The sequence below is a fragment of the Ochotona curzoniae genome, unplaced genomic scaffold (genome assembly GCF_017591425.1).
Source record: "Ochotona curzoniae isolate NIBS_2020 unplaced genomic scaffold, NIBS_Ocur_1.0 contig_1014, whole genome shotgun sequence".
NCBI lineage: Eukaryota > Metazoa > Chordata > Mammalia > Lagomorpha > Ochotonidae > Ochotona > Ochotona curzoniae.
In genome coordinates this window covers 50,558,527-50,673,334 of record NW_024464920.1, presented here as the reverse complement: position 1 = coordinate 50,673,334, position 114,808 = coordinate 50,558,527, and the positions used below count along the sequence as shown (strand labels likewise).

Here is a 114,808-nt window from a genome sequence, read left to right as displayed (position 1 = left end):
GCCCCCCGGGCAGGGCACGCGTGCCTCTAACTCTGCATCCCCACAGATTTGAGAATGGCATGTGGGGCCCTGCCCTGTGCCCTGGCTCCCCAGGACTCAAGGGACGGCAGGATTATGGCACCTGTCCCTGCCGTTGGTTTCACTGGCCTCTCAGTTCAGGGGTCAGCTCTGTCTTCGTCAGTGACCTACCAGCAGCTTCCGGCTGCCGGCTTCCTTTACTCTCCCTCTCTCTTTCCTTGCCAAGCTCTTCTCCATCCACCACCTGACCTGTGGTGTGCAGGGCTCGGCCTGTACCATCCGCACGCGCCATCCTTAGGCAGCTTCCGGCCCCTGGGCAGCCCGGACGTCCACGTTCGTGGCCTCCATGGGGGGAGGGAGAGGAATGCAGAGGGTTCCTGGAGTTAATGGGGTTGGGGAACCTGCTGAGCTGGCTGAGAGGCCGAAAGGGGCCTCGCTGGGGCCAGGGCTCCTCGCAGCTTCGGCCTGCACCTGCCCCAGAGGCTGGTGGCCAGCGAAGCAGCTGGTCAGGCAGCACCTCCCCACCCCCAGCGCTGGCAGCACCTCAGGAGCTTCCTCGGCAGTGACTGTCAAGGCCCACTCAGTGAGCGGGAACAAATTCAACCTGCCACGGCCCTGCGTGTGGCTGGTGCTGCGCAGACGGCAGCCTGGGCCATTGGAACATGGCAGATCCCTCTTGCTTGTCTCTGCTTTGTGTATCTGCCTTTCACATAAATAAAATGAATCTTAGGAAAAAAGTCACAGCTCTGAGCCAGCACTGTGGCATAGCAGGTTAATCACATCCTGTAACATGGGCATCCCATATGGGCACTGGTTCAAGTTCTGTCTGTTTCACTTCCCATCCAGCTCCCTGGCCATGGCCTGGGAAAACAGCAGAGGATGGCCCGGGTGCTTGGAGACATGGGAGACCTAGAGGAAGCTCCTGGCTCCTGACTTTGGGTCAGCTCAGCTCTGGCTGTTGTGGGCATTTGAAAAATGAACAAGCAGATGGAAGATCTCTATTGCTCCCCTTGTCTCTGTAATTTTGACTTCCAAGTAAAGCAAATAATTCATTTAAAAAAATCTGACCTGAGCCAGTGTTTCCCCTGTGAAGTGAGCTTCCTTGGTTTGGTGGCAAGGGGCAGCTGATGGGTACGCTGTGTGTTTGAGCCCCGTGGTGACCTCCAGGTGTGCCACTGCTGAGCTGTGCTGTGCCGGACCCAGCCCTCCTCCCTGCCCCTGCACGTCCCACCCCGCCAGGCCTCTGGAAACATGTGCCCCATGGTCTCCGCCATGAGTGCACAGTGCAGGAATCCCACAAGTCAATGCCGCAAGGGACCCCCATGCAGAGCAGAAGTGGGGCTCGGGGGTGGGGTGGGGTGGGGAGAGACCCTTGGAGGGGTTGGCGTCATGTTGTCCCCTGCCTCTCTTTGGGCTTCACTGTGCCACGGGATCAGCCCTATACCCTATCGTTTTGTCATCAGCCAAGTGCTGCCGGGAGCATAAAGGAGAACGATGGAGCAGGGATGGACAGAGTGGGGCAGGGAGCCGCAGGCAGCAGAACAAGGGGCCAGGGCCCTGGGTGAGGGGTACTTGCCAAGTGTGGGGCCGGCCGGGGCCTCTCGAAGCACCACCTCCCCACCTTTTGGGATCCGGCTGTGGTGGGCAGGACTTGGAGGGCCCACAGGGGACAAGGCCACAGTGTGCTGGGTTAGGGATCCTAGGGGCAAGGTTGGCCTTGGGAAAGGAAGGACAGATCTATTCCCATTGAGAGAGGTTCAAGGATGGGGTGGGGGCTGCGGGGGAGGTGCAGGGCTGGCTCTGGGGTGAGTCCCACCCCTTGCAGCAGTGTATGTTTGCACAGGTGCCCCGCCTCGTGGGTCCCCCAAGCCCCTGGGATGGGGAGAGCCATCCCAGTGCGCCCCAGGCATGGCTCTGACTTCAGGCTCCGCCCTCGGTATCCTCCCCCAAGGCCATGCAATCTGCTGGAGGGGCTCTGTGGAGCCCACTGACCCCAAATCCTGGGGCTGCACTTCTCACCTCCGCTCTCTCTGCCACCTCAAGGACGCAGAGGAGCCCTGAGCCAGGGATGCGGCCAAAAAAGCCTGATGCAGCTGTCTTCGCCACCTGTCCCTGTCGCTTGCCGCCAACAGGCACCTTCGCGGGGCTGTGGGGCAGCTCCCATCCTGCCAGCAGGCACTGCCCGAGCCTGCCAGATCTTTGGGAAGGTTGGCCTCTCTCTTAGCTTCTGTTGTCCTCCTCCTCCTCCCCTTGCTGGTGCCTGAGTTCAGGGCCAGCCACACCAAGTGCAGTCCCTGGCCCCAGGGTGCTGGCCATCTTGGAGAGGAGGAGTGATCAGAGAGCAACGGTGGGAGACAGGTGCTCCGAGGGCAGGTGCAGGTGTGGACCCAGGACTGTGGCCCTGTGCACGTCAGCGCAGGATCCTCAGCAGGAGGGGATTGGCTCCAGTGTTCTGCAGTCAGGCCAGGGGTAGAAAGGCTTTGACGAGGTGACAGGGGCCAGGAGAGCAGAAGGCGCAGAGCAGGGGCTGGCCACAATGAGCAGGGGGCTTTGGAAAGCTCAAGGCTCATGGGTGGGGCTGCGGCTTTTTTCCACAGAGACAGAGGCGCACACGGTCATGGAAGGCGCTGCGAGGGGACCACTCAACCTCTGGGAGGATGGCTCAGGTGAAGTGGCTTGGGGAACCTCGGGGCCTCTGTGCTCAGGGTGCGGCTGGGGAAGCCCGGGGAAATAGGAAGTGCAAGGGCAGGTGCACCTCCCCTTCCCATCAGGAGGGCCCGAATCTGTCTTTCTAATGAAAAATAAATAAATCTTTTAAAAAATAAAAAGAAAAGCCAAATAAACTCAAGGAGGCCCAGCGCAGTGGCCTAGTGGTTAAAGTCCTCACCTTGAGCACACCAGGATCCCATATGGCACCAGTTCTAATCCCGGCAGCCCCGCTTCCCATCCAGCTCCCTGCTTGTGGCCTGGGAAAGCAGTCAAGGACGGCCCAAAGCCTCGGGACCCTGTACCCGTGTGGGAGACGCAAAAGAGGCTCCTGGCTCCTGGTTTCAGATCAGCTCAGCTCTGGCCTTTGTGACTGCTTGGGGAGTGAATCTTGCAGATGGAAGATCTTCCTCGCTGTCTCTCCTCCTCTCTGTATATCTGACTTTGCAATAAGAATAAATAAAAATTAAAATAAACTCAAGGAAGCTGGTGTAGAGTTAAAAACAAAATGCTAACTGTGACACTTCCTGCTTTTGTAACTTCTGTTTTGCTTGTTTGATTAAGAAGCTGAGTTCCCGACTAGGCTGCAGCTCCCACCGTTTGCGTGAGGGCCGAGTGTGAGCTGGGCAGAATCAGGCTGGACTGCAACACCCATTGGCCCGTATGCAAGATAGGGCTGGAACAGAACTGACCCAGTAATTGCAACCACCAGCATGTGCATAAGCTGATTGGGGCGATGGACTGTGCTGGGTCCTGTACAGGCACGCACACACAAGAATCAGCTCTGGGATCACCTCAGACGAAGTTCCTTTGGGGATCCCCCCAACTGAACTGCTGACCTCAGAACTCCAACCATGAAGAGAAGTGCAGGTTCCATGGTCTGACCATGGAGTGCATGTGTCAAAGCTGAGCTTCCTCAGAGGCTCAGGTGGAGCAGTGGACAGCACATCCAGGTGCAGAGGGAGGATAGGGCAGTCCATCGGAGCCTGCAGAGGACACCTGGCACCAGGACAGAGGACAGAACAAATCAACATCTCCCCCAGCCAGGTGTTGGCAGTGAAAATCTGGGCAAACAGAGACTCTAAGGTGAACTATGTCAGCCAGTGGAGTCTGGAGAGATCTTATTATGCTTGGAGTGGCAAGATGGGCAGCAATTCAGAACTGTTGAACTATCAAAACCACTTGAGCAGGACCCTCAGAGCACGCCCCACATCAGGGACCTGGGATGGGTCGGAGCTGGGTGAGGCTTCTCCCTTTGTCTCTCCCTTTACCCAGATCTAGAAAAAAAATAATAAGAATGTGGAAACAATGGTCTTCCCCACTTTCCTGTAGCCTTCGACCCTTTGTGTCCTAATCAACTATGCAAAGATTATCAAAATAAAATAATAATAATTTAAAAAAAGAAACTGAGCTTGCAGGCCAAATAGCCCAGGTGACCTTTAGCACAGATGAGCCTCAATTTCCATGAATCCAAGATATGCAGGATTGGCGGCCCTCCCTCACCTTACAAGCTACTGTAAATTGTCCCTATAAAAACCCTGTGAGTGTGCTGTTTGGGGCACACTCTGGTAAGGGGTGTCCCTTGGTCGTCTCGCCTCTCGTCGTAATAAGACTCAGTGGTGACCGTCACTGGTGTGTGTGACATCCTGTTTTAGCAGGCGAAGGGACGCAGCACTGTTAGGAAGAACACCACTCGGGCAGAAATGGCTGAGCCCGAGGCAGGCCCTGGCCCCACGTCGGCCCCAGCAGAGGGCCTGAGTTCTGACTGCTGCCCATCCCTCTTCCGCCTGCTGAATCCCCGGGGCGGGGTCTGCAAGGCTGGCTCAAGGACTCCGACACCTATGTGGGAGATCTGGATGGCGTCTGGGCTCCCGGCTCCCCCTGACCCTGCTAGTGCAGGCGTTTGCAGAGTGAACCAGAGGGTGCAGCATCGCAGCGCCTCCACCTTGTTCGTTTCATGTATTATCTACGTATATGTTGATATACCTTAGGAAATGACCAGGAAGCGTATATACCAAAGAGGAAAACCCAGACTTTCAGCGGTTTCCCATTTCAGGTAAGGATACAACTCAGGCTCCTGGTCCCCATTTCTGTTGACCCAAGATGGGATCTGTCCCTCATATCTTTGCACCTGAGGTTTGCTGCGGGCAAGGTTCCTTCCTTGCCGTGTTGTACAGGAAATGCTTGTATTCTCTGGATCTGTGTGCAGGAGCTCCAGTAGCCGGGTGGCATGGGCCAGGGGAGTTGGGAGGGCAATGGCCTTTGGCTGAGGCTGTGGCAGTGAGGGCTTCCTGGGGTCCCCAGTGTCGCTACCTTCCTTGCTTCCTGCTCTGTATGTCCATGTTGGGCCTCCTCAGCAGGCCATAGGACTCCTGCCCTCTGCTCAGGTGTCCCTGAAACTGTGGGACACCCCGCCCCCCTTAAAATTCACCTTTCCTATCACATCTGTACGACTCCCTTCCCTCTGTCCAAGTACAGCCCCTGCCTACACTTCCCACAGGAAGGAAGTGGCTCGGCCAGGACAGTTCCGGCCCAGAGGAATGAACGGGTGGCAGAACGTAGAACAGGCATGGGGCTAGTCCTGGTAGCACCAGTGAGCATCCCAAACAGCCATCGGCCAGGAGTCCGAGATGCTGTGAGGTCGCCCTTCCGTCCTGCGGAGCCTGCTTGATTGGCCCTGCCCACTTGAGAACACAGGAAAGCCGGAGCCCAGGCCCTACCTGTACCGGTCACAGTCATGTCCTCGGGCCTCGAGTGGCTCCTGGCACATTGGTAGTTGTCCCCCACGGAAGAGCAGGTGCCTGAGACAGGCAAAAGGCCTTTTTTTAAGAAAACAAATATTTATTTTTATTGGAAAGGCAGATTAGATTTACAGAGAAACAGAGACAGAGAGAAAGATCTTCCATTCTCTGGTTCACTCCCTAAATGGCCTCAATGGCTGGAGCTGAGCTGATCCGAAACCAGGAGCTTCTTCTGGGTCTCCCATGTGCATAGCAAGGCCCAAGCACTTGGAACGTCCTCTGCTGCTTGTCCAGGCAACAAGCATGGCTGGATAGGAAGTGGAGTAGCCAGGACATGAACTGGCGACCAAATGGGATCCCAGTGCTTGAAGGGGAGGATTTAGCCACTAAGCCATCACACCAGACCCAGGGTCTATCTTTGATAGTTCCAGTTTCAGGAAAGTTCTAGATGATGCCAGAAGCTGCAGGATGGTTCTCCTTGGAGGTCATGGCTCAACGTGAGGTGAGGACTTTCTGATGCCCTGTCCTGTGGAGAAGAGGACACTGCTGGTCCTCTCCATCTGAAGGCAGAAGAGTGGGGGACAGCCAGCCCCAGGTGGCGGACGGTGGCCCACAGAGTTTTTGTTGATTCCTAAGTTGCCCACTATGACTAAGAATGACGCATGAAAATAGCAGCTGAAAATGTCACCACCCACCTGCCAAGCTTTCTAAGAAAAAGCCGGCAGCCTTGGCTCAGTGCGCTCCAGTGTGCTGGCAAAAGGGAGGCATGGGCGTTCGGATATGCCTAGAGGCTTGGCCGCCCTTGGGCTGGAGTTGTCAGTGGCTTCTATCTGGGTGACCCCTGTGGTCATGCTGGGCTTACTGGAAGAATTGGAAGCAGGGGCCACCCTCTCTCCATCTTAAGGGAGCTAAGCCAGCTGTCCTTGGTCCCTAATCCCCAATAAGAACTCAACTTAGCAAAGGCACCATCAATCATGACCTTAATGGAAAACCAAGGGAAGTGGGCAGTGTCCTGACTCCAAGGATCCTGGAGGCCCGTAGCCTTGGCCCTGGAAGAGGAGAGAGAAGGTGCTGGGCCACCCTCGCTTGTGGCGCAGTCAGAGGTCACGCAGGAACCCCACCATCCACCTTATTGTTTACCTCCCCCGTTCTCCCTGTCCCACCCTGACCCCTGGGGTTAGGGCTGAGCCTGCCTGCCCTGCATGTACTGCAGAAGCTGTTTCCTAAGTTTGCACACACAGAATGGTTAGTAGGGATTCTGCAAAGTCAGGCCTGCTGCTAGAACATTCCAACAGGAAGCAAACGTTGCATGGGGGAAGCAGGAAGGTTTTCAGTAACAGGAGTGGACACACAGGCCAGGGCAGTGACAACAATGGACATGCCCAGAGCTGCAGGTACACCCATGTGCTGTTGGCTTCCTGCGAGGATCTCATTTCTCTTGAAAAGACTTGTTTATTTATCGGAAAGGCCGAGTTAGAGAAAAGAGACAGAACTCTTCCATCCGCTGATTCATTCCCCAGTTGACTGACACTCAGGCTGGACCAGGCCAAGTCAGGAGCCAAGAGCTCCTCTGTCTCCAGTGTGGGTGCAGGGACCCAAGGCTTTGGGCAGTCCTCCACTGCTTTTCCAGGCTTATAAGCAGGGCGCTAGTTGGGAAATGGAGCAGCTGGGACTCGATTCAGTGCCTATATGGAATGCCAACATTACAGGCTTAACCTGTTATGCCACAGCACCAGACCCAAGTTGTGATTTTTTTTTTTTTTGTCAGAGGTATTTATCCGAAAAGCAGATACACAAAGAGGATGAGGCCACAAGCAAGAGAGAGTTCTTACATCTGCTGGTTCACTTTCTTTTTTTTTTTTTTTAAGATTTATTTTATTTTTATTGGAAAGGCGGATATACAGAGAGGAGAGACAGAGAGGAAGATCTTCCATCCGATGATTCACTCCCCAAGTGAGCGCAACGGCCAGTGCTATGCCGATCCGAAGCCAGGAGCCTCTTCTGGGTCTCCCGCGCGGGTGCAGGGTCCCAAAGCTTTGGGCTGTCCTCGACTGCCTTCCCAGGCCACAAGCAGGGAGCTGGATGGGAAGAGGGGCCGCCGGGATTAGAACCGGTGCCCATATGGGATCCCGGGCGTGCAAGGCGAGGACCTTAACCACTTGCGCCACCGCGCCGGGCCCGGTTCACTTTCCAAATGGCTGTTGCCTCTGGAGCTTGCCCAGTCAGAAGCCAGGAGCCTGGAACTCTATCCAGGCCTCCCACATGGGTGCAGAGGCTCAAGCAGTTGGGCTGCCCCTGCTGCTTAGCAGGGGGCTGGAGCACAAGTGGAGCATCCAGGTCTTAGATGGGTGCCCGTATGGGATGCCAGCATTGCAGGTGGCGGCTTAACCTGCTTGGAGCCACAACGCTCTCCCCTCCCCCTGTGCTGTGGCTCTGCTAGTCCCCACAACAGCACCCATATTTCCAGGTGCAAGCGCACCTGTGCTTGGCGATATTACTTACTTCATATCCTATGATAGCCTAGCAGCTAAAGTCCTCACCTTGCATACACCAGGATCCCATATGGATGCCGGTTCTAATCCCAGCGGCCTCACTTCCCATCCAGCTCCCTACTTGTGGCCTGGAAGGGCAATCGAGGATAGCCCAAGGCCTTGGGACCCTGCACCCGCGTGGAAGACCTGAAAGAGGCTCCTGGCTCCTGGCTCTGGATAGGGAGTGAATCAGCAGACGGAAGATCTTTGTCTCTCCTTCTCTCTGTGTATCTGACTTTACAGTAAAAATAAAATAAATCTTAAAAAAAAAACACCTATGGGGGAGGGGGTACTGACATCACTCCCATTGTATGGACAAGCAAACTAAGGCTCACTCAGATTAAATCAACTGTCAACAGCAGGCGGAACTCAGTCACAGGCAGCCTCTGGGTTTGTGACGTGTATTATAATCGCTTGTTTAATTCTGTATCTGACACAGTAGGGGGACTAGCTGGGCCTGGTTCTGCTGGAAGAGCCTGGGAAGGTACATTTTCACTGCTCTCACCTCTCTGCCCTGCTTCTCCAGGTGGCTTTGACTCAGCTGTGCCTGGACCTGGCTGCAGAATCTGCGCTGGACTCAGGGTCCCTATGAGAGCAGGTGCCTCGGGTGCTGCCTGGGAGGCAGAGAGGAGCCGGGCCTTGCAGTCTTTCCCTGCCCTGGTGAGCAGCTGGGAGCCTGTGGGACAGGCAGCCTCAGCATGAGCCTCTGGGTCACTCCGGGGGAGGAGGGCAGTGTCTCAGGTCACCGACTCCCTCAGCCCCGCCCTGCTGGGTCACCACCAGCTTCGTGGGTGGCGCCACACTCCTTCGGCAGAGATGCTTTGGGGAAGGGAGTGGCAGCGGGCAAGCAAGAGGCATCTGTAATTAACAGTGACGCGTGGCTGTTGCTTTGTCCGGCTCCCCGCCTGATGGAATGGCACAGATACCCACCCACAAGCCTGTGTCACAGCCTGTGTCACGGCCCGTGAAGCATCGAGTCACGAAGAAGCAGAGGGATTTCCCCCCGCAGTTTCCCCAGCAGGTAACAGCAAAGACGCAGTTGGAACACAGGTGCCACCCGAGTGACCTGGAGGCCACCCCAGCTGGGCTCCCGAGTGGACATCCAGGCACAGTTCCCAAGTGGTGAATGTGTGAGTTTACTTGGTGCAACAACCTGTTAACACCCCGTTGCTGTGATCCATGCGCTGTGTCGTGGAGCTTTCAGTGCCTGCCTCCTCCGCACACAGAAGGTTCAAGCGGTGAACTTTTTGGCACCAGGCTTGGTGGTCACACATCCCTTCCTCTCCTGAGGTTAGCCACTCCGCTGCGGGCAGTTCCTGGACTTCCTGAGCCAGTGCCAGTTCCCTGTGGAGTGGAGCGAAGCAGGCACAGAGCTTGTAACTGGCTCTCAGGGAGCAGAACTTGGGACGAGAACGGGAACAGAGAGGCTGCTGGGGACGCGACCTCGTATCACTCTCGCCTTCTGACTGCAGGTGTCTGCCAGACTCGGGCTTGGGGCACATCTACTGGATCTGTACGTCATTTTAAAGAAAGATTTATTTATTTGAGAGGCAGAGAGAGAGAGAGATCTTCCATTGCTAAGTCACTTCCCAAATGGCCACACAGCCAGGGCTGGACTAGGCAGGCGCCAGGAGCCGGGAGCTCCTGTGTGGGTGTGGGAGTCCCAGTATGTGGACCCCACAGAGCACTCACTCTGCTTCTCTCATCCCTGTTCCTACAACTGCCAATGAAGTTGCCTTACGTCTGCGGTTTCTGCACTTGAACTGACCCAAAAAGGCCTCTGTGTGTCAGAGCACCACATGGCTGGAGAAAGGGTCCAGTCGCACACCCGACGTGAGCAGTCGCCAAGCACGTGGCTGCAGGGTGGACTGGAATATGAGCTACTCATCGCTAACATCCCCGTCTGCCTACTGGGGCTTTTCTTGTGGTCCAACAGGTTTCCCTGGTTTGTAATTTGCACTTGTAGGTGGAGCTGGGAGCTTGGACCCTGCCCAGCTAGGAAATATGTCTGGCCACTAAGGGTCCTGATGACCCTCCGCAACTCCTGGGGCATGAACTGAGAAGCAGCGCCCACACGCTACTTTGAGAATATCAGTCACTTCTCAAAGATCATCTCTTGGGCTGGCATTGTAGCATAGCTGGCAAAGCGGACACTGGCAATGCCGGCATCCCATGCTGGGCAATCCAGCTCCCTGCCAGAGGATGGCCTGACCGCTCGGGCCTCTGCAGCCTGGTGGGAGCCCCGGCTGAGGTTTCAGGCTCCTGGCTTTGCTTCAGTGCAGCCTGGCCATTGCCGCTATTTGGGGAGTAAGCTAGTGGACGGAAGACCTCTCTTTGTCTCTTCCCTGTGTGTATTTCTGATACTAATTAGTTATTGATCACCTTAAAGCTATAGAAAAATCGTTGAATTTCTTTTTTTATATATTTATATTTATTTTTATTGGAAAGGTGGATAGACAGGAGGAGAGACAGAAAGGAAGATCTTCTGTCCAATGGCCACTTCCCAAGTGGCCACAACGGCTGGAGCTGAGCCAATCCGAAGCCAGGAGCCAGGAGCTCTTCCGGGTCTCCCACACAGGGTGCAGGGTCCCAAAGCTTTGGGTGGTCCTCGACTGCTTTCCCAGGCCTCAGACAGGGAGCTGGATGAGAAGCAGGACTGCTGGGACATGAACCAGGGCCCATATAGGATCCTGGTGTGTGCAAGGCGAGGACTTTAGCCGCTAGGCTATTGCCCTGGGCACTGAATTTTTTGCTGAACAATGCCCCAAACTAGTTTAAAGTGTTGTTACAGAACTCCAAACCTGGGTCCCACATGACACCCAGAAAGTTGACACTGCAGTGACTGAAGAAAGGAGGTGTTTGTGGCAAGGCACAGAGCAGGGAGTCAGGCAGCTACTGGCTTAATTCCAGGGCTCCCTGCAGACTTAGGGAGAAGGTTCTAGAGGCTGAAGTTGGGGCTGAGAGATGCAAGTACCTGGTTGCTCAGTGGAGTTTGTGACCTTCCTCTGGGTGGTTGGTGACACCGCATTCCCAGGGAGTCTGTGGCGGGCAGGTGGCTCTCATTGGTTACATGGTGGGAGGTGCTCTCTGGACACCAGGACAACGCGGGCTGCTGGGCAGCCCATTCCTTCACCCTGGCGATCAGATTAGAACCTCGTCAGGCCAGCCGGATCACTCCTTCCAGCCAGCAAATTCCTTTTGACATGGGGCAGGCAAGGACAGCTTGGGCTAAAAGAGGCTGATGGAGGCTGGGGGCCTTTATCGTGCTGGGGTTCCGCCTCAGCCTGAGCCATACTTAGACAGTAGCCAGGAACTACTTTTTGAGGAGTCTTTTTAAGAATTTCAAGGAGATTTCCTTCTATAGGGCTAACCACAAACTTTTTTCTTTAAGTTTATTTTGTTTGGAAAGGCAGATTTAAAGACGGGAGAGTCAGAGACTTTCATCTTTCATCTGCTGGTTCACTCCCCAAGTGGCTGCCATGGCTGGAGCTGAGTCCATCTGAAGCCAGGAGCCAGGAGACTCTTCCATATCTCCCACATGACCCAAGGACTTGAGCCATCTTCCACTGCTTTGTCAGGCCAGCAGCAGAGAGCTGGATTGGAAGTAGAGCACCCCAAGAGGCATAACTGAAGGGTTGCTGGGCTTGTCACCTGCAGCTCTGGACCCACCTGGAGGGCCTCATCCGCCAGGCCAGCCTCCCTCACAGCCCAGGCTACCTTGGCCACCTTGGGTGTGTTCCTGGCCATGGGGGCAGCTGCAGGGAAGCAGTGCAGAGGGAGGTCCTCCCCTTCCTGTCCTCCCCCTCCTCCCTGCACCCCCTGCCTTCACTCGGGCACTTAGGGGAGGACTTAGGGGAGCAGATGGCCTTTCATGGACCCACAGGAGTGGACCCGGGCATTGGGGCTGAAGTGGAGGCAGGCTGGCTGCAGTGGCTGTCCTGTTGGGGCAGGTTAAGCCAGCAACAGACTGAGCTAGGGACCGAGCCCTGGGTGGGAAGGGCTGTGGGGCAGCGGGGTAACCGCACTTGCTTCTATAGGAACAGAGACCGCCTGGGGAGACACTGAGGAACCTGCCCAGGCCAGCGTGGAATCCAGCTCAAACAGGGACGTTGAGGCTCCAGCTGCACGCTTCCCCCCACCCCCCGCCCCCAGCTGGCCACAGTGCAGGGAAGAACGCGGGCGTGGGGTCTAAGGGCAGAAGTTGTACATTCCCGGCAGTCCGTCATCCCCAAAGGGAACAAACACCTGACATTCACTTACTCATACACTGCATACCACTTAGCACCCGCACGGGGCCCCAGTGACCCAAGTCTGGCTCTGTGTACAGGCCACGCTCAGCTCCAGTGGGAAGCAAATAGCGCCCTTGATGAAGGCGCGGGCTCAGGAGGGCCTCCAGCATGCAGGGCACAACCAAGCAGGGAGTGTCTGGGGCCGGGAATCCAGGCTTCCTCAAAGTCCATTTCCACCAACTTCTGCTCCGCTGGGCCGTCTTGCACTCACTAGACTTGACCTTGACCAAGGCTCTGGGCGACCCACGCGGGACAAGCACACAGGCACCAAGGCGCCGCTGCCACAGAGCACTGAAGGCTGCCCTGGAGGAGCCCCTGAGCTCCAGCCAGCCTTGCCTGCCTGGCTACTGCACTGCCTGGAGACCCCCTGGGGGTCCAGTCGCTGCCTTGCCAAGGACTTCTGGAGCAAGACAGGTGACAGAGGAAAGGGGACCCCATCCTGAGCTGGGCTGAACCCCGAGTGGGAGGAGCCAGAGGTTCCTCCAGGGGCAAAGCGGGCACACTGCCTGTCCCTGCTCCACGCCAAGTGGGTGATCACCGCCCATACAACGACCCCGCGCCCGGGTTCACTGGGCGCCTCCCGGAGGCCAGGCACTGGGTCCTTGAGGTACCCCAAAATCAAGCCCGGAGTCAGGGGTGACAAACACCCTCGGAGGGCCAGCTCTCAGCCGCAGAGGGGGGCGCGGGGACTCCTTCAACAACTGTCTGACAAAGTCCGGGGGCCTTTGTCGACACTTTAATTCGCGAGCGTCAGAGAAGACGGCCGGGGGACCGGTGACGGGGGCGCTCACGGACGCCCGGAGGGGAAGGGCGTGAAGCGGGGGGCCACGGGCACGGCCCCCCACCCTCGCCCCGCGCCGCCGACGCGAGCCGGGGGACGCGCCGGGCGCCCCACTCCCGCAGCCCTGAGGAGGCGCGTCCGGCCGCGCAGCCACTTTGTTCTCGGCTCGGGGCGCCCGGCGGCGGCTGTGCGCAGGCGCGGCGCGGGCGCGGGGGGCGGGGTCCCGCGCCGCCCCCCGCCGTCCCGGCCCGCTCCATCCGGGCACTGCCGAATTAGCATCGTGCCGAGGCACAACTTCGCCGAGGCCCTGGGAGATCCAGGCGCGCGCCGGAGGAAATATAGTCCCTGCCGGCGGGCGGCGAGGGGCGGGCGCGCGGCCTCCCGGCGCCGGTGGACCGGGAAGCGGGGCCATGCGCTGGGCCGCGCCGGCCGCCCGGAGGACGCCCGGTGCAACTTGCCGGGCCGCCTGAGGAGTTGGGGTGGCCGCCTTTCTTGCCCCTCACCGGCCCCCCGCTGCTCTCGCCCGTGGGGTCCCTCGGAGGCCGGGCTCGCCCCTCGCCCGGCCCGGCCCCCCTCTCGCTGCCCCTACACCGGGCCGCACAACTTCCCGGGAGCTGGAGCCAAAGTGAGCGCAAAGTGCTGCCCAAGTTCCCGGGATGGAGCTGCAGAGCCGGCCCGAGGCGCTCGCGCTGGAACTCGCACGCCCCCAGGTAGCTGGCTCCGGGGACCCCCGGCCGGGAGCGAGCAGTGCATGGGGAGGGGGGTCGCGGTGGAGCCCGGGCTCCTCCGTTCCCCGCCACCGCAGGTTCTCTCAGGCGCGCGGGGAGGAACCCGCTTCCGATGCTGCCTGGGGGCGGAGGGAGGTGCGCACCTGCACGGAACCCGCCCCCACTCCGGCCCCCGTCCTCCTCCCGAGCGACCCCGCAGTTTGGGGCTCGAGCGTGCGTGGGACGCGAGCCCAGCAGCCTCTCGATGCACGCCAGGGTCTACAGGACTAGGGGAGCCCTCCTCCCCCGGCTTGGTGAGGTTGCCCCTGAGATGGGGCTGCGTAGACAGGCCTCCCTCCCGGCTGTGTCCGGTGTCCCGCACGCCCCGTGCAGCCCCGCACCGTTTGCCAAAGTAGTTTTGGTGACGGTGGCTCGGGGCGAGCGGCGGCGACCGGAGTCTGGCGAGATCGCGGCGCGTGCTCGTGTCTGTGTGTGTGTGTGTGTGTGTGTGTTGGGGAGATTAGGACGCGACTTGAATATTTATGAGCTTTGCTCGACACGGACTCGCCGTGTTTACTTGGCTCTTTGTTCCTCCCCCCTCCCCCGGCACACACACGCACACTCGCACCGCCTCGCACGCGCACCCGACCTGCGAACTTGGCGCGGCTCGGGGCGCGCCGCCGGGTGGCCTGGGCCCCCGCCCCGCCCGCGAGCTGCCCCGATGCGGCGGCAGCCACAGGTAAGCGGCCCCGCGCGGCACTGCCCCGCCGCCGCGCGCGCTCGTGGGGCGCGCGGGAAACTTGGGGCGCGAGCGGCGTGTGGCACCGGCCTGAGCCCGCGGTTTCGTTTCTTCCTGCAGAACGGCGACCTCAAGAAGCAGCTCCACGACAGGCAGCCGCGGATCGCCGCGCTCAGCGACAAACAAGTGAGTGTGGGGGAGCCCCTGTCGCGCGTGGCGGGGAGGGCCCCGGGCACTTCGGTGGCGCCCTGGGAAGTGCGGGCCCGGGCTGCTCGAGGGGGACCCCCAAAGTTGCCGCACGCCCTTTGCGGAAAGAAAGGGCCGCTTGGTGGGGGCAGCGGGTGGGAGGGCGCACTGGAAGACGCGAGCCGCCGGCGTCCATTTTGAGAGGTGGACGTCTTTTGGGGACGTGGAGGCTTCTCCCCGTCGGGTCGCCTCCACTTTGCTCCGGGAGGTGGAGCGACCAGGCGGGTCGGGCCGCTGGATCCCTGGGAAGCCGCTCTCGGGCTCCGCGGCCGGGCCGGTGGGGAAGCCCGTTCCCTCCAGCTCTCCCTGCCTTCACTTTGCTGGCCTCACTTTTTTTATTCTCGGAATCTGACGCCAGCACCCGGAAACAAAAGAAAGGCGCCCCTGGGGCCCCCCGGTTCTGCCCCCATTTGGGTCTGCAGGCGTCAGGTGAGGGGGGCTCCCCGCGGCGTGGCGTAGCGCGGCCGCCGGCCCCCTCGGGTGAGAAAAGTTGTCCATTGTGACTTAGTTGCGCTGGGCAGAGCGCCGGGGGCCCTCGGCAGCACGCACGGAGGCAGGCGCTCGGCCCGCGCCCCCTCCCCCTCCCCGCGCCTCCCCTCCTTCTCCCTTCCCCTCCCCTCCCCTGCTCTCCCCTCCCCTCCCCTCCCTTGCCCTCCCTGCGCAGCCCTGGCCGAGAACTTTGAGCGCTCAGCCAATCTGCGCTCAGGACTGCGGGGCAGGCGGGGCTGGAGGGGGGCGCGACGCCCCTCTGCGACGCCGCCCCTCCCCGGCCCCTCGGCTGTCATCCCCCCCACCTCTCCCACCCCGCTTCCCCACCGTGGGCCACCCCTAACCATCGATCGCGCTTCCTCCGGAATGCGAGACAAACTTGGACTGGGGCTGGCCGGGGAGGGGGCGAGGACGGGAGGAGGGGGCTGGCGGCGGGGGGCGGAGCGCGCGGGACCCCCAGTCCTTTTAAAGTTGGGAAGTGGCTGGGGCCGGGTGGGGGCTGCTGGGGAAAGATGGCTGTGCGGGGTCCCGTGTGGCGCTGGGGTGTCCACCCCCCCATCCCTACCCGGCCGCGCTGGAGCCTGGAAGCTTCCATTCCCGGCGGAGGGGCGGAGCAGGGCTCGCGGGGAGGGGGGAGGGCCCGGCATTTCCATTTTGATTGCTTCGATGCCATTTTTGGAGGGGGAGGGGCGGGGAGACCCTTCTCGCGGAGCACAAAGATGCGCGCGCAGGGGCGAGCCCTATACTTTTCTTGAACGGAAAAAGCGCCCGCAAGTGTGGGGTCCAGGGTGACAGCTGAGGGTTCCCGAGCCTCTCGCCCCTGTCCCGCCTCCGCTTGTCATGGGTTGTGGGCTGTGCTGTGGGAGTGGGCGATGTTTAAACACGGGAGAGAAAGCGTTGCCCCGGCGCCGCTCCAGTGCTTCTTGGGGCTTGCGTGCGCAGCGGCTGCGTCGTGGACTTGGCGGGGCTGTGTCCGGGTTCACGCCCAGGGCGAGCTGGCAGGCGCCTGGACACCTGCGTGCAGGTGCAGCTGAAGGCGGCAGGTGGAAGCCAGGCGCCCAGGCTGCAGTGCGGCTCTTGGCGTTTCCATGCAGGCTCGGACTTTGTGTTTAGAAAGAAGGGGAAACTTCTCTTCCTGGCCTGTTGGGAATGTGTCCTCGGTGTCAAGTGGCTGAGAAGTACGCCTGGGCAGCAGCCAGGAACTTGGCGTTTGTGACTGCGGGTGGGGGTGCGTGGTGCTTGCTGTTCCCTTTGTGGGTTTTGATGTAGCAAGGACTCATAAAAGAGCGAGGGGAGGGGCCGGGCCGTGGTTCCGCGTGCTGATGGAGCTTCCTGGCTGCTCTGCCGCGCGCACTGAGGCTCTGCCCCCCCAGTGCTCTGGGGGTGCTGAGCCGGCCCTTGGGGGCGTTCGCTTGTGATTGCAGCCGGGCAGAGGTCGCAGGCAAGCGTGGGGGCCAGTGGCTCTGGCTGGACTGAAACTTTGCAGCCAAGGCCTTGCTTGCTAATCCTAGACTCTGGGAAGGGAAAACCAGTATGTGGGAACTGCATGTGGATTTGGAGGGGCAGTTCTGAAGAGGACTGCCCCTTGCAGGGGATGCCAGACTTTCTGTGATGGTGGCACACGTGGAGGGCGAGCTGGTCATTGAATGGCAGTCCGGTCACCCACGGCTGTTGGAGATCCTGACTGCGGCCGGCTGCAGCCATCAAGTTCCCACTGGTGCCTTTGACGCATTGGAAACGGGCATTTTGAGGGCTGGCACGTGGCTGTCAGTTCTCTGTAACCTTAGATTTTCTCAGGGATCATGAAGGCATAAATAGGATCTTGGCATTTACAAACAAAACTCAAGTGTTCCTGTACAGACCGGCGGACACAGAACGCCAGGGACACGGGCGAGTGTGGCCCAGTGGAGGCAGGCCGGCTGGTGCTGGGGTGGCAGGCGGCTCCTCACTGCCGGCCCCCTGCTTGGGCGAGATCGACCCCCTGCTTGGGCGTGTGGAGACTGCTCACCATTGTCAGGGAGACCTGAGCTTTGTGAGAGTTCAGTGGAGTTTGAGGCACCTTGGTGGAGGGGTGCTGGACCAGGCGCCTCAGGCAACCAGTGCTTCCTCAGGCTGCCAGGGGTGGACTTGGGGGACCCCCAGAGCTCCTCAGAACTGAGAAGAGGCCCCTGGAAGCTTCCAGAAGGCAGCTCATGGGGTGACGTGGCTCAGCCTCACCAAGGCTCCTGAGGCAGATTTGGCAGCTCCGTGTTTGTGTTCATCGACTTCTTCATCATCCCGCGTGGCATGATCAATACTGCGTGTGAGCCTACCAACTCACACATAAAGGCGTAGGCAGCGCCTGGGACTGCGGGATTCCAGTCAGCTCTCACTTCATGCAGCATGATGAGGGGAGCCAGCTCTCACTTCATGCAGCATGATGAGGGGAGCGTGAGGGGGGTCCCCGGGAGGCCTCCCGCTGTGAGGAGGTTTCCTGGAGCTCTCCTGCTGGAGGGGGGTCCCCGGGAGGCCTCCTGCTGGAGGGGGGGTCCCCTGGGAGGCCTCCCGCTGTGGGGAGGGGTCCCCTGGAGCTCTCCCACTGGAGGGGGTGTCCCCTGGTGCTCTCCTGCTGGAGGGGGTCCCCTGGGAGGATCCTGCAATGAGGGGGTCCCCTGGAACTCTCCCAGTGGAGGGGGGGTCCCCTGGAGCTCACCAGCTGGAGGGGGTGCCCTGGGAGGATCCTGCAATGAGGGGGTCCCCTGGAGCTCTCCCGCTGGAGGGGGGTGTCCCCTGGAGCTCACCCGCTGGAGGGGGTCCCCTGGGAGGCCTCCGAGCCTGCTGTGATTGCTATACATGAGAAGGAGTCAGGATGGCTATGACGCGTCAGCATATGGTTGGGAGGGCAGCACAGACTGGAGTTGGGGAGTTTGGTTCCTCTGTCATGGGGCTGGGGGCTGTGCCAGCTGGGAGGGGGCTGTGCCAGCTGGGAGGGGGCTGTGCCAGCTGGGAGGCGTGTCCATCAGATGCAGCCTGGACATGCACATGTCTTGTGGCTGCACCGGACACAACTTCCTAGGCCAGTTTTGTGCACCTCACTGGGCGATATGGGGTCTGTCTTGGGGCCAGCTCAGGTAGATTACACAGGCATGCCAGGAGCTCCCCTTGGGCCAGATGTGGGCGTTGGAATGTTAGTGGACCAGGCTTCCTGCCCTCAGACGCTCTCACCTGTGGTGGTGAGGCAGGTGTGCCCGACAAGGCCTGGGATATGCCAGCCTCCCCACCTGCCCGGCACCCTGTCCTCCTGGCATGTACTGGTGACTTTCATTCTGGGGTGTGGGTGGAGGAGGGACAGGACGCAGCCAGAAGAGCAGGGTTCAGTGCCTTACTGCGCGTTGGCCTTCACTCCCACAACCCGAGGCTAGCCGATACCTGCCGTGACGGAGTAGAGGGGGCCGCTTCAGCAGACAGACGTGAGCGTTAACATACACAGGATGTACTGGGTCTCAGGAAACACCTCTGGGGCTGTCTGCTGGGGAGGGGGCCCGGCTGCCTGCTGACCCTGGCCTGTCCTGGTAGCACCTCTGTCCTCCCCATCAGCTGGACGCTTGGGCCTCTGGGTACACCTGCTGCTGGACCTACGCGGTGGGCATCCGCGAACTCCAAAGGTCTCCCACGGGATGACTTCCCCATGGCGCTTTGTTGGAGCAGCTCAGGCAACTGGCCGCGGGGTGTAGCCTGCTTCTCCTGTGGTGCCTCTGTGTTTGGGGAAACCTGGTCCTGCATGCGTTCCCTGTTTTGTCTCACATGTGTGAAGCTGGTGAGTGCGTGTCTGCTCCCCGTGTCGTGCAGCGCACCCATGGTGTGCCCAGGACCCATCCTGAGCTGGGAGGTGTGCGTGTGGAGACCGCCGGGGTGGAGGAGGCCTCTGAAGGATGAGCCGGCCCGGCCCGCAGCCCTGTGCAGGCAGCAGTGCTCAGAAAGCGCAGCCTTAGTTCCTGAGACGGCTGGCGAGGGTGGAGTCCTCCGCCTGCCCCGTGCCCCTTGGTTTGGCTCTTGTTGCAGTGTGGGTGCCTTAGGCACACAGTGTGAAGGACAAACAGCAAGGTATGTGGACCCCGAAATGTTAAAGATCTGGGTGGAGGTGGGCCTTGGGTGGCTCCACGCCCCCGGAACCCCTCAGCCCGTGGACTTCGTGTGGCAGACTGGCTGGGAGGCTGCCTCCTGGGATAGTTAGTGGACTGGCAGGTTTGGCTCTCCCAGACCTTTAGGGGAGGCATGTGGCCAGCGAGAGGGGGAGCTGAGGCCTGGCGTGGGGCTTCGTGGCCTGAGCCCCTGCGTGGGCAGGTGTGTGTGGGTGAACGCGTGGCATAATGCTGGAGTGCTGTTCAAACGGAAACAGCAGCCAGCCTGGCCACGGCGGCCACTGCAGGTGGCCGTGGGCAGGATTTCTGCTGTCCCGGGCCTCCCACAGCTGGCCTGCTGTTCAGGAGCTGACACTACTGCTGCCCGGGGTGGGAATGTGGGCCTGACCCCAGAGCATGTCCTCAGCCCGGGCCTGGGGGAGACACGCCTGACCTTCACCCCAGCCCTGCTGCTGTGCGTTTGGTGTTGTTTGACAGATGTTGTGTGATGCTTTAAGGTGGAGGCCTGCTCTCTACAGATGGCACCTGCTTGCGAAAGGAGCAAATCCATGTCCTTAGGATGTTCTTTTGTTGTTCCCTGGGTGCAGTGTCCAGGGTGTGGGGACAACTGCTAATGCAGCTTCGGCCGGTTACGGCCGTGACCGGCGGCCCTGCGGTCCCTGGCGCCCCCGAGGCCTTCCGGGAGCCCCTTCGAATGCAGCAGGAGTGGTGTGTCTGTGGAGATTGTTTTCCATGCCTGCATTATTTTAAAGTGATATTTGTTTAGTCATTTTCTATTTATTTGAAAAAGAAAGGGAGAGAGAGAGTAAGAGAGCAAGCCGCCTCCTGCTGGTTTACTCCCCGAATGCCTACAGCGTTCAGAGATGGGCAGGGCTGGAGCCGGGAGCTGGAACTCCATCCCTGTGCCTGCCAAGGACCCAAGCACATGGAGCCTGCCAGGGAGCATCCGCAGGGGGCTGGCACAGGTGGGACTCTGTCTCAGGCACCCCAAAACGGACACGGGCATCCCAGGTGTGACTTCCCTTGCTGCCTTCCTGGCAGCGTTGTCTGGGTTGGAGCAGGAAGTGCGTGTCACGCGCGTGGCGTGGTTCCCAGACTGCCAAGAGTGGTGGTAGAGGGGGCAGTTCTTGGGGTTACTGTCACTTTGTTAGCCTGGACTCAGGCAGGTCATGGTTGCGAAAAGAATGAGTCCAATTCAGAAAGTTCCTGGAAATGGAAGGAAAAGTAGTTTTTTTTTTTTTTTTAAGATTTATTTTTATAGCAAAGTCAGATATACAAAGAGGAGGAGAGACAGAGAAAGCAGATCTTCCGTCCGATGTTTCACTCCCCAAGTGACCACAACGGCTGGTGCTGGGTTGATCTAAATTCAGAAGCCAGGAGGCAGGAACTTCCTCCAGGTGTCTCACTTGGGTGCAGGGTCCCAAGGCTTTGGGCCAACCTAGACTGCTTTCCCAGGCCACAAGCAGGGAGCTGGATGGGAAGTGGAGCTGCCAGGATTAGAACTGGCGCCCATATGGGATCCTGGCATATTCAAGACGAGGACTTTACCCACTAGGCCATGGCGCCAGGCCTGAAAGGTAGGTTTTTGTAATCCACATGTGATTCTTGACGTAGTGTGCTTGAGTTGGAGGTGCTGTAGGGAGGGGCTCCTGTGCCTGGGGCAGAGATCCCTGGGCTACAGGTGGGGTCCCTCAACCTTCTGTGTCCACAGCTGGGCCAGGCCCGAGATGTGGGACTCAGTGGAAATAGGAGGGCAGACGGCTGCCTCGGCACCCCCGGGCTCATGGCTGAGTCACACCCAGGGGCCTCTGGAGGTAGCTCCACTCAGCTCCTGGTCCTTTGAGTGGAAGCTGGGCCGTACTAGGGACTGGGCCCAGAAGCCAGAATCTTCCCGGAGGTCTCCGTCCAGCTGCCACGTGGGTCACCAGGAAGCCGCTAGCAGTCACTCTGCAGTGAGATTTACTTGCCCTGGTGGCAGCCCTGAGTGGGCAGTGCCAGCCTCAGGGCACATGGGCAGGCCTCGTGCACATCTGGATGCACTCTGGGTCACCCCAGTGCCTCCTTTTATTCAGAACTGTTGTTACATTTGCACGAGCAAAAAAAGCCAGCTGGAGGGGCTGTGCTCCAGGATGTCGCTGCCTCTGACCACATGAGGCAGAAGGATGGCTGTCCACGCTGTTTGTCACTGGAATCTGTGTTGGGGTGCAGCCAGCCAGTCCCAAGGAGGGAAGGGGCTGAGGAGGGAAGTGATGCCACATGGGTGCCCAACAGCAGCCGTTGGGGACCCCCTGGGGTGTCCCTGGCTGGGATTGGCATCTCCTGGGAGGGAGGGACAGGGCAGGGGTGTCCTCTTTGTCACTCAGGCAGAATGCCAAGCTACACATGAACACATGGCTGGGTGGTTTGGGGAGCCACCTGTGCCTGATGTCCCCAAGGAGGAGCTGGGACTGGGACGGCCAGTGGATGAGCCTGGGAGGCCGGCTCTCCAGGCGTGTGTCTGGAACGGAGCGTTGCAAGGGGAGGACCTCAGCATGTTGGTCAGCACCTGCAGTGGGGCAGAAGAGGCCCCGGTGCTGCCCCCGCCCCCGTCTGGAAGGCAGCCGCAGACAGAGCTGCTAATGGAGCACAGAGCAGGTCTGCCGGTGACAGATGCTCTGGCAGGAAGTGGAACCCGGTGAGGGGCAGCTGTGTGGGGGGCAGGGGAGGCAGTGTCAGCTCGAGTGAGTGAGCAGCCTGGGCCAGGTCAGGCAGGCTGGGGGTGGGGCATGTCCTCTGCCTGAATCTGCAGTTGGCCATGTGGCAAAGACGGGGCAGCATGTGGAGCAGGAGCTGGAAGTTAGAATGGAGCTGCTCTCCATGCCCAGTCTGCAGGAATTCCCGGGAGATGGTGTGGGCTATTGTGGACCGTCACTGAGAGGGGTGGACAGGTGCATGGGGAAATGGGGCTGCTGTGTCTTGGCCCTGAGACTCAACGGGGCTCAGAGACCTGAGCACATCCGGGTGGGGCAGGGACAGGAATCAGATGCTACGGGGGTCGGGGGCAACATGTGAGAGTGTGGCTGGGGCTGGTACGGTCCTGGGATGGGGCTTCAGGCTACTGGCCTGAGCGCCCGAGCAGGCACCCAGGTGCAAGTGAGACCAGGGAGTTAGAGCCTGTTGCCACGGCTCTGCTGCTGGCCTGAGAGGACTGCCACCCCTGGAGTCCTCTCATCTGGGCATCTGGCACCCAGCTGGGGCTGGCAGGTGCCCTGACCTCACGGCCAGTGCTTCCCTGTGCTTCTGCTAGGTGGCTTGTCACGTGGGTTGTAACATGGCTGTGACCTTGCCTCTCTTCTGTTTGTTCTCCCTCTACTGGCAGCTTGCTTGGCACGCCCAAGAGTGCAAAGGCTGCAGCTGTGGTGGGGCTGACCGCGACACACCCACAGCCTAAGGCCTTGGGACACTCTGCACCCCAACAGCCCCAGGATTCCAGGGTGGTGAGGCTCCAGGTTCTCCAATTGTCTGGCCTCCAACCTCGGGCGATTCTGCTGTCCCGGCCTGAGGCCTGGACTTGTGCCTGTGTCTCGTGTAGCTGAGTGAATGGGTCCCCGCAGCCCCTCCCCACCCACACCCCAGCCCAGGATGGCATCTTGTTGAAGGGGTTTTATTAGTGCGTTCTGCTGAGTGAACTTAACTGGCGGGCACAGCCTCTGACCTGGCGGATCTAATTAGGAACGCAGAGGACAGAACCAAGCAAGTGGCCTTGGAAGGGCTGAGTGCCTGGCCACTGGCTTCCAGTGTCCTCTGATGAACAGCTCTGTGTTTGTATCTTAGCAACACGTTTCATTGCATCCTGGGCAGCCACTCACCCTGCTGCCACAGGTATTCCCACTTGGACAAGTGTGACAGGGCAGGAGGATTGGATCATTTGCCTCCCCAGGGCTGCCTTGGGTCTCTGCCACCCCCTGTTGGTGGTGCACAGGGCAGTGTGGCCCTGACTGGGAAGGCGGGGCTCGGCTTGAGCATTTCGGTCTGGGCTCCCTCCCTGTCCTGATGCTAATTTGGATCCATGCAAGTGGAGACTGGTTCATCCTGTGTGGCGATCAGCTGTGTGGAGGCAGGGAAGGGAAGTGCAGGAGAGGTCGAGTGGACGTGGGCAGTGTGTGGGCAGGAAGGGGGCCCAGTGCACCAGACTCCCTACCATCCTGTAATCTTGGTGACCTCAGCCTCAGTGTGTTTACCCAGACTTGGTACCCAAGAAGTACCAAGTGGTCCAGGTGGGGCACTCCTCAACCGAAGGTGGTCACGTCTACCCCCTGGACACGCGGGGTCAGGCCGGATGGAGGATCCTGTGTTCATCTGCATCAGGTTCATGTCGGCTCCGGTCGGTGGCCGTGTCGGCCTGTCCTCGCTGATGCTGCCCGCTGCCGTGGCCGAAGCTTTGAGTTGAGAGCTGCTGCAGGGGTCTCAGTGCACGCTGGCTGGGGTCTGTCTCTCCCTGGGTGCAGAGAGCTTAGCTTCCGCTGGTGCTATTCCACTTCAGTTACTTAATTTTTTTATTTATTTGAAAAGCAGAATTGGAGGGAGAGAGACAGAGTGTGGGGGAAAATGCAGAGAAAAATCTTCTCCCCACTGGTTCACTCCTGAAATGGCCACACGGCCAGGGCTGGACCAGGCTAAAGCCGGAGTCAGGAGCTTCCTCCAGATCTGCCATGTGGGTGCAGAGTCCCAAGCATTTGGGCCATCTGTTGCTTTCCCAGACTCATTAGCAGGAAGCTGGATTGTACTTGAACTGGCTGGGTCTGCCAGGCACATGAGTGGTGTAACAGCTGCCCAGGCTCTCCTGATGGAGCAGCATTGCAGCCCCTGTTCCTGTGCCCTGAGCCCCAAGTCCCTGGGCAGGTCAACTGCCCTGGCCAATCTCCAATAGCCATCATCTCCCAGTTGGTGGGAAAGTAGCCAGCAGTCGTCCGCAGAGGTGTAGGTGAACTTGTCTCCCAATTCATGGTGCTTTGCCAAGCTGTGCCCCCAGTGCCAGTGCTGACTGATTTGTCCAGGAGACCCCTCTGAGTCCTCACTGCTGGGAGGGCACTGTGTGCACAGCAGGGCCCAACTCCAATCTTGGGGCATGCCAGCTTATCCTGCAGCTGGTCAGCCCGTGTCCTTCCAGCCGTCCACCTGCTGCGGGGAGCTTTATGACAGATGGAGACAGTGTGTGTCCAGGGTGCCACGGGATGAAGAACCAAGGAGGCTGGCACCGCGGCATGCGGGCTAAGCTGTTGTCTGCAGCACTGGCAACACGTTTGGGCTCCAGTTCGAGTCTCAGCTGTTTCACTTCTGATCCAGCTCTCCACTAATGGCCTGGGAAAGCAGCAAAAAATGGCTCAGGCACCCACATGGGGGACCTGGAAGGAGCTCCTGGTTCCTGACTTTGGCCTGGCACAGTGGAGACAGGGCTGGTCTCCTCGGTGCCTGCGGAGACGTCTCTGCAGCCGGTGGACATGGGTTCACAGATGGTGGCTGTGGAAGCAGCTCACGGACAACGGGAGCCAGATGAGGTCTGACATCACCGAAGTACACGCCGCAGGAAGGAGACGGCGTGGAATCCACAGCATTCCAGGTGTCTTTGTTGAAGTGGGAATGTCTGGATAGCATTTCCTGAGGCAAGCATTTCCTGGGGTTCTGTATTTCTAGTTTATTTGTTGGTGAGGCAGAGATGGCGAGTTTCCCGAATGGGATCCCGATACTCGAGGCAGGGTTTAGTTGAATGAGCCATGGTGCCAGGCACGGTGCGGCCCGGACTGGATGTTGTCTTTGTGATGCTGGCTGTCGCTGGCGGGTCTGTTGGTTCCCAGGTCATTCCTTGGATTCCACCTGCTCCTCTTTTGCCTGGGCCTAAGGTTCTATTGGCTGCTGGTGGTTAATGCTGAAGTTCTAGAGAGAAAAGCGAGGCATCACATGGGCTGCGGTAGCCAGACCTGGGCTAGGCCGAGGCCGGGAATTTCAAGTCCACCTGGATCACCCAGACAGACAGCAGGAGCATGGCTCCTGGGCCATTGTTTGCTGGGTCGGAAGTGGTGCAGAACCCTGGCTCTGTGTGGTCAGCCCCCCTCCTGGCCCTGACAGAATGGAGGGGCGGGGGGCATCCTGCCTGTTCCATCTTGATTGGACCCTTATCTGTTAGGTGGTGAGAGTGATAGAGATTGTGTGATAACAGAGATGCTGGTGGTGATGTAGGAATTCCCGGGATGGGGGCATAGTGAGGCTGGGAGTGACCTTAAGGGTTGCTTTGATGGGGGTGGGGATGGCTGCGATGCCATCAGGGTGTGGCACCTTGGGGTGTGGAAGAAGGCCTGGCTCACCACACACACCGGGATGAGGCGTGAACTCTTGCTGAGCCTCAGTTTGCTCACCTGAGAAATAGCTGCATTGCCTTACTGTGCTACAGGAGCGGGTGCCAACCTCAGTGGTGTTGCTGACGAGCAGGGGACTTTGCAGAGCTGTGGAAGAAGAACGTTGCATACGTGTGTGCTGATGCCATGGGCATTTAGACACTCCTGTGTGTCAGCCCCGGTGCTGCTGAATGGCAAACATTGTTCCTCAGCGAGCAGCCAGTACCCAGTGTGCAGGCGGACCCCACAGCTCCGTGGCACCACCTTCAGCCCGCTGTTGGGGTGGCTCTTCAGGCACACGGCCTGTGCTGGGCCTACCAGGGCCCCTTATTCCTAGCTCCTGCTGCCGTTCCCACTCTGAAGTGGAAGGGACTCAGCTCTTGTGCATTCTAGGTCATCCGTGAACTGTACGGTGGGTGTTTGGTACATGACTAATCACTGCCTGGGGTGCCACGGCCTGTGTCAGGGGGCCCAGGTATAGTTCTGGCCGCGGCGTTCAGGCCTGTGTCAGGGGGCCCGGGTACAGTTCTGGCCGCGGCATTCAGGCCTGTGTCAGGGGGCCCGGGTACAGTTCTGGCCGCGGCGTTCAGGCCTGTGTCAGGGGGCCCGGGTACAGTTCTGGCCGCGGCATTCAGGCCTGTGTCAGGGGTCCCAGATACAGTTCTGGCCGCGGCGTTCAGGCCTGTGTCAGGGGGCCCAGGTATAGTTCTGGCCGCGGCGTTCAGGCCTGTGTCAGGGGGCCCGGGTACAGTTCTGGCCGCGGCGTTCAGGCCTGTGTCAGGGGGCCCGGGTACAGTTCTGGCCGCGGCGTTCAGGCTAGCTCTCTGCTCAGGTGCACCATGGGGGTGGAGTCCTGGGTGCTTGGCATCCAGTCCAGTACTCTGCTCAGGTACACCATGGGAAGGAGCATCCAATGGCCCAGAGGGCCCTGCCCTCAACGTGGGAGATCCGAGTGGAGCTTCTGGCTCGTGGCTTCAGACTGGCCTAGGTGGCTGGCTGCTCCCCAGCAGCCCGGTGGCTCTGCAGCCACATTCCCACTCTAATGAGCCACGCAGAAAAGCAGTGCTGCTTTCCAGATGGAAATCAACGCTGAATTCTAAATGCCCTGGGTCAACCTTGTTAGCAGTAATTGCCAGAAACACGCAGAGTCTGAAATGAACGGAAGGCGACAGCCTGCTCCGGCTGGGCTTGTGCATCTCATGTCTTGGTCACGACTGTGACCTGCGTGGCTCTTGCTGGGGCCCAGCGCGGCAAGCGGGTGTGGCTGGGTGCTGTGGAGGGACCAGCAGAGCTGCCTAGCCCTGTGGAGGGTGCAGTGGGGAGCAGGTGGGCCTGGAGTTGTCCAGACGCGGCTGGCAGCCCTGTACACCCAGCTGCAATATCAGTCAGGCTCTGAGCCCCTGGTTCCTTGTCTGTGAAATGAGCCCAGCACTGCTGGCCTCACAGGTGCAACAGCTGCCCTTGCCTTTCTGCTCCCCCACATTTCCTTCCAAGGCCAGTTTAGGGGTTGTGCTGTTCACCCCTCCTTCCTCTGCAAGAAGGCCACTGGGTTCCCCTGGCAGGGATGGCAGGCTCCTCTTGTTTGGGCAGAAATGTAGTGGAGAAGGATCTGGGTCTGGACCAGCCCTCGCAGGGCCCGGTGAGAGCCAGGGTGGAAGATGGGGAGATGGGCTTAGCCAAGGCCGGAGGGGCCGGCGAGGGAGGGTCTCTCAGGGTCCCTGGTCCCCTCCTCTGGAGTGCATGTGCAGGGCGGGTCAGTTCTTGGGTAGCATTGCCATAGTGACTGTTGCCTATCAAGTCACATTCATGGTCAATCTTTGGCCAGTTTCCAGTCTAGCAATAGTGGCCTCCCTCCACCGTGTCCTTGAGCTGAGCTGGGAATTACTGCTGCCTCCCATTTCTATGTTGCTTCCTGGGGGGGGGAGGGCGGCTGTTATTTAATGACCCCAAGCAGCCAGCACAGGTGCAGGGCCAGTTCTCAGGCCCCGCCTTTGTGAACTACAGGTGCTGGGCACTTCCTCAGCATCCCGAGTGCCTGTCTGCTCATCATGTACAACCTGAGGACAGTAACAGGTTTGTCTCTTGGCTGGCTGTGTGGCTAGAGTTTCTTGTGCACCTGCCATGCATAGGTCCTGGCTGAGGCACAGGCGAGTCGTGGAGCCAGATCTGTACCCAGAACCAGGCGTCCAGCCTGGTGAGGGAAGGCAGGGCTGGAGGGCTGGGGGCATCCCAGGAAGGAACCTTCAGCCCAACCAGGGCTGCTGGAGCCAGCAACCAGCAGAGAGCACCCAGGGCCTGCCCAACTCAGGCAGCTAGGGGTGACGGCTCCTCGCCCCTCCCTCCCTCACGCAGGCCCCCCACCCTATGCTGAGTTGGAGAAGAGACAGAGCTGGGAGTTACTTCTCCTGGGCACGAATGTTTCTTTGGGACTGGCACAGCAAGGCGGAACGGCATGATTGCATTAGCAGGTCTGACTATTAACAATGAGACAGAGATGATATTTCCAATTAGCAGTAATTAGCTGTGCTGATATGGCATGCTGCTGGGGTGGCAGCGCCATTGCTTCCTGGGGGTGCAGGACCCCGGCCCAGGTGCTGTCTGAGTGGCCGCTAATAAGTACCCTGGGAGATACATACATGCTGGCACCCACAATGTGTGAGTGTGTGTGTGTGTGTGCACACGTGCATGCAGAGTGACTTCATGGTATTTGGGGTGGCAGCCGGACCTGGCGTCCACAGAACTGAGGACTTCCAGGCCACCTGAGTTAATGCCGCCAGCCCCAGTGGCCGTGGCTCATCTCCTCACAGGTTTCTGCCCTAGCCCAGCTCCTGCAGATCTCACCCCCTGGTCAGCGGTCAGCCCTGGACCAGTCCCCACCAAGGTGCCCATCTCCCATGGGGCCAGGGTGAGACCTTGTGGGTGTTCCCAGGGCCTCTGGAGGGTGTGAAGTGGATGGGCTACTTTCATGTCAGGTGTCTCAGCTCAATGAGAAAGAAGACGCAGAGTGCTAGGAAGCTCGTCTTGGAAGCCATCAGGAGTAGGAGTACGAGGGAACCCCAGAGAGAGGAGGGTGCAAGGGGAGGACCAGGCCTCCCTTCTGCCTCCAGGGGTCCCTCCAGAGGCTGCAGGAGGAGCCAGTGTGCAGGCAGCTCCCCTCCTGCCAACAGCCACCTTCTAATCCCTGGGACCATCTCAGAACCCATCAGAGACCATGACAGCCTCAGGGGAAATGGGGCCCCATCACTGGTGTCTCAGGTGGCCTTGGCTGCTGATCCCTCATGCAGGTGCACCCCAGGAGCCAGGGCTGCTCAGAGGGGCAGCTCTTCCTGCTTCCCACTGCCCCCAAAGCCACCAGGAGGATGGTCCAGGTCGCAGACCAGCACTGACTCACTACCAGCATTGTGCGGAAAGCTGAGAGAGAGCCAGGCATGGATTTCTGGAGCCTTGAGCGCTTGTGATGGGGTGCAGGGTTGGAGAGGGGCAAAGCTTGAAGAAACACTTCCTGGGATTTGTTGCTGGGGCGGGAGGGGGGTCTGTGAGCTGGGAAGATACACTCGCCTGCATTTCTGTCTGCCTCGCCCAAGTCTCCAGACCAGGGCTCTCCGCAGAGCCCACACAGGCTGGTCTGTCCATTCCCCCACTCCCACCCAGTAGGAGACACACACCCCTGCCTCCTCAGAGTACAGCCACACTGGTCCGTGGCCTTCCAGGAGGGGAAAAAGGAGAGGTTGGGACAGTGCAGTGTTGGGAATGCAAGGGGCAACGTGGCAAGGTAATGGCCCCTCTGGTCTATGCGGAGGGTCGCCAATTAGGGTTGAGGGCAGGGCAGAGGGAAGATTGTAGAAGCAGCTGCCAGCCAACCAGTGCAGCTATGGGAGGATGCTGTGTTCTACAGCCTTACAACCCCACAGCCCGGCGTCTGCCTTGGATGCTCCTGCACTGGTGGACGAGGAAACCAGGGTGGCCCAGCTGCCGAAGCTAAACAGTGGAAAAGATTCATGTCTGTGGCGTGGAGGAGAGCGTGGCAGGCAGCCCACGTGCAGCAGCAGCGTGGAGGAGAGCGTGGCAGGCAGCCCACGTGCAGCGGCGGCATTGGAGGCTGTGGAAGCCCTTGAGCACTGAGCAACACAAAATGTCTCTGATCCTGTTCAGTAGTGTTGGAGACAAGTTAATGGAGAACATGAGAGGCCAAACAGAACTGAATTTTTACTGTTGTGGCAGGGTGGCTGTCATCTCTCAGAATGACATGCCAAAACAAGGAAAGCAGAGTTTTTATACTTTTACAAAAACCATGCAAGAGGTGGGAAAGCAGGCATGCGGAGCACAGATTAGCTGAGCTTCCACAAAGTCAGAGTAACCCAGAACAGTTCCAAGCAGAAGTAGCTCTCCTGTGGGAAGAAAAGAATCAGGCAACATTCCGAGGGACAACGAAACACCAGCCTTTGGGGTCAGGTCGTCATGACTCGGGGCCCTGTACAGCCCTGCGGGGTGAGGTCATGACTCCAGGCCCTGTACAGCCCTGCATGGACACAGCAGGTACATACTTCATGTCTCTCCTGGAACATCTGCCAGGCATTCACAGCAAACAGAATCACTCACAAAGCAACATGATGCCCCTTTTGGCACACACGTGCAGCACTGCAGACAGACCAGGTTCTCGAAGTTTGTTTCCTGACAGGAATAAATCCTGGAAATTAAATGAAATTAAACGAACCAGTCAGCACCCTCTCCTGGGTGAGGAAGGGACTAGAGCCTTGGCGGGAAGAGCACTGGGCCGGGCTGGCTGGTTCAGCACCATGGACAGCTTACATGGCTTGTTCCCCATGGGGTGTATGTGAGCTGGGCTGGTCCCTGTGGAGTGGGGTGTGTGTGATAATGGGGAGGGTGTGAACTGGGGCTGGTCCCCATAGGGCTGTGTGACCTGGGGGTAGTCTGTGCGGTGGTGATAGTGGGGCAATGTGAGTTGGGCTGGCCAGGGCTGAGCTGCTGGGGAGGCAGGATGACCTAGCAGGGGTTCTCTTCCATCTTTCTGCTGGGATGAGGATGGCATGCTGCAGTGCCCAGCAGGTGCTGGCTGCTTGCATCTCGGACTAGCCACCTGGCCCAGTCCGGGTTGTTGCTTCCACTGGGGAGTGGACCAGCAGATGGAAGATTTTCTCTCTTTTTAAAATAAAATTTTTAAATTAAAAAAATTTCATAAACATTTTTTTTTAAATGTTAACTGTGAGGAAACTGGTCTTGGGGTGTCTGGGAACTCCTTATAAATCTGAAGCAGTTACAGAAAGTTTATAAGGATTGAAGTGTAAAGAGTATTGGGGACTCATAGTGGCGCAGTGGTGCTGGGACATCCCGTGGGGAGGATCTTGAGCTCTCGTCCTATCTCTGCTTCTACTTCTGTTTCCTGCTGGTGGCAGCTGGCGGTGACAGCTCAGGCACGTGGGTGTCTGCCACCCATGTGCCCCTGGCGCTCCTTGTCGGCCTGCCACCCGTGTGCCCCTGGCGCTCCTTGTCGGCCTGCCACCCGTGTGCCCCTGGCGCTCCTTGTCGGCCTGCCACCCGTGTGCCCCTGGCGCTCCTTGTCGGCCTGCCACCCGTGTGCCCCTGGCGCTCCTTGTCAGCCTGGCCCAGCTCTGGCTGTTGCAGGCGTTTGGAGAGTGAACCAGTGGCTTGTCACTCTGTCCTCCAAGCAAATACAAATGAATGAATAAGCAAACAGAGTGTCCTAGAGCAGGCCGCTTGGCTGTTGTGGTGAGCCGGCCACAGCTCCTGCTACCTGTTGCCCCGTGGAGGTACTGATGGCTGCTGCCGCCATGAGCTGCAGGTGACCGACCTCACCCATGGAGCTCAGGTGCTGAGACCTGGTCACCCCGGTGTGTGTCCTCATGGCACTCGCAGGGCACATGTGACTGTGCTGTCGGGGAGATGGTGTTTTGGGCTGGGCTCACGTGGGGACAAGGTCAGCCGAGGCAGTGGGAGCCCCCAGCCCCAGCTCTTAATTCTTTTCCCTACCTTCTGTGTGTCCCAGATGGAATCCAAAAAGTGGAGACCACTGTCCTGGGTGGCCCAACCAGGGGTCCCAGCGTCTTTCCCACAGCTTCAGGGTCAAGGTCTGTTGGAACAGGGTCCTCCAGGCAGCGTGTGGTAGGCTTAAGGTCCGACACTGCCTGTACATGGGTTCCTGCTGTTGCATGCAGGACTGCCCCCTGCGTGACCAGCCCGTGTTGACAGGTTCCCTAAGTGTTAGATTTCATTTGGACCCATCTTGTTGGGCTGCCGAGGTGGTAGATGGGAGGTGACCTCCTGTCTGATCCCACTCGGCATCCTTCAGCGCTGAGTAATGACAGAAAGATGGACTCAGCAGGGCTGCCGCCTCCTGACGCACAGGCCACGGTATGGGCTGTGTCCCATCAGTCAGCGCCCGAGGGGCAGCACCTACACCCTGAGCCCTCCTCTTTGTCCATCCTGCTCAGCTTCCCTCCCAGGCAGAAGCTTTCCTATGCAGAGCCTGGCCTTGGCCACACCTACCTTGGGCTTTGTGTTATGTCCAGCGTCTTCTGGCTAGGGCATGGAATCGCCTGGGCTTCCAGGAAGCGCTCTGCCAGCTCCCCCCTGCAGGGGCATTAATGATTTGGTGCTCAGAACACTGGCAGGCCCTGGGCACCCCATTGGCCATCAGGGCATGGTGCAGTTGATTTAGGACTAACTGGCCAGTGCTACCCTCTGTCCACTGCGGCTTGACATGGCTGGACTGCTGTGTGGCGGTCCCTGTTGTGGTCACCTGGGTTTAGTCTGGCCTAGAAGCTGGGATGCACCTATTCCGACTCCATCTTTCCTTACCTTCTCATTCTGGACTCACCCCTCCCTGCCGTGGAGAGGACCTGGAAGTACAGAGTGGGAGGGACTGGAGTGCCCCGGCCTGGTTGACTGGACACACTCGGTGCTTGGCTGGTGTAGGTGTCTTGGATCAGATGACGACTCGGATGGCAGCGATGGCTTCTCGGGTGCCTGGAGACCCAAATCGCTCACAAGAAGCTGAGTGATTTCATGCAGAGAGGCAGGTGGAGTGGAATGGCAGAGGGAAAATCATGGCAGGACCTTGCCTGGTTGTTGCTCCGGGTGGCTCTGTGTCAGACACTGTGTGTTGGCTGGAGGGTGGCAGCAGTCACCTCCGTGTCTCTGTGGCAGTGGTTGTCCTTCAGTGGAGAAGTGCACTGCGCACAGCATGAAGTGCCAGGAATGGAGAGGAGGAGCTCCCTGGAGTGTGCCAGGAGAAGAGCCCAGGGCACGGGGCAGCCATATCTGTTGCCAGTCACTGGGTCTTCCAGGAGGCCATAGAGGACCGAGCCAGCACGGTGGCCCTGCAGCTCCACCAGCTCATAGCCTCACTTCTCCTGGGTGTCCCATGGATCGAGATGAGTGGCTTGTCACCAGGTTGTGCCCATCAAGGGCTTGGATTACCCCCGTGTACCTGGGGTCCTGTGACTGCTCTTGGGCCTCTGGCTCTCAGCCTGGACTGGACTGGACAACGGGAGCAGCGACCCCACGGGCAGCTCTCTGGGGCCCGCGGGCACCTCCCCTGGCAGGTCTTGTCCATGCCATTCCCATTTCTTTCACTGTCCTGCTGGCCGAACCCTCCCACAGATGTCTGGGGGCAGGTCTACGCACACTCCTCTCCAAACCCTGGAAGACGAGGCTGGCTTTGGCTCAGCCCTGCGTCTCCCAGGCCTGACGCAGGACATTGAATGAGTGTCCTGAATTAGTGTTGGGGTGCACGCAGCTCTGGTGGCTAGTGGGGTCCTTGCCCCAGCGTGTCCCCATAAGCAGGAGTGTCCCCAAGCTGGACTGGGGGTGCTGGCACACAGAGACACATGATCTGGCTGTCTGTGACTTTCCCTCCTTCTCTGCTGCCAGTCAGTGGGGCTGAAGGAGCTGGTGAGTTGCAAAGAAATGTGGTGGTCCCAGCCTCAGTGGGATCTGCCAGAGGGAATGGGCATTAGGGCAGCAGCGGGAGGAGGCCCCGGGGCTACTGAGGCCTGGGGGCAGGGCAGGGCAGGGTCAACCTGGTTAGGTGCAGGGGCCAGCACCAGGCCCTTTGGCCTGGGGTAGGGACACTCTGACTTATGGAGGGCACATTCAGGTGGCAGCACAGGGAAGGGAGGACCATCTGAGTGGTACTCTGGCCGTTCGTCAGGGAGGATGCCGAGTGTAGGGCTGACGGGGCGCCCTGCCGAGCCCATTGGAGCCTGTCCTCATTGCCCACTGCGACCCTTGTACTTGCTCCCCAGGTTATGGACCCTGTCTGGACATGGAGGTGCTGTGCCTGTGCTGGCAGGACCTCTTCCTCCTGTATCCCCGTGGGGCTTGTGCTGTGGTAGCCAACACGAGCTTACAACCCTGGCCTCATTCCATGGGCAGAAACCTACACTCTGCACGCTGTGGCCTGGCACAGGGCATGTACACCAGAGGGACCTAACTATGGGCCCAGACAACTGCTTGTTAATCAGACCCGGCATGTGCCCTTTAGGGACTGGGTGGTGGCTGCCTGGGTGTAGGCGTTGCTCAGGACCCATCGGCTGCGCCTCCATTTTTAGACAGTGGAATGCCCTTAGCTTGGAGGCTGGGAGGACCCGAGTCCCGCTCCTGTCACCGCCATGTCTCTCGATGGGAGGGGGACCTCTCGGGGTGGAGGAGCTGGTCCTTGGCCATCATCTGGCATCTGCACAGGCGTGTCCCCTAAGTTAGATTCCGGGGCATCGGAGGCAGCGGGATGATGAGGCCAGGGTCGGTGGGAGTGTGGCTTGGCTGACAACGTGTTGGCATGTGCAAATTAGAGTTTGTAGATGACTGTTTATTCCATGGAGGTCTGGAGGTAGTTGCTGGCTCTGCTGTCAGTTCGGGTTCACTATTGCTGTGGTCTGTTTGGAAGCTGCCTGCCCGGTGGTGGTGGCCTTCTCACAGCTTAGGGATGGTCTTGGGGCCGAGGTCCCTGGATGAGGTGCTCTCGGAGGGCGCAGGAAGAAGGGGGTAAAGGCCCCCATCTTTTCTGTCATTTTCCCCAGTCCTGGCAGGTGGTCCCTGTTGGCTTGCCTTTGCTGCTGATCCTGGCGTCCCCCAGGGTCCTTCCAGAGGAGAACGGGGTCCCCAGCCCTGTCCAGCCAGGCCCCATCTTCATGACCCCCTGTCCTCTGCTTCAGTGGGAGTGGTGGCCCCCCAGCATCCTTGGGTTCAGTTTTGTTTAAGAAAGTTTTTATTTTCCAGTAGAACCGTGGCAGACAGCACTGAACCTGCCTGTGTAAGTTTCCCAAACCCTTCCCTGGGCATCCACTCCTGTCCCCCATGATTGTCGGGGGACCTCGTGGCTGTGCTGTGCCCACCCTCAGGACTGCAGCCCCCATCCTTCGTCCACGACAGGACGCCTCTCAGAACATGTGCTTCCCGCTAAGTAGCACAAAATTACATCCTTTCGAGTTAATTAAACCGCTGTGCACTTGGAGAGCGGCTGAAAGGGCTGTGAATGTCAGGGTAGACGAGTCACTTGTTTCCTGGCTCTGTGATGAAGGGTGGCCAGGCATTGAGAGGCCTGGCTCGGTCAGGGTCGCCAGGGCGGGCCACAGGTCGTCTGTCTGTGAGAGCATCTCACCTCTCAATTTCCCCTGTTGCAGCCACAGGGGCTGCTGCTACCCCCAGCTCTCCCCAGGGTGGCACTGGGCAGCCTGCAGGTATGGGCAGCCTCTGCTGTGCCCGGGTCCCAGCAGGGGCTGGGGGCTGAGAATCTGAGTCCACATGCGCCTCTAGCACCCCCAAGAAGAGCTGCTGTAGCCACCAGCTTTGTGGAGGACCCCCACGCCCATCCTGGTCCTAGTGGCAGGGTGGGCTGCCCAGGGCCGCAGCAGAGGTGAGGACTGTGTCACTGTGGGTACCTAGCCTCCCCTTCACGACTGTGACATGGGACCTGGAGGAGGCCTGGGAGCAGCAGGGTGCTGAGCGCTTTCCTGGGCTTTCAGACGCACTCTGGGTATCCCCCTGGACACAGAAGGGGTCAGTGAAGGCTACAGGTGCATGGTGTGGAAGCTTGGGGCCCACCCTGGGGAGTGAAGGCCCAGCCTGCAGAAGCCTGGTTTCCTCGCCCCCAAGCCCTGTCACCCCCATCCATCCTGGAGAACTACACTCTCTAGACTGAATCCTGTCCTGGTTCAATCTTAGCCCCGGCCTGCCCACTCCCCCTCAGATGCCTTCTGGCACCCAGACTGGGCCTTGTCCATCCATCAGAGTTGGGGTCAGGAGATAGCAGAAACCGAGAAACGATGCAGTCCCATTTCTCAGATGAGGAAACCGAGCCCCAGGGTACACAAACAGCTCTGAATAGTGGGCGGGGGGAGGGAGGCAGAGGGCCAGCACCTCCCGGGAGGCCGGCCAGGCCCTGGCCTATGTGGTGATGGGTGCCCGGGGCACGCGGGGTGTGTCCTCTGGGAGCAGGCCCCATCCTGCCTTCGACAGCCATCCCATTGCCTGCATCTCCTGGATCCAGGGACTGCTGGCTTGTACATCCCAATGGGGTCTGTGATCAAGAATGTCCACTGGCACCCAGGGGTCCGTGGAGGGCTCCCTGGAGCCCAGAGCCCAACAACCATGCAGAGGGTCTGCTTTCAGCAACGGGGGCCTACCTCATGGTTATCTTCTCTTAGCTGCACTTAGGTGAGCCTGGCATGTGCCTCAGTTTCCCCTCCTGTCATCCCAGGGGCCGTGAGGCCACTCATCTGCCAGCCACCCACTGAGATGTTAAAGCAGAGAACGCAGGAAGGACGTGGCAAAGGAGCTTGGGGCCTGAGGAAATGTGAGGGCCAGGGGACCACTGGAGTACACTTGGGGTCACTCAGGCGGCCCCCACCCCAGCACTCCTGGCCAGTGGGGGCCACAGAGGCTGTTGTCATGGGACCCCCACTTTCCCTGTCTGAGAAAGCTCTGCGGGGCCTGAGTGCCTGCTCACCCCAGTCCAGGAAGGGGTTGTGTGGAGCTGGCCATGGTCGTAGACCGGCCTGGCGACCACGTTTGGGGGTGTCTGTAGCATGCTAGGCCCCTGGGTATTGTGGGAGAACTGGTGAGCTGAGTCTGGCCGGTGTTCAGGTGTCAGGGACAATCCCCAAGTTGGACACAGTGGGAAGAAAAGCAGCAAATGGGATGTTTGTGTGTTTGTGTGTGGGTACGCACTGGCTGGAGCCATGGCCTGTTGCTAGTTCCAGGTTCCCTCAGGGGGACCCAGGCCCCCTCGTCTGATGACACCAGGCACTGGCATGGGCCATGAACTCAGCTGGGGACAGGAAGGAGAGAGTGTCAGGCCATGCATGCCCTCCAGCAGCCTGATGGCGCCATGGGGAAGAGCTGGGAGATGGACAGTTCCCACACCTCTCCTTAGGGGCTAATGTATTGGTTGCCCCAGGGCTGGTCTCCAGGTAGGCATTCGGTCCACAGAGGGTCAAGGTCATGGGTTAGACAAGGCAGCTGCACCATGGGCACAGGGATGGTATGGGGAGGGTCAGTAGCCAGTGGAGGAGCTGGCCCAGGTGGAGTAGGGGCGACAAGGAGGACATCACCCATGGGTGCAGGATTGGGGCCAGCTGGGAGCCAGTGCCTCCCCAGGGTTTCACGCTGGCCTGCAGCTCAGGCAAGGCCCAGGTAAGGCCCAGGCAGCAGATGGGCTCAGGTATAGCCACATCCACCACACCCACCTTGACAGCACGTATGTCTTACCTGATCATGCAGGGGGTGTGAATATGTGCTCTCTTGGAGACCAGGAAGGAGGAGTGGTCCCGCTGGCATTTTCATCTGGTCAGGCTGACCAAAAGCAGGGCCCTGGGGTGGCCTGGCTTCCAGGTACACGTAGCCCCTCTTGCGTTCTCACTGCTCGGCTGCACCTTTGGCGCAGTCAGGTTCTAGGTCTCCCTCTGCCAAGGGCTGGGGAGCACCTGGTCTGCTCCAGGCACCATGTGGCCGTGGGCATCAACAAGTGCCCTTCCGGCTGCAAAGAACCAGTTGAGAGATGCCCTGTGGCCACGTGCAGCTGCCAGGCGGGATCTGAATCCCAGACACAACCCCTGTCCAGCCCTCGGGTCCTGCCTGTGGTGTGCTCGCAGCTTCCTCCCCGGCTGCCCCACGGACTTGGTGACTTGAGGGGTAATTTGCAGTGGTCCTTGACTCTGTCACCCCTCCTTCTGCCATGACGGTGCTGGGTGTGTCTCCGCTCTCAGCCAAGGTGACCATGTCTGCCGGGCCGATGAATCCCGTCCCAGAGCAGAAGTCAACCCCTGCTGGAGAAGCTCCATCTGGCTTGTGAATTGGGAGGGTTTTCAGGATGAGGGGGCTGGCCCAGTCAGGCTGAGACCTGGGTGAGGCTGGGTGCTGGGAGGGAGCAGCCGTCCGGGACGTGTCTGAGGATCTTATCTGCCATGACCACTCATGAGTGAACCATTCAGGCTCAAAGGCTCGCCCATCTACCGTGTGTGGGGTTTGAGTCCCCACTGCTCCATTTCTGGTCCAGCTCCCTGCTGATACGCCTGGGAAAGTAGCAGAAGGTGTGCCAAGTCTGTGGCCCCTGCATGCTCCTGGCCTGGGTCTGGCTCGGCCCCAGCTGCTGCAGCTCTTTGGGGAGTGAACCAGAGAACAGAGGATGTATGTAGCTAACTCTGTCTCTCAGATCAACACGTCTTTGGAACACAAAACGTGGATTATGCAGGTTGTGTGTGATCTGGGATGCCCCCTGGCGGTTGGCAGAACTCGCTTCACTTCCTCAGTCCGCATGGCACAGGTTCCGTTCCCTGGCTGGGCAGCAACTGTCATTGTCTTTCTCTAGAGTCTCAATTTCTTTCTTGTCTATAGATCACATTGAGTTGTGATCGAGAAACGAAACAGTAAAATCTGCCAGCTTTGGGATGCCTACCTTGGCTCAGCCAGGCGGGGAGGGCCGGGGTCCGGCTCGGCTCACTGCCTGCAGCCTCAGCATTCCTCTCTCTTCCCTCTCCAGGCTCTGGGCGCCATTACTGCAGTGCCTGTCACGGGTCCTCAGGTCAGCTCCTTGCAGAGGCTGGCCGGGCAAGGAGCAGCCGTGCTACCTCAGGTGAGTGTGGCCAGGGCCCACAGTCTGTCCCTGGGTGCCCGCCATCTCACTCTGGGCCTTTCCCTGCCCCCTCTGCCTGCTCCTTCCAGGCGACGTGGGGACCCTGTGCGGTGAGGACATGGGTCTCGCTGGCCACGTGCAGGTGTGCTTCCCAGAGGAAGACCCCGGCTCGGCTGGAACAGGAGGCATCAGCTGCCCCCCACCCTTCCCTAGGCACCATGTCCTGTAGTGGCTCACTGTGTAACTCATGTCTGTCAGATACGTTCTGGATAAGGTGACTCGTTACAGGCAGGGCCATGTGCCCTGGTTCAGGTGCAGGGACACCTCGCTGGGCCACACGCTTAGGATGAATCACCGACGTGGGTCACCCGTCAGTGACTGAGCGGACTGAGTTGAGATATCCCGTGGGTGCAGAGGCCTGGCAGTGCCCAGGGTTCAGCTTTGTTGAGCACCTGCTTCACAGTCCTCCACGCCCTGTGAGCTGCTGCAGAAACAGCCGGCTCCAGCCTGCTCAGGGCGGAGGAGGGGACCAGGCAGGTGCTGCTGCTGGGGGTGGAGCAGGGCGGCAGCCGCAAAGCTCGTCCATGGGCCAGCTTCCCTCGAGTGCCACCTGTCCTGCCCCAAGAGAAGAGACACTCTGGGAATCCAGGGAGACTGGGCCTGCGAGAAGGGTGCACAGGGGAGGCAGGAGCCCCGAGGAGGTCTATGGCATACAGGTCAAGGAGAGCTTCCTGGAGGAGGTGGTATCTGACACAGGCCACAGGGGAGGGAGGACCCCAAAAGGAGGTGTGTGGTGAGCAGGGAGTGCAGGCATGGCGGTGAGACCAGTGTCATTCTTCTATGCCCTAGTGGTTGGGGCAGGCAAGCAGAGAGGCCAGTGGGTGCTAGGGTGCCCAGGTCTAAGGCCAGTGGGTGCTGCGGGGGGCTCAGGTACAAGGCTGATGGGTGCTGGGGGCTCGGGTTCAAGGACGGTGGGTGCTGGTGGGGCTTGGGTGTAAGGCTAGTGGAGTCGGGCTCCCTTGGCTGGCTGTGGGGAAGGCTGGACGGAGCTAGTCCAGGTCTGTGGTTTGTGGGGGAGATCTGACACTCTACTTACTTTCTCACTTGGACAAGTGCTCAGCCCTGCCTGCACTCCAGGGTGCTGTTCTGGGTGCACCCCAGGGTGCTGTTCTGGGTGTACACACAAACTCACACGTGTGCCCAGAGACGACACTCTCACACACTCTTGGACATACAGGCGCCCTCTGCCCTGGGTGCTCATCGTCGCCTCCTTGCTGCCCACTCCCCTCCCTTGACCAGGAAGCAGAACTGGGCAGCACCCGGAGGTCCCCAGGACTCTTCCTAGTTTTTGCCTTAGGATTGTGCCTCTGTGGCTTCTCCCTCAGCTGGACTGGGCTAGGGTTGGGTTGTGGCTGGGGTAAGGGGGCTGGGATTGGGGCTCTGGGACTGAACTGGGGCTCTGGGTGCTGGGGCTGGGCCACTGGGACTGGGCTGGGCCGGGCCAAAGGTCTTGCCTTCTGGACTACCCTGGGTGGACCCCATGGCCTCTCTTGAGGGACAGCCCTGCTCAGAGCTTCCCCTTCGCCCGTGTCCATCTATGTGTCTGACTTGCACCTGTCCCTTCCTCCCAGGTTAGGCCAAAGACACTGATTCCTGACAGCCTCCCCATTACTCCTGGCCGGGACCGGCCACCCAAACAACCGCAAGCCTTCCAGAAGGCCACCGTGGTCAGCATCAAGAACCCCAGCCCTGCCCTCCCCACTGCCAACAACACCGTCAGCCATGTGCCAACGCCCGGAAGCCAGCCCCAGGCCCTCACCGAGCCCACTGCCATCACCTCGCCGCTGAGCAGTGCTGGGGTGGCCTATGCCATCATCTCTACTTCCCCCAGCAATGCTGCCACCATTGCCCCCAGCACCACCGTGTCCGTGGTCCATGACAGCACCAAAGTCCAGCCCCTGCTCATCAGTGCCGACAGCCAGGTGGGTGCCCACCGGCCCGTCCCCAGGAGCCCTCGGGGCCTGGAGCAGCCAGGTGGGGGGCCGCTGACCCATCCCCAGGAGCCCTCGGGGCCTGGAGCAGCCAGGTGGGGGCCGCATGAGGGGGAAGCTGTGTGAGAGGGTGAGGCTGCAAGCTGGTGGGTGTGAAGGTGGGTGTGAGCAGATGGTGCAGGGACAGACAGGGTCTGAATGAGCGGCCAAGGTGCGTGTGAACAGGTAGTGAAGGGGGGAAGTCCCTGCGTGAGTGGCTGGGGTGCAGGTCAAGGAGGAAGTGACCCAGCTCCTGGCGGTATGGCTGCCGTGGGAGTGACCGACCAGCGCGTGCACTCAGGGCCGTGAGCGAACACAGCTGTGATGGGCTGAAGGCGTGACGGCCAGTGCTCGGGCAGGAGTTAGCGCTCCTCGGAGTGGCTGAACATGGGCCAGGAGAGCCCAGCCTTGGTGGCCAGCACTTGCAGGTACAGTGAAGGAGTCTGGAGCTTTGTGAGTGGACAGCTGAGATCCTCCCCTGCAGCGCGCTGGCTCTGGGTGGGGGCTTCACTGGAGGCTGGAGGTGTACATACCGGCCATCTAGCTTCCCGTGCCCCTTGTCTCCAGCGTAGGGTCCACGGGACCGTTCTGCCTGTGGCTGGTGTCCTGTGTCCCTAGCCTGAGGCTCCTGCCCCACCTTCCTGTGACTGAGGAGCTCGTGTGCAGCTTATGGGATTGCGGTGTGACTGTGTGTTTGTGTGTGTGTGTGTGCACACGCTGAGCCCAGCATGCGTGTGTGGTCTGTGGGAGTGCAGTGTGACCTGTGTGTGTGTGTGCGCACGCTGAGCCCAGCATGCGTGTGTGGTCTGTGGGAGTGCAGTGTGACCTGTGTGTGTGTGTGTGTGTGTGTGTGTGTGTGTGCGCATGTGCACGCTGAGCCCAGCATGCGTGTGTGGTCTGTGGGAGTGCAGTGTGACCTGTGTGTGTGTGTGTGTGTGTGTGTGTGTGCGCACGCTGAGCCCAGCATGCGTGTGTGGTCTGTGGGAGTGCAGTGTGACCTGTGTGTGTGTGTGTGCGCACGCTGAGCCCAGCATGCGTGTGTGGTCTGTGGGAGTGCAGTGTGACCTGTGTGTGTGTGTGTGTGTGTGTGTGTGTGTGTGTGCGCACGCTGAGCCCAGCATGCGTGTGTGGTCTGTGGGAGTGCAGTGTGACCTGTGTGTGTGTGTGTGCGCACGCTGAGCCCAGCATGCGTGTGTGGTCTGTGGGAGTGCAGTGTGACCTGTGTGTGTGTGTGTGTGTGTGTGTGTGTGTGTGCGCACGCTGAGCCCAGCATGCGTGTGTGGTCTGTGGGAGTGCAGTGTGACCTGTGTGTGTGTGTGTGCGCACGCTGAGCCCAGCATGCGTGTGTGGTCTGTGGGAGTGCAGTGTGACCTGTGTGTGTGTGTGTGTGTGTGTGTGTGCGCATGTGCACGCTGAGCCCAGCATGCGTGTGTGGTCTGTGGGAGTGCAGTGTGACCTGTGTGTGTGTGTGTGTGTGTGTGTGTGCGCACGCTGAGCCCAGCATGCGTGTGTGGTCTGTGGGAGTGCAGTGTGACCTGTGTGTGTGTGTGTGTGTGTGTGTGCGCACGCTGAGCCCAGCATGCGTGTGTGGTCTGTGGGAGTGCAGTGTGACCTGTGTGTGTGTGTGTGTGTGTGTGTGCGCGCGCTGAGCCCAGCATGCGTGTGTGGTCTGTGGGAGTGCAGTGTGACCTGTGTGTGTGTGTGTGTGTGTGTGCACACGCTGAGCCCAGCATGCGTGTGTGGTCTGTGGGAGTGCAGTGTGACCTGTGTGTGTGTGTGTGTGTGTGTGTGTGTGTGTGCGCATGTGCACGCTGAGCCCAGCATGCGTGTGTGGTCTGTGGGAGTGCAGTGTGACCTGTGTGTGTGTGTGTGTGTGTGTGTGTGTGCGCACGCTGAGCCCAGCATGCGTGTGTGGTCTGTGGGAGTGCAGTGTGACCTGTGTGTGTGTGTGCGCACGCTGAGCCCAGCATGCGTGTGTGGTCTGTGGGAGTGCAGTGTGACCTGTGTGTGTGTGTGTGTGTGTGTGTGTGTGTGCGCATGTGCACGCTGAGCCCAGCATGCGTGTGTGGTCTGTGGGAGTGCAGTGTGACCTGTGTGTGTGTGTGTGTGTGTGTGTGTGCGCATGTGCACGCTGAGCCCAGCATGCGTGTGTGGTCTGTGGGAGTGCAGTGTGACCTGTGTGTGTGTGTGTGTGTGTGTGTGTGTGCGCACGCTGAGCCCAGCATGCGTGTGTGGTCTGTGGGAGTGCAGTGTGACCTGTGTGTGTGTGTGTGTGTGTGTGTGCGCACGCTGAGCCCAGCATGCGTGTGTGGTCTGTGGGAGTGCAGTGTGACCTGTGTGTGTGTGTGTGTGTGTGTGTGCGCGCGCTGAGCCCAGCATGCGTGTGTGGTCTGTGGGAGTGCAGTGTGACCTGTGTGTGTGTGTGTGTGTGTGCACACGCTGAGCCCAGCATGCGTGTGTGGTCTGTGGGAGTGCAGTGTGACCTGTGTGTGTCCGCGCACCCCTGCCCCTGTGGGTGATTGTTAAAGCCTTGTGAGGTGTCACAGGCCGTGGTCGAGGGGCAGGGACCTGCCGAGGTGTGTGATGCCGAGTGGTGTGTGTGGACTGAGCCCGGACGTTTGCTCGCAGCTGCCCTGGCGTTTGCAGCTCGTGTTTCCTGTTCACTTCGCAGGTGCCTCGTTGTCGTCTTGGTCCCTCCAGGGCCACGGAGGACCGAGTGTTTCCGCCCTCCTCCAGTAGTGTGGCACTCACTGGAGCAGAGCCTTTGCCTCTCTGACTAGTACAGATCGCACCGTGTTTCCCTCTGTGAATACCAGAAGCGGATTTGTTTTTCTCACGTGGGGATTGTGGAGTTTTCAGTCTGACACACATGCACACAAGAGCAAAGGGCTTTTCTTTAAGCCAGCCAGAAAACAGAATCCATTTTCTCTCTGTAGTTTGGGGCCTCAGATTCACAAGTCACCCATGATCTTAGGGGAAGCAGGCTCATGTTCAGCCAATTCCTGGTAGCTGCCCCATGAATTTATTGTCCCCGGGTCGTGAAAGGATGGACGCTCTTCAAAGACACAGTGATACAGTCCAGGTGCAGGGACGGGCTGGCCGGAGCCCTGGCAGCAGCGGAGGCCTGGCCAGACCTGCAGTGGCCCAGCGTGGTGGTGGAGGTGCCTGACCTGGGGGTGCCCAGTGGTGTGAGTGGGGTCAGCAGCCCCTCTCCTCCTTCCTTGACCCCAGTGAGCCTAAAAGGGCCCTTCCGGAAGGTGGAGAAAAACGGGTCATTGTGGCCACCTGTACTCCAGTGCTCCCCCCACCCCCCCCTCGACACTTGAGAGGGGAGGGGTCAGGTAGCCTGGGGGAGAGTCCCTGTCCCCTCTCTGTCCTCAGACGGGGGCACAGCTGACCCTGTTAGCCCAGAATGGCTGGACGGGAGCTAGGACCGAAGACCCTCCTTCCTGAGTTCCTGCTGCAGATGCCTCCCACCTGCCTGGGAAAGCTGAGGCTCACTTGGGTGGAGGAACTGTCACTCCTCTCCTCCCAAGGCCACACAGCTGGGAGGTGGTAGGGCAGGATTTGAACCCCTAACCCTGTGGTTCTCAAACCCAGTCAGCTGCAGGCGTATCTGTGACCCAGGTGGACCCCGTCTTCCCCCTCCCTGACACTGTCAGCCCCCCATGTTGTCATCACCCCTGTGTCACCCCTCATCATCATCCCCCCGTGTCCTGAGCTCCCACGCCCTCAGCTCCCCTCCCCTGCAACTCCATCACCCCCACAGTCACGCCCCCCATGCTGTCTCTCCTCTCGCCATCATCCCCCACGCCGTCACCCCCTGCTGCTTCTTCCAGGTCATCATCCTCCAGCCGCAGGTGCAGGCGCAGCCCGAGAGCCCAGTGGAGCCGCAGCCGCCCACGGAGGAGTCATCTCAGGGAGCTCAGGCCACCAAAACGACGAAGGAAGATGGGGCCTCAAGCCAGGAGGACCCTGAGGTAGGGCACCCTGGGTGGGCGGCACGGCCCGCGCCACATGCAGAGCTGGGCACCCCAGCCCAGGGTGGGCGGCACGGCCCGCGCCACATGCAGAGCTGGGCACCCCAGCCCAGGGTGGGCGGCATGGCCCAGGCTACATGCAGAGCTGGGCACCCCAGCCCAGGGTGGGCGGCATGGCCCAGGCCACATGCAGAGCTGGGCACCCCAGCCCAGGGTGGGCGGCACGGCCCGGGCCACCTGCAGAGCTGGACAGTGTTGAGGCAGGACTTGGTAGCGTGATGGCAGGATGCAGCTATGGTAGTGTTAATCCCAGACCCAGGCTGAGGGGTACCTCTGTCCATGGGGTCCGTGCAGCCCCCTTCCTCGGGATTAGCATCGGGCGTGGGGGGACTGGCGGGCATGGAGGGACTGGCGGGCATGGGGTGACTGACGGGCATGGAGGGACTGGCGGGCGTGGGTTTACCCGCAGTGAGCCTCCTGCTCCTTGCAGGGCCAGGTGTGGTTGCTGGGGGTCCGAGGTGGGGTGAGATGTCAGAGTGGAGCTGTGGGTGAGGGTGGCTTTGCAGGGCTGCAGAGATCACGTGAGCAGGGACAGCGTGCCAGGCAGCTGCTCCCTGGGCCCTCAGAAGCCCAGGACTCCTCAGGCTACGAGGAGAGGGACTTTGATTGCTGTCTTCCAACATGCCCAGCCGCTGAGTGAGGCGTGGCACCAGGCCTGCTGTGGCACTGGCTGTGTGCATGGCGAGGCCCTGGCCCAGCTCGCAACCCAAGGCCATCTCAAGCATCCTTCCTTCCTCCTCGGGGTTTGACTACACCCTGTAATGTTGGAGGAGGTTTCCTGGGTGGTTCCTCTCTGTGCTCTCAAAATGCATCCTCGTCAATTAGCATGCATTTATGCAATTAATGTAATGGCATCCGACTGCCTAATTAGACAGTGATGACTCAGACAGAACTTGGCAGTTGCAACATGTACTGACATATGAACCTCCATGTATGGAAGGTTTCTTCTAGAAGGTGGAGGCAAGTTGTACCGTGCAGGGCCCTGCCCACCTGTGCACCTGCTGACCAGGCTCTGTTTGGCCACTCCGGGGGAGTGAGCAGCAACTGCCACCTACGCAGCTCATGCGGCAGCTCAGGGTTCCCTGACGCGGCCTGGATCTTGGTAGGGGACATGAACTTGACCTGGTATTGGTCAGGTTACTGACTTAAAGGAAAACTGACATCTTCATGGCATCCAAGAAAAAGTCCCTTTAGAGGGAAAGCCGTTAGTTAGCTACGGATTCCAGGAGAGGACACGTGTGAGGAAGAGCCAGAATCATCAGGGTGACCCACTGTCCTTCGGGCCGAGAGACCACAGAGTGGGCTGCATGTTGGCTGGGACCTCAGCAGGTGCCACCGTGGTGGACTGTTCATGGTAGAGGTCCAGCCTCGGGCAGCTGAGAGCTGGCTAGCCCGGGTGGGGGCTTCCTGCGTCCTCACACCAGGGTTCGGGGGGAGTGCGCCAAGAGGGGGTTACACGCCTGTCACTGGCGGGAGAAACGCCCTGAGGAGCATGAAGAGGAGGAGGGAAGGAGGGTGGGACACGTGCAGTCAGGGGCAGTCAGGGCGTGGCGACTAAAATCTAAGTGGATTGTTAGTTCATGGTAACACGGATGTACGGTGCAGGAGAGCCACCGCTGGAACTCCGAGACGGTGGCTGCTGGCCGTGGGAGGGCTGGGAATCCCCACACAGATACCCCCAGAGTTGGAGCAGCATGGCGTCCTGGCAGTGGTACCGTCTGCCCACGGCAGCCACGAACTGCACGCCTGGAAATCATCAACTTATTCGCGCCCACCTGCTGGGAGGCAGGCATCCCCCAGGACAAGTGTCTGCTGCGGCGTGCCGTGACAGGGGAGGACAGCCCTGCCCGTCACTTGTGCTGTTCTGTGAACATCACCCAGGGACACAAAGCAACCTGCTCGTTCTCAGAATGACCCGCTCTGGCTTCCCAGCATGAAGGGTGACAGGCTGTAGGGCCAGACACATGCAGACCTAAGTGTACACCGAGGCAGGGGGCCACGGAAGGCTCAGGAATACACAGACCCGTGACTGAGTGTGCGTATGAATGGCTCTGTGGCTCCGGGGCGAGGATGCCGGCCAAGCGCAGGCCGCCGAAGCATGTAAGAGATGCCCGCCTCTGCCAGGGCTGGCGGGCCATGCGGATGCAGATACACAGAAAGCCACACGCCGGATCCCAGCCAAGTGCTTCGTGGCCTTGGAATCCTGTTGCAGGGTGCGAGATCACACCAGACATGTCTAAGGTTTATTAGGGAGTCTTTATTAACCAAGCTTGGTGGTAGCAGGGCCCACTAGAAATAGCAAAGCACAGGTCCATATGGTGATCCAGTCAGTCGAAACCCCAAGAGGAACAAATGATCATTACCCTGAAGTCCACCCGTTAAACTGAAGACCTGTGTGCCAGCTTCCCCAGCAATGTAAGTTATCCTAAGAGACATGCAGCGAATAACCTGGGCACACTCACAAAGCTGCAGACATTCACCTTTCCCTGGCTTCTCTGCCCACACTCCACTGTTGCCAGGCCTCACCTCTCCTGGCACTCCCGACAGCACACGCATTAGAAATACAAAGCATCTTAGCATTGCTGTCTTCGCTGTCCCGCCCAAGCAGGGAACGGAGGGTGAGGAATACAGACACACAGGGCCATGCTCAGGGGACACCTGTCCTCAGAGGTGCTGGGGAGACCAAGAGTCGGAGTGCCAGAGCCACGGAAGCACGGGACCAAGAGAGCGAGCCCCTCCTTATCACGGGCCTTTACGGGGGCTTGTGAGGGGAGTGGTTACACAGCAGTGCTGTCCTGCCCCCTCGGGTTCCAGGTGATGACAGGTGAGCGTCACAGGTGGCAGGAGGGACCACCTAGGTCATGGGGAGTGGCTTCCAAGCTCATGACCCTGAACTAGCTGCCTACCCTACCACAGTCCACAGCCAAGATCTGAAAATGCCAGTGCTACCAAACAAAATACTGATAAATCCTGAATAAAAGTTTTTTTTTAAAATTAACATAGCACTCCCACCCCCACTCAAATCCAAAAGAAGTAGAGCTGACTGGGATTTGAAGCAGTGGATGCAAGATGGAGATAGCTCTCTCTCTGTCTCTTTCTCTCTCTGCCTTTCGAATGAATAAACCTGTTTCTGGGGGGAAAAAAGGAAAAGATTTGTTGGAAAGAGATTTACAGAGAGAAGGAGAGACAGAAAGATCTTCCATCTGCTGGCCAATGCTTCAAGTGGCTACAACAGCTGGAGCTGAACTGATCCAAAGCCGGGAGCTAGGAGCTTCCTCCAGGTCTCCCACGCGGGTGCAGGGCCCCAAGGCTTTGGGCCGTACTTGACTGCTTTCCCAGGCTACAAGCAGGGAGCTGGATGGGAAGTGGGGCTGCCGGGATTAGAACCGGCGCCCACATAGGATCCTGATGCTTGCAGGAGGATGATGACCTAGTTGAGCCATTGCACTGGAACGATCAACCTTTCCTATGTAAGAACGAGCCTGGTGCCGAGAGCGTGTGGCCCCTTGGGACAGCAGTGCCCATGGTCAGAGGCCAGCTGTAAGCAGAGCTGCTGTCCTCGGGCAGTCTCCCCCAGCTCCTGTGGGCTGGGCTAGGGCCTTGACCATGGAGGACAGTCCACTGTGCACTGAGCCACCACCAGTAAATGTGGCAGCCACAGTAACACTTCTCTCTCCGTCCTCTCAGAAAATCGCCTTCATGGTAGCCCTGGGCCTGGTCACAACAGAGCACCTGGAAGGTAAGCTCCTGAGAGCGGCAGCTAGGTCACGGGGGACCCGGGGAATGGCATGGGCAGGGAGGTGCCCAGGAGATGGCATGGATGGGTGGGGAGCCAGAGATGGTGTGGGCTGTCGGAGGGCCTGGAGGACAATGTGGGCAGTGGGCAGGGCCTGGGACATGGCGTGGGCGGGAGGCAGAAGATGGCGCGCATTGTGGGGTCCCAGGAGACAGCGTGGGCAGTGGGGGTGGCACTGGGTGGAAGCATCTGAGTGCCCACGCGCCAGGCCAGGTGGCAGCCTCCCAGAGGGCTGCCCACGGATTGGTCAGATGTCACCTGTCGGGCAAGAAGTCCCCCTTCCCCACTCTCCTGGTTTCCTGGCTGCCCACAGAACCCGCTGTGGCACTGGCTGGGGGTTCCCCACCCCTGAGGCAGCAGAGAGGCCAGTGTGCCCAGGAAGGGCACCCCTGGGCTCCACAGTGCCCATCCCGGTCACTTGGAGCATGTGAGGCAGAGAGGGCCAGGGTCTGGGACCAAGGTCACACGGTTCCTCCCAGCCATGCTGAGTAAGAACAGGCCTTGGCACAGCAGGTCCAGCCCAGCCCCTCACCTTGGGGTTTGCTGGACACTGCCTGCAGGTAGGGGCCCTGTGAGCACTGAGTCTTGCTTGGGGACTAGCCCGGCTGGCCTCTGACCATTGGCACTGCTGTCCCGAGGGGCCACAACCAGCCAGGAACCAGGGGCACGAGTGGGTCCTGGGCTAGTCCCGGCTGCCTTGGAGGGCGAGGTTGCTGTCACAGGAGGGAGCAGTGGGGTCCAGGGCCAGGACAGGGAAGGCCCAGACCACTACCCACCACCCAACACCCCACAGTCCTGCCCCCCTAACCTTCCAGTCTACCACCTCCCTGCCCACTACCAACTGCCTCTCTCACATAACCCCATCCGCTGCGTCCACATCTACCATCTTCCTGCCCACCGCCTCCCTCACTAACCCCTGCCCACAGCCTCCCTCACACACTCCCATCTGTCCCCTGCCCACCGCCTCCCTCACACACCCCCGTCTGCCCCCTGCCCACCGCCTCCCTCACACACCCCTGTCCACTACCCCCCTGCCCACTGCCTCCCTCACACACCCCCATCCACCACCCCCCTGCCCACTGCCTCCCTCACACACCCCCATCCACCACCCCCCTGCCCACTGCCTCCCTCACACACCCCCGTCTGCCCCCTGCCCACCGCCCACCACCTCCCTCACACACCCCCATCCGCCCCCTGCCTGCCGCCCACCGCCCGCCGCCCACCGTGCCTTTGCAGAGATCCAGAGCAAGCGGCAGGAACGCAAGCGAAGGAGCACGGCCAACCCCACCTACAGCGGCCTCCTGGAGACCGAGGTGCAGGGCTGCCCCTGGAGGTGGTGTGGGGCTGCCCCTGGAGGTGGGGCGGGTGACTGTTGGCCCTCCCACCGCACCCTCCTGTTGGGTTCTTCCTCCTGCGGGACCTGGCGAGGGCCTGGGCAGCGTGGAACAGGCCAGGCTGGCATCCTAGAGAAAGGCTTGAAGAGACTGGTGGGGCCGGAAGAGGAGCCGGCATGACTGGCTGAAGCCTCCCCCGCTGTGCCTGGGCCTCCTCTGCCCACCTGACCCACAGGCTGTCATCCTCTGTGTGGGTGACCAGCATTCCCCGGGGACAGCATGTGGCTCACTCTCTAGGTGGCGCTCCTGCTGCAGATAACACTGCCTCGGGCATCCCTGGGGCCGCTGGCAGGCAGGGTGCCCTGGCCCCGACAGGCTCTGGGAGGGGGCACAGGCGTTACAGACTGTGTCCAAGACAGGAAACTCCCTCCTCCCTCCTGGCCCCATGTAGACCCCACCCATGTCCTTCGCAGCCACAAGCAGGCCAGGGACGGAGGATGGTTGTTCCCAGGGAGGAGATGAGCCCAGCATGGAGTGCTCTCATCTCTCCAAGTGAGGTCCTGAAGTCTTAGGCTAAAACCCAGGCAGGGTCTCCCCAAGTTCAGCTCTGCCAGGCCTGCCGGGCCTGCCATGGCATCCTCAGCCTGGAGGCCACCCGTCCTATGGGCCCTAGGCGCTGGTGATGGGGTCAGTCCGCAGTATGTTCCAGACTCAGCCGAGGGTGCGGATGCAGGGTCTCAGGTCTGTCCAGGCCTGCTGTCCTGAAGCTGTCCTGAACCTTCATTTCATGTCCGACGGGGAAGAACTGGCCCGGTCAGCTGTGGTCTGGCCTGGCCTGGCCAAGCAGGTTTCCAGCAGCCCCCAGGCAGTGTCCCAGCTGTCCTGTTCCTGCCTGTCCCCTTCTGTCATCCACCTTCGCTGATGCCCCTCTGCCCCTGTCCTCTGAGCTGTGCCTCGTGGGTGAGTCTGGGGCCAAGTGATGGCCACGGGCGTGCTGGGGTCACTGTGTGCTTTGCGTCCCTGCAGAGAAAGCGGCTGGCCTCCAACTGTCTCAGCCCCTTGTTCCTTACAGCCAGAGGTAAGCGCTGGCCACAGAGTGTGGCTGTTCTGGGGGGACCTGTCCACACCCCACAGGGCCTTCCGTCGCTGCCACCTGGGAGCCGTGTGCGGTCCACAGCAGGCACTCCGGCCTTGCCGACACAGGTCTTGGCAGGGGTTCCCCATGGTACTGCCCAGTGCAGCTGACCCTGCAGGGAGTTGCTGGGGATGCTGGGCTGGCACCTGACCACCCTCCTCTGCCCTGCTACGGATCCAGAAAGCCTCGGGCTCCCTGTGGACAATTAGGCAAGGACCAGGCCTTCCAGCATACCACCACTCTGCAGCTCTGCCTGGGACCTGGCCCACAGCCTTAACGCACAAGTCCTGTCCTGTGCCAGTCTGGGCCCTGGCAGGATGCCATGGGAACACCATCCCCCACCCATGACAGGAGGCCGTCTGCCACATCAGAACTGTTCTTGGGGGGGCGGGAATGACCATCTGGTTCTTGGGATTCTTGGGGGCTTTCCCTGGACCTTGGTTTACTCATTTGTGGAATGGGCCCGTGTCCACCTTGCCCCCCCCCCGCCCCGAGCTGGGACATGGTGGCACACAGAAGGGCATACAGGGATGGCTCTACCACGGGCCGTTCCCAGCAGATGTGTTTGTAGTCACTGAGCTGGGATGTGACTTCACAGGAACAGGGGTGGGTTGCAGCCAAGACAGCGCTGAGCTCCTGTGTCTGTCCCCATGGAGGGTCCGGCCCAGGCCTGGGTGCAGCACGGGCCTCTCCCAGCCTCTGGCCCTGGTGGGCTTGGCCTTCACCTTGCCCCCTGAGCCAAGGGCCGTGTGCTGCTGCCAGCATGTCCTGAGGCCCAGCACCGGCCCTGGGTTACCCTCCTGCGCCTCTAATGCTCTCCACCCTTCTTCCTTGTGCTAGCCAATGAGGAACCCTGCTGGAAGGTACGTGTCCCCTGCATCTTCACTTTAGGGGTGGGGGCACAACCCCAGCAGGCCAGGTAGGGTCACTCTGGGCAGGGGCCTGGGCGCTAAGGTCCTGGCACAGCCCCCGGGGCATGGCATCCAGCAGGAGCCCCCTGCCAGTCTGACTGGTTCCACAGAGCTGCCGTTCTCTGGTCCTCTGCTGCCCACCAGCTCCGTCGTCCCTGTGGTCTCCCCGCACATGCCCACTCTGCTGTTGCTGCCTGAGGCCGCTCCCTGCACACACTGCAGGCATGGCCTCGGTCTTCCTGCCTACGTTTCTGACCTGGATCTAAAGGAGTGTGCTAGATCCTGCAGGTGTGAAATGCACAGGGCGCTGGGCCTCTCCGGCAAGGCCATGTCTGCCCCACAGGTGCAGGCCAGCCTGCAGATATGTCCGCGAGCGTGGTTGCACGGATGGGACGGACCTGTAGCCTGCACCCCCAGCACTCTGAGTCCGCAGTGTTAAGGGGCCTTGTCTGAGCCGGCACCGGGTGCCCGTCTCACCTCCAGCATGCTGCGACCTCAGGCAGACACCGCAGCCTCCTGGGCACGGTGATGTGGGGTGCCAGGGTGGTGCGGGGTTCTCCAGGGCCTTGCCTCCTTTGAGGACTTGCTGTGTGCAGTGACACTGCGGCATGACCGTGCCCCACAGCCGCCCTCTAGTCTCGTCAGCTCTGAGTGTGGCTGCGAGAGCAGGACTCTCCCGCCATGGGGAGCTGGGGTGTGACTGCCTCTCCCCCACTCACAGCCACACTTGTCATACGCTATGCTGGCACCGGCCCATGTCACACTCACTTGCTAGGGTGTCACGGTGCCCAGGCTTGGGCAGAGGGACTTGTGTCCCAGGGCACACCCGCCCCCGCAGCCATGTCATGCCAACCTGTGCCGGGTGGGAGGTTGGCTGCCACCCATGGGCAAGTCCCACTCACAGACCCTGAGGGGGACTGTCAGATCACAGTGGGACCCCTTTGCCTGCCCCTCCTGGAGGGCTGGGGTGCAGAGCCATAGCATGCCTGAGCCCTAGGGTCCTGGCCCGGCCCTCTCCGTCTCTGGGGTGCAGAGCCATAGCATGCCTGAGCCCTAGGGTCCTGGCCCGGCCCTCTCCGTCTCTGGGGTGCAGAGCCATAGCATGCCTGAGCCCTGGGGTCCTGGCCCGGCCCTCTCCATCTCTGGGGTGCAGAGCCATAGCATGCCTGAGCCCTGGGGTCCTGGCCCGGCCCTCCGTCTCTGGGGTGCAGAGCCATAGCATGCCTGAGCCCTGGGGTCCTGGCCCGGCCCTCTCCGTCTCTGGGGCCCCAGCCCTGCTCACCACTCAGCCGCCTTGGCCCGCCTTCTCTTTCAGAGCGACATCACCCACGAAGAGCACTGCGCCACCTGCAAGCGTGGGGCTGACCTGCAGCCCTGCGGTGCGTGCCCCTGCGCCTACCACCTCAGCTGCCTGGACCCGCCCCTCAGGACAGCGCCCAAGGGCGTGTGGCTGTGCCCCAAGTGCCAGCAGAAGGTGCGGGGAAGGGCCAGGGCAGTGCAGTATGGACAGCACGGGCTCTAAGGATGGCAGGATGGGGAGTAGTGTGCCCTCGCCCCCAGGCACATGCAGGTGCAGGTGGTGGGACAGCCCGTGCCCTGGCTGACGCACTCTTGGCTTGCTTTGAGGACTGCTAGAAACTAGCCCAAGTGTGGGCACCCTGACAATGCAGACCGCTGAAATGCAGATCCCCAATGTTCTGGGCTTTGTGGGAGCTGGGGCTGGCTGCCCCCACTCTGAGGAACCATGGGAGGAGTGAGTTGCTGTTGTCCGTATCAGCACAGTGGAGAGGGGTGGCCTCCTGGTCTGTTCCTGCCTGTCTGTCTGTTCTCGGGCTGCTGGCGTGGGAAGGGGACAAAGTGACCTGTTGGGGAGTCCAAGGGAGACATACCCAGAAGGTCTCGATCTGGTCACCGTGACTCGGAGGGGGTGTGCTTTCCCTAAGACCACCCAGCCAGGGCTGGCCCCAGCGGGCCCGGTGCTGACCGCTCTCTCATTCCCCATCTGTCCCCAGGCCTTAAAGAAGGATGACGGTGTGCCCTGGACTGGCATGCTGGCCATTGTGCACTCCTATGTCACGCACAAGACAGGTGAGGCATCCCTGAGGGCAGGGAGGGGGTCACCTCCTCCCCAGCCCACCCTGCACTGCCCCACCCAGGCCTCAGGGATCACATGGGACCTTTGGGAGCTGGACAGGTGCAGCCACTTCCAGGCCAGAGCTCTGAGAAGTCCCCGGGCACCTGCTGGGAGAGAATTCCCAGAGCCCCTGGCTGCAGCAGGGCTGAGGCCCGGGTTGGGCGTCGAGTCTCGCACTCCCAGCACAGCAGGGCTGAGGCCGGGCCTGGGTGCTTGAGCCTTAGTTCCACAGCCCAGCACAGCAGGAATTGGGCAGGGGTGAGGCCAGGCCTTGGCGCCGAGCCTTGCACACTTCACCTCAGTGTGACTTCCCGACCCCTGTCGTCTCCAGTGAAGGAAGAGGAGAAGCAGAAGCTGCTGCGGCGAGGCAGCGAGCTGCGGAGTGAGCGTCAGCAGCTGGGCGAGCGGGACCGGCAGCTGGCCTCGGCCGTGAAGGTGTGCATGGGGCGGGGCCCCAAGGGCAAGCCCAGCCGTCTGTCTGTCACCCCAGCCGTCCCGTCCATCACCCCAGCCATCCTGTCCATCACCCCAGCCGTCCCGTCCATCACCCCAGCCATCTGTCTGTCACCCGAGCCATCCTGTTTGTCACTCCAGCCGTCCTCTCCGTCACCCCAGCTGTCCTGTGTGTCACCCCAGCCGTCCTGTCCATCACCCCAGCCATCTGTCCGTCACCCCAGCTGTCCCGTGTGTCACCCGAGCCATCCTGTCTGTCACCCCAGCCGTCCCGTCCATCACCCCAGCCGTCTGTCTGTCACCCGAGCCATCCTGTCCATCACCCCAGCCATCCTGTCCATCACCCCAGCTGTCCCGTGCGTCACCCCAGCTGTCCCGTCCGTCACCCCAGCCGTCCTGTGCGTCCAGCCACCCTGAGTGTCACAGAGGCCTGGGGTGGGATGAGGGGGACATACCTGCCAGATAGTGCTTGGCACATCGGTAGTGGCAAAGCGAGGGACACAGCTGTGAGCACCCAGGGGCATCCTGGCCCTGTCCTTCTGTGAGCTGGGCAAGGCCCTGCCCCCTGTTGGGATGGTTTGTTCTGTGTCAGGTGGAACTTGGTGTTCCTCTGTGGGGCGGTGGAGATGGTGTTGGTGAGGGTGGTGAGGGTGGTCCTGATGGTGGCCACAGAGCCAGGCCCTGAAGCAGCTCTTCAATGCCGCATCCCAGGGAGTCAACTTAGTACACTAGGAGCAGTGTCAGGAGGCCCGAGGAGCAGCGGGCATCTGACTGCCAGCCTCTGTCCTACCATGTCCCTGTGACGAGAAGGACCAGAAAGGGCTGCACCGAGCAGTGGGTGTGAGAGCGGGAGGGGGTGGCTCAGGGCTGTGCCAAGAGGGCAGCTGCCCCAGACCCCCTGTGTCTTCCTCCCCGCCAGAAATGCCTGGAGCTCAAGACAAGCTTGCTGGCGCGCCAAAGGGGCACCCAGTCGTCCCTGGACCGCCTCCGAGCCCTCCTGCGACTGATCCAGGGCGAGCAGCTGCTCCAGGCTGCTGTGGCGGCCACAGGCCCCGCCCCGCTGGTGGCCGTGCCCTGGACCAAGCCTCCAGCCTCAGCCATGCAGTCCTCCCTGCAGCACCCCCAAGGTCACATCTGATGCCAGGGGACCAGGGGAGTGCTGAGACCTGTCCCCGCCACTGGGGGGCGCTGTCAGCCTTAATTCACAAATACGATGAATTCCAGCCAGAAATAAGCTTGGGCAGAGGCTATAAAGCCCCCTCGCACAGGAGTGCCGGCCATGCTTCCCGGAGCCAGGCCAAGTCCTGTGCCCGTCACCCTCCCGGGGGTCCCCCAGGAGCGTGGGGCCCCAGATCTCTGCTGCCTCGTGACTCCCCATGGTGCTGGCCAAGGGTGATGCCAGCTGGGCATCCTGCAGGGGTGGTAGCTGAATGGTAGAGGTAGCGGGTGTGCTCAGGGTGAGAAGTGGTAGCAAGCCAGATGCTTCTCGCAGGGCCCCCTCATGGGCGCGCCTGGCCTGGATGGAGCCAGTAGCCCCTCCGGTCAGAACTGGTGGGGTCGGAAGTCACCCATTTGCCTGGAGCCCTGGCAGCCTTGCAGCTGGCCTCACCACCTCGTCCAGTCCTCCTGACTCCTGCACCCATCCGTGTGTTTCTCATGGGGCGTGTATCTCCCACTGGGGTGGGGGCCACAGCCCTGCAGCACAGCCTTCGGTGGGGTCTGCTGCTCGGCTGACGGCGGAAGCCTTGGCCTTCCCCGGCCCCAGGCCCACCCCTCTCGCTCTGCTGCTTCCAGGCCGCTGTGGACACTATGCCAAAAAGCCACATTGCATTTTTATGTGGTGCTTCGACTGTGAGAGATTCAGCGGGGAGCGGACCCTCGCTGACTCCCTGGGCCCAGGGAGGGTCTGGCCTCTGGGGGCGCACAAGTCCCCTCTCGCTGAACCTGGAAAGTAGGGACCCAGGGGCCCACCTGGGTCGGCTGTGGCAGCTCGTCAGGCCTGCTGCCGTCTCTGTCCTGAGCCACTTAGCACAAGCGAGGTGTCTGGGAGCTGCAGGGCTCCCACCCCGAGCATATCACATGGTGCCGAATTGCAGTGAACACACATGTGCGCCTGCGGCGTGGCCTTGCCCACACGCCTGCCCGCGGACGCAGGTGCAGCGCGGGGGGCTGGCCTTCCTGCCAGGGACCTCCCCCTCCCCCTGTCATTCTCACGACTCCGGGAGTAACTGTGGTGTATGATAACAGATCTATTTTACTACACTTCACGCAGGGCCAGACCAGATTCTCTATTCTTTTACTGATGAACAGTGGCCCGTGAGGGTCACGGCTTCTGTATGGGTTTCCCTATGCTGATTATGCAGTGCCACGTGGCCAGCCACGTCCGTGTCTTCAGGTTCCCCTGGTGGATCGGTTTCTTCGTGAATGGGTTTGTGTGTGGAGCGGGAGGGTGTGGGAGGCCGGCCCGGAAGAGGGGCGGGCGCTGCCGCGTCTGGAGATGTAGTTTGCCTGGAGCCATGAGGACATAGTGAGAATAGAGAAAAAGTGTTTGTCTTTAAATCCGCCGCTGTAGTTTGCCTTCTGTACGAAGTATTAAACTCATTGGATGGTCTCGATGCCGTGTGGTCTCTGTCCTTGCCTGCTGCGGGGAGGGCCTGGCATAGCCTAGGGGCCACAGGAGGGAGGGGCGGGGAGGGAGTGCAGCGTGCCCTCCTTGCCAGGCCTCTTGCTCCCACCTCCGCCTGCAAGGGGTCGGTGCACCTGTGAGGCCAGGAGCAGTGGTCCGTGGGTGGCATCCACTGCCCGCCCACCACCTACACCTGACCAACTAGAGGGCCAGTTTGGGCTTCACGGAGTGGAATCACAGCCAAGGTGACTGCCCGCTGGGGGCACAGCTGGAAGGCCCACCGAGCAGGGGCTGCTGCAGCCTGCCCGGGGCAGTCTTAGAGAAGGCGAGTTACAGATGGGCTCTATCCCGACCACACACCCCCTCCCTCATGTGGCTTTCCTTGGTGTCTCCGATTCACACCTGCTCTCAGACTCCCCTAGTCCCCTGACCCCACTTCCCTGTCCTAAAGTAGCAGGGACTGTCCTGGCCACACCTATGGCCGTCCTGACTGCCCCCCCAAACACACCCCAGAACCTACAGGGCCACATGACACTAATCCTGTGACAGACTCCTGGGTCCTGCCCTGCCCTGGCTGGCCACCCCTGCCCCCCGCCTCTGTCCAGGAATGCTGTTGTCCAGTTGCCGAGGCCTCAAGGGTTCTGAGCCCCTTGACCAGCCTCATCCACCATCCCAGCTCTGCCCCTGTGCTACTGGCTGCCTGGGGCCAGACCCATGGGCAGTGCCGGGATGGGACCCGTCACCCAGGGACCAGCTGCACCCCTCACACGGGTTCCTGCCAGGATGGGACCCGTCACCCAGGGACCAGCTGCACCCCTCACACGGGTTCCTGCCAGGATGGGACCCGTCACCCAGGGACCAGCTGCACCCTCACATGGAGTCACCTCTGTCTTGGTGTCTTTCTTATTTCTGTAAGAATTTGAGTACTGGGGCTAGCCTAACAGGCTCAGCCACCTCCTTTGGTGCCAGTAACCCATATGGACACTGGTTCAAGTCCTGGCTGCTCTACTTCCAACCCAATCCCTGCTAATGGCCTGGGAGAGGCAGTGAGACATGGATGCTTAACTCACATGGGAGATCCGAAAGAAGCTGCTGGCTTAGGTTGACTTAGCCCTGGCCATTGTGGCCGTTTAGGGAGTAACCAGCAGATGGAAGCTCTCTCTCTAATTCTGCCTTTCAAATAAAAATATTTTTTAAAAATGAAAAATTTGGGGCTTGGCATGTAGCCTGGTAGGTGGCTAAATCATTGCCTTGCATGTGTTGGGATCCTGTATGGATACTGGTTTGTATCCCAGCAGCCCCACTTCCCATCCAGCTCCCTGCTTGTGGCCTGGGAAAGCAGTCGAGGACAGCCCAAAGCTTTGGGACCCTGCCCCTGTGTGTGAGACCTGGAGGAAGCGCCTGGCTCCTGGTTTTGGATCAGCTCAGCTCCAGCCGTTGCAGCCACTTGGAGCGTGGACCAGCAGATGGAAGGTCCTTCTGTCTCCTCTGTTTATCTGATTTTCCAATACAACTAAACAAATCTTTAAAAATTTTCAAGATCTGCATGTTTATTTGTTACAGAGTTACACTGAGTAAATGCGCTAGGTTTCATCTTTGAGTTTGCTCCTCAGATGGTTACAACAGCCAAGGCAGAGCCAGACCAAAGTCAGAGGCTAAAATCCCATCTGGGTCTGCCTCGTGGGTGCAGGGTCCATCTCATTGCCTCTCCCAGGCCATCTGCAGGGAGCTGGGTTGCAAGTGGAGAGGCTGGGACTTGAACCGGCGCCCATACGGGATGTCAGCTCTACAAGTGCAGGCTTAACCTTCTGTACTCAGTGCTAGCCAATGAGCACTCCTGTCCCAACGCTGCTCTTCCCACACTGTTGAGCCCCTGGTGCCTCATCCTCTCTGGCCTCTTCAGTTTGTGACCCACCCTTCTCTGTTCCTTTTCTTCCACTGGCCAGGCTCCCACCATGGGGTCTTGGCATGTGCCGTGACTCCACCTGGCTTGCTGCACCCTGCCTGCCTCCACGTGCCTTTGGTGGTGCAGCTGCCCCAGGCTGTTTGACTTTGGGAACTTTGTACCGCCCATGGCCACACATGCCTGGTTCTGTTTTAACCCACCTGCTTCAGACAGGCAGGGCTGCTGGGTTACCTTGCTCAGAGTCCCAGCACTTGGTACAGTCCCAGGCTGTATATACATCTTTATGGAAGAAACAGACTTGAGGAAGAAATGGCCAGGCCCCTGCCCCTGTCTGCAAATCCCACAGGATTCTGGGGCAGTCCCTGGCCCAGAGTGTGAAGAGAACCGGGCGCCCCTTGGTACCCTGCAACCCCAGTGGTGGCACTGCCCGCTCCATTCCCTGGCCAGTTCCCAGATTAAGAGGAACATCCTGCACTGCACACACCTGCTGCTTGGCAGCTCCAGACAGCACAGCCCATGGTGATGCTTCGGCCCCTGCATCCCAGCCTGGCACAGCCATGCAGCCCAGGGGTCCGTAACATCACTGCCTGGAGACGTCTGGGGCAGCTGCTGGCGTGGCCACCTTCTGTACAACCCCCTGCTCATGCCCAACGGCCAGGGGGTCTTGGGTCCAGCTGAGGCCCGTGGCTGCAGCAGCATCACGAGGTGTCCTGGGGCAGCTGAGCTTCTAAGATGGCTCCAGAGCTCAGAAGGCCTAGATCAAGTTGTGGACGAGGGTCCACGCAGGCCTCTCCAGCTTCCGGCAGCTGCTGGTACCTTCTGGTAGCTTCCAGTGACTGCTGGTCATTTCTGGTGGCTGCTGCTGCCCAGCTCTCCTTGGCTTGTACCCCCACCAGGTTGCTCTGTTGGGAAAAGTGGTGTCTCCCTCCTGTCAATTTTGTAAAACAAAAAACCCCAAAGACTGTTGAGCATGCGTGCAACGTGCGATCATTCCAGCCGTGAACGTGTGGGGAGTTTTCTCGCGGTGGCACAGTTTATGACTCTGTAACTTTTCCATCTCCCAGTGTGATATGCTGAGGTCTGTCCACATTGATACACACATGTACACGGCACTCAGGTATGTTTGGCTCTCGTCCAGCTGTCACTTCTCATGCTGATGGACACGTGGACTGCCCCGAGTTACTGCGCCAGCCACCTGCAGCCCCCTCCTAAGACGTGTGGAGTGGGCTGCAGCAGCTTGCCGAGCTGCTCTCCAAAGGGACATGCCCATTTGCAGCTCGCCACAGGCACACATGGCTGCACCCACTCCTCAGCATTTTTGCTGTTCCTGGCCACAGGCCCCAGCATTTCAAGTATTGTCTTTTTCATGCGGTCACTGGGAATGCCCACCGTGCACTTGTCCCCACAAGAAGGAAAGCAGTGATGACTGTATCAGCACCAACTTTCCCCCTTCCAGCTGCCTCCACCCGCTGCGGGTGGGCCCTGGCCCCTAGAGGGTCCCCAGAGGGGCACCATGGGCCTCCACCCGCCAGGGGTGGACCCCGGCCCCCAGAGGGTCCCCAGAGGGGCGCCACGGGCCTCCGCCCGCTGGGGGTGGACCCCGGCCCCTAGAGCGTCCCCAGAGGGGCGCCATGGGCCTCCACCCACTGGGGGTGGACCCCGGCCCCCAGAGGGTCCCCAGAGGGGTGCCACGGGCCTCTGCCCCTGCCCAGCATTCCATCTGAGTCCATTCCTAGGGCTCCTGAGCAGGGCACTTTGCAGTCACTGCCCAAGTTCTCACACTCGGAGCCTGTGGTCTCAGCTGGCCTCTGGAGGGGGAAGGAAAGGGCCGCGTGCAGAAAACACCCAGCATGGGGCTAGGGGTGCTTTGTCACTGCCCAGTTGCACCAGAGTCCATTAGGACTCCCCCAAGGACTGTGTGAACCCCACCTCTGGGGGTCCCTAACTTTTTGCATCACAGCCATGACACGATGGGGTCTGGCTTCCAGCAGGTGCATTTGTAGCCTTGGATTCTCCCCCACGGACCGGCAGGCAGGACGTGGCCCTCTGTCATTGCTCCTGTTGGGACCTCGTCCTGCCTGGCAGGTGCACAGTACACAGGGACTTGCCTGTGGGCACTTCCTGCTGTTGCACAGGTAAGGTGGGGCAGTAGTGATGCTCTCTGCTTGCTCAGTGCAGCGATTTCCGGGTGGTAGGGGCGGAGGGCTCCAGGAGCCAGTCCTGTCCCTTGCTGGCTCCTGTGGTGACCTCCCTGACTCTCCACTTGACTTGCTAGCTTGACAGGATTTGGTCATCCATGTCAGCTCCCACACTGGGTAGGCTGTCTGCTCTCTGTCACTGCTGCCAGTGCAGGTTGGCAGGATTCACTCTGGGTGCCCTGGGCTTCTCACTCATGGCCACGCCACTTCCCACACTCGATGGCTGTCACCACATTCCGGCTGTGGCTCTGATACAGGGGACAATGACATGACTTTCACTCTTGGAAACAGCAGCGGTCATCAATAACGCCCCCAGACCACGTTCCCCGGGCGTGGGGGTGCCACAGCCCTTCATGCATGATGCAGGAGGCTGCCCAAGGCCATTGTTCGTCCTGGGGCTCCTCAAGGGGCGCTTTGAAGAGCGCCATCATTTTTTATTATCTCCCCAGTAACTGCGGCCATGCTGGGGTTGCTCTGAGCCATGCATGCACAGACGGCACCCCAGGGAGCTGCAGTGGCCCTTCTGGGGGGCACTGGCTGCTGACAGAACCCAGATAGGGCTGCTCGTGGAGGCCCCCTTACCCCAGCAAGCCTGGGCTGGACTCTCCATGCCCGGCTCCCAGTCAAAGTTGGAGGCTTGTGTTGAAAAAGACAAGAAGATGGCTTTGTTGCCGAATAGAAAAGCAAGGAAATGATGACCAGGTTTTGGGGGCACGGGGAATCTGCAAGCGTGTGTGCCTGACGGTTCACAGTGATGACAATGCCGGGTGGAGAAGAAAACCGGACCAAAGCGAGAGGGTCGGAGGAGCAGAACAATCGGTGGGCAACACTGACGCTAGCGGGCTGTGAAGGCTGGCCCCACACCCAGGGAGGGCCTGGGCATGCGGTGGGCCCCCAGCCGGCTGAGCCCTTCCCTGCAGGAAACCTTCTCAGGCAGAAGCTGCTGTGGCATGGCCACCTGTGGGCTCCAGGGGCATCGACAACCAGGTGCACCGGCCGAGCCTCATGGAGCTGAGCCCGTGGGTGGCCACTTGGGAAGATACCACACCACCCAGAAAAATCCCCAGCAGGATTTGTGGTGGTAGCAGACCTGTCTCCTGCAGCCACACCTTCGGCGTTGTGTTCAGACGGGCAGAGGCGCAGGAGGCTGCCCTCGCTTGCAGTGACACCCAACCAGCTTCTTGCAGCTTCACGGGACAAGCAGTGGAAACCCCACTGTACAGGTGCAAAGACCGAGGCCCAGGTCTCCATCTCTGGCTCTCCGGGGGTGGGAGAACAAGCTGAAGGTCCAGCTCTGCCTCTCAGCAGCTGTCACTGCTCATGTGTGCACCAGGAACGGCCCACCAGCCCCGTCCGCACAGGAGAAGTGATTTCCAGCTGGTGGGATTAACCAGCCCCTGCCTGGGGAAGAGGGGTGAAGCCAGTGTGTCCCTGTCCCCACGTCTGGTTAACCGAGACCCTGAGCTAGGCACTGTCCTGGTGGTTCCTGTGGTGTTTGAGTGCCACAGACTGGGTGCCTCATGATGGCCATGGGTGGACCCAGCTCGCAGTTCTGGGGGCGCCGGCCATGGCCACAGCATTTGCTCTGTCCTTGGCAGCATCCCAGGGTGAGATGGGACAAGGGTGCCAGTTCTGCCCTCACAACCTCATCCCCTCCTCGTTTGCGCCTGGTCCAAGCACCACTGACAGTGACTCGGGGAATTCAGTTTCCAACACGTGCGTCCCCGGGGATACGGCCCTGCCCGCAGCCATGCCCGCCCCCAGCCGTCCGGCAGGAGGGCTGCGAGACCCCCAGAACAGCCTTGTCGGTCCACAGCCCCACGGACAAGCCCCCCAAATGGCCCCCACGCCTCTGCAGTGGCCCACCAACCCAGGTTTGTGAACAACACCAAGTGAGACCCAGCAAGACCCAGGCCGAGTTTTTTTTTTTTTAAGATTTATTTATTTATTGGACAGTCAGATATACAGAGAGGAGAAGAGACAGAGAGGAAGATCTTCCGTCTGATGATTCACACCCCAAGTGAGCGCAACGGCCGATGCTATGCCGATCCGAAGCCAGGATCCAGGAACTTCTTCCAGGTCTCCCACAGGAGTGCAGGGTTCCAAAGCTTTGGGCCGTCCTGGACTGCTTTCCCAGGCCACAAGCAGGGAGCTGGGTGGGAGGCGGGGCCACCGGGATTAGAACCGGAGCCCATATGGGATCCTGGTGCGTTCAAGGCGAGGACTTTAGCCACTAGGCCACACTGCCGGGCCCCCAGGCCAAGTCTTTTAAGAGTCGTCCTGTTTGTAGCTCAGGAGCAACGGGGCTGGCCCAGAAGTCAGAGGCCTGTAGTCCATTTAATGCCAAGTTCATACACAGCGAGGGCTCAATATCCAGACCTCGTGAAGACTTCTCACCACGCAGGAGGTCTCCCAGCTGCCATCAAGGGACGCGGTGGAAGGACAGGCGTGGCAAGCCCCGTGGCACATCCACCAGCCAGGAGCTGATGGCCCGGCTCACCGGTGGGCTCCCCGGAGCGGGGCTCCCCGGGGCTGGGCTCCCCGGAGCGGGGCTCCCCGGGGCTGGGCTCCCCGGAGCGGGGCTCCCCGGGGCTGGGCTCCCCAGGTTCGGCCGAGGCGGGGAACAAGGTTTCGTAGTACTCAATGAGCAGCTCGGTGAACAGGTTGAGGGGTACCAGCGCGCCCAGTGAGGACGCCCCCTGGGACGGCCAGATGAGGTTCAGGCCAAAGACGCAGGCCAGGCTGGAGCTGTTCATCTTGTTGAAAAGGCTCTCCCGGGACACCTGCAAGAGGTCACACGTGGCCGGGGACAGGGACCGCTCGCTGAACCCAGGGAGGGACTGTACCGTGATGGCGCCAGTCGAGGGCCACGAGCAGGTGACAGGCCAGCCACCTCCAGCCTGGCAGGGGCTCGGTTACCCCACCCACCAGAGGGAGGGACTGGCCTCCATGGGGGGGCTCAGAGAACTTCAGTCCCCCCCTCAACGCCCCGCCCGGTGAGCCAGTCAACCCTCCGCCCACCCACCAGCCAGCAGGGGCCACGCAGCAGGTACAAGGCTGGCCCTGTCCAGTGGGGTTCCCCAACAGTCTGCCTAGGCATGCCTCTGCTGCAACGCCCTGCAAACCCAGGGCGGCTGGGAACGCGGCCTCGGGGGCCACTCACCTCGTGCAGGAAGCCTGTGAGGAAGCAGAGCACGGCGTGGTTGTGCTGGGGCAGACCCTGCAGGATCTGGCGGCAGCGGTTCACACGCAGGCTGCTCTCCACGTCTGCAACGGCACACGAGGACCCGTCTTTAGCCGGGGGCGCCCCAGGAGGGTGAGGGCAGCTCAGAGGCTGAGCCGGCCCGCGCACGGGCAGGCCCCGAGGCCCCATGTCCATCCTCCCCTGCTTCGCTAGACATGAAGTTTTCTCAGAAGACAGCCATGGCCGCTCAGCAGCAACACCGCGCGTGGCAGCACCTGTGAACTTGGGCAGCCAGGCCAGCAGGGGCTTGTGAGGGACGGCCTGCCGGCCTGCCTGGCTCACTGTCCTGCCTGGCAGTGGCAGCAGGCCGAGTGTGGGCAGCGGCGGGGGTCGGCGTCAGGGTCTGGCCCTCCCAGGGCAGGCACGTACTGGTGATGTCCAGGATCTGCTCATAGGCCTCAAAGGTGAGCAGCGGCTGTGGCAGCTCCCGGAGAAAGGTCTTCAGGATCACAGCGGGGACGTGGATGTCCCCGTAGTCATCAAAGTTCACCGGCTTCCCTGCACACGACACGGCTGGCTGTGGCCTGGGCTCCGCTTCCCGGCAGGAGGGGCCTGAGGCTGCAGCTTCGCACGCCCCACCTCCCGCACGACGCCCCGCTGTTGGGTTCGTGGTGGCGTTTTGCTCCAGACCAGGATGGGATGAACTGACAAGGGTCAGCTGGGGGCTGCTGTTGTGGGGGGAGGATGCTGTCACACACAGGGCCGGGAGGGGCTGGGCTGGCCCGCCGTGGCCTCGTGTGTCATGATGGACAAGGCAGTGAATGGAAGCAGAGCAGTGAGAGAGGCCTCTGCTATCCAGTTGCGCTGCTTCCTGCCTCAACATAGTGCTACGTGTAGGCAGCTAAGGGGGAGGCACTGGGAAGGCTGCAAAGAGCCACTCCGTCATACCCTCATCCTGCAAAGCCATGCCTTCCTTTTGGGGTGTCTAACAGGACCACCTGTGCCACCAGCTGCATACTCATCTAGTACAAATAGAGAAACCCTGAAGACACCATGGACCCACGGGACCCTTGGGGGCACTGGGCAAAGGCCCCCCGCTCTGGACCACCCCTGGGGCTTCTGGCGGCTGCCCTGGCCCTGAGCCTGGCTTGAGGGAGCTGGGACGTGGCGGGGCACTGTGCTGCCCCCAGAGAGGGGGCCTGGGGACTGGACTCATGGCCACACTCACCCTGGTTGTAGAGCCGCTGTACCTCGCGCACGGTCTGAACACAGGCCGATCTCCGGAAGAGGCCTTCAGCGCGGAGTCCTGCAGGCAGAGGAACCCCTGGGTATGTCCTGCCCACTGGGCTTCCAGAACATCCTTGCCATGGCATCACCCCCTGTGGCTGGCAAGGAAGGCTCCCCAGGCTGGCTCTGATGCCCCTCTTGTGGGCATCAGTGTCAGACCCGGCTTGCAGTCCTCCCAGCTCTGTGGCCTCAGAGGCCTCGTCTCTGGTCTGCAGGCGCCTGCCAAGGCGGCACCCCCATGGAGGACTGGGCTGGGCTGCCCCCAGCTGCCGCCAGTGACTGCAGCTGGAACTCAAAGACATCAACCGACAGTCACTCAGCCTCATGAGGCACACCGTCATGCCCTCTGGGCCATCGTCACGGGCACCGTTTGGGGCAGCACAGGTCCAGACCACAGCCTCGGGCGTCTTGGAGAGGTCACAGGGTCACCCCTCAGACCAAGGCAGGGACAAACACACAAAGAGCCAGGTCACTGGCCTGTGGCCATGCAACCAGCCAGCGGGGCCAGGATGCAAAGCAATGCCCAAGCCCACATCTCCCTCGTCGCCTCCTGCCCAGGACAGGTGCCATTCCGCCCACGCCCTCCCTCCAGGGAGGCACAGTGCCGGCTGCTCCACCTTTTTCTCTCAGGTACTCCACCGTGGATCTCAGCACAGGCGGGATGAGGTCACCGTGGTTTTTGTCTTTGAGGCTGAGGAGAGAGGAGAGGAAGCAACTGTGTTCCCTGCGGGAATCAAGAACCACGCAGCTGGGCGGCTGCCCCGGAGGGAGACACAGCTGGGACGCCTGGGGCTGTCAAGGAGGGCACCAAGGGACACGCCCTGGCAGTGTCTGAGGACTCCACAGGAGTGGCACGTGACATGGGGAGGGCCGAGTGAGACGGCCCTCCACGCAGACATGGGAGGGCAGAGCCAGCGCTGGACGCCGACTCCACGAAGGAGCGCAGGGGAGGGAAGGGGCTGTGGCCGCTGGGACCAGGGCTGAGTCCCCCGCACCAGCACGGGGTGGGGATCGGGGGATGTCTCTCTCCAGGATCACCCTTCAACTAAATCAATCTTTTACAAAGTGCTATTGGGACGCAGGCTTGCTGAAGCTGAGCTGCAGAGGCGCCCTGGTAAAATCTCAGCTGTAGGGAAGTTCAGGGCCTGAAAGAACCAAGTTGGAGAACGCACACTTCCTGGTGTCGGACACTTCAGAACAGTCACCAAGGTCCCGTGGCTCTGGCCTGGGGACAGAAGTGAACGAGCCAGGGGACACTGCAGGGACCGGAAGCAAACCCTCCCGGCCTGGCCGCCGGGCTTGCAGGAAGCTGTCTTTCCAGCAGAAGGTGCTGCAACAATGAAGGGTGAAGGAAACCTCACGGCCCTGCACCTCGCGCAGGCCAGCAAACCCCAGAAGGAAGCCCAGCACACACCACCCTGCACAAGGCAACACAACACAGTCCAGCGAGAATGTCTGTGTCTCAGATGATCCTGCAGGAGCAGAGCCCAGGAGCAGAGTCCCCCGGACCCCCACGGGCCTGTCTCTGCTCCCCTCACTCTCCCACGGACAGGGGCTGCGACACGTGTCTCTTGCAGCAGTGGCTCCATGGCTGCCCACGTCCACGTGACTCCAGTCAGCACGGAAGGCCTCCAGGAGGAGGGAGCGAGTGCAGTGAAACACAGGCCTGGCACGGCAGGACCAGCTCCTGTCCAGGCTCTGGGGCTCTGCTGGCGGAGGGGGCAGAACCAAAGAAAGAATCCAGGATGAGCTAGCCCAGCTCGGAGCCAGAGCGCCACGCGCCCGGCCTCCCTCCCCACCCTGCCAGCACCCTCCTTATCCAGGCACCGGCGCACACGCCCATCCCTCCCAGATCTGGGCCTTCCCCTTAATGCAGGAACTTAATGAGCTGGTTCTGAGGCAGAAGCTTTCTGTGGCATGCCTTTGTACTTGAGGCAGCAAGCCTGTGTCTACGAACAGGACCAGTTATGAATTTTAATGGCTCTCATTCATTCCCAGTCCAAACAAATTATACATCAGGGGCTTTCTTCAACACGCTCACTGCCATTATATCACAGTCGTGGGCGATGGAACAGTATGGAATATTCATGGACCGCGGTACTTGTGCAGATAACTGCTCCCGGCTGGCCAGTGCCGCTCAGGCGTCCTAAACACACTGGGGCTGCTCCCGCCTCCACAGCTGGCCCCAGGACAGCGAGGGGTCACTGCCAGGCGATGCTGATGTCCCAGGAAGGCCGAGCGACAAGTCGCCCTGCCTGGCCCACCCTGAGTGGTGCCATACCTCCAGGAGCCTTACTCACCACAGCTGCCTCGGCTCAGCTTGGCCAGCAGAGGCCACAGTCAGGGGACAGGTCCTGAGCAGGCACACAGGGCAGGGGGAGGGGCATTCCCGAGGGAGGCTCACTTACTATTGCAGACTAACCCCGAACTGCTGTGTGGGCAGCGGCGGCCGCGGCGGCGGCGTCTTGGCTGCAGGGAGCGGCTGGCCCCTGTGCAGGCTCCGAAGGTGCTGGTCGTACCTGCAGACACGGGAAAGCCCGCTCTCAGGCCGTGGCCAGGTGCCGGGGTGGGTGGGAGGAGCCCCAGACTCCAAGGACAGACGTCTCCTCCTCAGGGGCACGGCCACATGGCAGTCATGTGTGCACGCGCACACACACACACACGTGGGCACATGCTTGTGAGCACGCATGCATGCATACATGCACATCCAGTCCTTGTAGTTCTGCAATGCCATGCATCCTCACATGAACGGCCAGACAGGTGGTCCAGGCCCACCGTGGTCAGCCTCTCCAGCAGCCCCTGGCTTGGATGGTCTCATCCCAGGCAGCCAGGAGCTTGGTGCAGCCAAGGCTAGCTCCTGGGCTGTGGACTTCCGATGAGGTTGGCACCCGGCACAAAAGAGCTGGTCTCTTCTCGGCTTGCCTTGGGCAGTATGTCACGTGTTCCTGACGTGCTCTGTCCATCCACCCTCCCTCTCTCCCTTCCTGGTCCCTAGGTGTGTCACCCTGGGGTCGTGGGTGGGGGACGGGGAGACCGTGTTGGCCAGCAGCACAGGAGCTGAGCAGGGGCAGCACAGGAGCTGAGCAGGGGCAGCTGGGAGCTGCCGGAAGTGGCCTGGGAGGCTGGGCTCTGTGGCTGCTGTGGCCACAATAGCTGGTGGTGAGCTCACCACAGCTTCCTCAGGCCAGTCGCCCTCATCACGGCCAACAGTGCAGGGCTGTTCCCCCTTGACAGATGGGGAAACTGAGGCATGGTGGAGTATATGCAGGTCACAGGCTGGGGCTCAGCCTGGAGGGCCCACGGCTTCAAACCTACCCTTGCCCTAGCCTACAGGCCTCATGGCACCACACAGGCGGGGATAATCCATGGACTTGGACCTCCATCAGGGCTCCACGTGTCCCACCCCCACTCCAGACCACATTTGCCCTACACCTGCACCCTGCACGCCATGGGCTGCTGCAATGTCTCCCAGCCTCCTGCCTCCCGTCTCCCTTCCCATGCAGGAAGCTGGGCGCGTCCCCTTCTCTGAATCTCATCAGCTCAGCTGCTGAGCTGCGACTGGTCCAGCTTGGGGACCACACCGGGGGCCTCCGCACGGCAGCCTGGGGGCAGGAGTGTTGCTAAAGTCCACAGCTGACCAAGGCACCTCTGGCCACTCCCTCCACCCTGGCCTCCACGTCCAGCTTGCACTTCCCCTCCTTTTAGGACGACCCCAACCTCGACCCCGGCCCCTCCTACCAGCCTGGGAGTGTCCTGGAGGGGGGCGCGTTTGCATTCCCAACACCCCTGCATAGGTGAACACCCGGAGGCAGCCTACTCTCCCCTCCCTTCCACATTGCAAGGCCGCTGACTCCATCGGAGAAGCAAGGGGCAGAGGGACGCCAGCGCCTGCATCAACAGACACGGCTGGACTTGGGCCGCCTCACCCGCCATGGTCAGGGCTGCCCTCTGCAGAGCCCACACTCGGACCTTCCACTCCGAGCCTGCTGCTCTGCTGCAGCGACCCAGCGAGATGAGACTCACCGGACAACCTCCGGTGGGATGGGCAGCTGCTCGCACGCCAGGTGTTCCCGCAGCTCACTCAGGTAGTTGAAGTAGGTGATCTTTTTCCCAAACTTGTGACTGAGGACACAGAGGCCAGAGAATTAAAACCACTGGGGCAGGTAGAGGCCTGGGGGAAGAACTGTGTGGCTACTCAGCCAGGATGCAGCAGAGGCAGCATCTGCCTGCGGACTGGGGCGCCATCTCCAATCCAGCCAGGCTGAGTGAGCAGAGACGCAGGGAGCAGTGGCAGTGGCAGTGCAGCGATGGGTACCAGGGTAGGCTGGCAGGCTGGGTAGGCCTCTCTATGGCATCACGGGGTTTCTGGGAGAAGTGGGGGCAGGGGTGGCTCCCCATCGGGTCCTCTGGGGCTGCTATCTCGGGGTAGGCAGGGAGTAGCCAGGTGTGGGTGCAGCTCCCACGTCAGACAGGCCCTGGGCGAATCCCATGATTCCACTTCTCCTGGTGCCTCCGCGGGGCAGGAAGAGCGAGGGCTCTGTGCCTGTCAGCCGAGCCCCAGCCACGCTTCGGTCATGACAGAGGCCGACAGAGGCTGGCAGCGGCCACAGTCTGCGGTTTCAGCATGCCGGCTCTCATCTGCCATAAATGCATCATTCTGGACAATCTGATGTTCTCTAACAACCTATTTCCTTGCTGTCCCAATCCCCATAGGAGTGTGGTTTAAAAAAATGAGTTTCTAGCAAAGTTAGGATTTCAGCAAAACCAAGCCTCTGGTGCTCCCTGAGCCACACTTTGCAGGCTGTGAAGTGGGCACGCTGTGGCTCGCTGTGGTTCATGCTGAGGTTTAAACCACACAAGCCACGTGGCTGAAACCAGCCGGGGAGTTCCTCATGGGAGGATGGGCCGGGGCAGCAGAAGAGAAAGCCCAGCGGTAGACCCCCCTTTCCTGGACAGGACCTCAAGTTGCTGCCCAGAGCCCCCACCCCAGAGAGGAAGGGCCGCACGCACTGCGCCTCCTAGTGGACAAGGGAGCACTGGCCCTCCGCTTGCAGATCCCCAGCCCCCACCAAGACCTGGGGCTACAGAGGAGCCCCGGGCTTTGGCCTTCACTGGAATGGCAAGGAACTGGCCTGGTTCCTGCAACCAGGGTCCCAGGGGAGGGGTTGGGGTCACTGCCAGCTCAGGGACAGTGGCTGTGAAGGCATGGATGGCAGGAGTCCATCCAGGGCACCCTAGGTGCCCCCACCTGCCTCTATGTACCTGCCCAGTACCCTCCTGTGTGCCAGGCACCTGCTGGACCTGGGCTCTGTGGGCAGATGCAGGCATGGCCTTGCCACTCGCCTTTCACTCTGCGAGGGCCTAGGGGCCAGCTCGTCCAGAGGACAACTTTAGGGTCAGAGGAGTCATGTGGCCACCCGAGGTCACACAGCCAACAGGCAGCACGGTCCAGTCCAGGCTCCAGCACCACTGGAGACTGAAGGCAGGCAACATTCAACGTGGACGCTGGCTTCAGTCCTGGGAGCTATACGTCTAATCCGGCTCCCTGCTAATGCAGCAGGTGGCCCAGGTGCTTGGGCCTTGCCACCACATGGGGGATTCCGATGGAACACCGACTCCTGTCTTCAGCTTGGCCCAGCCCAGGCCGTTGCAGCCTTTTGGGGTGTGAATCAGAAAATGAAATCTTTCTCTCCTATAATTCTGCTTTTTCTTCTCTTTATTTTTTAATATTTATTTATTTTTATTGGAAAGGCAGATTTATAGAGAGAAGGAAAAAGATCTTCTATCGGCTGGTTCACTCCCCAACTGGCCGCAATGGCCAGAGCTGAGCCAATCCAAAGCCAGGAGCCAGGAGCCTCTTCCAGGTCTCCCACGCGGGTGCAGGGTCCCAAGGCTTTGGGCCGTCCTCGACTGCTTTCCCAGGCCGGGTGGGAAGTGGAGCAGCCGGGATTAGAACCAGTGCCCAATTTGGGCTGCCAGCATCTCAGGTAGCAGCTTAACACATCGCACCATGACACCGGCCCCAACTTGCTCTTCTTGCCTTCATAGGGCTGTTGTCGGTGCCTGGCACACAAGATGCCTACAATCTTATAATTAATCATAAAGAGATGATGCGAAATGCCTAACACACGAGTAGTGAACAGTGAGCACCTGCTACTACTGCTACGGTTCCCCGCGTGGACGTAGGCTGAGAACTACCTAACAGATGGACAGACAGCACTGTCGGCCACAGGGGGAAGCTGAGGCAGAGTCGTCATGGATGGGAAAGGGGCAGGGCTCCGGGCTGGGCTGCAGCAGGGCAGAGCAGAGCAGGGCTGGGCTGCAGCAGGGCAGGACAGGGCAGGGCTGGGCTGCAGCAGGGCAGGGCAGGGCAGGGCTGGGCTGCAGCAGGGCAGGGCTGGGCTGCAGCAGGGCAGGGCTGGGCTGCAGCAGGGCAGGGCAGAGCAGGGCAGGGCTGAGCTGCAGCAGGGCAGGGCTGGGCTGCAGCAGGGCAGAGCAGGGCAGGGCTGGGCTGCAGCAGGGCAGGGCAGAGCAGGGCTGGGTTGCAGCAGGGCAGGACAGGACAGGGCTGGGCTGGGCTGCAGCAGGGCAGGGCAGGGCAGGGCTGGGCTGCAGCAGGGCAGGGCAGAGCAGGGCTGGGCTGCAGCAGGGCAGGGCAGGGCAGGGCAGGGCTGGGTTGCAGCAGGGCAGGGCAGGGCAGGGCAGAGCATGGCTGGGCTGGGCTGCAGCAGGGCAGGGCAGGACAGGGCAGGGCTGGGCTGCAGCAGGGCAGGGCAGGGCAGGGCAGGGCTGGGCTGCAGAGGGCATGCACAGGTCAACATGATGCTAGGTTTCCTAGGCGACAGCACACACAGACAGAAGAGTGGACCAAGATGGTAGGGGAGGAGGGACCAGCCACCCAGCCACGGCTGTTTCCTGCGACATGAGCCCGGAGCCAGCCAACAGACAAAGGCTCCACCCCCAGCAAGCCCCGCCTACCTGATGAAGGGCTTGAAGAAGCCCCACAGCACTTTGATGAAGTTGGTGGGATGCACCACGTACAGAGCCTTTAGGTTCTTTCTGTACCTGGGGAGGACGGGAGGAGGGCTTCAGGTGCGCAGCCATAACCCCACCCTCTGAGGAGCCTGAGGGGCTGTGACACCCCAAAGCAGCAGGTGCACCTGCCGTCAGGTTTCCACTGACAGCAGGCGGGGCTCCTCAGAGGAGGTCGGGCGTGAGCCCCGAGCATCACCAGGACCGGGCGCAGTGTGCTCAGGCTGGCACGGGCTGCCTCGTGGAGGAACTGGGCCATCTGAATACACCATGGCAGGAATGGATTTTAAGCCAGAGATGGTGGCTGAAGCGACAGAGGGAACTGAGGTGAGTTCTCTGAAAGCTGCTGCATGCTGGGGGCGGGGCTGGCAGTGCAGTCACAGGGCAGCGGCCCTGGTCACAGGCAGGGCACACGCTCCAGAAAGGCGGCCGCAAACACCTGCGTGTGAACAGGGTCCACCTTAAAAGCAGCGGCACATGGGGAGGGGGCTGAGGTTTGTGTGACACCCACATCCCAACAGGAGTGCCTGAGCTGGCGTCCTGCCTCAGCATCCAGCCGCTGTACACGCTGGCAGGCGACGGCTCAGGTAACCAGGGCCCCACCACCCACGCTGGTGTCCTGCTCATTGGCCTGGCCCAGCAACGGCTGCTTTAGACCTCGGGGAGTGAGCCGGGAGATGGAAGCTCTGCCTCCGTGCGTTTCAAATGACATGAAAAAGAAACCCAGGAATGTTCAGTAGGAGCCAACAGCAGCGAGGCAAGGTGCCTGACGGTAGAGAAGCTACTGGATCCAGCCACAGCCACGGACTGGAGCGTGACACGGAGGGTACGGCCCTGCCACACACCAGCTGAGCGACTACAGCTGGGACTGCCCACCTCACCAGCACTGGCACGGCTGCCCACTTTGAGGCCAGGGCCGGGGGTGCAACCCCGTTCCCAGTTGGCACCCAGTTCAGTGTGGGAAGGGGATGTGTGCCAGCTACACCTGCTGCCTGCGATGGGCAGCCCATTGCCAACAAGAGTTTTTGCCCGTGGTCTGGGAAATTCACACGAGGGTTCTCCTGGAACATGAGCCCCCTTTCTGTGTGCGCTGTCCACGGCCACCTGTCACAGCCGGATGCCCTGGATGCCACAGCTGGACACGGCCACTGGCTCTGAAGCAGGGGACCGTCTCACTTCCTGTGTCTCTGTGATCTGCCGCAGCATGGGGCCACCCGCCCGCCCGCCCGCCCGCCCGGGAGGCTCACGGCACGTACTTCCTGTCGAACTCCTTGTACGCGCTCTGCAGCCAGCTGAGGGAAGGCTTGTTCTGGCTGTTGAGGCCGTAGTGGAAGTAGACAAGGGTGTAGTCACTCTCCACATACTGGTCCAGCGTGTACTTGAGGTATCTGGGCAGGCAGCATGAGAGCCAGGCATGAGAGGCACCTGCGAATGGTTGGAAGCCCGCCTACCTCCCCCACTCCCACATGGAAGCTGCAGCCTGGGAGGGATGGCTCCACCCCAAGACCCAGGTGTGGCGGGGCACTCACTCCAGGAGCCGCTGGTGGTTGAGCTGGTGTGATGGGGGCATCCGGCAGCAGCTGAAGGTGACCACGCATCTCCCGAAGCGGTCGTCTCCTGGGAGGTGGGGGTGATGGGCGTGAGCCTCGGGACCACCCCGGCTTGGGAGACCCTCAAGCTTCCTGCACCCGCCTACGTTGGCTAGGGGGTGCGATGGCCAAGGGGACAGCAGCTGGGAGCCTGGGATAGCCTCCCGCTTACAGCTCCCAGGAAGAGCCAACACTGCTGCCCCCATGACTGCTGACCTCTGCCCCCGGGGCTGTGACACAGGAACGTCCATGGCCTGGACATTCACCTGGTGACCAGAGCCCCGGACCCCAGCTCAGACAGGCTGTACCCCACTGCCCTGCGGCTCCCTGCCCTCTCCAGTGGCCTGCAGGCCCCACTGGGCAGTTTCCCAGGCTGCCCCTCGTCCTCCCGCTGCCCATGCCTGACCCAGGGAGGGTACCTGGATCCAGAGGCAGGCACAGCCTCCTGCTCTTGCGGGCTTCCAGTCCACAGAGACTGGGACCCAGAGCAAGATGTGTGGCAAGGGAATCCGACCAGTCCTGAAGATGAACAGTGTTTTCTAGCAAGTTCCTCACCCTGGCCGTCAGGTCCACAGTGGGCCTGTGCCCTCCCATGGGACAAAGAGTGGCTTTCCTCAAGGCAGCAGTGCAGGTGCTGTGTGAGATGCCCACGGCACTGCCATTCCCACAGCCCGGGGCCTGGCTGCGGCTCCAGCGCGCTGGGAGGCAGCAGCTGTGTCTGAGTACCCAAGGGGTGGAGTTTCAACATGCCTGCTTCCACCTGGCCCAGCCCTCGCTGTTGTGGGCATTTGGGGAGTGAACCAGCAGGTGGAAGGTCTCTCTCAAACTATAAACACGTAAACTCACTGCCTCTTTAAACAAACAAACGAGTGTCCTTTCCAGCCTGCCGCAGGCTGACTGCGAGCATCTTGGGCACTGTGCTAACTGGACCGACGCAAGGTCACTCACCAAGTGTCCCCACAGGAAGTGCACCAGGCCCAGGTCTGGAGGGAGCGGCACAGCGAGAGGCAGATCTGAGCCCAGCCCTATACTGCTGTGGCCTAAGGAGCTCATTAGTAATCCTTGGGCTGGGCAGGAACAGGAACTGGGCTTGTAGCTAAAAGCACCTAGACTAATCGGACTCATCTGTACCCAATTTCCTGGCTAAATTGGGGGCGTGTGGAGGGAGTATATAAGGAGAGGTGAAGGGACAATAGAGACTTCGCAGAGACTTCCACCATCACCGGTCTCCATCACTGGTGCTTCATCCCCAGACCCTCTCTCTGTCCATGTTACTGGCTCTGCTGGTCGGAGCACTGTCCACCCCTCCCAGAACCCGGGGGAGCCCCTGCAGCCACAGCCACTTCTGCAACCCACAGCCACCACACTTGGCATCAAAGGACTCCTGATTCTGACCAGTTGGCAACAAAGGGGATTCCATTGCTCCATCGGGTGTGACAAGGATGGTTCATAGGAGTTAGGAATGCGAATGGCAGGGGGTCAGGGTCCTGCTGGGGGCCTGGGAAGGCAGCGAAGGATAGGCCTTGGACCCCTGTATCCACATGAGAGACTTGGAAGAAGCTCCTGGCTCCTGGCTTCTGATCAGCCATACTTGGCTATTTCAGCCATCTGGGTTTCTAAGCTGTGTCACCCACAGGTCTACAGTTCAATTTTACTTATTTCAGTTGGTACACAACTCTTTGCTTGCAGCCAATTGTGCCCCTCCAGCGTGTTCCAGGTCTGGGTTTGTATGTTAGATTTCCGCCAAAAACTTGAAATAGAGAGAAAGAGAGAGAGAAAGATCTTCCATCCACCGGTTCACTCCCCAAATGGCTGCAATGGCCATAGCTGAGCTGATCCCAAACCAGGAACCAGCCTGTCGGTCTCCGATACAGGTGAAGGATCCCAAGGCTTTGGGCTGTCCTCGACTGCTTTCCCAGGCCATGGGTAGGGAGCTGGGAACGAAGTGGAGCAGCCAGAACACAAACTGGTACCCATATGGGATCCCGGCACTTGAATATGAGTATTTAGCCATTGAACCGTGGTTCTAGGCCCAAATAAAAACTTCTGAAAAAAAAATTCTGGAGCCTGGCATGGCCAAGTGGCTAAAAAGTCCTCGCCTTACACACCTGGGATCCCATATGGGCACTGGTTTGTATCCCGGACACTTCAGTTCCTTTCCAGCTCCCTGCTTGTGACCTGGGAAAGCAGTCAAGGATGGCCCAAAGCCTTGGAAACTTGCACTCGCATGAGAGACCCGGAAGAAGCTCCTGGCTCCTGGGTTTGGATTGGTCAGCTCTGGCCATGTCTCGCATGTGGGCAGCGGGGGCTCGAACACATGAGCCAGCCTCCATCACCTCCCAGGTGCGCTAGCAGGGAGCTAGACTGGAAGTGGAGCAGCTGGGCTTGAACTAGCCCTCCGAGATGGGATGTGGGATCCTAAGTGGGGGGGATCTAATCTGCTGCAACACATGTTGCCTTCTTCCTTCCGTGGCTCTGTGCCCCCCACACGTGGCCCAGCATCCCCTTTCCACCGAAGCCCTCCGTTTTCCTCTGTGTGGCTTCATCGCTGGTGCACCTGCTGTGCTGGAATCTTCACTACACTCTAAGAACCACGCCTCTTCCATTCCATCAAAACGACTCCAGAAGGAGGCAGCAGCTGATGAACAAACAGCTTGGAGCAGGGACAGAGGGGAGTGTGGGGGTTCCTGCCTGGGGGACAGGTGCTCTGGCACGGAGGGGTCTGGCACTGCCTTCTCCGGAGAGTCCCTGCTGCACGTGGCCTGCTTTTGTTGTTCGCTTGCATTGAAAACCATCACCTGCTCTCGGCTTCTGTTCTTTGAAGAGCAGCAGGAGCCACCCCAGACATGCTCCTTGGAACATCTGGCCAGTGTCTCAAAGCAGCGGCGGCCACTCCTGCCCCCGCGGTTCCCACCCTGGGTGTGCAGCAAGCCAGGTGAGGCAGCCATGGGGACTTACCTGCCACCTGCAGGATGCCATGTCTGGCCACATCGTAGAATGGGTGGCTCATGCTCAGCGCAGGGTCCTGGCCAGCCTCCGAGGGCCGTTGAGCTACGCCCAGCATGACTGCTGCTGCCGCCACCGAGTCCCTCTGCAGCTCTGGACAGACAAGGGGGAGCGCAGGAAGGCAGGTGTCATCGCGAGCAGGAGAATGAGGGCACCTCCGGCATCCGTCAACCCGTCTCTCTGGTGCACCCTGAACGCAGGATCGCAGGGCGAGGAAGGGGAGACCCCAGCCTGGAGCACGGCTGGTCAAATCTACAGGGCTGGCTGATGGGATGGGGCTTCCGGCTGAAAGGTGTGGAGGTGAGCCTGGGAGAACTGAGTCCCCAAATGTGGAGGACTCTGCAGGGCCCGCCCAAAACGCAGCCCTCAGGGCGCGGCCGCATTGGAAAGAACTACTTGTCAAGAAGCGGTCAGACCTTACATCCAGCCCCAATCTTCCCTCTGCTGGTTCACTCCCCAAGTAGCTGCAATGGCTGGAGCTGAGCCGATCTGAAGCCAGGAGCTTCTTCCAAGTCTCTCATGTGAGTGCAGGGTCCCAAGGCTTTGGGCTGTCCTCTGCAGGGAGCTGGATGGGAACTGGAGCAGCCAGGATATGGACCAGCACCCAGAAGGAATCCCGGCACATACAAGGCGAGGACTTTAGCCACTAAGTTATCTCAGCAGGCCCTAAGATTTATTTTTATATCAAAGGCAGATATACAGGGTGAGATGAGGGGCCTTCAGGAGGTTTCAGAAAATGGCATTTAAAATTTATTTTGGTGCAATTGATTTTGAAATCCATACACAGTGTTTTACACCCCCCTGCCACCTGCATGGGTGACCTGGGATAAGTCCCTGGCTGCCAAGCTCAGCTGGCCCCATCCTGGCTGTTGTGGGCATTTGGGGGGTAAGCCAACACACTAGAGGTTCTTTTTTCTCTCTCCCTCTCCGATGAAAACGGAAACACCAAGAAAGATGCCAAGGCATGGCCTGGGGAGGCAGCAGCCAGCATGTCACAGCCCTGCCCCCGCTCGAGCACCACTAAGTCCAGCACCCCCGGCCCCACGGAGTACAAGGTCCCAGTGGGAGAGGCACAGGGCCATTGGCCAGGAAAGCAGGTAGCTGTGTGGACACCGAGTCAGACATGAGACCACGGGGACGGCTCAGCAGGAGCCTCAGCAGACCAGCAAAAGGTTCTAGAACCTGCAGCACCCTGAGACCAGGCCTCCTTCAGCTTGGCTTCCACCTGTGAGACAGGGAGCAGCGGGCCGGGGGTGCCTGCTTCAGGGCTGGCAACAAGCAGAGAGAGGTGTCCTGCTTGCAGCTCGCTGCCCCGGCATGGCTGCTCCTAGCTCTGCAGTGCAGGAATGCCTGAAGCCCTCCTCGGGGACACAGGGACACGCACCTGGCGGGGAACAGAGAGGGAGACAGGAAGACAAGGAGAGGTACGGCCCTGGGTGCTCTTGGGAAGGTCAACAGACAGAACAAACCAGAGGCCAGGGAGGTGTGGCCACCAGCTCAAGGTCAGCGGCATGTTTGCCCCGGGCTCTGAGGTTTCCTTTCCACCTCTGCTTCTGGCCTGTGACTAAGGCTCCAGCTGGGGCCCGAACCCCAGGTCGAAATGGATTCGCTCTACAGTGTGGGGCTGCAGGCTAGAGTGAGTCCTGGCAGCCGTCACACGCTGCGGGCGTGCACCCCCATCCACTAGGCTCTCCTTCCTGCTTCTCCACTAGGAGATAAAACAGCCAGGCCCTCGGCAAATGCAGGTGCTGCAGCCTTGAAATCCCGGCCTCCAGGGCCCATGCCCATGCCCTTGCCCGGCACTGCCCCTCACCCCTCCCCTCGGGTGCACATGCGTACACAGCCCAGGGGATGGCCAGGACAACCGCCCCGGAGCTCCTTGGCCAGCTCAGCCACGTCCTCCCATGTGCATCCAGCACCCTCCAGATGCCCACCCATGTGCCCCTTGGGCTGGGCTCTGCTGCCAGCCTGCGGTGTGGCTTGAGCCAAGAGTGTGCCTCCATCTGTACGGCGCAGCAAGGGCCCCGCACCATTGCTCCCTGAACATGCCAGGACGACCAGGGTGCTGCCAAGTGGGCAGCCCAGGACAGGAGAGTGGGAGGCGGACATAGGAGAGACTTGGGGGGGTGGGGGGACACCCAGGCTGACAGGTCTCACAGACCCTGAGCCCCAGACACATTTCTGTGTGTCTCACACACATAGAGACTTGAGCCCTGGTTCCTTGATGCCCAGAGTTCTGGCACATCCACCCTTTGCTGAGCCTGCTGGCGTGACGCCTATCAGCACAGCCTGCCCCACATGTGGCTCCGCCTCTCACACCAAGGACCTGCCTGCCACCTCCTAGACTACACTGCTGTGTTTTTCCACCATCACCTGACCCTGGGGGCCCTGGCTGCTGCAGGCACGGGCAGTGAAGCCAGCTGGCCAGGGCCCTGGTGTAGACAGGATCGGGTTCACCTTCCTGGCAGGTGCACAGCCAGGCACCCAGCAAGGCAGCGCAGGGCAGGGGTCCCTGGGGGGGCAGTATCTCCTCCAAGTCAGCTGTCCCCAAGCTGGGAAAATGTGTACAGCGGGCTTGGGCAAGCAAGAAAACAGCCAGGTGTCAGTACCCCTAGATGGGAAGGGGGCCGGTGGAGTTTGTGCCCCTTGGCCACCTGGCAAAGCCTGGCTGTCAGGCCCAGGGGTGACAGAGCCGCTGCCGCCTGAGGGGGTCGGCCAGGCTCATGCGATCACGGGCACCCTGTCCTCAGCGGCAAGCCCTACCTTCCCATCTCACAGCAGCCACAGGCCCGCCTCCCTCCTTATCCTCCCCAGAGCTCCTGGAGCCCCTGGACGCCCCTTTGGGGCTAGCCAGAACACGCAGCTGTTACCAAAGTCAGCTCCCATGATGACCCGTGACAGTGGCTACCTGGGAAGTGAACCAAGAGGAAGATTTTTCTCTCTGTCTCTCCTCTCTGAAACCCTGCTTTTCAAATAGAAATAAATTAAAAAAAATAAAAGCCTTACCCAGCCTCCCCAAGTGTCAATCGCTTGGCAAGGGAACTCTCCCGGCCGCAGGAACAGGTGTGCCCTGCCCAGCGCGGCCGGACTCAGGAGGTCTCTGATTCCCCGGATAGGTGAGATCGGGCCTTGGGGGAGGATGTACGCCATGGAGGGTCCAGCCCAGCCGAGGGGGACACGAACCGCAGGTGCTCATGTACCCTGTGGCTCGGGGGAAAGGCCAGCCTGCCACGTGCAAACACACAGCCCAGCCTGAGTTCCCCTCAACAGCTGGTGGCGCCAGACCAGATGCAGCCCAGGGGCCTGCTCCAAACCCACACCTGCTTCTCCCAACCCCTGCGGTCACATCACGGAGTGGGACCTCCTCCCTGCCTCCTGTCCCGGTGAGCTCCCTCCCAAAGGCCGGGGCTGCTGTGTGGCACTGCAGGGTGAACTGGCGCCTGCCCACCAAGCAACTCCACAGCAGCCAGGGACAAGGACTGGATTCAGAGACCTTGTCTGACCTCAGCAGCACAACAGTTGCCTCAGATGACTCTGGGGCTGCCCAGGAGCTGCCCTTGCTGCCACTGCCCAGTGTCACAAAAGGATGGGACCACACACCCGCCAGCCCACATTCAAAGCATGGTTGCTACTCAAGGCGGAGGCTCCAGGCGCCACTGCAGTGTTGCTGGACTGTGAAGTGGAACCTTAGACGGTCTGCTGAGGCGTCACATCATACCACAGCCCCCACCTGCAGGCCAGCTCCGCCTTGCCCACCTTGGCCAACAGAAAGCTCCAGCTACCCCACCTGCTCCTGGCGGGCTGGACACACCCCTCACAGCCCTCACCTGGTGCGAGCCGTGAGCCTGGGGGGACCCGGCTAATGTTAGCTTGGGTGCTCCCCAGCAGCTAAAAGTTTCGTGAGCACCTAACCCAGGCTCGTGGGGGCCCCCCTCAACACGCGGACACAGTGCAAACAAGCTGACCTCACAGCAAGCCTTTCTCCCTGCTCCAGTCCCCTGACCCTGCCTCTCCCTTGCCCTCCGTGCCACCCACCCCCAGCAACCCCAGTGGCCCCAGAAGCCGCCTTCCACAGAGTGGCGGATCAGAACAAGTATGCCTGCGACGTGCACAGCACGCAAGAGACGTGCCTTGCCACCCTCAGTGCTAGTATCATTCATAACCAAGCTGTTGCTGTAAAAATAAATTTGCACATTTCCCAAACAGATCCCTGCAGCAATTACGCATAGCTTTACGCTGTAGCTCAACTGAACGCCTACCTAGCTCAGGCAAGTGAGCACTAAATGGAGTGTGAGTGGGACTGCCTGCACACAAAGGGCCCGTTCCGGTGCCCCGGGCGGGGTGTCTCAAGGGCGGATCTGGAAGGGAAGGGGTGGGTCTGATGCCCTGGGTGCCTCACCACCCTCCTCTAAGAGCCACGCACAGCCGCTGCAGGTGCTGGCCGCAGGTTCCTGGGGTACACGGCGCAGGGCTCGGGGCAAGGGCCACCACACGGCTGGGATGCCGGGTGCTCTGGCAAAGCCACATACCAAGCCACCTTTGACTGGTATCCCAAACACTGCAGCTCCTCAGACTGTGTCGGTTCCCGACGTTGGCTGGAAGCTAGGATCTGGGGTGAGGCAGCCCACGGGGGCAACAGCGGAGTCCACCCAAGTCCAGGAGGCCTTGTTAGTGAGGGAGGGTGCTGTCTGACACCCTGGGGCCCCTCTGCACTCTGTGGAAGCTGCTGACACTCCCCCTGGAGTCCCAGGCCGACACGCAGGGTCCTCCCACGTGTTCGCCAGCATCCTGGGGCCCTGTCATTCGCACAGCCTCCAGATATAGGCGCTGTGCCCCCACCTCCCGGGGCCAGCTGGAGCCAGCTAACAGCCCCCCACCCAGGAGCCCCGGCCTGAGCTGTCAGCTTGCAGCCCACAGGTGTAGCTTCAATCAGGACCCAAGGTACCAGAAAGTTTGCTGGGTACTTCTGGGATGGGCTCACCAGAGTTCCAGCCTTCGGCCACCTGCAGGCTGGGTATCCAGGACAGGCAAAACACAGGAAACAGTGCTGCAGATTCAGGTCCAGCCCGGCCCGATCCTCCCTGTGCAGGGGGTTCAGTCCCACCACCCGCCTTGCTCAGCCTCTTCCTGCCATCCCACCCAGAGACAGGCTGTGCTGTCCCTGACAGGGACACTGCCAGGGGCCCTGTCCACACTAAGCCCCACCAGGGTGCAGTGGAGGGATAGCAGCTGCTGTCCTTGGGGTAACCGCGTGGTCAGCTGCGGGCCAGCTGACCAGATCCGGGCTTGCCACATTGCTACATCAGGCACGCACCCGTGGCCAGCTCCACTCTGCCCACCACCCTTAGGGGCTCTGCAGCCAAACTGGGGCTGGACACTGGAATTCACCCTGCAATCTTGCAGCGCAAGGTCTGAGAACTCCTCTACCGTGGGTGACCGGGGCTAGAGAGGGCAGAGGGAGAGAGGGCGGGGGAGGCGGGGGTGGGAGGGGGCAGAGGGTGGCAGGGGTGAGGGGGCAGCAGGGGTGAGACGGGGCAGGGGCGTGAGCAGGTGAGGCTATAGGGGACGAGGTGTGCACCAAGCCGGGTGTGCCCCTCCCAACACCAGAAGTTCACCACGAGCAAGGAAGAAATAAAACAAGCCCTTCCAGATGAAACGCGAGATGCCGGAAGTGCACGCTGCTCCCACAGCTTGGCGCCAGGGGCCTCGCGGAGCTGAGAATGGGCCGGCCTGGGGACAGCCAAGTGATTGCCACACCTCCCGAGGGTCAGCGGTCAGCCTGGTGTCAGCTGACTCCAGGAGCCAGGTGCCAGAAGCTGTCCTGCAGGCCACTGCCGCCAACCATTCAGCCTGCTGGCGGGCGGGGGCAGCACGTAGCTCCCTAGGAATTTCTGGAACCCTGACCTGCCTGACCAGCTTCTGTGCTGGACAGCCTTGGTTCCACCCTCAGTGACTTAGAATTCATTCCACTGCCTGCTGTGGTGTACCCAAAATAACTTCTCATGGAATGAGTGTCCACGGATGCTCTCCAGCGGCAGGTGCAGCGGATACTGTGGTACCAGGGACTCTGCCTCCCGCACAGGAGACCTGGCTCGCTCCTGGGCTCCACTCTCAACTCCAGCTTCCTGCTAAGGCAGCGCGAAAGGGCTCAAGCACTTGACTCCCTGCCTCCCATGCGGAGAACGGAACTGAGTTCTAGGCTCTCATCCCAGTCCAGCCCTGGCTGTCATGAGCATCCAGAATGAGGATCAGCCAACGGAAATCTCTTTCAGCAGGAAGCTGGATCAGAATCCTGGATCAGCCAGGATTTCAACTGGGCACTCGAACATGTGATGCCGGCACCATTAGCAGGGGTCTAATCCCCTGCACCACAATGTCCACCTCAGGGCTAGCAACTTCCTCCAAGGCACATGGCCAGAAGCCTAGGCCAGCCCTGGACACCACCCAGGGCACTGCACAGTCTTACTGAACACCCGGGCCTCGTGACAACCTGGTGACATCCGGGGCCAGGGAAGCACCCTGGAGTTACCTGCCTTCCAGGGACCACCCCCAGCTTGGATAGAACTGGTGGCCAGGAGTTATGGGAGACCCCAAGGAGCCAGCAGGGGCGTAGGGGCATAATGGGGGCAAATGCTCGCCTGTGGTTGAGCCCCACACCTGGGTCTCAAGGCCGACTCCCCACTCATCCTGGCTGCAGGGCTGACCCCACCCAGACTGACCACTGGAGCCCTGGAACCCTGAGGTCCGTCTCGTAGGGGTCCCAGAGGCGCTGTGGAGAGATCAGGAGGGAGGGGGCACGTGCGGGCCACGGCTGAGGCACAGCTGCCTCCGAGGCTGTCCACCTTCCCCGCCCTGCCTCACCTGTAACGGGGGACAGCACGAGGCGAGGGAGGCTAGGGCATGGTGACCACTGGTGGCCGCTGGGGACTGTGAGCCTGAGCACGGCCGGGGGAGGGACAGGGCCAGCTTGGGGTGGCTGCATCCCACACTGCACCTGTTGGATCTGAGTCCCAGCTCCCTGCTCACGTGCACCCTGGGGCTGCAGCAACGGCCCAAGCGCAGGAGACCAAGATGGAGTTGTGGGTCCTGGCCCGGTCCCCGCCGTTACAGGTCTCTGGGGCGTGCCCCAGCAGACAGAACACCTCCCTCCTTCTCTCTGTTTTTCAAATTAAAAAGGAGAAAGAAATCGTACCTCTGACTCGTGCGACAGCCCCTCTGCCCTCATGCGCCCCCATTTCTCTTGCGCCAACAGGAGCGACAAGGACACAGCAGAAACACTGATGTTGCAGGTTAAGCCTCTGCCTGCAGCGCCAGCACCCCATAGAGGGCAGTTCTTGCCCAGCTCCCTGCCAGTGCATCCCGGAAAGCAGCAGAGGATGGCCGCGTGCTTGGACTCCTGCACCCGCATGGGAGACCCGGAGAACGCCACCTCCCTGGCCCAGTTCCGGCCATTGTAACCATTTGGAAAGTGAATCCATAGATGGGAAATTCCTCTCCATAACTCGGCCTTCCAAGGCGATACATCTTCAAAAACACAGAATAACCTCTGGTCACACCGTCTCCAGGGAGACCCAGGTCGCCCTGCCCGGACAGAAGACATCTTCCAGCCACCTCCTGAGGGACACCCACAACCACCCAGGCCCAGAGCCTGTGTGTGAGGCAAGGGACGGGGGCCACAAGTTGCCCAACCACTGCCTCCTCCAGGAAGCCCACCTGATTGGTCACATGCACCTAGATTCTATCATACAGAGACCCTGCTCCAAACCCCCCAAGGGCAGGGACCTGCCCAGGCGGGTGTCCCATACCTCTCTGCACCCCCTAACGCATCTCACCTCTCCATTTCAGCACTCACCTTTCACCTGGACAAGCGACCCCTCTGAGGTTCAGCCAGAGGCGACACAGCTTGGAGGAACCCTAAAAGGTTTTGCTGCGACCCCAGGCAGCCCAGGTCAGGCCCCGCCCGGGCAGCAGCCGTCCAGCCAGTCAGGGCCAGGGACAAAAGCTCAGGAATGCTGCCCCTCCCGCCGGTGGCCTCAGGCTGGGAATTCCCCAGCCCTGCAGTGGCCGGTCCCCTGCTGGCCGCTTGGAGGGCTGCAGCTGGCTCCAGGCAAGTCTCTGGCCAGGTCCCCACGCCAGCACCTGCTGTGGCCTCAGCCGGCTCATCTGTGAATCCCGGGTTTGGCCACCTGCCGGACGGGAGGCCCCCTTGGCGGGGTGATAGGTTTGGGGTGACCCAGCCGGCGCCTCTATGCGCAGGACAAGGAGGACATGCAGGGCTGCAGGCAGGGTTTGGGCAAGACGAAAAAGTGAGGGCTGGGCTGGCGCACGGAGTGGGGAGGCCGTGGAGGCCTTACGCAGCGCCAAGCCCGCCCCCTGCCTCCCTAGGGGTCCCGGGGACCCCGAGCGTTCCCTTACCTGGCCACAGCACCCCGGCGCTGCACCTGCCCTCGCGCGCTGGGGCTCACCTGGCCCCGCCCCGGACGTGGCTCCCGCAGGCCCCGCCTCTCCCTCCCGGGTGGAGGACAGAGATGGCCAGGTTTGGGGGACAGTGAGGGCGAAAGCCCGGGTCCCCCGGCACTGTGCACCCCGCGCGCCTGGGCCAGTGCTGGACCGAGAGGGGACAGGAGCCAGGAGAGCCGTCCCAGGGCGGTGGCCGAGCCCTGCGACCCGGAGAGGCGCTGCTGCCGTCCTGCGCCCCAGGCCGGGGTGGGAGGGGGTCCAGTGGTCACCAATTTCCACCGGGAGAGCAGTCCCGAGGGCAGATTGGCCCGGTCCGCCCCCTCCCACCTCCCTGCTCTTCCTCTCCTATCCAGCTGCCCACCGCACACCCACGTGTGGACTCTTCTCCCTTGAGGCCCCACGCGTGCACGGTGGACACCTCACAGCAAGTCACCGCGGGCCCTGGCCTTTCCTCATGTCCTTACTACTTTGATTGAACTTATTTGCGAGACAGAAAAAGAGATGTGGAGGTCCCCCAGGTCCCCCGCAATAAGGGAGCCCTGACCCATCAACGCCCAGCAGTCCTCCAGGACCCAGTGCGTGGTGGAACAGCCGCCTGAGACAGCAGACTCACTCACTGGCCTGCCGGCCGCTGTGCTGCTCCCTGCGGCCCGCCCCCAGCGGATTGCCCTAAAAAATTATTTTAAAGTTTTATTTTATTTGGTTGACTAGCAGTTACTGAGAGGGGGAGTCTTCTGTCTGCTGTTTCATTCCCCCAAAATGATCACAATGACCAGGGTTGCGCCAGGCTGAAGCCAGGAGCCAGGAGCTCCTTCCAGGTGTCGCACGTGGGTGCAGGGTCCCCAGGACTCGGGCCGTACTCTACTGCTTTCCCAGGTGCCTCAGCAGGGAGCTGGGTGGGAAGTGGAGCAGACAGAAGCAGCGGGATGCCAGCGTCATGGGGGCGGCAGCTTGATTGCTACACTGAACGCCACGTGCCACTCCTTACTCCTGGCTGTGGTGGGGGTCCCTCCCTAGGGGGTACACCAAGCCCCTGACTCGAGCCACCAGGAGTTGGGAGCCTTACTCAGCTCACTCCCTCCAGCAGCACCTTGTAGTGCCTCCATTGCTTCTCTCTCTCCTCTGGCGAACGTGAAGTCTCCGCCACTGCCCACACAAGGTCCTCGTCACAGCTTGCACGCCCTCTGATTTCAAAAGCAAGCTGGACAGAGTAAAGGGAGTGGCTCTAGGTGCCCAGCGGCTGGCCGTGCAGCCCCTGGCATGGAGACACGCTGGGGGAGCAAGCACGCGTTCTGTACCATCTGCAGCCGGGCGCGGGGATCTGCAGTGCTCACCGCCAAGCAGCCACACCGCGTGCTGTGGGGTGGACACAGCAGACAGGACAGGCGGCGCCCCGCTGGCAGGAAGAGGAAGCAGCAAGGCCCTGCAGCCGGCGGCCTCTCCCCCTTTCACTTTCTCTCTTGCCCGTCCTTTCCTGCCCCGCCTGGCTCGGCAGCCGTCAGCTGCGCCCGCTTCCCCCCCGGCCATTCTCACTGTGCAAGAGACAGACTCCTCACACAAAGTGAAGGGATGGTGGCAGAGTGGTGCTATTCCAGCTTCATTAAATTTGCCCCCACTGATTTTTATGAACTCAGGCGATCCCCTCTCCCCCACCACAAAGCACGTTCCATACCACCAAGTCCTGGTCGGGTAGAAGTGCAGGAAAGGAAGCCGAACCCCTGGGCCTCCCCTGCACACGCCCACCCAATTATTGAAACTCACTTTAGGTTTTCTAAAAATTTATTCATTTGAAAGCTACTATGAGAGAGGACAGACACGTCGTCCATCCACTGGTTCACTCTCAGGGCAGCTGGAGCTGGCTGGGCTGAATCCAGGAGCCCGAGGTCTCTTTGGTCTCCCACGTGGGCACTGGTACTGGCACCATCCTCTGTTGCTTCCCCGGGCACACTGGAGCCTGGCCACCAGCAAGATGTAGGGAGAGGGAGTCCCCCAGGGTCTCCCCCGGCACAGATGCTCACCTTCGTGGAGCCCCATGTCTTCTCTACACAGAACCTCCTGGCCAGCGTGGGAGGTTGGAGAGCAGGCCTTCTGAGCCCAGAAGGAAAGGGGCAGGGGCTGTGAGGACAAAGCCCTGGTGCCCACTGGAGCCCTGCTGGGCGAGGCTCTTCTGCACAGAACTCCCGGCACCACCCCTGAACCCCATGGTTCTAGGCCACGATTCCTGAGCTGCCCAGGGTCTGGGGTCCCCTGCTCCCCTCCAGCAGGGCCTCTCCAAGGGATGCAGTCTTGGGGTACACCATGGCTGAAGCCCTTCTTCCCGCTCTGTGCTGCTTTGCTTTGCGGTAAAATGCGCATGGAGACCTGGGCTGTGGGACAGCTCACCACGGTGTCACTGCCTGCAGGCTCTCCGCTTGGCAGACCCAAAGTCGCCTGTGCTCACCACCCTGGCAGGTGCCTCCCACCACTGCCAGAGGGCACACAGGGCCCCCGAGGGTGGCACCATCAGATGGAGCAGGAGCGCAGATGTGGGAGCACAGGTGTGTGTACACACGTGACAACAGACTGGCGAGCTCAGACCCTGCCAAGTGGCCCTTGACACTGGGGACAGGACCTAGGAGCTGGATTTGGGTCTTTAAGCGCATCTGACAGGCAGAGGAGAGAAATTGGCCTCGGTTCAGCGGAGGCAGGCCCGGTGGCTTCCCCAGCCCTGACCTGTCCCTTTGGCCAGTGGCCGGCTGCTCAGCGTGGCTCCTGCTGCAGCACCCGTGGGCCAGCGCCTCGCTCCACAGAAAGGAGCCTATGGGAGGATCTCTGCTGGTCCCTGTGCGGCTGCACCTGCTGCGAGGATGCCCTCTGCATCCTGGGGCCCTGCGAGGCTCAGCATGGACACAGCCAGGTCTCCCCACAGATGGAATCCAGGACCCTCGACTTTGCCCAGTAGACAGGTAGGTCCATGAGCCTAGGGGAGACCAGCAGGCTCCCTGCATCCCCAGCTGGCACGGCCCAATCACACAAGCCCAAGCCCGAGTGCCCTGGATGGGCCTCGCTGGCAGTGTGCTGCCCTGTGCACACACACCTGGCATGGGAGCCGCTGGTCCACACAGGTTTGTTTGAGTAGTAGCCCAACAGTTACTGCCTGCAGGTTCATTCCCCAGATGTCCAGCTCGGTGTCCTGCGTGGCCATTGCCTACTGCATCCCAGGCTGGACAAGGAGCGGAGCAGTTGGGCTCCCCGACACAGGTGTCCCTAGGGGAGCTTAATCTGCCGAGTCCAGCGCTTCCCCCAAAATGACTTTTTGAACAAATCCTCAGCCCCCAGGTCTTCCTGAGGCCGGACAGTGTCTCTTCCCACCCCCTCCACCAGCACAGGGGCAGGGCAGGCCCTGGCTTCCAGGTGCTCCTGCAGGCTGTGCCCATGACACTGGGCAACTGCTTCACTCTGGACCACCCCTGCCCCCGGTGACACAGCAGCACCCCTCGGACTGGGAGGGCAGGGCCAGGGGCTCTGTGTGTGAGAAGCTGGGGGAACGTTTAGGAGTGCCTCCGATACTGGAGCAAGCACAGACCTTCTCCGAACCCAAGTCCTGGGGTGCTGATAGCTCTCCCATCAACCAGCCAATCACACACATCCCACAAACCTCAGGTGCTCTGTGCTGCCTGGGGCCAAGCAAGCTAGGAGACGGGGCCTCCCCCACCCCAAGATGGGCTGCCTGGCCCAGATGTGTCCCACCCAGCTGCTGCCTGCAGGGGTTACACTGACCACACATTCAAGAGCAGCACAGAAGTTGGCCAGCTGGTCAATCCCGCCCAGCACAGGACTCAGACAACCCCAGGGGTCTGTCCCTACTCACGTCAGGGGCAGAATTGGGGCTGGATCCTTTACATGCCCACCCCGTTCCCATGGTCTGATCCCCAGCAATCCTTGTGGCCTCCCATTAAGAGAGGACAGAGCCTCTGGGGCAAGCCGCAAGTGCAGGCCAGGACCACGGCTGCCGGCTGCCCCTGTAGGAGCTGGAGGAAGACCTCATTGGGTGCAGCCTCCCTCTGGGTCAGGCACCCCGGGGACACAAGTGTCCAAGGAGCTGACCGGCCACCCCCTGGGCAGAGCGGGGAAGGCACAGCGTGCTTCCAATGTGGACTTGGGAATGCCTGGTGACCAGGCAGTCACCCTGGGCTAGGAAGGACAGAACAGAGTAAAAAAAAAAAAAAAGTCTTGCACACCCACCACACAAAGGCACACACACATTACACACATACAAGACTGGCCAGCCTCAAACGACACTCTGTCGGCCCCCAGACCCCTCTAAGTTGGACTCGCCAGAGCCCCCACCCCGGCCAAAGTCGATGAAGATGCCTTCAGAATCAGAGTCCGTAGATCCCAGCATCTGGTCCACCAGGGTCTCGGGGCTGGAGGTGGGCAGCGAGCCGTGGGCTGGACCGGGCTCTGGGGACCGGGAAGCGGGGCGCAGTCTGCTGTGGCAAGGCCCCGAGAGGGGTGCGGGGGAGGACAGGAAGGTCCCGGCGGCGGCTGCGCCCTGGGCAGGTGAGGCGGGGCGGCCCTGGGGCTCGGGGCAGGAGGTCATGGCGGACACCGAGTGCCGGCGGAGGCTGGTGCTGCCCGCTGCCGTGCCCTCCGCCTCGTGCTCGGCCACGGGGTTCAGCAGCGGCATGTTGTAGCTCTTGGAGCGCACCACCGGGTTCTTGGCCAGGATGTCGCCAGAACGAGAGCGACGTAGCAGCCGCTTGTCTGTGGGGGACACACAGAGACGCCGTGAGCCTTGGGCTCCTGCACCCCCGTACGTCCCAGGCGTCGGGGCAAGCGCAGCTACAAGGAGAGGCCCTGCTGAGGCAGACTCTGCTGGGCTGGATGGGTCCTGGGCCACCTCCTCCCCTTCAGCTGGGCGCTGGGTTAAGTGCCACAAACCTCCCCGTGCTTCGATCCTTAGACTCAGGGTCCACAGGGGTGCTCCTGGCAGGGGGCACTTGGAGGTACAACCGCTTGGGTGGGCCTTGGGCTGGGCAGCCCTGGCTGGGCAGGTGTCACGGGCTGACAGTGGCCAGAGCCCGGCTACCAGGAAGCAGGCCCGAGCACGGTGAGCAGCCCGGGCAGCATCTGTCCTGAACCCAAGAGCCACAGGCTCCTTCCTCCTGGCAGGGGCTGGGGTCCTGCTGCCCAAGGCCTCAGGGAGTGGGGTACGGAGCTATGCTCCGGATCCCTACAGTGAGACACCCCTGATGGTGGGGGTCATGTCAGCAAGTGGGCACGGGATGCCTGACCATGGTGGGGGCGCACACCCCCGTGTGGCCCTCATCCACTGTGCAGACGGAACATCACACGCTGCCACTACTGGGCAACAGGACCCCGATCCCCACAGATCGCCCCCCACCCCGGCCCGGGGCCCAGGCAGGCGGCTCCTCCTACCCAGGATGCAGGCATGGGTGCAGGGTCCCTCATTGGAATAGAGTCCGTAGGTGCCCAGGAAGGGTGACACCACCTTCGGGATGAGCGTCTCCAGCCGCAGATAGCCCTCGGTCACGCCCCTGGACTCATGGACACTCTGCAGGACAGTGAGGGCCGGGTCAGGCCTGTCCCCTGGCTGGCCCTGGTTCTTGCCCGCCTGGGAGACCCTTGACACTGCACACTCAGGGAGGCGCAGGCTGGCCCCAGAGGTGCAGGACAACCTTGCCCAGGGAGGGCTGTGGGCCCCTGGGGGTGACACGGACTGGAAGGGCCACTCCACGAGACCAGGCACCTCTAAGCTGTCCATCGAGGCTGTGTGTGAGCAGGTCCCATCCACAGCCACACGCCCCAGCTGGGCTCCCGGCCCTGTCGCCCTGCCATGGGTAGGTGTGGTGGCGGCAGGGCAGACACGTGGGGTCAGAGGGCAGGGGCCTGAGCAGTTAGCCCAGGGAGCAGCAGCTGCCAGGGCACAGTCACCACCAGAGGGCAGCACTGTTCAGGCATAGCCAACCTACCGGGAACCCGAGCCTCCGACTGTCCCCTGTTCTCAGCCCTGGATGGCCAGGCATGAGGCCCTGCTGGGTCACCACAACACCAGAGCCCCTGAGGGTGAGACAGACCCCGAGGGTCAGGGGTTCCAGCTGGGCAGTGGCCCTGCTCATGAGCCCCCACTCTAACTACCCAGGATTCCCGTGTGTCCTGGAGCATCTGGAACAGAGAGCAGAGCCTGGCAGCCATGACTCTGGGGGTGAGCCAGGCCCTGTTCTGGTGGGCTGCAGGCAGGCAAAGCAAGGCTTCTCCACCTGTCCCAGTGGGAGGCTGGGGGTGCTGCACGAACCCACTCAGTGACCAGAACTCACTCACGAGGGACGGACAGGTCAGTGGCTGCGGAGGGAATCACTGGGGCTGTGCGTGTCTGGGGCAGTGCCTTGGCTCAGCGGCTGGGACTGGCTGCTACAGGCCTCAGGTGACGGAGTGTGTGTGTGTGTGTGTGTGTGTGTGTGTGTGTGTTTGTGGGTCTCAGGTGACAGGCGTGTGGGTGGGGGGCTGGCCCAAGGCCCACCCAGCCTCCCTACCCGCACCGCACCTGAAGTACCAGCAGCATTTGCACCACGGCAGGTGGCACGCGGGCATGGGCGCGGGCCAACGCGTCCTCCAGCTTCACGCTGAGGGCTATGGTGTCGCGGAAGTGCAGCAGGGCCAGCTGGCGCACGGACGGCTCCTTGCCCTGCAACACACAAGAGAGGACTCACTGACCCTCGGGCCCGCCTGCCCCGCCGCGTCCTGGGCCTCCACAGACCCCAGGGACCAGCTTGTAGGTGTGGGGACAGGGGCTGTGGCTCTGTGGGTCAGGGTGGGCGTGGCATGGGCGTGCCCTGGCTGTCGCCACCCCAGCTCCCATCCCGGCGCACCTGCACGGGGTAGAAGATGGCCTGCAGAGTGGGCAGCACGTCGCTGAAGAAGAAGTCCCAGGTCTCCGCAAGCGAGTCCAGCAGCTTCTGTCCTGCGGGCACAGCGGCCGTGAGCACCTGCTGCCCGGCTCAGGCCGGGCCCTGGGCATGCCGCCTGAGGCTGGACGCACCTCCGCCACCTGTTAGCTCCTGGCCACGGGGTGCAGAACTTCTCCTCGCCTCAGCCTCCCCAGTGGTCAAACGGGGGTGAGCGGGCCGGCTGCCCGCTGAGGCTGGGCCCCGAGATAAAAGCCAGCTGCAGCTCTCCCTTTGTCTCACACCAGACCCACTCGGGACTCAGCCCCCATCCCGTCTCCGCCTGTTCCCCACTCACCCACCTGCACATCTCCCTTCCAGCTGTCTATGCTCCATTCACGGAGGAAGCACCCACTGTTCCCAGACCGGCTGAGCCCCGCACAGCCGCAAGCAGGAGGCAGAGTCCACACTGCCCCAGGCTGCCTGTGGGGAGGTCTCGGGGGAATGGGACTAGGTCCTCACTTCTCCCGGCTGCAGCGTATGCCCAAGGCAGGTCAGGGCAGGAGCGTGAGCAGGAAAGGCTTCCAGGAGGAGGTGCTACCCAAGCTAGATACAGGGCTTTCCAGGGGATGGCATGGGAGGCCACTCAGCCACTGCACCTTTAAAGCAGTGCTGGAGAAGGGAAGCCCTGTGGACATCTGCTAGGCAACGGCCCCAGGGATGAGGCAAGCGGGGTGGTCTTAGCTGGCTCTCGGGCTGTCCAGGGCAGGGACAGGAAGGCTAGGGGGACGTGACACGCAAAGCCCGGGGCCCGTGTGCCTGGACAGGGTGCAGGTGGGATGAGCTGCTACTGGATCCAGGGCACAGGCTGCTCTGGGGTCTCCATGGGAACATGGGGGCAGCCAGGGCCCAGATTCTCCCTTCCTTCCCTCCCTGAGCCTCGTCTCCCCGTGGGCAGGCGGTTGGGGGTTGGGCTCCCTTTGGGTGTGTGGCCGGCAGTGGCTCCAGCCTGCCTGGGTGGCCCACACCTGGCCCCGAGGCACTGCCCACACGACACAAAGTAGCTTCAGTTCTAGGGCCGTGGGGGAAGAAGAGAGGCAGGCTGGCCCGCCAGGGAGGAGCAGCTCTGGGCCAGGGAGGAGCGGCTCTGGGCCAGGGAGGAGCGGCTCTGGGCCAGGGAGGAGCCGCTCTGGGCGCCTGCCAGCGGCCAGCCCACCAGGCAGAAACCCTGTGGGAAGCAGATGCTGTCACACAGGGAATCCGGGCCCCAGCCGGAGCCGCAGGTCGACCACGGCCACCACCACGGCCAGGCTCTCGCTGGGGTGTCTGCAGGGCCACGGGGGGTCACAGCCAACATACACCCAGGGAGGCACCTTCCGAAGCCAAGCTCTGTGCACCACGGCAGTGGCCATCGGGGGTGTGTCCTTGTCACCCCACACGTCTGAGGACGCCTCGGCCAACTGTGCAGGCCCCTCGACAGGAACACGGCAGGCTGGCTGGGCTCAAGGCCCCCACCCACACGGAGGGGCAGGCAATGGGCACAGGGCAGAGGTCAAGGCCATGCACAGGTACTCCAGAAGGACTCAGGCTGCCCAGGGCGGAGGGTGGATGGGAGGAGGAGATGGCCGCCACTCGGAAGCCAGCAGCTCCACCGGCCTCCCCAGGTCCAGGGACGGCCCTGCCTGCAGGCTTGCTGCATGCTGGAAAGAGGGGCCACCCCTGCCCCATCTAGCAGTCCGATGCGGTGGGGAGCCCTTGCTGTGACACAGTGGGCATGTGGGGACAATCCACTCTGAGTCCCCCACCTCCAAGCAGTCCTTCCTGACCACCCAGGTGGAGTCCCCAGCAGGGCAGGGCTGGAGGCTGCCTCACTCCCAGGCCCCTGGAGGCCACCCAGGGCATGGCGTTGCAGGGAGCAGGAGCGATGGTGGGCCATCCGGTCCCATGGTGCCGAGGCAGCCGCAGCGGGCGGCTTGCCTGGGAGCCCGGGCCTGTCCCCAGAACGAGGCTGAGCCTGGAGGTGGGGCCTCCTGGCTGCACAAAGCTGCCCTTCTCCAGGACATGGCGCCCCTGGGCTGCACGGTGGGCGGCCCAGGCAGCTTGGGAATGTGCGGAGTCAGGAACAGGCGGAGGGCGTCCTCAGGTGCCCATGGGAAAATGTCCTAGGCCCTGGTCTCCCGTGCTACCCTGTCCTTCTCCAGTCCCTGCCTGGGCTACACCAAGCTCCAAGTTCACCCAGGCCTTGGGTCTGTCATCTGAGAAATGGGCTAACAACCTCTGCTGCTCGGGTGGGAGTTGGCGATCAGCTCTGCACTCCGGCTGTGCCGTGGCAGGAGTGGCAGAGGCTCCGGGACTTTAAACTGGGGTGCCAACATGTTGGAAGCCATCACACACTCCCAGAGGCGAGTGCAGAGTGGGCCCGCAGCAGCGGCCTGGCACTCAGGAGGCGCTAAGCAAGCACTCCTGGGGCCTGACCCCAGCGTGCCACGCAGGGCAAGGCCCGGCAGGGACCAAGCTCGGTGCCAGCACTTACCCTCGTAGAAGCGGATCTTGTCTCGGAGAATTACCATGCCCTTGGTCAGCAGCTGGTTCTGCAAACAGAGGCACTGTCAGCAGCCCGTGTACCCTGCCCCTCTGCAGAGCTGTGGCCTCGGTCGCCCTCCATGGCAATCATGACAGCTTCCCCCGGGGACAGTCACAGCAGGACCCACAGGCCTGGCCCTGTGCCACACCCTGGGCACGGTGGGCTCTCACCCTGAGCCTGTGCCAGGTGCCCCTACAGGGGTCGGGATGTGGTCTGGTCAGAAGACCCTGGTGGAGTCCGGCTCAGCAAAGGAGGTGGCTGCCAGGACTGGGTGATACAGCTGGACACACTGCAGCCAGGGCGGGCTGGCCACTCACCTGCAGGTACTCCGTGAAGAAGGGTCCCAGCTCTGTCTTCAGCAGCTGCCTGTGGGCGGGAGACAGAAGCGTGAGGACCTGACCTGGCAGCAAGGAGGCCCCGGGGCTGCCAGCCCTGTGCAGGGTGGACCAAGCCCCACCCGTCTGCCCGCGTGCCCTGCCCAGCAGGGGCCATGTGAGCAGAGAGCTCTGGGCCCCCATGGTCTGCAGCTGAGGGCTCTGTGAGTGAACACCAGTGCCCCCACTCTCAAGGTTCAGGCCCCTTGTTTCCCAGACTGCTGGGACCTTGTGGGCTGGCGAGGGGCTCAGAAAGGTCAAGGGACCAGCCCAAGGCCACCCAGCATGTGCCAGAGGTGGCTTCCGACTGCTCGTCCTTGCACTCGGAGCCCAGGACTCTGGCCACTGCGCGACTCCAGGGGCGGAAAACGCTGAGCCCCGGGTCCCGTGGGTGCTGTGGGCACGGCCCCGCCCGCCCCGCCAGCTGCTTCCACGCTCCGAGGCGCACAGCACTGAAATCGGCCCACGTCACCACACAGGTGCAGGAGGGCCAGCGTCTGATTGCAGCATGCCTTTCAACACTAGTCTGTGATTGGTCCCTGCGTGTGTCAGTCCACACACAGACAGCAAAGCCTGCAGCTGGGCTGCCCTCCACTCATCACGTGCAGTGGGGAGAGAGCTCACTGCCGGCTCGCTTCTCCAGAGCTAACACCTGCTAGAATACCAGTTCAGGGCTGGGAGTCAGCCACCTGAGCTGTCAGGAAGCTGCAGTCAGGGTCAGGGCTGGGATCTGACCGCTGGTACCCCGAAGTGGCACACAGGTGCCTGAAGGGCTAGGCTACCTGTCCGTCTCCCGAGAGATGCATCTTTATTTATTTGGAAACAAGATTGACTCTATGCACTGGGCTGACTCCTGCAACGCTTGCAGCAGCTGCGGCTGGGCCAGGCTGAGGTCAGGAACCAGGAACTCCGTCCTGGTCTTCTAAGGGGCTCAAGCACTTGGGCCAATGCCTGCTGCTTCCTGGGTACCACTGGCAGGGAGCTGCATCAGAAGTGGCCAGGGGTTGGAGTGGCACGTGGGTCCCACCACAGCACCCAGCTTCTTTTTATTTACTTGAAGGGCAGAGAAAGAGAGAGAGAGAGAGAGAGAGAGGCAGACCTGTTGGTTCACTCCTCAAAGACCTGCAGGTAAGAGACTGGGCAGGGGGCGGGGCTTCAGTGTGACCCCGCCCCACTCGCATTCCCCATCTGATAACCACAGGAGGACAGCCCTGGGGGAAGGTCTGTAGTGGACAGACAGGAGAGACAGGGACAAGGCTGGACAGAAAACGGACCGCGACAGCCACGGTGTGGCGCCAAGTGGTCTCGTGACCTCTCTGAGCCCTGACCCCCTGGCTGCAGGAAGGGAGACAGGCCTAGCTTCAGTTACTGCCCCGGGTGTCCCTTGCGACAGGCTGAGGGTGTCAGCTGCAGCCACTGCCCCAGGCCCCCAGGCCCAAGAGGAGCAGAGCTCACAGAGCTGGAGGCCACGGAGTCCTGACTGCCTCCAGAGGTGGCCTCTTGCGGCTGGGGTACGGGGCCTGGCTCCCCCACCCCCATGGCTGAGCACGGCCCCCCGCATCACGGCCCCTGGGCGGGCACTCACCGGACACCCTCGTTGAGGCTGAAGAGCTCATGGTCTGGCAGCCCCTTGCGCTGGAAGACGGCGATCACCCCGTTGTGGATGCTGCAGAGAGGGTCGGGGAGCGGTGGGTGGGGAGGGAGCCCTGAGCGGAGGCCCAAGACCCCTCCCTGGCCACCTCCCAGGCCATCCCACACGTCCCCGCACCCACCTTGGCTCCAAGACCCCGGGGTGTGTATGTGTGTCAGGGGAACCCTTACAATCCACCGAGCATTCCAATAAAGCTTTATTTATAAAGACGAGTGAGCCAGAGCTGGCCCCTGGCCCCCAGCCTCATGGGGGACCTGTGGCAGCTGCAGGTCCCCGCACCTGCCCTCCTGGGCTGTGCCCACACTTCACCCACCCAGTCCCCTCAGCCCAGAGGCCACCGCGGCCATTACAGCACTTGTCAGCGTGTGGCCACAGGTCCATGTGTGACAAATAAATGAATAAGCTCAGGGGTGTGGGGCCCCACGGGGCCTAGTCTTATCTTGACCTGCCCCTGCCCCTTGCATTGCCCTGGTGACCCCTCCCCACCCCCATCCAGGCATCCTGACCTCTAACCCCAAAGAGATCTGGACACCCCACCCCCTCCGTACCCGCCCAGTCACTCTGCCCAAAGCCCAGGCCCTCCTACCCTGCCCGCTGGAGAAATCACCCTTACCCCAAGGACCTTGCCGGGGGACGCACCCTGATCCCGCAGGCCCCGACTGGGCCATACACCAGCCTCTGTTTATTTACCTGTCTATCCCAGCCACCTGGCCCAAGCCTCCTGGGTGAGGGCAGGAACTGGGGTTCCCTGGCTGCTCCTCTAACCAGCGGACCCTTGGGAAGCCAACCAAGACAGCTGCCCCCTGCACTGCCACCCACCCCTCCCAGGCCCCTCTGCTACTCTCACTAACCCCCTCCCCGGTGCTTAGCTGCCTGTTCTGCAGAAGTGGACGGGGAGGCCCAGAGGAGCCAAACTCCCCTCCAGAGGCCGGAACACGCAGCCAGGACTCTCAAGACCCCTGGGCGGCTGCCCCGGCAAGCTGAGTCCCCAAGTGCAACCAGGCATGGAAGGGCAGGGCCAGGTGCAGGAAGCAGACGCCAGCCGTCACGTGGCAACCAGCAGCTGGACGCCCACTCCCAGCCCCGGGGGGCTGTGGGAGGGAGGACAGGGTGGGGGCCCTGCTGGGCCAGCCCCACCCAGCCGGGGCTGCTGGAGGAGCCTGAGGGGGGAGGGGGAGAGCGTGGCCCCCAGCACGCAGGGGACGGCCTGAGCCAGGGGGAAGAGGCCGGACTGCCTCCTCTCCCATTACACCTCTGGGGGAGGGTGACCAGATACGGTCCCCCCCGCCGTTACACCTCCAGGGAGGGGGCATTGACCAGACACAGTCCCCCTCCCACTCTGGTCACGTGTGCTCTGTCCACTGCAAGGAACCTGCTGGCTGTGCTGCAAGGCCTGCGTCCTTGGCCTGGGGAGTCTCCCACCCCATCTCAGGCCTCGCCCTGGCCATCCCCCAGAAAGATATCCTGCCCAGCCCCCCAGGTGGCCTCTTCCTCCAGCACAGGAGGGGGTCCGTGGTGCAGGCAGCACCCCCTACCCTGGGCGCCCAGCCAGGCTCCCTGAGACGGGACACAGGAGCAGCACTGGCCCCCAGGGAGCGGCGTGCAGCCCCAGGGCGGGCCATTCCGCATGGGATCTCCCTGACCCCTCCAAACCGCCCATGTGCAGCGGGACAGTAGCCACAGGGGACAGCCGACAACACACACAGAGTGACACCCAGCCCCTAACACACCCCACCTACAGGACAGTCTTCCCAAGTCACAAACACCTGTTGCTGTGCCCCACTGGGCCAGAAGAAAGGACAGGCCAGCAGCGGGAGGCCACGTGGGCTCGTCCCCTCCCCAGACGGAAGCGAAACCCAGCTAGCAGTCCTGGCAGGCCAGAGGCCATGCGGGTGTCCCCAGAAGCCACTCTGCAGGAGGCCCAAGGGGAAGTGGCTGTGGCTAGCCCTGCCAGCACAGGGGCTGCCCCGGGAGGCAGACTGGACACGGGCAAGGGCAGGCCTGTGACCTGGATGGCATCCCCAGAGGTGCTGGCAACACTGGGGGCTGCCCAGTGAGAAGGGCACAGCCCAGGACTAAGGCTGGGGAGGGAGGAGCTGACCGCGGGCCCACCTGCCAGCACAGAACAGCGCAGTGCACCGGCTGGGACCCCATCCTTGCCCAGCCCCCGTCCCACAGTGACTTCCACAGGACTCAGCAGGCATGCAGAGCAGGCGGGGGACCCCTCCTCACTGTGGCTTTCCAAGGGGTTGACCCAGACCCCCACACTGGGCAGGCTCATCTCAGGGCCTAAGGCTGCCCCAGCTTGGTGTGTGCCCACCTGGGTAAGAAACCAACCTCTACTGCTTCCTCTTGGCCCTGTCCCTCAAAGGTACCCAGAGCCCCAAGTCTTCACCTGTGCTCAGGTGGGGAGTGGGGTACACAGTGTCTGGGGGCTGTACTTCACAACAGGTGCGAAACACAGGGACTGGGAACCACTCCTCCCCACCCCTGCCTTGCCACTGTGCAAGGCATCTAGAAAGGGGTGGTGGTGGGCCCAGCACAGTAGCCTACTGGCAAAAGTCCTCGCCTCGCACGCCCGGGATCCCATATGGGTGCTGGTTCATATCCTGGCTGCTCCACTTCCCATCCAGCTCCCTGCCTGTGGCCTGGGAAAGCAGTGGAGGACAGCCCAAAGCCTTGGGACCCTGCACCCACATGGGAGACCCAGAAGAGGCTCCTGGCTCCTGATTGGCTCAGCTCTATTGTGGCTACTGGGGGAGTGAATCAACAGATGGAAGATCTTTCTCTCCGTCTCTCCTTCACTCTGTAAATCTGACTTTCCAATAAAAATAAATAAACCTTTAAAAAAAGAGAGAGAGAGAGAGAAATAGGAGGTGGTGAGGATGGTGCCGTGGCACAGCAGGTTAAGCTCCATAGCCACTGCAGGTCTGCTCCCGGCTGCTCCACTTCCGACCCAGTTCCCTGCTAATGCTCCTGGGGGTCAGGCCACAGCCCACCCTGTGGGACCAGGCCCAGCCCTGGCCCTTGCCAGCATCCGGTGAGTGGACCAGCCAAAGTTCTCTCTGGTGCTCCACCTTGTCAATTAGCTGATCTTGGGGAAAAAAAAAAGAAAGAAAATGGGGGCTGGGGGTGGTGGAGACACCAGCTGCACGCCTGTGGGGGGCGGGGAGCCTGCCCAGCAGGCGCCCTCACATCTGATTCCCACCCTGGGTGGCAGAGCAGCACAGAAACCCCTGCCCTCCACCCCAGCCGTGGGAAGGCCAGCAGGGGTCTGGGCTGTTCTTCAGGGACGCACCAGCCCGGAGAGGCACCTGAACCCGCTCCGCAGAGGGGCATGGGGGTGCCAGTGTCCCTTCCTGAGACACGACTCCAGCCTCATCCTCCCAGCTTGAGGTGGTTCTGGGAGGCTGAGGTCAGGGACAGGCCAAGGGAGGGGGTCCCACGGCTGCTCCCACAGACCCACAACCTGGAGCCGCCTCGGTCTGCCAGCTTCTGCATCAGGTGCAGGACGCCAGCCCCAGGAGGGTGCAGGGCACTGGGCCAGCCTCCGCTGTTTCCCAGGCACACAGCAGCAGGGAGCCGGATGGGAGATGCAGAGGAACCGGGACCCACTGCGGGACGCAGGACATGGGTGGCCCAGGCAGCGACTTTAACCACTGCACCTTTCTGAGCTGTCTGCCCCTGTGCACAATGCCGGGGGAGGGGTGATAACTGAACCCTACCTTGAGCACTATGGTGAGCACCCAAGTGACTCAGCCATACCCAGCACTCTCCCTGGGGATGGGTGTGTTTGGCATCCCGGGGAGGGGATGTACATTGCACTAGGAGGACTGGGCGGCCGGTGGAGTGGCACGGCCCCGGCCAGCTCCCGTGCAGGCCCCTCAAGCCACCAGCACCCACCTCACCCCGGCCCTGGGCCTCCTGTCTTACCCGGGCTCTGTGCCCATACGCTGACATCACCAGGGGATCTCGGCTCTGGCTTGGGTTTCCCTACAGGGGAGCCACTGAACCCAGATGGAAGGGTGGGACACGGGGTGGTCCCGAGGCTGAGCCGGGGATCCCCAGAGGGCCTGGACACCCCAACGCGTCTCCTGCAGTCTGCTCTGGGTCTTGGGTTTCTTCCGGGAGCTTTGCTGGGGTCCTTTGGGGAGGAAGGCAGGAGGGCAGGGAGGGGTGCAGCCCTGCCAGGGGCTGAGGCTGAGCCAGACCGAACCCAGGCTCGGGGAGCAGCAGTAACTGCTGGGGCCACCTCGACCGTCCTGCTTTGCATCTGCACCCACTGCTCACACTGACACCTGCCAGCACTGTACAGCGAGAGGCCGGGGCACGCAGGTGTGGTCAGCGAGCACTTGTCAGCCCCTTGTCTGTTCCCTGACTCCTTCCTGGTGACCCCAAAGCCAGAGGTTGAGGAAATGTGGGGCATAAGCCCGGCACCCCTGCAGCACCCTCCTGAGACCTCCGGCCTAGAGACAGACCTGGGCCCCAAACTCTGCCGCCTCCTGTGTAGTGGACTGCAATCCCCAGTGACCCTGGGCAGCTCTAAGGGACCGAGGGGTAACGTCCTCCACCTCACAGGGTCACAGCGGTGGCAAAGCCCACTCCAGAGCGCGTGGACACCTCACAGTGTGAGCCCCCTGCGTGGGGACCCCACCCTTGGGGCGTGGCCAGCACTCATCACTCGCTCCAGGACTTGCTCCAGGCCACCCATGCCGGGCTGGCATCAAGGCGATGCTGTATCTGGCATCTCCTCACCAGTGCGAACAAACCAGGCTCCATACGGGCACACCCTCCCAGCTCCCAGGCACACTGGCGACAGGACGGCAAACTGAGGCAGGGACCACGCCGAGCCTAGCGCGCAGAGGTCTGGGGGGCGAGGGGAGACGACCAGAACACACGTGGCAGGACCTCAGAGCCAGGACTGCGCGTGGGGGGTCGAGGGGCGGTACCCGCAAAGCCCCCAACCTCCACCCCGCGCCACGTTCCTCGCGGTGGAAGTAAGTTTTGGAGTAGGGCGCGTAAGGAGACACAGTAAGAATCCCACAAGTTAAACCCTCTCCCCCTCCCCCGCGCCCAGCAGACGGCGAGGGAGTGGGGGGCTCCCGCGCCCCGCAGGAATGGCCGGCAGCTGCCGCGCACACAGCGCGCGCCGACAGCTGGGAGGACAGGGGCCCGCGGCGGGGGAAGGCAGCCGCCCGCCCCCGGCCGCCGCGGGGACCTCGCCGGCAGACACAGGAAGCGAGCGCCGCGGCCCGGGACGCTCCGGGGGGCTCCTGTGCCCAACGGGAAAAGCTCTCACTTCCTGCCCTTCCCCGGGGAGAGGCGGGCCCCCCGCGCGGCAGCCCCCCGCTCGCCTCCCTCCTCGGGAAACCACGTTGCACCAACTTCACTCCCGGCCCACACAACTCCCGCGGAGCAAGTTCCAAGCCCGGCGCCTAAGTTCCGCGCTGGCCGCTCGGAGCGGCCCCCTGCCCCGGGGAGCGGCTCCCCAGGGCGCAAGGGGACCCCGGGGACCCGGGCGCGGCCTTACCTGTTCCAGGTGGCGTTGGCGCAGGCCCGGCGCTGCTGCGTGCCCCGCTCGTCCGCGGCGGCGGCCGGCTCTCTCTTGCCCAGCTCACTGAGGCTGGGCGAACTCATGAACTTCAACCTGCGGAGAGTCCTCATGGTGACCCCGGGGCGCCCACGCGCGCCACGCCGCACGCCGCCCCGGGCGCTGCGCCCTCTACGAGGAAACTTGGGCGAGAGCAGGAAGCCGAGCGGCCCCGCGGGGTCCCGCCCCGGACCCACGCCTCCGCCCGGGGCTGCGCGCCCGAAGCCCCGCACGGTTAATCATTGCTCCCGAGCGGGCCGCGCGCGCCCGGAACGCGCTCTGCACCCACCGACCCCGCGAGGCCGGGGGCTGGGCCTCCGGGAGGGCGGGGCTCCCGGCGGGGGCGGGCCCGGCTCAGGCCAGTCCCCTCTCGCATCCCAGGGCCGAGCGTGGCCGCCGGAAGCAGGGCTGCACGGGCCAGTGCCCCGCACGGGGTGCCCGGAGACCCCCCCATCCCTGAGCCCACCGCGGTCGCCACGGCCACTCCTTCCTCGCAAGTCTGCGTGGCTGGAACGGAGCGCGCCTTCCCAGCACGGCAGGACCCAGCCTGTCTCCCCAGGGGCGTTTGTTCCCCCATTCGCCCCACCGTCGTCGTGCCATCACGGCCTTTTGGACACAGCGGACACAGCCCCCAGGTCGGGGCGCCCTCCAGCAGACAGAGGCGAGGGCCAGGAGCCGGGAGCGCCTCATGCCGGAGTTGCTCTGTGCAAGTTCGCGTGCATTTCCTGGGCACCTGCTGCATACCGGCTGTGAGTCTAGCTCCTCCCCCACTCGCGGGGAGGCACAGCCAGGAGCAACCTCTGTCACCCCAGGCCAGGTGCCACCGGGGGTCCGTGCCAAGCTCAGGGCTGGGGACGGCGGGGCAGCGCCTGTGGGGCTTCAGGGCTGGCCTGGGAGGACCTGCTGCACTGACCAGGTGACCACAGTGGCAAATGGGGGGTTGCAGGGTGAGGGCACCTGGTGGTATGAGGGTACCAGGTATAGGGCCCCAACCTTGACACCCCCATCCTGAGGCACTGGGGGGCAGGCTGCCAGGCTGCCAGGGTTCCTGGGCAAGGACCAGCAGGGAGGGAGCCTTCCCATCACACGTGCTGGACATGCTGGGCGCTGGTTTCCTCCCCAGACGAGGGCGTCCTGCCTTATTGTTGAAAACATCTCCAGGGTTCCCGAGTTAGGATGATGAGAACTGGGTGTTGGCTGGGAAGCCAGCAGTTCCCCCCGGGGTGGGTGACTGGGGGGTCCATAGGGGGGAGGGCGGGGTCACAGCCCACAGCCTCAGGCCACCCTCCCTCAGCCCCTGGACCAGGTTGCATGGCCTCCGAGATCTCGCAGTGTGGTGAGGACAGGGGACACGGCCCTGGGCTGAGCCCCTCATGGTAGTGCTGAGCCTGTCTGCTCCCCCCACACGGACCCCTGACTGGGGAAGTGCAGCCCCCCCCCCCCAGCAGCCTGCTGGCTGCACCCAGAAGGAAATGGTATTCCACAGGGGCTCGGCCAGCAAGGCCTGAGTACATCAGAGGGCAAATGGAGGCGGATGGTGGGGCCAGGGCGGGGGTAGGGCTGGAGGGGCGCAGGGAGGCCCTGGAGGGGTAGCCCCGTCTCTGGGGCCTCAGGCCAGCTCCTGCCAGCAGCAAGCAGTCAGACGCGACCTCCCTTTGGCCTGAGCCATGGACTTACGGCATCCTCTCCACCCAGCAGCCTGGTGCCAGGAGAGAGGGAGGACTCGCAGGCAGAGGGGGCCCGCGACAGGGCTGGAGGGCTGGGGCAGCGGCCGGCCCCTTCCCGCCCCACCTCCTCCGCTCAGCAGGCCCAAGGCAGGGGCAGGGAGGCGCTAGCAGCTCCCAGCCAAGAGCCGCCAAAGCGTGAGAGGTGTGTGCCTGGAGCCAGGGGCTGCCCCTAGCCTCAGACGGCAGCCTCTGGGGCCAGCCCGCGTGCCGGTCTCTCCTGAGCAGCCACCCCACCAACAGCCCCCCTCTGCTGCTTCCTGGGTCTTGCAGACAAAATAAGAGGGTTTGGAGCACCGAGCGGTTGACCTGGGAACTGGGGGGACAGAGGTCCCCAAACCACCACGGTGTAACTCCCCCACGCCAGAGCCCTGGCCGCCTCCCTCTCCTGGGACCCAGAGTTCCTTGCAAACTCCCCAGGGGCCAGCGGCACGCAGGGTGCTAGGACCCTGATGTCCCCAGGGCCTGGAGGAGGAAGTCAGCCTGGGCCTGTCCTCACGCCAACCCCTGTCCCCCAGTGCCTGAGGATGGGGGGGTCAAGGTTGGGGCTCCCCCTAGAGCTGCCATGGAGGAGTCTGAGGGCAGATGAGACTCTGCCAAGCCTTTGGGGGCCACAGAGCTCCCGGGCCTGGGGACCACCAGAGGCGGGTGGGGGGCGCCCAGGAGAAAGGCAGGCAGAGGGGCGACCTGGTCCTCACAGTGGGGTAGGAGCTCCACTTTGCAGACGGACTCCAAGGCTCAGTGAGGCCCTAACACACACCCACTGACGTTAGCAGTCCGCAAGTGGTGCAGCTGAAAGCTAGCCCTCAGTCCTGCCCGCTCCGCGGGCACCAACCGCTCGGCAGGACGCTTCTGCCCCCTGGTGGCCAGGCTAAGTGCCTCCACACATCCTCCTGGGCAGGATGGCGGACCCTAAATCCAGGCGTCTCCCATGTGCTGAGGCCAGCAACCCGCAGGACGTGGAAAAGCCTTGGGGACACACCAGGTGCTGCCCCTCCACCCTGCACCTACCTGGCTTGTCCCGTCCTTGCCTTGGGTGCAAGGGGCAGAGATGGAGGACACTGCCCCGTGAGGCGTCGGGGGAGGTGGAAGGGGGCCATTTGGCAGTCAGGTGTGCTGGGGAGGGGTTGTGCTCCTGGGGCTGCGCTCCTGGGGCTGCTGGTGCAGGACAGGGGGAAGGGTGGACAGGACGTGATCCTGCCCGCGGTGACCGGGGCATCGAATGGTCAGTGCCCAGGACACTGCCCAGGTCCACTGGAAGTGACACGCATGTTATTTCATGAGTTGGGGGTGGGGATCAAATGCCTCGGCAGGAAGTGTGCCTTTCCAGTGTCTGATGGCACAGGGGTGTGGCTCCACAGCCAGTCCAGCATCTCTGCTCAGGCTGGCTGGGCAGGGGATGCCCCTCCCTGAGCCCCCTCTCTCCAGGCTGCTGACCCACCTGCAGAGCCTTGGGCCGCTGAGAGGCAGGGCTGGGATGGCTGGGAGATCCCACCCTTGTGTCTGGGTCTTCTACGGGCAGCTTTGGGACCCGGCTCCTCCTCAGGCATCCTGTGCCTTCCCCTCCTGACGTCTCCTACATTCCACTGTGCCCTGCTCCCTGCCCAGGGCTCAGCCACCCCTCTCCATCCCATGACCCCTTGGATCCCTGACTCCTTGCCCACCAGGACCCCAGCCCCTGGAAGCAGAGGGTCTCTCTGCAACCCCCGACTACAACTAGGGGGCAGCACTTCCACCCTCACACCCAGCTGTGACCTTGCCCTGCCTGCACCAGGGATTAAACCCCTTGGCTTCCCAGGTGGTCGGCCTGCTCAGCATCTCCTCCTTGCTCCGCCTGGGGTGCCAGGGGTCTCCCGTCCCATCCAGCGGCTGCCCCGTCTGCACAGCCACAACCAGCAGGCTGTGAGTACCCACCCCGGTGTGGGAGCTCGCCCAGCAGCAGCTCCACATAGTCTGTGGGGGGACTATGGGTTTGCACAGAGCCTACCCTGAGGCCTAGCATATGGGACAGAAACGGGGTTACCCACACCACGCCCTGCAGTTCCCGGACAAGCCCCTCGCACTGGCCGGCCGCCTTCACGGCAGAGTGGCTTTGCGATGTTCCGTTGGCTCCTGGCTTCTGTTGGCTGGCCCTGGTGCCCTTCCTTCCACTGACGGGGCGTCTGGTTCCAATCTTTACATCTGCTGGGCCCTTCTGACCTGTGTTCACTCCTCTCCTTGGGGCTCTGTCCTCCCACCCCGGCCAGCTGGCCACCAGGCGCCCCCATCACCAGCCTCTCAAAGTCCTCCATCTTGCAGGGCTCAGAGCTCAGTGCCGCCCTATGCCCTGCTCCCCTCCCGGCACTGCTGCCCCCCAACCCTGCCACCAGATCACAAACCTGGTCTTGCTCCTTCTTACGGCAGTAGTCCTTCCTGCGTCCCACTGTGTCTCTGCCCTGGACACCGGGTCTTAAATCCCACAGCCGCGTCCCAGCCTGCATCACGCCCAGCCTCCTTGTGCTTGGGGGAGAGTTTGGCAACTCGGCCAGGCTCGGCGCGAGGATGCTGTTATCACAGGGCATGTGGGCCCCGCAGTGACGCCACTGAGGCTGCTGCGAGGCCTGAAACCTACCAGGCAGGGCCCTGGACTGGCCCTGCAGGAGGGGCCAGCTTCCTGGGAGCCTTCTGGCTGGGAGTGGGGCTGGGAGGAGCTCTCCCACGAGTGGGCCCTGACTCCCCGCCACTTCGGCAACCCAGACATGCCGGGCAGCTAAGCCCACTTCTGCAAGGAAGATGCTTGCAGATTCTGTGCAGTCAAGGAGGGGAAGATGGGGGTGGGCTTCGTGCTGCCACGCACAGCGCCCGGGAGGCAGGACAGACACCCAGCAGCACTGCTCCTACACTCTCTGGTTCTTGAATCAAATTTAAGTTTGGGCTCGCGCTCTCTGCCTTCGCTCCCTCTCTCTCCTCTTCTCTTGCCTCCTCTCCCTCCTTTCCGTTTGTCTCAAGTAAACAAGGAAAGCAATTTGAAGCAGCCCGTTTCAAGGCTATAACGGTGCAAGGACATGGAACAGGGCTTCCTGACACAGGCCACCGGGCAGCCTCTCCCCTCGCTGTTGCCTCCTCCAGGAAGCCCAGCTGGAAGAGCTCCTGGACTCCACCTTACAGGTGAGGACGTGGAGGCCCAAGGCAGGGGTGGGCTGGAGGGGGGGCAGTTGCAGCAAAGCAGGCCCGTGGACCACTGCAGTAACAGCAAATGACCAAGAGCCTGGGGCGGAGGTGGGGTCAGGGTGGGGTGGGGTCAGGGTGTGTGGCTGGGCCAGCCACTGCGTTCTGGACTTTGGCTTCTGAAACAACAACATGTGATGAGCCGAGACCAGGGGCCTGAAACAGGAGGTCCAGGGCAGACCTACAGGCCGACTCATGGGTTTATTCAGTCCCCTGGGGGCAGCCTGGGAGTGAGCTTTCCCATTTGCCAGCTGGACAGACTGAGGCACTGGAGGACACCAGCCAATCAGCAGGAAGGGCCTAGGGCTGTGCCTGTCACAGGGCCAGCTATCAGCTAAGCGTGGCCTTGCCGGTGGCTGGGTCAGGCCCTCCAGGGGCTCTTTGCTTTGGTCCTCTTGGCAGCTCATGGGTGTGGTTTGGACAACCAAGGCCTGAGCTCCCTGCCTGTGGTTCTGGGCATAGGTGGCAAATGGGGTCAGGACCCAGGGCAGAGGGGGCAGGTGGCCTCCTGGGTGGCCCTCCGCGCCTGCTACGTCCACAGGGCTTTTCCCACTCAGGGGCAGGTGGCAGGAGGCTGGTCTCCAGGACCTCGTTGCTGAACGGGTGAGGCCAGAGGGCGGCCACGGAAGCTCCTGGCTCCTGGCATGCAGGACCACCTTCCTGGAAGGGAGGAGGAGTTGGGAGCTTCCCAAAGGAATGAGACCCCATGGGAAAGCCAAGGACCCCCAGGGTCTAGCCCCTTCATGCCTACCTACCTGTCTCTCTCCGGCCTGGGGTGACCCTGGCCGCTGAAGCCACCCTGCAGCCTGGCTGTCTTTCCTGGACCTTCAGGGCCACATGGAGCGGAGGACACATGGGGTGGGTAGGAGATGGGCACGCAGTGGACCACCCTGTGGGAGCAATGGAGTGGACAAAGGCTCTGCCTGGCACCTGGGCAGACTCACCCCCTTCCCGCCTCTGCCCTCTGAGCTTCAGGGAGCGCAGGCCCAGGCCATGGTCCCTGCTACAAGCAAGCAAGCATCATGATGGCTCATCCCCTCCTTGGCCAAGTCCCTCCCACCCTCAGGTAAAGCAGAACAAAGGTCCACTGCACTGACCATGCCCCTTTGGTGACTCTGCAGGCAGAGACCCCACCTTCCTGCTGACCACACCCCTTTGATGACTCAGCAGAGCCCCGCCCACTCCTACTGGCCACGCCCCTTGGTGACTTAGCAGAGACCCCATTCCTGCTGACCATGCCCCCTCATTGACTCAGCAGAGCCCCGCCCACTCATACTGGTCACGCCCCTTCAGTGACTCAGCAGAGCCCCGCCCACTTTGACTGGTCACGCCCCCTCAGTGACTCAGCAGGCAGAGGAAGAGGCTGCCAGGCTCCATTTACACACTGGTCCCTCACTCTGGGCACAGTGGCCTTTCTGCCACTGAGCCTCTGCAACCCGGCCGGCCTCCGTGTGACCGACCCCTCCCCGGCCCCAGCGGCACGGGGTGCTCCTGGGGCTCGGTGGAGTGGAGTGGCTGTTTTCCTCCCACCCGGCCGGGCTCCCGGGACTTGGAAAGCACAGTCAGGAAAGGGCAAAGGCACCAGTGTCTGCATCCATCAAATCACTGAGGGATGGAAGGAAGAAGAACACCCCAGGTGCAGCAGCAGCTCCCATGGAAGGAAGCAGATGCGTGGGCCCCCTGCCCCACCTAGCCCCTCCCTGGCCGCTCTGGCCTCCAACCACCCCTGGCCTGCCCCTCCGGGGCTGTGGTCAGCCATGTGCCTGGCTCCCTCCCCCTGCTGCTGTGTGCCTGGCTCCAGGGAGCTCCATTCCAGCTCTGCCCGCCTTAGCAAATGCCCACCTGGAAAAACCAAGCTGATCCACAAAGTGCCAGGCGCTGGCTCTGGGCGAGGCCCTGGGCGGGCAGCCTGGGTGGCTGCCAAGGCCATTTGGGAAACCGGAGCTATGCCAAAGCCCTTGTGTGCGTGTCAGGCCCTGTGTGCGGGAGCTTTGTCCCCAGTCCACCAGCCCGAGGCTGGAGTCCCGAGACTGGGCAGAGCGACTGCCAGAGGCCGCACCGCACACCTGCAGGCTCAGGAGCGGAACTCAACCCGCGCGGGTTTTGAGGGACTCCGCGGACAGACAGGACCTTGTTGTGGTCAGGGCCCCCTAAGATGTTTTATGAATGAGTGAACAAAAGCCTCAGACGCCCACAGCATGTGCAGGAGGAAGGCGCCATCTGCCTGCTCTGCTGAGCTACTGAAAAGGGACAGCACCATGCTGGCACAGGCGTGCCAGATACCCCAGGGGGACGGCAGCCAGACGGAGCCCGTCCTCGGGGCAGAGCCCTGCAGACAGACCAGGACCGGGCCGGCCCTCCGCTTGGCCACGACCAGCCTGCCCTGTGAGTCTCCACGGTGCCCCGCTGCTCTTCAGGGACACTAAAGGGACCTGCCTGGCTTTGCTGGTGACTGTGAGGTTTCCAGCGGTGGGACGCCCGGGGCAGGTGCGAGGGAGGGCCCTGCTGGCCTCCTGCCCTGCCACCTGGGCCGGGCCTGTTCCCTGCAGCTAAGCTCTGGTAGTACTGGGGCGAGTGGCTTACTGTGTGGCAAAATGGCAGAGGGGCCCGGGAGTGCCTGGGCAGGTGGCACGTGCCCTGTGACTCAGCAGAGCTCAGCTCAGGGATGGGAGCTGCTCCCCTGCCCCTCTCACCTCGCCACCATCCCGGGGGACCCTCTGCAAGGAGCCCCAGCTGCCTGGACTGTTGATAAATATTTTATCACCACTCATGACAGCCCAGGCCCCAGGAAGGACCCACAGAGCACTCCTTCTTGCCCGGACAGAAGTGGGTGGGTCAGGGTGTTGTCACAGCCCAGAGGGCCTGGGGCCACCTGTGACTTGAGGTCAGCTCATTTCGGCCAACGCCCGTGAGCCCCACCCGCACTTGGCTGCGCCCTATGCAGGTGCTGGCCCAACCACATGCCACGAATATCTCTCCTTTTTTTCTTCTTTGCCCTGCCTGGCATGATGGCCTTCTGCCCCCTCCTCCACCGTCCTCTTGGCCCAGTGCCACCGCCATCTCCCTGAACTCTTCCAAACCCTCCCCTATTATTGAACCTGTATGGGGTGGGGGCCCTAGGCACCCACAGACCCTGGCTTCATGGGGGAGCCGTGTGCATCCCATCCCGCGCCCCTGCCCTGTGACTTCCCGCTGTCCCCTGATAGACAGGAACTGTGTTGCAGAGACAGAGTGGGGCTGGCCACCCTGAAGTCCCAGGCCCCAAAGAAAGGAGGTGTGGGCACCATGCCCAGCGAATGGGGGGCTCCTGGGGTCTTGGGGTCAGGCAAGGCAGCAGAGCCAAGAAAGCATAGGTGCAAATTTTCTGTGGCAGATTTCCACTGACAACGGGGCGGAATCTTGGCACTCAGCAGAGTCCATGCCCACACTGGACCAGCCATGCCGACTTTCTGACAAACCTTTCCCTTATCCACGGGGGTGGGGGATCCCAGAGCCCCTGCTGCTCACCCTCCCTGCTGAGTCTGTTTTCACTCTGCCTCAGATCTGCCCTGTGTGTGTGTGTCTGGGGGAGAGTTGGGGGGATGAGAGACACCCACTGGGGACCACCCTCCTGCCTCCTCTCCCACCCACCACTCCATTTTCCCATGGTCCCCGTCACTGTCACCTCCCCAAGTCCTAGGCAAACTGGCAGGAGCTCATGAGCAGTGAGTGCCCGCCATGGCTGTAACCAAGCAGGGGCCCACGTGTCTCCCCTGCAAAGTGGCCTCAAGGACAATGGCCAGGCCAGCTCAGATGTCCAAGTCCGCCCGGCGCCGTGACCTTGCATAGATGCTGTCCTCTGGGGCGTGGCTTCCCCATCTGACACCACAGTGACCTCAGCAGGCCCTCGGGGGTGGAGGGTGGCATGGGCCTCATCTTAACCCAGTCCTGGGTGCTCTGCGGGGCAAGGGGCAGTGAGAGAAGCGGGTGCAGACAATGCCCCATGCAGCTTCCAAGGGTGTGAGTGGTGCAGCCGGGGCCGGAAGTGGACCTGGAGGTGCTGCCTCGCTGGCTGGGCGGCCCTCGTCCTGTGTCGCTGACCCGGGGGCTTTTCGTCTAGGCTCCCTGCGGACTGGGGTAGGTGAAGAAACTGCCTTTCTTGCCCAAACAGGGAGTTAGCCAGCCCAGCCGAAGTCACGGAGGTCCTGGCAAACGAGCAGACGCCCGTCAGAAGATCCCTCTGCCCTGCTCTGTGACATGTCTCCCCCCCTTCTGGCATGCATGTGCAAGGGATGGGGCTAGAGATGCCACGTACGAGTCCCAGTCTGCACTTGGCTGAGGCTCCGGGCTGCCACCTGAGCTCTTCCAACCTCAGTTTGCCCATCTGTTAAGTGGACACAGCCATGACCACCTCCTGGGGTGAGCTGGAGCTGGGTACTGAGCAGGTGGCAGCTCCTTCCCCAGAGGTGAACCCAGAGTCAGACACACTGCTGTACAGAAAGGAATCTAGAGGCATACATTTTTCCTGACAATCTCCAGAAAAAAAGGGCCTGGCCCTGTCCCCCACATGGACTCCAGTGACAACACAACAGCACTTCCATCCCTGTCCTCCATGCCTTTGGGGACAGGGGCACCATTTCCAGGCACAGGAGCCATCTCCTGGCTTATGGCCACCCCTGGAACCAGGTGCCAACACTCACTGTAAGCCTATTGATGCTGGCAAGGCCACAGCTCATGGCAAGACAGCCTTAGCCCAGGCCACGCGCGTGAGCCCATGAGAGTGTGGCACAGTGAGACCACGCCAGCACGAGACGAGAGCACTGAAGCCCAGGTGGCACCAGCCCACAGTCCCACAGAGCCCCGCCAAGTCAACAGAGCATGGCATGCAAGACCACAAGTCCTCATCAGCAAAGGCTCGCTCTAATGCTGTGCTCCTGTTGCCCCCACAGGGAGCATGCCCAGCGGGAGCTGCCCTGAGCGCCGGGTGTGCGTCCCCCACTCTCACAGCACCCCTCCAAGGACGGTGCCACCTGCTCGCTGTGGCACGCATGCAGGCAGAGGTCGGGGACGTCGCCTGGGCCACACAAGTGCACGAGGCTCGAATGCAAGCATCTGAGCTTCAGTGGCTACGCAGGGTCCCTGAGCCATTGGCTGCATTTGGTTGACAAGGTGGCTTCCACATAGCAGGTCCGGGCACCTCTGCCTGAGCTCCAACCTTTGACCCCTCTCCGACTCCTCTTCCCGGGGCAGGCTGGAAGCTGTGCTGTCACCAGGGAGCCAGGTTCTGACGGACAGGTTGTCCCTGATGCAGAAGCAGGGAGGCCAGGCCGTGGGAGCTCATGCCAACGGGCTCAGAGTGGCTATCCCTGACACTTCTGTCTGACCTCCAGGAATGTCACTGGTGACAGCTCTGTGCCCACACGGTCCCAGGTCCTGCCCGTTTCCACGTGGGCCTCTCGGCTGCCGAGAACCCTGTGGCACCTGCCAGGTGGGACAGGATCTTTGCAAATGAGCAGGGGAGAGTGGGCAGGGGCTTCTCAGTCGGCCCTCGGAGGGAATCCCACGTGAGGCTGAACCGGCACAAACAGCATGGCGTGGGGCACCAAGGGGCACCCAGCTTCCTCCCGCCTTCTTGCCCCTCTGACCTTGCCCAGGGGCAACAGGGAGAGGTGGGTGCTGTCTGCCTGGAGCCCACAAACCAGCTCCACGCCACGTGGCCAGCTCAGCGCGGGCAGCGCTGCTCAGCCATCCCTAGGCCCTGGCGACGCCAGACCTGCAGCTGCCAGCAGTGCCGAGCTTGCTGCCGCTGGGCCATGTCTGCCATTTTTGGTCATCACCACACACACAGGTGAGGGTGAGCTGGAGGCCACTGGTCCCCATGGCAGTGGGACTGTGACACAGCACATATTCACCTCCGTGTCTGCCTGACCGGCCCTGTGGGGTGCTACCATCCCCTCGCACTCAGACAAGTGCGCCAAAGGCCAGAGGAGGAAAGGGCGCCAGCTGGCCAGTGCTGGAGCCGGGATGCTGGCCCCGGCCTGGCAGTCTCCACCACTAGCCCAGCCCACAACGCACACAGAAGGCTCAACATCTCAGTTTGTGCAGCGGGAAAGACCACAACCCCTGTGACCTGTGGAGCATGCGCTCCGAGAGGGCCCATGGTCAGCAGTGGCTGCCGGCCAGAGAGAGGCAGGTCATCTTGGACGCTCGTCCAAGGCTCCATCCGGTGGGCCCTCACATCTGAAGCCATTAGGATGGGGCTGGGGGTTTGCCAAATGCATAGTCCAGGTGCCTGCATCAGATCTTAAACAGTGGTGGGGTGGGTGGGGGGACAGCCTGTCTGAGAGCCCCTCATTGGCTGTTAGGATTCTGCAGGCTGAACCTCTTGGGGCTTCTTGAGCCCTCAGGGTGGAGGGGTGGGCCGCCACCCTTCTGCCATAGCATCACCAGTGACCCCCACAAGATGCCACCACAGCATCCACACGTTCTGTGCACAGATGTGGCCCCTGCCCAGGCTGCAGACGGGGAAGTGGAGGCCGCCTGCAGGAAGTGGTCTGGCAGGCTGGGGTGGAGCTAGGACCACACCCTGTGACCCACAGGCAGGGGACCCTCCCCCGGCCCAGCACGGCCGCCTCACCTTGGCACCAGTGGGGGAATTCTTAGAAGGCGTCAGCCGAGCCGGGCTGCGGGCGAGCAGAGTGTGGCAGCCACGGGGAGGTGGCCAGCAGCACAGAGCCCGGGCTACAACCATGCGGATCAGCCACCGGCCCACCGGTCCTGCGCCAGCTGGGAGGGGCACCAGCCGGAGGCCTCTGTCCCTGGGGTCTGCCTGCAGCCGCTG

General features: G+C 61.7%; 3 protein-coding genes across 3 annotated transcripts; 1 reads left to right on the top strand and 2 right to left on the bottom strand.

Annotated features, from left to right (window-relative positions):
• Positions 1-13,658: 13,658 nt before the first annotated feature.
• PHF21B (PHD finger protein 21B) lies at positions 13,659-55,821 on the top strand. The gene is made up of 13 exons (XM_040988362.1): positions 13,659-13,776; positions 14,633-14,698; positions 38,758-38,850; positions 40,482-40,832; positions 44,720-44,860; positions 48,608-48,659; positions 49,953-50,029; positions 51,077-51,128; positions 52,026-52,048; positions 53,412-53,570; positions 54,109-54,184; positions 54,562-54,665; positions 55,603-55,821. Exons 1-13 carry the CDS (start codon positions 13,723-13,725, stop codon positions 55,819-55,821), a joined length of 1,467 nt encoding a protein of 488 aa, XP_040844296.1. The 5' UTR covers positions 13,659-13,722.
• A 5,191-nt stretch (positions 55,822-61,012) lies between these two features.
• Positions 61,013-88,005, bottom strand: ARHGAP8 (Rho GTPase activating protein 8). The gene is made up of 13 exons (XM_040988349.1): positions 87,990-88,005; positions 77,464-77,604; positions 74,446-74,533; positions 74,173-74,304; positions 72,863-72,949; positions 69,908-70,006; positions 68,293-68,403; positions 66,502-66,575; positions 65,826-65,903; positions 65,027-65,155; positions 64,577-64,680; positions 63,914-64,196; positions 61,013-61,023 (listed from the first exon to the last, which is right to left on the bottom strand). Exons 1-13 carry the CDS (start codon positions 88,003-88,005, stop codon positions 61,013-61,015), a joined length of 1,353 nt encoding a protein of 450 aa, XP_040844283.1.
• A 743-nt stretch (positions 88,006-88,748) lies between these two features.
• Positions 88,749-103,320, bottom strand: PRR5 (proline rich 5). The gene is made up of 8 exons (XM_040987345.1): positions 102,998-103,320; positions 97,402-97,482; positions 95,760-95,808; positions 95,392-95,449; positions 92,844-92,935; positions 92,519-92,659; positions 91,393-91,528; positions 88,749-90,717 (listed from the first exon to the last, which is right to left on the bottom strand). Exons 1-8 carry the CDS (start codon positions 103,129-103,131, stop codon positions 90,242-90,244), a joined length of 1,167 nt encoding a protein of 388 aa, XP_040843279.1. The 5' UTR covers positions 103,132-103,320; the 3' UTR covers positions 88,749-90,241.
• Between the last annotated feature and the right edge of the window lie 11,488 nt (positions 103,321-114,808).

Excerpts from the sequence above, each read along its gene's own strand:
- PHF21B (XM_040988362.1), top strand. The coding sequence starts at position 13,723 with ATGGAGCTGCAGAGCCGGCCCGAGGCGCTCGCGCTGGAACTCGCACGC. Across the intron at positions 13,777-14,632 it reads TGGAACTCGCACGCCCCCAG|AACGGCGACCTCAAGAAGCA; the intron begins GTAGCTGGCTCC and ends TTCTTCCTGCAG. Across the intron at positions 53,571-54,108 it reads GCCCCAAGTGCCAGCAGAAG|GCCTTAAAGAAGGATGACGG; the intron begins GTGCGGGGAAGG and ends ATCTGTCCCCAG.
- ARHGAP8 (XM_040988349.1), bottom strand. Across the intron at positions 72,950-74,172 it reads TACAAGGAGTTCGACAGGAA|GTACAGAAAGAACCTAAAGG; the intron begins GTACGTGCCGTG and ends CGTCCTCCCCAG. Across the intron at positions 64,197-64,576 it reads TCACAGGCTTCCTGCACGAG|GTGTCCCGGGAGAGCCTTTT; the intron begins GTGAGTGGCCCC and ends GACCTCTTGCAG.
- PRR5 (XM_040987345.1), bottom strand. The coding sequence starts at position 103,131 with ATGAGGACTCTCCGCAGGTTGAAGTTCATGAGTTCGCCCAGCCTCAGT. Across the intron at positions 92,936-95,391 it reads CAAGATCCGCTTCTACGAGG|GACAGAAGCTGCTGGACTCG; the intron begins GTAAGTGCTGGC and ends CTGTGCCCGCAG. Across the intron at positions 92,660-92,843 it reads CCATCTTCTACCCCGTGCAG|GGCAAGGAGCCGTCCGTGCG; the intron begins GTGCGCCGGGAT and ends TGTGTGTTGCAG.